Source organism: Brassica napus, unplaced genomic scaffold, assembly GCF_020379485.1.
Source record: "Brassica napus cultivar Da-Ae unplaced genomic scaffold, Da-Ae ScsIHWf_306;HRSCAF=497, whole genome shotgun sequence".
NCBI classification, from domain to species: Eukaryota; Viridiplantae; Streptophyta; class Magnoliopsida; order Brassicales; family Brassicaceae; genus Brassica; species Brassica napus.
This window is the reverse complement of record NW_026016305.1, coordinates 1-137,929: the sequence shown is the minus strand read 5'-3', so window position 1 is coordinate 137,929 and position 137,929 is coordinate 1. Positions and strand designations below refer to the sequence as shown.

The following is a 137,929-nucleotide window of genomic DNA, read 5'->3' as shown; positions in this document are numbered from 1 at the left end:
TAATGTTTTTCTCTCTTTGTTTTTGCTTTTTTCTTTAGAGGATTTAGTCAACTGTTTGCTTTTTATTTTGCTTATTCCACTAGTTTCATAGAAACATGAGTCGGATTTAGTTTCTTTTCGATGTTTTCTTTATACTTTTTAGGTTGACTTTCATCTATATTTTTTTTCTATTCACAGTAGATTTGTTTTAGATTTAGATCTATGTGTCATGTATAAGGTGATTGAGAGCTATTGTTGATCTTTTTTAAGTTTAACGCTTTTGTTGCATGTTCTTGTCGTTTTAGTATATTTTTCTAATTTTCCCAATTCGTTTTAGTTGAAATTTAGTTCTCAGTGATTGTTGTTGCATGCTGATATCAAATTCTTTTTGAATTTTCTCGATTCGATCTCATGTTTTGCTTGCCTTCTTGTGAGTGTTCGAATCTGGAGTTGTGCTTTCTCATTCCTTTCATTTACTAATATGTGATTGAGATCTAATTTTCGTCAAACTTCTTGTCGGCGGTTTTAAAACTCACTTTATATTTCAAAACAAAAGTTGAAACATGTTTTTTTTATATAAAAACTTGGATTAAATATTTTCAAATGGTAAAATAACATATACATGTTACAGTAAATTATCCAAAAAACCTGAAATCCTTGTAGGTTTTTAGAGTTGGACCAGATTTTAAAATATAGATACATAAAATTGCTGGTCCGAACCGGTCGGACCAAACTCAAATATTTACAAGTTTTGTAAATTTTGTGGTTGAGTCCGAACAGACCAGCCTAATTGACATTTCCTGCTTTAGCCCTGCTTGCTTAACCATGAGATTTGAAGGTCAGAGTAAATTCGTTTTAAAATATCAGGAGTTGAACCGGTTCAACCCCAGGTTTTATGATTGCATCTAAGTTCTTGTATGTGTGATTGATTTAGCTCGTGTAACGAATTTGCATTTATAAAAGATTTCTATTTTTATTTATTTTAAAGTTTTTCGCGGTTATATAATCCCCAAAAAAAATTCTATTTCTCATCTCTTCCTTGTTTCATATCTTTGCTGCTTCGTCTTCTCTCTTAAATCGATCGCTTAATACGTAAGCTCTCTGATTGATTCGTTCCGATCTCTCACCTGCTCCCTCAATTTCCCTTGTGTATCCACCTATAAATCGAAGTCCGTCGATGTCTTCAAAGTGATTTTGGATTCTTCTTGGTAAGCTTCATTTTTTATCCTCTTTCTCTCGCGATGAAGATAGTTTCGATTTCTGATTTCGTTGATTTCTCGTGAATTATTGGAAATAATTGAGCTCAATTCATCGTATCTTTGAATGTTTGAGCATTCGATTTGAAATTCGAAGCTCAAATCGAATAGGTGTCAGGTCGTGTGATTCGAATTCGCCCAGTATAAAACTAACCTAGAGCTGCTTAAGGAGATTTATTTCAAATTCTCTGATTAATCGTCTTTTTTCCTGGGGTTTGAGCGGAAGTAGTGTTGAAACTGATGATGAAGCAATCGTAGAATCAATTAGGTTTCTGCATGCAGTATTTAGTATGATCAATTATGGATTGAGCTTTTGGTGATTTATAGTGCTATTGGGTTTGAATCTTTGGTAAGACTAAACATGGTTTCAGTTTTGAAAGAGGCTTTGGGAAATGGCGCCTTCAAGATCAACGAAATCTAAATACAAGAGAACTCCGCGTCCTAAAGATGTTTCTCCTCACAAAGAAGAAGAAAGTATGAGCAAAACCAAACCACGGGTAAGCTCCCTCTTTTCTTTTCTTTTTATTCAACTGGGTAGCTGGCTTTAGGTTATATGATTTGTGATACTTGTATGTAATTACTCAGCCAAGTATTTGATTTTTAACAAAATTGTATCCCTAGGTTTCAGAACGATACCAATCTTTAGATGTTTGCTAGACTTTTAAGTTGTTGTTTCGGTTCCATTTGTTGTTATTTGCCGGAAAAAATTGTATAAGGATCAAGCTTATCTTATTTTACATGCAGAAGAGGAAGTTGTCGGATATGTTAGGTCCTCAGTGGAGCAAGGAAGAGTTGGAGCGCTTTTATGAAGGGTACCGCAAATTCGGAAAAGAATGGAAAAAGGTCAGTTCAATTTGGCAAAGATCTAAGTCGTGGAGTGCGATTTGTAGTGCAACTTTCCATTTGGGAAGAATACTAATAAACTGCTGCCATAGTTTCCGATAAATGTTAGGGGGATAGTTAATTCATTTTTATAATCATTTTGGTTTTGTGAACTAGAATTATAATAGGGTTCTCCTCTCTATGGTTTGTAGGTCGCTGGTTTTGTACATAGTCGTTCTGCAGAGATGGTAGAGGCTCTATACACTATGAATAAGGTTATCATGCTCTCCCCCTTCTCCGGTTTATCTTTTGATATTGGTCTAGATATTTTTCAACTTATGTTGTATCATCTGTACTTTAGGCTTACTTGTCTCTTCCGGAAGGCACTGCTTCTGTCGTTGGCCTAACTGCAATGATGACTGATCACTACGCTGTTCTGGTAAGAGCTATAAACCGTTCGAATAGTTATTTAATTTCGGTATTTTGGGTTATTCCTAACTTACACAGATGTGGTCCAGTTCAGGATACTAATTTTTATGAACTCAAAACAATTAATAAGTCTGACACCGTTCCTATGGAACACCTGCCAACTACTAATCATGCAAAACTTTCTTGTTGTTTCTTGTTAAATTTTGTGCAACCTAGGGGTGTAGCACTCTTGTCTGTTCAGATATTGTCACTTGAAAATATAGTTTAGCTCAGGGAAGACAAATTCTTACATTTTTTGTTTGGTGTTTCTTTGCTAAGTCGTTATGTGTTGATAAAGTAATACATTTGTGTTTCAAAGGAATATAGTTTGGTAGTGTGGAGTTGGTTTGCTTTATGTTATTATGTAACAACTCTTTCTCCTCTCTAGCATGGAGGAAGTGACAGTGAGCAGGAGAGAAAAACGAAAGTCTGAGGTCAGCTTCTAAGCGCTCTAAATTGAAATCCTCAGATCATCCCTCTGCAGGATTAGAGGGTCTGTCTGACCGCCTGCAGTTCAGGTCCTCTTCAGGCTACTTGCCATCACTGAAGAAGAGACGTACTGGTAGTGTTCTCTGCTTCTCTTTTCCTCAAAATCTGTTCACCGATTCACAAACATGAGTTTTGCGTGCACAAACGATATTCTATATATGCACGAGTCTTTGCGTGGTACAACTTTTTTTTCTCTTTCAGTTATTGCAGTCCTGATGATACGATTTTGCTCTAAAGAATTAGCTTATATAGAACTGCTCTGTTTATTTTTAAAAATAAATAAACTAGCGTCGATAATGTACACTACTACACAAAGTTACTTTGCGGACATGCAACATAAGTTAGTACCCACTATTGGCAAAGGGAAACAAAGATTTATCTTGCCCAAATTTTATTGCTCATTAGCTATCCCTCTGATGGACAAGATCTATTATTTGCTAACTTTTCTTATAATTGTAATCTGCATGTGCCAAGAGACAATGCCTCAAAAAGGACACCTAGAATTCCTGTCTCATATACCCCTGAGAAGGATACTAGGGAAAGATATATGTCACCTGTTAAGAAGTCTCTAAATCAGAAGGGGGGTGATACTGATGATGATATGGAACATGAGATTGCATTAGCATTGACTGAGGCTTCACAACGAGGTGGTTCTACCAAAAACCCACACACACCAAATAGAAAATCAAAGATGCTCTCCCCTGATAAGAAAAGTGAAATAATGGTAATTTTCTTTACTGTTGCTCATAATTCATATATTTACTTCATGAAACTATAGCTATGTTTCACTACATGATAGTCCTTTCGCAAATTCAGTTAACAGAAATCTAGCTTAAGTAGCAACAGTCATATAGTAATATGGACTGATGGATCTTGATATTCAGCGTGCTGATATTGACATGGCGATTGCCAAGCTTCGTGCCACTGATACGGAAGATGCCCGCTGTGAACCAAGCTTAGAAAGTACTGAAGCTGAAAATGTGGATAACCCAGGAAGTAGAAATGAGTTGACGAATGGAGAAGATAGAAGTGCCATGAAAGAAAAACAGTACTATAGAAGGAGGTTCGGCATCAGAGAAGATGATTCAAAAGAGGCCTGCAGTGGTACAGACGAAGCACAAAGCTTAGGCACTCTCGATGAGAAATTTAAACAAGAAGGGGATGGGAAGTTTTTGAAATTCACATATAGAAGTTCAAGGAGAAAAAGTAAAAAAAGTCTTTTTACTGCAGGTGTGTTCTAGTCTCTCACTTCTTTGTTAAATTCACCTATCTGCTATGCACATCGAATTAGGATATAAAGAAACATCACTTAACCTTTATTCAAAGCACCCTTATAAAGGCAGGTGACCACATGCCTGCTACACTCTAGAGAAACACCAATTATAGTCTAGCAACCCATTGACAAAAATAAGACACGGAAGTATATCTGAAAATCATAAATTGAGTTAATGTTTTGGTGGTCACTCTATCTTGCGTTTCTTAACTTTAAAATCCTTATTTCTGGTACTGTCATTGACATTTTCTTGTCTGAATAAAATTTGGGATCAACAACTGCTTGTTCTGCTTATCTAATATGAGTTGGCTACTGAGCTTGGAATTCAATTTGACCAAATTAATAATGAGGTTTATGGAGGCATTCTTCATGAAGATTCTTCTCATCTATGACAAACTTAAGAAGCTAATTTTCTCTTCAGATGAAGACACAGCATGTGATGCTCTCCAGACGCTGGCAGATCTATCGCTGATGATGCCTGAAACTGCCACGGACACTGGTGGGGATACCTATGTTTGACCTATAAGCGTTTTACATTAAGCCTAGTGTCTTAAGCTGGTTAATGTTTATTAACTTTCTCTATCGAATTTTTGTTTGAAGAGTCATCTGTTCAAGCTGAGGAAAAGAGAGCTGGAAAGGCTTCAGATTATAAAGAGACTGATTTAGCATCCATGTCTAAAAGGGGCTCTCTTAGAAAATCGAAACAGAAAAGACCCGTCTGCAATGATCTTTGTAATACTGAACCCGAGAGAAAGAGTCCAAGTAGCTCTGTAATCAGAAAGGGACGGCAGAAAGCATCACCAGCTAAAGTAAGAGAAGCTATATACTTAACAAAGATACTTGCTTTTACGGTTCTATTGTCTCAATTCATGACCATGTTGAAGTTGTTTCTTCCTGCAGGTTCCTAAAGATGAGCTTGCTGCAATTTCACAAGTCACTGAGCCTTCTAAAAACAAGGTACGTGTCTGGTATAGAACACATCTCTCTATTAGACAACATTGCATATATTATATCTTCGACAGACCATTTTTAAAATATTTCAGGTTTGTTTTTCTTTGTGGAATTTCGTTTGTAGCTTTAATCTGGTACTGATTGTATTGTTGTAGGGAATAGGTGAGGAAATTAAGCCTGTTGGGAGAGGTAAACGGTCTGCAAGTATTCGAAACTCGTATGATAAGAAGTCTGTCAAACCCCAGGATCGTACTTCTTCAAGTAACAACATGGTAGATGACGATGAGTCAGCTCCATCAACTGCAGCCACCCAAAAAGAAGTTAACTTGCCAACTAAAGTTAGAAGCAGAAGAAAGATAGTAACTGAGAAACCTCTAACTATTGATGACGTGAAGAAGTCAGAGATTTTGGTGAGTGAAAAATTTCTGATCATACAACTCTGTTGCCAAATGATAAAGAATCACCAACGATATCAATTAATCTTAGTTTGTGGAGTTCCCTTATTATATGTTGTACCATATACAGGAGAAGTTTTCGCATTGCATATCTAGTTTCAAAGCACGAAGATGGTGTCTTTTGAGTGGTTCTATAGCGCAATTGACTACCCATGGTTTGCCAGACAAGAGTTTGTTGAGTACTTGGATCATGTAGGGTTGGGCCATGTTCCTAGGTTAACTCGCGTTGAATGGGGTGTCATAAGGAGGTTATCACTACTAAAATGCAGTTTATTTATTAATTTCTAATTTTCTGTGTGCATATGTATGTTTCTTTAATCATTCTTTATTGGTGCAGTTCTCTTGGGAAACCAAGGCGTTTTTCTCAACAGTTTCTGAAGGAGGAAAAGGAAAAGCTATACCTATACAGGGATTCTGTAAGAAAACATTACGATGAACTAAACACGGGTATGAGGGAAGGACTTCCGATGGATCTGGCTCGGCCTCTAAATGTTTCACAGAGAGTCATTTGCCTTCATCCAAAGTCAAGAGAGATTCATGACGGCAGTGTCCTAACCGTTGATCACTGCAGGTACCGGATTCAGTTTGACAACCCTGAACTAGGGGTGGAATTTGTCAAGGTATTCTTTCTGCCACTGCAAATTTTTCTGGCATTTCTAGAATCAGAATCTTTGACATGAAGAATAAACGTGAATATGGAATAATACTGAAACTGAAAAAAGAGAGGAATGAATCCTCGGCTCCTCGCAGTTGACTGCACATTTGTGATTTTAATTAATGTCTCAAAAACGTTTGGTAAATGGAATCACTACTGAATTTCTTACAACAGAATTTTAGCACTTAATAGTTGACCAATTTATCTGGTGCATACTTCACGAGGTTCTCTACAAAAGCACTAAGAACTAATCTGATATCTGTATGACTTTTGAGCGAGAACGAATTTGAATGTTAATAACATTTAAATCTCTCTTTTGCTGAAGGATACTGAATGCATGCCACTAAATCCTCTAGAAAACATGCCAGCATCACTTGCAAAACACTATGTTTTGTCGAATCATCACCGTCAGAATTCCAGTGAGGAGAAAATGCATGAGCGGGTAAAGGAAAGCATGCCAGAAGGGTACCCCAAACTTTCGTGCGAGGCAGGCTATCCCCTATCCGCACCAAATTATATCATTAACAATTCACTAAAGCAGGAAAAGGTTAATATTTTCTGACCATCACACATATATTCTGCTTTTGTATATGCTATAGATTATTTTGTGGAGGTTCATTTTTCTGCATACCTGGAAGAATTGATTTAGTATCACACACATCTAGGAGTTTACGGGGTAATTTGTTGTTTACTAGTTTCAAATATTTCCATCTAACGAATACAATCTCCTGGAGTTTCTCTGTGTGAAGTCTTTGACCAATAACTGTATCTAGGAAGGTATGTAGATAAATTCAAATCTCTTACCGATCTTGTACAAAATCAACGTGCATGTTCTATCACTGTTCTCGCTGAGGCTGTAGCTAATGTTATTCCTCCTCCTTACTTGCATCTACTCTCTCTTGCAATGCCTTGTTTGGCATTTGACCACAGTAAATCTTAGCTACAGTTTAACAAAATCACGATAGATATATTAATTATATTCAAGTTTGCCTTAATTATATAGGTAGAAATCTCAAGTTCGGATCCACAAGCTCAAAATGGAGTCGATGAGGCTCTTGCTGTACAATTGTTTAATTCTCAGCCTTCAAATATTGGCCATATTCATGCGAGAGAAGCTGATGTCCAAGCTCTTTCTGAACTTACACGTGCGCTTGACAAGAAGGTTCGGCCTGTTATTAATTCTTAGCCTTTATACATGTGTGATACGTGCTTGTTTTTAATCTTCTTCAACATAACACTTTCTCTATGGCCTGGTTACTTTTCTGTCTGTTTTACATATTTCATGATATTGCTTCAGTTTTGCTAGCATTAAGCTTCTCCTTTCTTTACTCTATAAGTAGAGATTGCAAGATGATATGTTTGATGGATTAATAGTTTCTAATTGACTAATAAGGAATGTGAAATCATGTAACTACTATTAATGTATTGAATTTGATTTGTTACTCTTTGATTCACTCTATTTTTGATTTTTTCTCTTCCTTGTCTTCCATGTTTGTTTAGCTTGTCGACATTGTGGTTTACATTTCAACTAATTAAAGCTTAATCTACACACTGCAGGAGCTAGTTTTGAGGGAGCTAAATTACATGAACAACGAGGTTGTGGAAAGTGAGAAAGACGGTCACAACGCTCTGAAGGATTCTGAATCTTTTAAGAAACAATATGCTGCAGTTCTCTTTCAGCTAAGCGAAATAAATGAACAGGCAAGAGTTTATGAAGGAAATGTAAGAGTGATCTTGTCGTCTTTACTACGTACGGCTCCTGAAGTTTCGCATTCTATGTCTCAATATGCACAGGTTTCATTGGCACTTCTTGGCCTGAGGCAACGGAATACTTACCAGGAGAATGTACCATCTTCTTCAATAACACACATGAGCAACTCAGGGGAACCTGATGGACAGTTGACGTACGTAGACAATGATGCATCTGATACTAATGGATTCCATGTCTCTGAGATTGTTGACAGTTCTAGAGTAAAAGCTCGGAAAATGGTATTCAGAGCTATACAGGTGTGTGTATAACGAGTTGATATGTTTCTGTGTTTGGGATCTACATGTGACAATTTACTAATCATTTGTTGCGTCTCCAGAGATCTAACCAACTTGACCATTTTGTCTCTGTGTCTATTGCAGGCATTGGCGTTACTAAGGAAAGACGAAAATAATGTTGTAAATATAGAAGAAGCCATTGATTTTGTTAATAACCAGCTCTCGACAGATGAATCAGAAGGATCATCAGTCCAGCAAACACAAGCTTCCCAAGATCAGCGTCTTCCCTCTACACCAAATCTATCTACCTCTACTCAACATGCAGATGATTCCCACGTAAACCCACTAGACCAAAATGACCTGCAGGTTCCGTCTGAACTTGTTTCACGTTGTATGGCTACATTGCTCATGATTCAGGTGACAATCTCAAATAATCCTTTCTGTTTATTAACACAAAGACATTATTAGTACCGAGTGTTATCTCTCTTCATACAGTTTTAGATATTAGAGAAAGTTAAGCCTTGAAGTTGTTTTCCTTTTGCTCTCACTCTCTGTAATGGCTGATTAGTTAGTTATCTTGTGTTGCTTTCTTATTTCGTTCTCAGTTTGTGATCCTAACAACTGAAACCTTACGATGCAGAGATGTACAGAGAGGCAATTCCCACCAAGTGAAGTGGCTCAGGTTCTAGATTCGGCTGTAGCCAGCTTACAGCCTTGCTGCTCACAGAACCTTCCTATTTATACAGAGATACAAAAGTGCATGGGAATCATTAGAAACCAGATTCTAGCCCTCGTACCCTCCTAGAGCCAAGACTTAATAAACCCTCTTTGTCTCTCCATGCTGCTGCTTGTTTCTCTTGTAAAATTGATGTTCCCTTGTAGAAAATCTCTTTATATATACCTCAGTTATTTGGTGTGTCTTGACTGCGAAAGAGGAAAACCCATAAAGAATTCAAGACCGCATCGACCAAAACAGTTTGTTTTGTTCCGAATAAGATTTCCCTTAATGATTTGGAGTGTGTTGATTCATTAAACTTACTCGATTTCATTTTACGTAATAAAATCCATCAATCATTGGACACGACTGCGTAGCCATCCACTGAATTGGTTTCATTTCTTATCTTACTTAAATTAATTACATTCTTGTTTTCATTGTGTCTCGCATGTGTACTATATCTATCATCTTCATCTGTTTGAGAGCACTGTCTTCTACTCTTTAAAACCTTTCCATTATTGCTTGTTTATCAGCTATTAAAACAGGACTGCACTGCGGTCCATTATCAGTGTTTTATAGTGGTACTAAACTAATTTCATTCCAGTATCTTGTTAAAATCAATTTCTGTTTCTGTTTTCATTATGATTACCATCCTCATTCATCTATTTGAATATGGTCTAATCTTTAAACGTTTCCACAATTTGTTGTTATTTGTTTTTTTAATTAAAAAATAGGGAAATATTTATTTAATATAAGCTGTATGCGACCTGAGCATTCAACAATAAATATGTATACATGTCTTGTCTGGATTAAACTATATACAATAGTTTCAAAATTCAACATTCACTATTTTTTTAAAATATAATTTAACACTTCACATCATTTTTTTTTCTTTTCACTTCGTAATTCAAAACACATTTGATTTTAACACAATACAATGGTTTTGTTTAGTAGAATCAACAATCTATTTTATTTGTTAATAATAGTAATTATCAATGTCTAAATTAAATAAATCTAATCTCTAATTAAAAATAGTAAGTTTTTGTATAAAATATTAAAATAAATTATTTAATTTATAATAAAATATTTATTTTAAATAATTAGGATAATATGAAATAATGTTTTTTAAAAAATCAACATATACCGTTGGTGGTATCTACTTTTTTATTTTGTTTAACATATTGAATTTTTTCAAGTCCAAATAATCACATCATTGTATTTCATTTTTCAACGAACTTATTCTAGTGATTCAGTTGTTGAATCTTGTATTCAACATCTCAGTTATAAATGGTCTAATAAGTCGATCGGTCCAGCCAGGCTCCACTGTGTCCCAATTCGGATAGAACATGCTTGGTTTGGCTGAGTCCGATTTTGGATCTGGTGTAGTAATGAATTGGCCCAGTCGTATTTTGGGGTCGACTTCAGATTTTTGTCTTTATTGAAACAATCATCAAAGAGTTAAAAACAAAGTGCCTAACAGTTAGTTTATATACTTCATACACATAGTAATGATATAAAATGAAAAAGTGCAATATATTTTTCTGGAGGAGTATAATTGAGATGTGACTATTCTAATTTATAACAAAGTGAACATTTTGATTTTATACGAGAATTATTAAGTTGTAATCTTATGTTAAATCATTTTGATATGATATTTTATGGTTCCCACCATATTACCATAACACTGACGTGTAACTACATCATCCTCCGTCCATTTTTTCTCTCTTCTAGTGCTCTCTCCTTTTGGTCTGCAGATTTTTTTCTTACCATTTGGTAGAAGCGACAATAACGACAAATAAATAAGAACCGACAATGCATTTGTTATGTAATTATTATTGAGTTATTATTAACTAATAATATAATAAATAAAATAGTTTTTTTGGTCTCATAATGGGGACCTTTTGTAGTTTAGTAAAACAAGTGAAACAATAATGAAGCCTTTTGCCTTGTCTCTTCTCGATTTTATCTTCCAAATCGTTCAAATTGATCTTTGAACATGATACTTCACATCCGTGAAGAGAGAAAAGTTGAGACCATGTCTTGATCACACATACAGATGTTTCTCTTTGATTAAACACTTCCAAAGATTTATTTTTCATTTACCAACACTACTGAACAAAATTATTTTTGAAATACCTCTTTCCGTTCAGAGAAAAGTTATATTAAAATTTACATAAATATATATATATATATATATATATATATATTAGTAAAATATTTTATAATTTAATTGTAAATACTTCATTTGGTTATTAATTATTTCTCGTAATTTTAAACAATTAAAATTTAATAAATATAATTAATTTTTCAAAGTTTACAATTTACTAATAATTTTTTTTAAGACCAGGATCATTTTTAAATGAAAGGAGTATATGCATAATGATACAAACTAACGAAATACATTATATATATGCACACATGTATCGACATAAACATGGATCTGATATTGTTCTTTCTTATTCTTTATGTTCCTTCTCGGCATACATATGGATACATAAACACACCCAACTCCACCCACACACACACATAATATATTACAAGTTGTAGTTACACTGGGGAATTTAATCATGACACTAAAACCCCTAAGTGGGAAACATTCCTGTACATCATACACACAAGAGTCCCACAACTAAATTCTTAAAAATAAAACAAATTAAGTGGTAGTTAATGGAAGGTGAAAGGGGTGTGAAAGTAATATAGTTAATTGAGAATCTTGGCAAAATCAAGTGACTTCTTGCCTTGGAGCTTGTTGGAGACATAGTGATAACTATAGTCACCATGATTGTAGCTTCTATACTTGCATGGGTTGGTTTCATCATCAACCAATTCACCCATTGGTTCTATTTTAACCTCGTAGTTGGGTGCATAGAATGTCACTATTGTAAGCCTCTCCCTTTCTCTATTTGTCACTGCTCTATGCTCTACACTCTTGTACTTCCCATTAGTTAGCACCTACACGCACATGTACAGAAATTCATAATTTGTAGATATAAGTTCTCTGATTGAAGTCTATTTAAAATAATACCTCAACTGTATCACCAATGTTAATGACAAGGGCATTTGGAAGAGGTAGTACAGGGACCCAAGTGTTGTCCTTGAGGATCTGAAGCCCAACACAGCTGTTCTTGCTCTGTTGAAGAACAGTGAGAGCACTTCCATCAGAATGTGGGCTGAGTCCCATGACAAGATCAGGACGTGAACATGGTGGGTAATAGTTCATCCTTACTGCTTGCACTGCTTCCCCAAACATTTCTTCAAATCTCTCTTCCTTTAGATCCAAGCTTATTGCTATGTACTTCAACAACCTCTTGCATAATTTCCTTATCTCTTTTGAGTAACCTTCAAGATTTTCACTATAGAAAAAAAAAGTAATTTCTTAGCCACATATACTTTTAGAAAAAGGAAATTTAATAATTGAAAAATATGTATCACTAAGCTACGCTATGTGATATTTTAATTATCTGATGATCCACTATAAGTTTTTAAAATATGAATCATGATTAATCTCGAACATGGATACAGTATACATGACACTTTCTAGCAAAGACTATTTTATTGCGCGCCACATGCTCATTAGTTAATCTCTACAGAATATGATGACCATGAAAACTGAACAAAGGTATTTCGGAAGATTAAATAAATTTTGTTATAAGAAAATAGGGAGTTTTGTGGAGAACCTGAACCGGGCCGGTTTAGAAGGCCATAGTTTGGGGTTACGAATAGAAGGAGGATGAACACCAAGAGCAAACATGTTGCACCAATCAAGCTTCTGATCTTCAGAGAAGATGAAAGCTTGACCGTAACCTTGTACGGTCCCTGGCTCCATTGGATACTTCTTCTTCTCCTCCAGTGGCATCTCGAAGAACTCCTTCGCCACCTTCTCTATATCTTCCACCACACCCACTTCAATCCCATGATTTATAACCTGTATAGAAGAAAAAAATTCTGATATTCATATGTAGTTCATACATGTTAAGATTGATCTAATAAACATGTTAAGGTTGATCTAATAAACCCAATTATCTAAATAATATGTTTATAGTGGACAATAGATTACTATACATGATTTTGACTAATAGACAATGTTTTGGAAAAAAAAAAAAAAAAATTTACCTGGAAAAATCCCCAGTCTTCACAAGCTTGTGAGAGCTTAAGAATCTCAAAGAGAAAATCATCATCAGTGTGAGGTTTCGACAGTTTAGAGAGATCAACAACAGGAATATGATGATGAAGGTGAGTCTTATGAGACACTAAGACACCTCTCTCATTGGCTTCTCTTATGAACCTCTCTGGAACTTTGTTTGGTTTTGATTTTATTAATTCTTGAACATCATCTATTTTCCCAACTCTAATCGAAGAAATGGGTAGAGGAGCCATATTGAAGAAAGCAAACTCGGAAGGAGAATTAAGATCTTATTTGTTTTCTGTTTCTTTTTTGGAATTTAGCTAAAACAAGTTTCTCGTTGCGGTGTGAGTCGTGAGAGAGTCTACATTTATAGAAGAAATGCGTGGAGCTCAGTGGTGTCTATTATGTTTGCATGTTGTGGGTTAACTGAGTGTTGCAGGTTTTGTGGAGTGGGGGTCCATTTTGTGCACTTTCGAATTTCTTTCTATTTTTTTTTGGTTAAAACGAATTTCTTTCTATTTTTTTTTAAAGAATTTAGTGTTATGGCATAAGTCACACTGAATAAAAATATTTGTTTTCCAAAGCTCCTTGTATATTCATTTTGTCGACCAATTAATCATTAAAATCTTTAAATAATCCTCAAATTACCCACCAACCTCAATCAATAAGAAAAGTAATTGTTATTTAACTAACTGAAAACTCTCAAGTTGTCCATTTTATGTTTAATACACTATATTTATATAGTAGTAGTAGTGAAACAATACGGAGTATTATTTTGGATACTATATTAAAAAAAGTTTCCAACAATGTTTTCAGAATTTTGGTAGAAAAATAGCTAGGGTTACGTACTTTTCCATTTTAGTTCATGATACTGAGGGTTCCGATATATACTTTTTCAAATTTATTGTATATGTTCAGAGTCGGCAAAAATTAGTGATAGAATCTCAAGAATAGATTTTATATGCGCAACCGAGTTTAAATTTTCTATAACTCATTTTTTTTTTCCAAAAACTGGTCAATTTTTTTTTACTTATAATTTTGAAAATCTCAAGAAAGATTTGGTATTTAATAAAATAAAATAACAAGTTATGGAGTAATTAATCTTCATGTATATTGTATACATCTAGTATTAAAATTTCAATACCAAATTTTTCCAAAACGTTTGTGTATTAAAAGGACCGATCATGATATATTGAAAGATATAAAAAAATTAGTTGAAAATTTAATTGTTTAATTTTGTGTGTCCAGGACCTCTGAATGTATATCTTCGAAATGAAGGAGAAGTCAAATTCATTCTCTTGTATTCTCCTTTGTAACGTTTATCGGGACAAGAGACGATAAGGAACGATTGTGATGGATATTGGACTGAAAATGTTATACTTTGGGAATTTTCTTTTCAAGTGACTACTCACAATTTTTGCAGAAAGAAGAAGATTTTATGGAAACAAAAAATTCAGCCAAAGCATCCTGCCACAATTGAAACGAATACACCAAATTCACAAAAAGTTTGAAATAATGGAAGCATCGGATACTCATCAAAGGTGATAAAACAGTGGTTGGTAAGTGGTAACCGTCGTATGTTATTATTTTTTTATTAGTGTGTACATGGTGGTGGCAAATCTTGTGCAAGTTGGTAAACCATGAAAATATTGACATAAAAAGTTACAATGACTATTTGCATATTAAGTAAAAAAATTTGATAAAAAAATTAAGAACTCGATATTTATGTGTTAAGCCCTTTCTAAAAAAAAAATCGATATTTATGTGTTCAGGGAGAAATACTTGTTTCTTTTTGAAAAACAAAACGCTAACTATATAGCCCATTACACAAATATAAGCAAGAATTATCATTGATTATTATTAATGATAATTATTTAAAAAGATATTAATGATAATTATTTATAAAGATAATTAACTTTGCACAAAGATTAACATTACAAAGTATAATTTATTTACTTTCCAGCTTCCAGTTCCAGCCATCACACCAAAATAAGGAAACAATTGTTTCGAGGAATGTATTAAACTATAGTATTTTGTTAATTGGTAAAAGCAATGAAAAAGTGAATAAGACTTGCGATCCCTACTTAGCCTTTCTATGTTTTGTGTATGTGAATACGATAATGAAAAGATGCAGTAATACGAATTTTGTTTGGAAAATCTAAAACTTCAATATAAAAGACGAAGGGCTTTTTGCAAAATTGACCTACAACTTAAAGTCAAACACAAAATTAACCTGCTTTTTTTTGAAAATTGGTTTTACCCTATTCACCCCACAAGTTCATATAATTTACGAAAATGCCATCAATTTTTTTTTTCTTTCGAAAATGACATATTTACTCCCTCACCCTCATCATCTTCAAGTAATTACAAGATTTTCATTGTCATCAATACCACAACCACCATGAACAACCAATTTGAAGCTCTTAATGCTCCCAAAATCGATTTACCCTTCTTCTTTTTTCATTCTTGTGAACTAAACACAACATATCTCTCACATTCTCTCTACAATGAGCTAAAAAAACCCAAAATTTTGATTCTAAAAATTTTATGGTTCATAGAGTCATAGAAGCTAACGATTCTGGGTGGGTGACTTTCGTTTGTGATTCTGTGTGCTTGGAGAAGCCTTATGTATGCTAAGGAACTTATCTCACCAATTTAAAGTATGACATCGAGTTTTTTTTTCAGATCTGTTCGTCAGACGACTTACTTGGGACGTCATCTAACTGTAGACAACTTACCTAGAAGTCGTCTGACTGTAGACGACTTACCTGGAAGTCGTCTGGTCAACACAGAAGTTATTTTTGCAATTGACTTTGAAATCTGTAACCTGAAACGACTGAAAGTTAAGTCGTCTACTGTTGTTTGGTTTTAAAAAATTTTCCAAAGAACCTAGACGACTTACATTTCAGTCGTCATAGGTTAGTTTTGCATTTGACTGGATAATTTCAGAAGTTTGACTTCCCCAGACGACTTACATTTCAGTCGTCTGTCGAAAATTAAAATAATAATATTTTTTTAAAAGTAAACGACTTACAATTAAGTAGTCATAGGTTAGTTTTGCAATTGAAAAAAAAACTTCAAGATTTAATTATACACAGACGACTTATAATTCAGTCGTCCACCAGACGACTTACTTGTAAGTCGTCCAGGATTTTTTCCGAGATTCTGGTCAAACCTCGTAAATCCTGGACGACTTACATTTCAGTCGTCTCGTGGACGACTGAATTATAAGTCGTCTGTATATAATTAAATCTTGAAGTTTTTTTTTTCAATTGCAAAACTAACCTATGACGACTTAACTGTAAGTCGTCTACTTTTAAAAAAAATATTATTATTTTAATTTTCACTAGACGACTGAAATGTAAGTCGTCCAGAAAAGTCAAACTTCTGAAATAATCCAGTCAAATGCAAAACTAACCTATGACGACTGAAATGTAAGTCGTCTAGCTTTTTTGGAGTTTTTTTTTAACCAAACAATAGTAGACGACTTATTTTTCAGTCGTCCGAAATAACAGATTTCAAAGTCAATTGCAAAAATAACCTCTGCGTTGACCAGACGACGTATAGTTTAGTCGTCTTGACAACTTAGATTGAAGTCGTCCGCGTCTTCTCCGCTAGTTTTTAAGTCTTCTACGTTAGTTTTTGAATAACTTGTATTTTTAAGAGTGATAAGTAACTTCAAGATATGTAAAACTCATATTTACAAAATATGTTCTCTCCCTTAGTTTTACTAAATTTGACTAAGTTTTTCAACGCAAACTTATAAAAAATATGATATGCTTTGACTAGTTACTATTGTTTGTTTCCATCTCTTAAGTATTATTGTTATAGACAATAATGATGACTATTGTTATGAGTTGGAAGAAGGGTTAAATGCTTCTTAAAATGTTGTATCAATATGAAGCTACCAACATTCTTGTTTATTAAGATGAGAAAAAGGCCATTGGAGTTTATTATTGCATATGAGAGATCCAAAGATAAGAAAAAGGCTACTGAAGTCTATTATTTCATTGATTTGTAAATGTGTAAACACATTGTTAGCACATTTAATACATCATGGAAAACATTATTACTGATTTTACAAAAAATCACAACTAAAAGAGTATACATGCAATTCACAAAACAGACCACAAACAAAACTATTATAGATCATTCATCTACAAAGACAAGCTTGGATTCCACTTGAGTAGACAAGACCAGACAACTTTTAAGAAGTCCAGACGACTTCTAAGAAGTCCAGACGACTTCTAAGATGTCCAGACGACTTTGTCAGAAGACTTTTGGAAGTTCAGACGACTTCCAGACGACTTTACAGGAAGTCCAGACGACTTTTAGGAAGTCCAGACGACTTCCAGACGACTAACAGGTAAGTCGTCCCGGAAGTCTTCCAGATCTGAAAAACCTGCATATTAAATCCAGATCTGAAAAACCTGCATATTCAAAAACGTTCAAATGGCTTAAAAACAGAAAAAAATGAGTGGAAGATTAGATAAATCTACCTTTACAGAACACACAAAAATACATATCTAAAAATAATAGATCTACCTTTAAATTAGTGGAAGATGAGTACCATCTAATTAAAAACCTGCAAAAAAAAAATAGATTAGTAAGAAAGACATGAGACAAAATTGAAAAATTCATATAAAGTTTGGTGTTTTCAAGTCAAAGAGATTAGAGTGGGTTTGGAAAGTTTTAGTTTGGGAAAAAAGTAAGAACTTTATACAACAAGAAGTTACCAAATGAAGAAAAATCAGACATAAGAACTTACCAAAACGCTCAGAAAAATTCTGACGACTTCCTAGAAGTCCAGACGACTTCCTGGAAGTCCAGACGACTTCCTGGAAGTCCAGACGACTTTGTCAGAAGACTTCCAAGAAGTCCAGACGACTTCCAGACGACTAATAGGTAAGTCGTCCCAGAAGTCTTCCAGATCTGAAAAACCTGCATATCAAATCCAGATCTGAAAAACCTGCATATCCAAAAACGTTCAAATAACTTAAAAATAGAGAAAATGAGTGAAAGATTAGATAAATCTACATTTATAGAACACACAAAAATACATATCTAAAATTGATAGATCTACCTCTAAATTAGTGGAAGATGAGTACCATTTGATTAAAACCTGCAAAAGAGATAGATTAGTAAGAAATACATGAGACAAAACTGAAAAATTCATATAAAGTTTGGTGTTTTCAAGTCAAAGAGATTAGAGAGAGGTTGGAGAGTTTTAGAATGATGAACATTACATTTTTGTTGCAGCCATTTGAGAGGAGGAGAGAGAATGTGTAAATTTTTCTTTATATAGGGAGACAAAAAATCCAATTAGGTTAAATATTTTTGACTCAGACGACTTCCTGGACAACTTACATTTCAGTCGTCTGGTGAAGAAATTAAAACAGACGACTTACATGGACGACTTTAATATTTTTAGCGGAAAATTAAATATTTTTAGCGGGAAACTAAAATAGAAGACTTTCCAGACGACTTACATGTAAGTCGTCTGTTTTAATTTCTTCACCAGACGACTGAAATGTAAGTCGTCCGAGTAAAATGATCCGGTTAGGTTAAAACGTACATTGGTAAAATATAAGGTTCGGTACGATGTGGACGACTGAAATATACGTCGTCCGGGTAAATTATTCAACAGACGACTGAAATATAAGTCGTCCACACCCTAAACATAACCCCTAAATTTAATTATCTATTTAAACACTTCATAAAACCAAATCAAACTTGAAAAGTGTTTACTATACACAGAAATAAACACATATAGGTGAAAACTAATTTTTGAAAAAAATATTTTAGTTTTCCAAAATTTAACCCTAACAATACATACAATACTACAACATATGTTTGCCAAACTCCTAAACCAAAGTATTTCATGATTCACTACTTCCACTCATCTATCTTCAAAACAAATCAATTTTATCATATCTTAATTTATATCAGTTAAAACTGTTTATAATTACTTGATTTTTATTTTTTACGCATCAAAATATTTTTTTACAAGATTTATAAATTATTTTTAAAATAAACTGGTACCAGACGACTTACACTTCTGTCGTCCAGACGACTTTCAACATCTCAGACGACTCAGACGATTTACTGGGGCTATATTCGTAAAAATGGCTTATGTTTTTTTGTTTGGTCACAAGGGGCTGAGCTGTAATTTCACTAGGCTTTTAGGTTAGTTTTGCATTTGATTCAAGTTTGGGTATAGGTTTGGGATTAAAATCAAGTTGTGGGTTAGTTTTGGCAAAAACCCCAAAGACGAATATATAGTATGTATGTTTCTGTTTCAAAAAAAAAGTGTGTACGTTTTTCTCACTTCTCCAGCTTTACTTACGTTAAAAATAATATACATGTAAAAGAAGTCTTAATGTCTTAGGATCAGTGTTTAAGAAAAATCTTGCAAAAAGAAAGATTCGTTAAGTTTACTTTGTTGACGCTCACAGACCCACAGAAAGAGACAACTTATAAACCTAAAGTCAAGTTTCTTGAAAATTCAGTTTTCCTAAGTTTCCTGCAAAAATAACCAAAAGCAAACCAATTAGAGTTGAAATTTACCTAACCACATGCCAATTAGCTAGCCAATAGACCCAAGTTACTCTATATATGTGATATTCCCTGCAGGGACAGATGTAGGATGCTAATTAGTAGGGGGCACAACAATTTTTTCCATTATGATTTAGTTTTATGGTAGAAGCATTCGATAAACCCTATAGTATTTAGCAAAGAAAATTTCAAAACAGTTGGGGGCACGTGCCCCCGTAGCCGTTGTCTTGTGTCCGCTCCTTATTCTTTGTGTATGATCAAATGATGGTTCTTATAGCTAGCAATACATCTTTACAAAATCTCATTATAGAATTGGTTTAGAAAATACTTATAAAAAATATTTTAAGTTTAATTGATTTTGGTTTGGATTGGATTACCGTATGATTGTTTATTAACTTAAATGGACTTCCAAGTTAAAATCAGTTTATGTAGAATATATATATATTTCTTTTTGCTAAAGACGGTTGAACATATATTGGTTGGTTGATACTTACCTATGTTATTGAAATTTATACTATATAACATATGTATCTTTGGAGTATGCCATCATTAGCTTAGCAATGTAAATCCCAATGCATGCATCCACAACCGATGCTTGTCTATTATTGAGTCACTAAGACTATCTCCAATGGTTTACTCTATTTTTTACTCTAAAATAGAATAACTCTATAATAGAGTTTGAATTTGCTCCAATGATATTTTATTTTAGAGTAAACAATAGAATGATGAACAAAAAAAACATTAATTTATATTTGGAGTAAACCAATTTTTCACTCTATTATAGAGTACTAGAAATATTTTTTACTCTAAACTATATTTTAAAATAAAAAATAGAATGAGGTTAGAAATGCTCTAAATGTTTCATATATGGTCAACTAATTTTCAGCGTTCATACCAATGTCTTTACTTGGAAGTCTCCGTCTTATATTCGTTCGATGTTGTTAATTACTTGGAGCATTCTGTCTTATATTCGTTCGATGTTATTAACTGAATAATTACTCACATTTTGAAACTTGTACGTCTCTTTCTCTCTCGACCAAAGTAGACTTGCCACCCAATGAAAAGAAAAATTCTAAAAGTATATAAGAATTTTTTTCCAAGAGTTAGAAAAAGTAAAAGGGAAACTGAGTTTGAATATAAAAAAATTGAGGAGTTGAAAAAGAAGAAAGTGGGTAATTTAAGGTAGGGGCCAAAGTTTTTGTGTTTATGAGTTTCAGAGAGAAAGTGATGTGCCGACCAAATCTAGTGATCTTCTCGTAGCACTTCCTTCCCACATTGTGCCTTCTCTCTTTTCCCTTTTCACTTTCTTTTTGTTACTATTTTAATACTATTTTCATATTTACTTAGCATGAAATCACATGGTGTAACATTGACTCGCCAACCAAAAAATCAAATATAACATTTCTTATATAATTATTTTAACCGTGAAGTGTATTTTTACAATCAACACACGAGAGCGCCTAGTCTAGAGACAATCTAGAAGTAGTGACAAAAATTCAGAGGAATCTTTTCTGCTTTTTGACGAAATGTTTAGAGGAATCTCATTCATTACAACTTGGCCATAAAGGTTTAACAATGTGTGGGAGGAAAAAAAAGCTTTTCCGAAGAAAGAGGAATATGTCTGTTTTGATATCATTATATGTCTATTGACAAAAACACAATAGTTTAACTCAGACAAACATCTAAATTACAAGAAACACATAATGAAATAATTATTTGTTTTTTTTTGTAAGTTTTAGCCATTATTAAACCAGTAAACCCCAAACAAGAAAAGAAAAAAAACCTTTCATTATTCTCAAAACATGTTTTGCTCCACAATAATTTGTTATTGTTATTTTTTTTTGGTAAAATATTAAAATTTATACCAGATTTTTAGTTTTTTACTGAAGTTACAAAGATATACAAAAAAACGGATTTGCAGAAGATAAGCTAAACACAAGAACCTAAACCGAGAAAAAAGAACAATAGAACTTTAAACAAACAAGACTACAACTAGATCGTTGAAAGATTCAAAGGATACATAGGCCAAGGCTGAAACAAGAAGCAAGAATACCATCCCCAAGAAGATAGTTAAACCACAAGAACTCACCCAAAGACAACAGCATTCGGCTCGAGTCCACATAACTAGCAGGAACAGACCATACGCTAGACAACACAGAACCTAGCGACTTAGACTGCATGAACAAAGTCCTAAGGAAACCAACCCCTGAACACAAGCAAGGAGTGCGACCCGAGACGCAAAACTAAGGACCACCAAAAGCGTCAAACCGCACAAACCACAACAACCACCAATCCCAAATCTACATACGAAGCTTGAGTAGCCGAAAGCAAGTAGCAGGACAAACACGGAGAGAGAGCAGAAGAAAGAGAAGAAACAACAACTTCAATGCGGCAGAGGCAGGTAGAAACCGGATGAGAAGACCCACCACCACCAGCTCATCCATCAAAACTACCTGAAGAACAGAAAGCGGACCCGACGATAGAAACACGCGACCAGAACAGAATCGAAGAATCAAGGTGTGGAACCCATCCACCGGAGAAGCCGAAGAACAACCACCAGTGCTAGGAAGAGAGGTACCACCGTGCCCCCACAGCAAAGCCTCCACCACCGGTAGACAACTCCGACGGAGAAAACGTTGCGACACGACACTTCCGAGAACCGGAGAGACACGAACCCTAAGCGATGCTTGCCAAAATACCCCTATGAACGCTTCTTCGCTTTGCAAGGGGTGGATCTACGCTGGAGAAGGAATTCCACTGAGGCACACGCTGTCGCCATGAGCGGATCGCCGGAGATCTAAAAAATTGAAAAACTAGATCTGGCCACAAAACTCGATCCTAAACGCCACCCTCTCCCCTACAACAGCCATCCCTCAGTCTCGCTGCTTTTCCATGCTTGTCGTAAATCTCTACAGTCCCGAAGACAATTCGGAGGCGCTCAACAAAACACAGAAGCACAAGTATGTCGACGAGGATAAACTGATGGAAGGAGAGGGAAAGGGAAAAAACATGAAAGGAGAGGAGGAAGAGTTCCGGCACCGAACCCGGACCGAAGAAACATGAGAGCGAGAGAAGAAATACTTTTAGAGAGAACTTTAGAGAGAGAAGTCTTATAGAGAGTGGTTTTGATAAGTTAATGGTCTGTTGTTTTTCTTAAAAACTATTGTGGGTAAACTTTTATAGTGACTAACCCCACTCCGAAAGGCCCTATATCCAGGAAATCCCAAAGGATTTATTCGGAGAGGTACAGTACCACAACACAGAGTATCCACTACAAGAAAACATATTTTTTACGAGGGCAATATACGTTGTAACTTCGTCGTAAACGGGGTGTTACGACGAATGAACCTCGAAACACGTTTCATCGTAAAACGCCCGTCGTAACCGATGTTTCGTCGTAAATGACTTGTTAAGTTTACGACGAAATATATTCCTCGTAAAGCGCAGGGCAGAGATTCGTCGTAAACGACACGTAAAATTTCGTGGTAAACTCCACGTAATGGATTCGATGTAAAGCACACGTAAACATTTTCGTTGTAACACCCTCATAAATGTTTCGATGTAAACTCCACGTAACATTTCGATGTAAAGACCACGTAAAATCTTCGATGTAAAAGACTCGTAATTATTTTCGACGATAATCAGTTGTAAATGTTTACGTCGAGCCTACATCGACGTTTCGTTTTATAATATATTTTGAATATTGTTTTTAACCTCAAATATATATATATAAATTTGAATTTATTTAAAATTCAGAATTTTAAATAATTTTAATTTTAAAACGAAATATGAAAATAAAAAACATTTATAAAAAAGCATTTAAAAGTCATAATATTTAAATTCATAATACAAACCGAAATATTAAAAAAACTACATATCATCGAAGTAGTCGGTGGGGTTGCTCGGCTGTTGACGGGTTGGATCGGACTCTTGGGGATCTCGTACTGGCAACCCAAGAGCGGCTCGTCTCTGACTCAACATTCTCTGCATAACCGGGTTTCCCACGGCCATCACGTCTAGCAAATCCTCAAGAGAGTCTAAACGAACCTGCTGGCTATCCATTCGAGCTTTCATCTGAGAAGTCTCTTCATCCCGTCTCGAAGTGTATGACGAAGTTGCCCTTGCAACTTGGTTAACAGAGCCTATACCGACTATTCGTCCCTTCTTTCTAGGAGCCAGCTATAAAATTAAAACATATATTAATATAGTTATTAAAAATAATGTAAACAAAATTTTTAGTTGTACTACCTCTTCGAAGATTCTGTCGGCTTCTTCGGTGGACAATGTGACGGGTAATCCATCGGGAGACTCCTGAGTTAGTTGCGTCTCCCGTTCTTCAATCCGAGTAGCCACTGCTTGAGCGAGTTTCTCAGATGCAGGATCCACAAAAACTCCGTCGGATGTGGCGTGAGTCATCTTGAATAGGTCAGACAGAGATGGTAAGACTCCCGTCTTCTCCAACTACAAAAAAAAAAAATTAAAAATTATATTAATTGAATATTTTAAAATAAATATTTAAAAACAAAACTTACAACTTCTAGACGGATGCCTGCATGTGGTTTTTGGCCGGTTCTGTGAAGCATGGGCAAATTACCATCTTTATCCTTCGTTCTTCGAGAAGCCGAGCACGAATTGGCCTTTTTGATCGAAGAGGGGTGCTTCCAGTAGGCGATGAGGCCATCCCACACATCCTTCGTGAGCTCAGTGGGCTTTCCCTCATACCCGTCGAGCTCCCACTTGTCCTTCCAATCGGAGACTGTGTTGCAGAGGCGGATCTTTGCTTTTGCAACGAATTCCGCCTTCACCATCTCGGTGATTCCCAAAGACCAATGCCACTTTTGCTGAAACACAAAAAATTTGAAAAAATTACAATTAATAATAATATTTAAAAAATATATACATATTTAAAAGTGAAAATTTAATTAAATTTAAAAATCTTACCGCAAACATTTTAAACCAAGTGATCTTAACGTGATTTGGAGTCTTGCTCCAGTTCGGATATGCCCCGTCGTAGTAACCCTTAATCGTTTTCGAAACGCTCCGGCCAACACGGTTGTTAGCCCCAAACCTGAAAGGAAAACAATTTAACCGTTAAAAAATAAAAATAATTTAAATTTTAATGTAATAAAAATTAATAACTTACCAATAAGTTCCTCGGGGTCTATCGGGGTCTAGAACATCCAAACCCTCCCGTCCAGGCTGGGCAAGCAAATCCTCTACCGTATATCTCGCGAATGGGGCATATGAAGGCACACGCAAATCCGGATGAACTGCACCTTCTGGGACAGGCTCAGGTGCAGCCGCTGGAGGAGGAGGTGGAGGCATATGCGGTGGAGGCATTTGCGGTGGAGGCATCTGCGGTGGAGGAGGACTCCAAGCAACTCTCTGAGAAGGCTGAGAGTCTGGAACTGCGGTGGAGGATGATGGACCGGAAGACGATGGACCGGAAGAAGATGTACCGGAACCATCGTCGCCAAACAAATCTCTATAGCTAGGTGCTCTGGATTTTCTTCTAGGAGCCATCTAAAAAAACTAAAATAAATTTAATCAATTACGACATAATAAAAATATTATTCCGTTACCTAACTAATCACCTAAACTAATTACCTAACTAATCACCTAAACTAATTCCGTTACCTAACTAATCACCTAAACTAATAAAAAAAAAAAAAAAAAAAGAGAGAAGAGAGAGTTTACCTTAGAGAGAGCAAAGGAATTTGGGAGGAATGAGCGAGGCAGCCTCGCTCTCGGCGTCTCCTTATATAGATTAGGATTCGTCGTAAAAGCGACGTTAATTTACGACGAATTTACCAGGCCCGCGTTTTTCCATTTACGACGAATTTACCAGGCCCGCGGTTTTCATTTACGACGAAATTACCAGGCCCGTGTTTTTCGTTTTACGACGAAATTACCAGGCCCGTGTTTTTCGTTTTACGACGAAATTACCAGGCCCGCGTTTTTCCATTTACGACGAAATTACGACGCTTAACCCTAAACACCGAGAATGAAATCCCTAAACCCCAAAGTCACATATCATCTAACATCATATCTTATTTCATACTACTTCTTACTCTTTCTTTTAGAAAATGTTACAATAGAGAAATCCAACATTTGATACATATATTACATCACTCTAAATCGTTTTCGTTCTCATCACTATTACATCACTCTAAATCGTTTTCGTTCTCATCACTATCATTACAATCATCATCGTCGCTTCTCTCGAACTCGTCTTCACGTGCTTCATCTGTCGCATCTTCGGGAATATCTTCATATTGAAAGTTTTGCGGGTCGATCAAAAGGATTTCATCAGTTGGTTGTTCTGGTACCTCAACTTCAGTGATAGCGTCTTCTTCTTGCAAGGGCGGTTCTTCTCCAACGACAATGCGTCCACGAGGTGTAACTTTGATAGCAGTTACCCAGTTTATCCCGGAAGTTCGAAGCCGAGGATAAGGAAGGAAGCTAACTTGCTCGGCTTGTGAAGCTAAAATGAAAGGCTCAAATTTGTTGTATCTTCTCCCAAAATTGACATCCACAACACCAAATTTGTTATACCGAATCCCTCGGTTCACAACAGGATCGAACCATTCACATTTGAAGAGGACGCATTTTAGCTTCAATAACCCCGGAAATTCCACTTCAATAATCTCCTGCAATATCCCTTTCACACATATTCCGTAGTTACTCGTTGCCCGATGTCTCCCATACTCGTATGTGTGAAAGGTAAATCCTCGTGTGAAATACATAGGTGATGTGGTGACCTTTGCAACTGGACCTTGAACCAATTCGTGAAACCATACGGGATAATAAGGATCGTCATAATCAACCTGCAAAAAACATATATATATTCTTAAACACTTACTTAATTAATATAATAGTATGAGATATATTACCTGTGATTTTAACCACTTGACAAAGTGCTTATCTTTACGTGTATCCACATCAGTTGCAGATATTCCTGGTATTGCTTCTTCAACTTGAGATACAAACATCCTGCAAATTGAACAAATAATCAAATCATACATAATTAATTTTAATTCATATAATTAACATTCACAAAAATATTTACCTTTCAAAGTAACGGGTCATTGCATCCTCGCAGTTGAGCAGAATATAAGTGTGGGCACTATGTTTATCTTCTTCACATGACCACCATACTTCTTTCGTTTTACCACCAAACCGTCCAATTTCGCAGAAAATGTCAGGAACACCATCAATTGGATATGATGTCGGTACTCCACCATCATCATATCTCCTAGGAACTCTTTTTCTCGTACGAACAGTTGGAGCAAAGTAGTATGATGTGAAGTTAGATGTTTCGGCTGTCAAACTCCCTGCAACTATTGAACCTTCTACCTTTGCAAGATTTCTTGCTTTCCCCTTCAAATGTTTCATCTGTCGCTCATACGGATACATCCATCCGTTGTGAACAGGTCCACGAAGCAATGCTTCATACGGTAGGTGGACAACTAGATGCTCCATGACGTCAAAAAATGAAGGAGGAAATATCTTCTCCAGGTTGCACAATATGATCGGAATGTTCTGATGAAGTTGTTCGATGACTTCTTCTTTGAACGTACGTGTGCTAAGATCTCTGAAAAATGCTCCGATGGCTGTATATTTTAAAAGGAATCAAATTAATAACATTTCGTAACATATGTATATATATAAATTTATAATTACCTGCAAGTGCTTCGTGGACATTTGCTGGAAGGAGCTCGGCAAAAGCAAATGGAAGCAGTCGTTGCATAAACACATGACAATCATGACTTTTCATTCCGGAGAACTTTTGACCTCGTTCAATACATCTTGACATATTTGAAACATAACCATCAGGAAACTTAACTTCCGATGCAACCCAGTCAAACAAGGTTGTTTTGGCTGCTGATGACAACCGGAAGATGGGAACAGGAACGTTTCCATTGCTCTTGATATGTAACTCACTTCTTGAGCAAATATCAGGTAAGTCCATCCTTGACTTTTTGTTATCTTTTGTCTTCCCAGGGACGTTAAGTAATGTATTCATGATGTTCTCAAAAAAGTTTTTCTCGATATGCATGACATCCAGATTGTGGCGTAAGAGAAGATCCTTCCAATAGGGTAGCTCCCAAAATATACTCTTCTTATGCCAATTGTGAGATACACCATACCCATCAGGCATATTTCCAGGAACATGCCAATTTCCTCCAACCTTAACTGTTTCCTGAGCTCCGTAATAATCAATGTCCGCTTCGATCTGCTGGCCGGTGAGATATGGAGGAGGACTGTCTCTGACAATTTTTTTGTGTCGAAACAATGTCTTATTTCTTCTGTACGGATGGGCAAGTGGAAGAAACCGACGATGACAATCAAACCAACAACTCTTCCTACCATTCTTCAGTTGAAAAGCATCCGTGGATCCAAGACAATACGGACAAGATAATCTTCCATGTGTTGTCCAGCCAGACAACATCCCATAAGCAGGGAAATCACTTATCGTCCACATCAGAACTGCTCGCATCGTAAAATTGTTTTTCAAGGAACAATCGTACGTCCTCACCCCTTCTGACCACAATTGCTTTAGCTCTTCTATCAACGGTTGAAGAAAAACATCAAGAGACCGTTTTGGATGCTTCGGCCCTGGGATTAATATGGTCAAAAATAGAAATTCTTGTTCCATGCACATATCCGGCGGTAAATTATACGGCGTAAGAATGACTGGCCACAAAGAATATTGTCTACCAGACATTCCAAATGGACTAAATCCATCGGTGCATAACCCAAGATAGACATTCCGAATATTTGTAGCAAAATCTCCGTGTACCTTGTTGAAATGTTTCCACGCTCTTGCGTCTGATGGATGTGCAACCTCACCATCTCTCTGGACATGTTCGGCATGCCACCTCATCGACGCAGCAGTCCTCTCAGATTGATATAATCTTTTCAATCTGTCTGTAATTGGTAGGTACCACATCCTTTGGTACGGTACCCTATTCCTCCCACGGCCTTGCGGTTTGAATCGTGGTTTTTTGCAGAATCGACACTCTTCTAACTTGTCATCTTCCTTCCAGTAGATCATGCAGTTGTCGATGCAAACATCAATCATCTCCGAGGGTAACCCAAGACTATAAACCAATTTCTGAATCTCATAATAAGATTCAGCAGACACGTTGTCTTCTGGCAAATACTCTTTAAACAACTCCGCCCATGCATCCATGCAATTCTCAGGTAAATTATGATCCGTTTTAATATTCATCATCCTAGCTGCTAGAGACAATTTAGAGAGACCTTCTCTACAACCAGTGTAGATTGGTTGATTTGCAGCATCTAGCATTTCATAAAACCTTTTTGCATCCAAATTAGGTTCTTCTACATTTCCAGTTCCATCTGCTATTGTTGTAGTTGTTTCTAAAAATGCATCACTAATCATATCTTGAACCCTATCATGATCTACCATCTGCTCCTCTTGATGATAATTATGTTCATTATGCACATGATTCAGTTCTTCATTATGATGAGCATCCTCAAAATTAGCATTACTACTACTAGCTTCATTTCCCCCATAACCCTCTCCATGTTGATACCAAATGTAGTACTGTGGTGTAAATCCTTTGTTTACTAAATGATTCCATACAGTTTCACTACGTGCAAATTTTGAATTCTTGCATTTTGAACAGGGGCGGAACATCTTACCGCTTTCCTGCGTGATCGGTGTACAGCCCGCCTGGTGCATGAATGTCTCTAGCCCGTTCAGAAATGCATTCGTCACTCTCCCGTCGGAATCTTTGTGCAAATACATCCAACTTCGTAACTCGTAAATACTACCGCCACCGACCATTTTTTCTTCTATTTTTTTTAAAAAATTTTTTTTTTTCCGTTTGGATCTTGTGAGGAAGAGAGTTGTGTGTTGTGAGGAAGAGAGTTGTGGGAAATGACATATATATAGAGAAATTTTCGAGTTGGGTAGTTGAAATATAACAACGATTTTACAAGGAAACTTTTACATGGATTTTACATAGTTTTTTTACAACGACTTTACAACGAACTTCGATAAGTTTTTCACCTAAATATAACGGTAACATGATTCGTTGTAATATCGATGTAAAGTTTTCTTTTCGACGTACTTACGTCGTAATATTACATGGCGTTTACGACGAAATTTGGTTTCTTTGGGTTCGTCGTAATTGCGTTGTTAACCCACCATTTACTATTTCTAAGACAACGATAAGGAACCTGTGTCGTTCGTCTGTCTGCCAATTCAGTGGAACGACAAGGAGAAAGTGGACGGAAGTGCAGCTGGTTTGTACTTGAGAGGAACCTTTGCGATGGTCGGAGGTTCCACTCAAGTATAAACCAACTGCACTTCCCTCCATTTTCTCCTTGTCGCTCCACTGAATTGGCAGACAGACGAATGACTCATGTTCGTTATCGTTATCTTCGAAATAGTAATTGGTGGCTGAATGAGGAGTTGTGTGTTGTGAGGAAGAGAGTTGTGTGTTGTGAGGAAGAGAGTTGTGGGAAATGACATATATATAGAGAAATATGGTAAGTTTTACATGGATTTTACATAGAAAATTTACAACGCGTTTACAACGAATTTAGGTAAGTTAAAGCACATTGAATATACGTTTTCACCTTTATATAACGGTAACACGATTCGTTGTAATGTCGATGTAACGTTTACAACTATTTCGCATTCCACGTACTTTCGTCGTAAACTTACATTGACTTTACGACGAAAACGTTTTGTCGTAAATTACCATGGAGTTTACGACGAAGTTATGTCTCGTCGTAATTGCGTTGTAAAGCGTATGTAAATTTACGAGGAAATTATTTCCTCGTAAAACGCCGTTGTTACTGCTACGTTTTCTTGTAGTGATCGAACATGCGACTTTTGGCAGTCGTTTGTGATAATCTCAAAGAACCAGTAGGCCACTTTGATATCTCATTTTGTTATTGTATTGTGAGTCACAGAACAAGCTAGGCAATAAAAAGGGATCTCAGACTATTCTTAACTACCTCCACACATAATTGAATGTACACCATCACAATAGAAGCCTGATCTCTACTAACCATGATAGGGACAACAACAAGAGTTTGAACAAAGAGAAGAGTATCCCTTATATACTAAAGCACAAGTCACTTGACTAATAGAATTGTGACAAATGGAAAAGAAAATTTTTTTAAAAAAAACAATTGATTTAAAAGAAAATCTCTTACATTCCTAATTTTTAGCAATTTTCTTTATACACGTTCAAAGTCACTTGACCATGATTTCAAACTGTTTTTGATTTTCCTCTTTTATATAATTTACTCTCTGTTTCTTTTTTCCTCAATTTTTCTATTTTCTCACGCAAACAAAAGAATGAAAGATCTTTTCATCTCTCTTAAATTTTCCTTGGGTTTCTTCATATTTTTTTTCTGCACCAATTTATTTTTAAAATTATTCATCTAGATTAATACTTAAAAGCTTATTATCAACAAGATTTAGATTGATATAGAGGAATTACGGGATGCAATTGATATTGGTACGATAACTTTGAAGAGATTTGATTTTAGATCACTACAACATAACTAACTTAGAAACTTTCTCGATCTTTTGATTTACAGGGCTTGGAGGTCACAGTTTAGAGAAATAGAATGGAACATACGTTCAGCAATAACTCAATTGCAGTTGTGATTTGTGAATCAAAGAAGCACAAGCTTTTGACATGACAAAAAATGTTTTAACGTTTTCCATTCTTTGCTATTTTTTCTGATTTGTTGACTAATGTTTCATTGGTTGAATCAATTATTTTCCAGTATTCACAACTGCAATTGAGTTATTGCTGAACGTATCAAGGAGATTATTTTTTTTTATCCAAAGGTAAATTTACTTTACTTAATTATTGCTATACAAATTTTTAATTTACAAAATGCAAACTTAAGCTGTAAATTTCAACCTTATAAATTCAAAAAGAAAATTGTCAGGTAAATCAACATGTGGAAAATAAGTAATGTGAATTAATTTTGTTTACATGTGTGCTTTAAAAAATATTTCAGGTAAATCAACATAAAATGTCAATTTTAAACTATAAAAATTAAAATAGTAAATTATTAGATTCATCATATCTAAAGTTACACTAAACTAAATTAAGTATTTTTTATTCTGTACGTAACCATCAAATATTGATATAAAGTTTTTCTTTCAGACTTTCAACCACTTTATTTCAATGCATGTACCTCTAAAATGATATGTTACTGTTTATATAATATTTTAAATAATATTCACTATGATTGAAAATTATGATGATGATCAAATAATTTCTAATATAATGAATTGATCTGTGCGTAGCACAGGCATAATACTAGTAAAGATATAAAACATGAAATAAAGCTACAAGTAATATTATTATACGAACCTGATCTCTACTAACCGTGGAAGCCCATTATAGAGACCAATGATGGCACGGTTACGATCATTCACATGACCATCTTGATCACTCCGAGAGGAGTTTACTGACCTCTGGGCGGAAAATTATATGGGCCTTTATCCATATTGTTTGGGCTAAACAACCAAAAAAAAAAAAAGTGGGTTTGGAGGTTCTGTGCGCGAGTTCGAATACCGCAGTGGGTAAAACAAACCCATTCAAGGCAAACACGTTCCTTCACTTTCTTGGTTCTCTCTCTCTGTGCCTCCTGAATAAGGCAGGGGAAGGGAAGGGAGGGCTACCGTTATATCCCTCCACATTGTAACCATCATCTGCAAAACAACACAGAGTTGTAATCTCTTGTATAATAAGAGTATCTCAATGGGTCAGCAACTGCGTCGAGCCGTTGGGAGAGTCAAAGAAGTTGAAAAGTTTCCATCAAGGCTCGATCGGAGATCTCTTCCAAAAGAAGAACTCAGCGCCGGGAAATCTCCGTCTATCAATGATGTTTCTGGTATTCGGAAGTTTTCACATTTCTACTTATCAACACTGATTTGATGTTGCAGAATCTTGGATTTTGTTTCTTCTCTAGACATGTTCCTTTTGTTTTGTTTTTTTTCTTGAATCTGAGTTTTGTTGGGTATTTTCAAGCTCGAGGAAGCAGCAGTGATGATAGTGAAAGAGACCCACAATACGATACAATGTTGAACCAAATGGTTGGGAGAATAAAGGCTAAACCCGGTGGTAAAGCTGAGATGGGCGAGGTTACTAGTGTCTTGTTTTTTTTTTTTTGATGTTATCAGGACAAGTATATATGTGCTATTAAGTTAGTGTCCATCCTAATCCATCCACAAACGGCTAAGTTTTTTACTGTACTATGTCTGTGTTATCTCAACTTGTGTGACTGTGTGAGGTTTTTTTTTTCATTAGTCATGTAAAGATCTTGTAGCTGATTGAATTTAAGTTGATAGTTGGATGAAGGTTTCTTGAACATTGCCGACTTGTTACCTATTGTAAGGTGATAATAATATTTTCACAGATGGTGTTGGGGTCTCCTACACGCTAGAGTATATTATATTTGGCATGAGTAACTGTTATATGTCGTCTAGCCCCAAACAGACTGTATCCCATATCCTGCTGTTGATCTTAGTGCTGCTGATTGTGTAGATTAAGTTAAATGAGAGATGAACTGTGAGGATATTGATAAAATAATAGTATCATATTCTTGTCTTTCCGTCTTAACAAAAGGTCATGCTTTGTGATTTAAACAGGCATCGGTAGTGGAAACGTCGAAAAGGCCACTCCCAAAGCTCCGGAACACTACTCCTGAATCAACAAGGTACGAGGCAAAACCGGTGCCGCAAGGAACACTAAACGTGGCTCAAGTGAGACGCATCATGCTTCTCTATCAGGGCAAGGCTCAGGATCACAAGGGTCCAATGACTCTGAACGAAGTTGCCAAAAACTACAGGATTGACGTCTCCCAGGTCCAGAAAATCACCCAGTTCCTGTCCTTGCCACCAGAGGCTACTGATAAGCAGAAGAAACGATATGAATAAAAAGTAAAGACACTTATGTGCGTCTATGTAACACAGAACCAGAGATGACAATGACTTCGAATTTTCATTCTTTCTCTTAAGGAATAATGTAAGACACTAGTAGCTAAGAATACAAAGCTTTAGTCACGTGTGACAATACCATAAGGATGAGTTTGTATACAGGTTGTGGAACAAGACAATATAACAATCTATTTGCAGAGCGATGCAAGCACTCTGCGAGGAGGAACAAACGGTCTACGTGAGTGAAGAACAGCCCAGTTGTCTATAAGCAGAACATCTCCTCTCTGCCACGGAACAGCAACACATTCTTCTTCGAGTATCCTTAAACAGTCATGGACTATATCTTCAGGTAAAGGCTCCCCGTTTCCAAAAGTCACAGCCTTCCTTGGATCATTCCTCTTATCCTCCCACCCTGTGTAAGCAGCCACCATGCTGTTAAACCACACTTTACGATTCCTCGACTTGTCAAACTTGATCGCTGGGATTGGACCCATTATAGTCTTGGCTCCTCCTTCCTCGGTCCATTCCAGTTTCATTCCCAGCTTAGCCGCCCTGTCGATTCAAAGTCCTCAGTGTTATCAAGAGAGAGACTATTAAGAGATGATGAAGTTAAAGTTACCTTTCCTCAGCAACGTTCTTGTCATGAGTCAAGAATGTTGATTTCCAGCCACGGCCGATGGGTGAAGAAGGATCATCATCTTCACCTAAAACCCTGACGTAGACCAAACCATGTTCCTCCAACCTCTGAACAAACTCTGGATGCTTCTCCTTCATTCTCTCGTACACAACGTGACTCAACACGATAGGTGTCTCTCCTCCAGAGTTAGGCTCCACCTCGCAGTAAAAGAACAACTTTGATGGAAACTCAGGAACCTAACAACAAACATCTTTCAAAGATCCAATTTTTATATATTCATTGTAATAAAAAAAAAAAAAGATAAAACCTTTTTTTAAAACAGACCTGAGCCATCTCGTGGTGAAATGGGATCTTTTGATCAGGTGGGGACTCGTTGGCGGTGAAGACACGTCCTACGACGCTAGTGCGTGGCGCGGCGCCTCCTACGTAAGGAAGCTCGTCGAAACCGAAAGCCTCAACGACGTCGTTGAAGTCGGTGGCGGAGTTCACGGGAAGCCTCTGAAGAGGACGGCTCCGGATCGGTGGAGGAGGGAGTCGAGATAGGGTTTGTGGGTGGTGATGGTTTGTGTGAAGAGTGGGAGAGACGGAGCGGGGAGTGACGGCGAGATTACCGCCGGGAAAGGTTTCGATTCGTAGAGCTTTTGCTGTGGGATTCGAGTTTCGACAAACGGTTCGGCCATTTTTGTCGATGTTTCTAATTTTTTTTCAGGCTATGTTCTTGCAAAAGTCTGTTGCTCGACAATTCGTGTCAGTATCTGAGTATGTCCATGTGTACTCACTCAATGTTGTTTGTTATCTCTAACGATTGATTTATGAAAATAAAAAAGCTATTAAATTCATATTTAGCTCTCCTTTTTCACATGGAGGTTTTTAACATTTTTTTACAGTTTTCTTAGCAAAATCAACAAAAATTCAAATATATTTTCACATTGAATACTTTATTTGTTTCTTTTTTTTTTAAAAGGATCCTCACTCTCAATCGTAACCCTATGTGGCTGCTAAATCAATACTATTAAAACAGAAGACCCTTTTTTGAGGTGCCCTTCTGTTTCAACAATATTTACAAAACAATGCCACTAGATTATTTTTAAACTATGATTTTAATTAAATTACTAGGTGTTTTGCCCGTACTTACGGGCTTAAGCATTTCATAATTATTTATTAATATATGCATTACTAAATAAGCAATTATAATGATAAATTATTCTTTTATTTTTTATTTAAAAATTCGTACTTATTATAATATTTTGAATTTTTTTGTATACTATATTTAACATTAAATAATAAATGTTAGAAATCACTCAATACCATATTTTCAATTATATAAATTAAGAATTTATATTGATTAATATAAATATGTTATTAAAATATATTTTAGGATAACAACACAATATATATAGGAATTATCTTTTATTTTAAAATATATTTTTTTAGATTTTAAATAATTCTTATTATTATTAGTGTTAATCACTTACCTTGAAAAAATTAAAATTTGTTTTTATTTTAGCTAATTTTTATATTTTATTCATTAAGGGTAGCATCATATTTAACCGCTCTAACCAATCAAAATATCATTTTTGAAGATCCCAGAATGAATCTCTAAAAATTTCTTCAGAAACTTGTTTGGTAAGTAAGAAGGAAAATCATTACACGAAGTAATGCTTGTCATTTGATAAAACGGATTTGTCCTATACTATGTTGCATAATTCACAAGTGTAAAATTGCTTATAAAAAGTTAGATAATCTTACATGAACTAAAAACAGAAATCTTACATGAACTAAAAACATACATCATCAAAAATAATATTGTAGTGTACTCACAATTGCATCTTCAAGAACCATTTCAATGGAGACAACTTTTTTTGATCTCCACAACTTCCACAATTTCATAACGCACACCTTTAATTTGTAACTATTGTTCCCTGGTTTAATATCATCAATAAATACTAAAGTAGTTGGCTTTCCACGTAGATGAGACATGTTTTGCATTGAGTAAAAAACGCTATTTAGATATTAGAAGTTTGATTTTGAAGCTTTTAAGGACATGGGGATTAACTTACGTATATATATACAGCCTCGGTTAAATAGTTTGTTTTATTTAGAAAGTTAAGTCCAATGATAATAAGGATAATAATAATAATAAAGAATAAAGATAGAAGATAGAAACAAAACGTATGTTGAAATCAACCAAATCATATAATCAAAAGGAGATATACCTCATTCTTGAAATCTTCATATACGAATTATTTTAGATATATAGATAATTTTGTCTAAATAAATTAATTAAATAAAAAATAGTATATATAAAAATTATTCATTAAGGGTAATATAGATATTAACCGCTCTAATTTTTAACGTGAGAACTTCGTTGCAAAATTTTACTTCGCAAATAATAGTATAGATAAAGCATTATTTACTTATTCCACAAAATCTTCTCTTCCAACAAACTAATCTATTAAATCATTAAATCTATCGTAACCTAACTAATCTTATATTATTTCTCTATACTAAAACAAAAATCTAACTATATTATTTCTATTAACATAACCAATCGTAAACCATATGTTTTTTTTTGAAGTATATGGTGTTGTGTGGGTTTTACGTATTGAAACTTACACCATCGAATAACATACAAGATTTTCAAATTGACATGTAATATATATACATAAAGTCTGATATAATGTATTTTGGCAGTATTCATAATTATACGTTCCTAACATATATGATCCCTAATTCACAATACCCTAAACCCCAAATCATTAGTTTTTATTTTATGTTTACCCCTCATCTATTGAAAATAAACCATAAAAACAGAATTAGGGATAACTGTTAAATTAAAGTCGAAGTGTTTTTTTTTTAAAATATATATGCTTAATAACAAATTTATTATTATACTAATTTCTTTTTTAACTATTCAAATACTGTGCCGGTTGTTATCGTAGTTGCAATTTTTTTTTCAAATCAATAACAAACAATAGAAGTTAGAAAAATAAAAAATCGTAAACCTTAATATTTAAAATATTAGAGCAGAAAAACTAGCGCCCAATCATTATAATTCTCAATCTTCCACAAATCAACTTTTGTGAAACAGAAACTAAACAAATGGTTAGTTTATAACAAACTGACGAATATGCTGAAATGGTATTAGATGGTATAAAACTTTTTTTTTACAACAAGATGGTATAAAACTACATTCATCAACAGCTTGACAAAAGCATTTACCACAAATAACAAAAAAAGACTAATCAGTCGTAAAATTAAGTTTTCTTAGCAAGATTAAACTTTTTAAAACTTTTTGGCGGATTCAAATCAAAGTGCTTCACTCATGGAAGCAATTCACAGCCAGATCCGAAGCAAGCTTGGAGATCATATTCTCATATGCATATGTAAGTGCGCTTTTGAGGGTTTTTGGTATATTACGGTCTTATTCATCTATATTAAGTACTGCATTACATATAATGATCACATATACACCATAATATTTTTTTTTTTAGTTTTCATTTCATAACTAACATAATCAGTTCTATCCCTAACTTATAAAATTATTATAATTTTTTCCGTCTATTGTGCTTAACAGAATCAGTTCTATGCTGATCTAAAAAGAATATTTTCATTGCTTTCTTTTATCTCACTTAAACTTCACTGCTCCTTCTACAGATCCTACAGAACATTAAAATTTTCTATCAGAACAAAAACAATATTGTATCAACATTAGTAGTTTCATTATAACAAATACAACATTATATAAGGCATCCAGAGACTTATATACGTGTTGTTTCAGGCAGTTTAGAAATTCCTAAAACAATTCCAAAGTAGAATAGTTAATTAATTTCCAACTATACATACTCTATATAACTGGCTATGAGGACAAATTAAAACAATTAAATCCAAGCAGGTTAAATTTTTGTAAGGAATTAATTTATTAAAAAAAGCCTTACGAAAACTTACGTCTTTGAACAAAAAAAAATTCACCTCACTAAAATCTTGAAGTTAAGAAATAGCATTACTTACATGAGTTCTTTGTAAACTGCATCAGCTGCTTTCATTTATTTTCTTATGTGTCCTTCGAAGCTTGACTAAATCAGAAAATTACGAGATAAAAAAACCCAACAAGTACCAGATTAAACCATGCGTGTTTCTTCTTCGAAAAGGACCCCACTTCATCTTCCTGAATTATTTGCTAATTCCTTATCTTCCAACATCACCTCATCTTCACTTTGTTTTTATGTTAGATCCATCTGATTTTTTTTTCTGTCAACAGATTCATCTGATTTAAACCATGCGTGTGAAGAATATTTATACACACAAAAATCCAGAAATTAAAAAAGGTCAAAGAAATTGAACAAATACCTTTAGAACGTTGAGAAATCTCTAATTAAACATATGCCTTTGAGATATATTGATATTACTTTACATATCTCTCTCAGGATTTACTGTATATTTATAATTGAGCAGTTTTTAATAAATTATAAAATGTTTAAGGTTGTACTAGATTACTTTTTGGAAAACAAATTATGTATACAATTTTACCCCCAAATAGTATTCTCATTGACAAAGTGATATATAAGTGATATTGAATTATGTGTTAATTTGTTTAAAAAAAAATCATTAACACTAAATTAAAATTTTCAATTGCAAAATCCATAATTGTAAGTTTGTAACCTTTACATAACTACTACAAATCTCAAAAATTTAATTGTAACCTTTACATAACTACTAAAAATCTCAAAAATTTAACCATTAAATAAACACAATAGGTGTAGATTATATCTAAACTCTTCCCAAAATTCATAAATGCAACTCTTATAAATACTAAAGAATTCATACAAATATATATAATGATGTCTTTGTTGCAAAAAATGTGATACAAATTCAAAAATACAAACTGATATCAAATTCAAAAATACAAACTGGTAACAAATAAAATTTTGTTTGAAAAAAATATTGCGCTTTTAAAGCGCAAGTAAGAATCTAGCCATGTGTCAAAATGGTATAATCTATACATTATAAATTATTTATAACAGAAACATTACAAATTGATATATTTTAAAAATAAAAATAAAAAATTTATATGATAATAATATATATACAAAAATAAAAAATCCATACATTTTTTTAATAATTAAAGATGAATCATAGTAACATTTTTCTCTTATAATAGTAATTTATATCTTATTTAATATGAAAATAATAATTACATACAATTTCAACTAATAGTATAGATGGATCATAGTTTAATATGTAGTTAATGTTTTTCCTTAATCATAGAAATTAGTTTTAATTTAATAAGATATAAAAAATTGTAATCTATTGTGTCTTATTTTATTTGTAATCTATTAATTTAAAATTTCACATTACACAAAAATATAGTTACATATTGTCACAATATCGAAACAATATTACACATCTTGAAGTTAAATCTCCGATGAATACATAAACATATTGATGATTTGATATGTTAATATAACATGAAATAAATCCCGCGCTTTCAAAGCGCGGGTCAAAATCTAGTTTGTATTATATAGACAAGGAATATTCGAATCAATTTAGCCAATGCCCGTCAAAACACTGAGTTCAATTCGTACTAGGAAAAATTATTTACAATACTTAGATTCCCGTCAAAGAAACGAAATCACATTTTTTTAAACAAAAAAAAAGACACCGGGTGAATTTAAGCATTTATATACTAGTTTTTATTGGTCAACACAAATACGGATATACCATATATACGCATAAATGACTGTTATTGGATGAATTCCCCTTAAGAGGTTCATTATATTGAATAGGATATACCATATATACACATAAATGACTGTTATTGGATGAATTCCCCTTAAGAGGTTCATTATATTGAATAGGCTATATAAAGCTAAAGTTGTTAAACATATCACATATAAATACTAGAAAATTAGGAATATTCTCCTATATTCTTTCACCCTCCCGCAGTCGAAGCATCGTATGGTAAGATGGTCAGACTGGATCGGAACTGCTGAAAGAGTGTTGCCGGGAGTCCTTTGGTAAAGATGTCCGCATATTGGAGTGGTGTTGGTACATATAACACTTTCACTTTGTCGATGGCCACCTTCTCGCGTACGAAATGGATATGTAGCTCCATGTGTTTTGATCTTTGATGTTTGACGAGGTTAGAAGAGAGGTATACTGATCCAATTTTGTCGCAGTAGACGACAGAGGCTTTGGTGATCTTGTAGTGGAGTTCAAGCATTAGGTTGCGTATCCAGCATAGTTCTGCAACCGTGTTGGCCACGCCTTTGTATTCAGCTTCAGAGCTCGATCTTGAAATTGTTTGTTGTCTATTAGCTGACCAGGAGACTAGACTGGGGCTGAGAAAGACACAGAACCCTGAGGTGGATCTTCGTGTATCAGGACAGCCTCCCCAGTCTGCGTCTGTATAAGCTGTCAAAGTGTCGATATTCCCTCTATAGAGCTGTTGTCCATGTGAAATTGGGCCCTTTACATATCGTATGATGCGCTTCAAAGCTTGAAAGTGTGGAACGCGAGGGTCATGCATATAGAGACAAATTTGATGGACTCCGTAGGAGATGTCGGGGCGTGTGAATGTGAGGTATTGTAAGGCGCATGCTAAGCTGTGATATTCTGTGGGGTTCGCAAGCTTGTCTCCTTCTTCAGCTGAAAGTTTGGATTTGATGTCTACGGGCGTGGTGACCAGTTTAGACGTGCCCATGTTTGCGCGCTTGATTATGTCTTGAGCATAAGCGCTTTGACTAGAAAGAGGCCTTGTTTGTTGAAGTCCGCCTTTATTCCTAGGAAGTGCTGCAGACGACCAAGATCAGTCATGGGAAATTCGGTTTGAGTGCCTCAATGATTTTGTTGAGGAGTGTTGTTGATGATGATGTTAAGACAATGTCATCAACGTATAATAGAATGTATGCTAGTTCAGCTCCTTTCCTGAATTCAAATAAAGATGTATCTGTCCTGCTTATGACAAAGCCAAGTTTCATTAGAAATTTTGCAAAGTGCGCATTCCAGGCTCTTGGAGCTTGCTTGAGGCGAGAGATAGCCTTTCGAAGCTTGCAGACATGGTTGGGATGTTGCTTGCTGACAAACCCAGGAGGCTGATGCATGTAGACTGTCTCCTCTATGTCTCCATGGAGGAAGGTGTTTTGTACATCCAATTGATGTATCGGCCAGTTGTTTGCAACACCTATGTGGAGTACAGTTCGAATGGTTGTTGGTTTTACCACTGGAATAAAAGTTTCATTGAAGTCAATACCTGCTTCTTGTGATTTACCATTCGTAATTATACAAGACTTGTGCTTCTTAAGCTTCCCATTCCCTTCGTATTTGTGTCTGTGGAGCCACATTGACCTGATAAGATTGACATTTTTTGGATGTGGTACCAAGTCCCAAGTCATAGTCTTAATCATAGCACCATATTCATCAAACAATGATGGGTTCTAGTTAGGGTCGGCTAAGGCTTGGATGTGGCTCTTTGGTAGTGGCGATTTGGTAGTGGTAAGAAGGGAGACTATAGGTTTAGGTTTTGTGATTCCTGACCGTGCTCTCGTTGTCATTGGGTAATGAGATGGAGTCGTCTGAATCGTGTTAATGGGTGGGTTTGTTTGTGTTGGCTGTGGTGCCGGCAGAGGTTTTGTAAGGATGGTTTTGAAAATGGGTGCTGGTTCATCTTGATGGTCAAGAAAGTGATACTTTGAGCCATCATGTTTTGGTTATGCAGCAGGAAATTTGTCCTCGTCAAAGTAGACATGTCTGGAGAGGATTATTTTGTTGGTTTTTAGGTTTAGACAATGGTAACCACGGTGTTGGGATGGGTAGCCAAGAAATAGACAAGGTGTAGAGCGAGGTGAGAGTTTAGGGAGATGAGAGTGGTTGAGGTTTGGAAAGCATAAGCAACCGAACACTCTTAAGTGGCCATAGGTCGGGGTTGATGAAAGAGGACAATATGAGGTATTTGGTTTTGGATTGCTGCAGAAGGAATGATGTTGATGAGATGAACCGTGACATGGAGGGCTTCAACCCAATAACTCGGTGAAAGTTTATCCTGAGCAAGTAAAGACCGTATAGCATTGTTGATCGTTCGGATCATGCGTTCGGACTTACCGTTTTTCTGAGACATATGGGGACAGGAAAATCTAACTTGGATTCCATTCGTATCAAAATAATTTTGAAATTGAATGTTGTTGTATCAAAATGTTTTTAATTGTTGTTTTGAAGTCAGAAAGAGAATAGAAAAGAGATGTAAGAGAAGAGATGATAGATAGGAGTTGGCGTAGAAGAAAAAAAAAACTTAGATCAGAAGCTATAGCTCTGATATCATGTTATTGGGTGAATTCCCTTTGAGAGGTTCATTATATTGAATAGGTTATATAAAGCCAAAGTTATTACACATATCACGTAATACAGTGAGATATTAACAAGATAGATACTAGAGAATTAGGAATATTATCCTATATTCTTTCAATGACTAGCAAAATTAGTTAGGTTATAAGGCAAGTTAAAAAAAATCTTACTTAGGTTTACGATACATTGTTCTTTAGCTTAGCAGCAGCGTCAGCATGCATGTCTCCAAAGGAAAAAAAAATTGAGGAACAAGTTAAAATATTAGAAAATTGCTTTAGATACATTGGAACTTCACTTAATCGAATAATTAAGCTTTTGCATATACTAACATTTAACACACAGAAAGAAAAATTGTTATAATTGTTTTCTTCAGTGAGCCGTTTGCCACAATGAGTTCTTATTACCTACGGCATACGAGCTATTACATACTGTGTGTATTATAAAATATTAATGGATTATAAACGAGATCATACGAATTATATTGATGAAAAAATATTATAATATTACTCCTATGGGTTAATTTTACGTTGTTTGAATCTGGTATTGTAAAATCTATTTTTTGGTTGCTGATGATGTATGTAGACCGTATGTGCAAGTATGCTGTCGATACTATAAAATACTTGTGGTCGTGTAATATGACCCAGCATCGAGTTTTCGATGGTAGATTATTGCATTCAATTAGTTATCTAATAGAATTCTGAATCAAATTATATTTAATTTTGCTTTTAGTCATAGTTGCAACTTGCATGCATGGAAAATAGTTGACTTTTTGTAACTCAAGAAATAGTTTACTTTTCTCAGCCAAAACTAGGTGATCTCATTCCCATAGTTATTTATAAAGACATTTTCTTACGTGGCTTCCGTCTTGCGGATGGGGCTCACTGCTCACTGGCCATTCTTTTAGTTTGAAGTACCAACAAGACGTCATCGCACGTAATGAATTAGAATGGTTTTGAAAAGAGTTTCTCACTCATATTTGCATATTATGCGATTATGTAACGTTTTTATAACCAAATTTAGCTATCTTCTATATCCATTTGTTAAGTAGTCGTTTTTTTTTTGCTGAACTATTAATATCAAATACCAAGAAATTCAAATTTGTGGAAAAGTTTGTATGAGTATTAATGATTAAATTTTTTTTGTTCTCGAGTACTACTTCATGTGGAAAACAATAAACTACCAACGTTCTAATGGCCTACTAGTAGTTCTCGGGTTTACATCATTTTGATACAAAGTGTTATTTTAAAAAATTAAGATCTGAAATTTCCATAATTAAAAAATAATAAACAGGAATAGTTTGTTAGCAATTCTCTTTTAACTATTTTTTTCAAACCCTGAAAATATATTATAACTACTCATATGGGTTAATTTTATGATGTTTGAATCTGGTATTATGAAATCTATTTTTGGTTGCAGGTGATGTATTTAGACCGTTTGTGCAAGGAACTTTTACACTGATAAAAAATCTGCAGACTTCACTAAATACTTTTTTAAGAGGATGTTGAATTCAAAGGAACGATACTAATTGAATACTTTTCGCTTGCAGTGTAATTAGAGCATCTCTAAAAAATAACTCTATTTTGAAGTTTCCAAAATTCTATATTTGAAGTTTCAATGTATTTTTCTCCAAAAGTAAAACTTCAAACCGAACTTCAAAATTATTTATATTTTACACTATAGTCATTATATTTGTCATAGTTGATGTAAATTCGTAAGACTTCTATAAATAACTAGTACATATATATAAATATTACAGAAATATTAATTAAAAAAATCTTACACTAAAATATAAAATTATAAATAAAAGTACATTATTAAATATTAAACTGCAAGCAAATAATATATTATTCCATAAAATTATTTTCGTAATGCTCTCATATATGATCAACTAGTGCATTTAGAAGTAAAAAATGATTCTCTTTTTTTTTTTTTTTGTAGATTACGAGCCAAAAATTGTTGAAATATAATATCCTCATAATATACCCGCTGATAGTTTGATATCATCAAACGAAAAAATCATTGATCTTTTAAACGAAAGTACAACAAGCAGGGAAAAATGTCATGAGATGATTGAATTACGACTGCAAAATGAAGCAAAAAAATTAGCTTTTAAAGAAGTAAAAGAGGAAAATAAAATATTTCTAAAAAACTTAGCTTCTATCGTTGATGTTAATATTCGTGAATACATTCGATCTGAACAAGAAAGAATGGTACGAAAAAGGCGTCAAGAGAAACAACAACAATCATCTTCGGTTACACAAAATTTGTTTGGGCAATATTTTAGAGATTTGGGAGGTTTTGGAGCAAATTTACCAGACTATTAGTGTTGTTATAATATTTAAATTTGAGTGATAATTATGTTTTCATGTGTCTTTTTAATAAGTTTTTATTATGGTTTTTTGTAATATTCTTGTTGTTTAATTCTAGTTTTAAAATATTATAAATCTTTTTAAATTTTTTTTATTAATTTCACGTGTAAAACTTAAATTTATAAAACAAATTTAAAATATTTATGAGATATAAAATTTATAAGGATTAAAACAATAAACAAAAAAATATTTAAAAATTATAAATACGATCTATAATTGTAAGGACCAAAATGCAAATAAAAAGATGAAATTTCAAATTTGAATTTTTGAAAAGTGAAACTCTATATTTAGAGTTTCACTCTTCAAAACTTCAAATTTAAAGTTTTGAAGTTTTTTTTTGGAAAGCAAAAAAACTCTATATTTGGTGTTATAGAGTTTCTTTTGGAAATGCTCTAAGAGCATCTCCAAAAAGGAACTCTATTTTGAAGTTTCCAAAACTCTATATTTGAAGTTTCAATGTATTATTCTCCAAAAGTAAAACTTCAAACCTAACTTCAAAATTATTTATATTTTACACTATAGTCCTTATATTTGTCATAGTTGATGTAAATTCATAAAAACTTCTATAAATAACTAGTACATATATATAAATATTACAGAAATATTAATTAAAAAAATCTTACACTAAAATATAAAATTATAAATAAAAATACATAATTAAATATTAAACTGCAAGCAAATACTCCATTATTCCATAAAATTATTTTCGTAATGCTCCCATATATGATCAACTAGTGCATTTCTTATACCCGCTGATAGTTTGATATCATCAAATGAAAAAATCCTTGATCTTTTAAACGAAAGTACAACAAGCAGGGAAAAGGGTCATGAGATGATTAAATTACGACTGTAAAATGAAGCAAAAAAATAGCTTTTAAAGAAGTAAAAGAGGAAAATAAAATATTTCTAAAAAACTTAGCTTCTATCGATGATGTTAATATTCGTGAATACATTCGATCTGAACAAAAAAGAATCGTACGAAAAAGGCGTCAAGAACAACAACAACAATCATCTTCGGTTACACAAAATTTGTTTGAGCAACATTTTGGAGATTTGGGAAGTTTTGGAGCAAATTTACCAGACTGCTAGTGTTTTTATAATATTTAAATTTGAGTAATAATTATGTCTTCATGTGTTTTTAATAAGTTTTTATTATGGTTTTTTGTAATATTCTTGTTGTTTAATTCTAGTTTTAAAATATTATAAATCTTGTTTTAAATTTTTTATTTAATTTCATGTGTAAACTTAAATTTATAAAACAAATTTAAAATATTTATGAGATATAAATTTTTTAAGGATTAAAACAATAAACAAAAAAATATTTAAGAATTATAAATATGATCTATAATTGTAAGGACCAAAATGCAAATAAAAAGATGAAACTTCAAATTTGAAGTTTTGAAAAGTGAAACTCTATATTTGAAGTTTCACTCTTCAAAACTTCAAATTTGAAGTTTTGAAGTTTCTTTTTGGAGAGCAAAAAACTCTATATTTGGAGTTATAGAGTTTCTTTTGGAAATGCTCTTAGAGGCATGAAGTATGCTGTCGATACTATAAAATACTTATGGTCGTGTCATATGATCCAGCTGTATCTACTTTTTCGACGGTAGTTTATTGCATTCAAGTAGTTCTCTCATTGAATTCTGAATCAAATTATATTTAATTTTTCTTTTAGTCATTGCATGCATGGAAAATAGTTGAGTTTTTGAAACTCTACATAGTTTACTTTTCTCTGCCAAAAACTAGGTGATCTCATAGTTATTTATAAAGAATTTTCTCACATAGCTTTTCTTTTAACCAACAAGACGTCATTGCAGGTAATAAATTAGGAATAGTTTCGCAATAACTTTTAGCAGCTCCAATTACAGTTCGTCGGTTTTCGATGGCTTCGAGCATGTGGTGGTTCTCGTGTTAATGACCGCCACATCTAATGTTCGGCCTTCGTTCACATCCCAGCACTACATGAGCTTGATTGAGCTTCTTGTGGTGGTGTGCGAAGCAATTGTGTACAGAATGGGCTCGGGTTATGGAGTACGGAAGTTGCGGCCTGTTTTGCTCGGTTCGATATCTTGTACAAGTCGTATCCAGGTCTAATAAATGCTCGGTTTGGTTATTGAAAGTGTGGTAGACCGCTGCTGTTGCTGCTTGTTCGTGGGCAGGTGTTTTGATACTCTCGGCGAGCTGTTTTTAGATGGGCCATTATCTTTAAGAGTGGATTCATCGGAAAGGCCAAAATTACCGGGTTTCGACTTTCGGTTGAACTTGGTTCATCTTTTTGCGGCAAGTTGATAGTGCGGATTTAGTCGCGTTTCGGAGCTGTAGTTGTGGTTGTGGTTGTTGTGTTTGTCTTGCCTTTCGTTTTTAGATCGAGTTTGTGTTTAGTTTTTTCTTTTTTTCTGCTTGGTGTTATTCTCTATAATTCTATCAAAAACTTAAAATTTGGTAATAATATCTTAACATTTTTACCAAATTTTTTTTTTTTTAGCAATTCTCAGTTAACTATTTTTTCCAAACCCTGAAAGAATTTCAACGTTGTTGTGAACTCACCTGATCAAATTTTTGATTTATTTATGATTCTTCATCAAATCCAAGGAGGTCATCAAAACCAACTTATAACTCATCTGCGGAACCCAAAAGTTTTCTTATTAAAAACATAAAGAGGACTTGATTACTTACTTATTAATACATCAAAATATTACAAACTTATATACTTTTAATACTCACCAGTAGAACCCACAAGTTTTCTTATTAGAAACACAGACTAAAGATCGTGTTGACTTATTCATACATTTAACTATTACAATGATATCAACCACTTCCATTATCCCCTCTGATACCGAAGTCGTAATCATTAGGGACCACCGGGACAGCTACATGGGCAGCAGAAGCCAGGTGCAGCCGGTGCGCAACACTCACAGTGTGGACACATGAGAAGTGGTGGTGATGGTGCCATCAACTTACGCCCTCCACCTATTTCCATAGAAACGTAATTTTATCTCCCTAAGAAAAATCTACAAACCATGTAAGATAGGGAAATTCAGAGATAAATTTTCTAACTTACCTCCTAGATGCACACTAGCTGCTTGACATGGGAGTATTGGAGACAAGACCAGTGCAAGAACTAGAACATATATGAGGACGCTGGACTTCGATGGATTGGTTTCCATCTCCGATTTTTTAATGTAAATTGGTGAATATGTTTAAAACGTAATTGATTTGGTGTTGAAACTTGAGACCACGGTTGAGTGTAGTATGTTTATATATGAGGGTATAGAGAGGTAGTAAACTGCAACTAGTTGGTCAAGAAGATGACTAAAATAATTGAGAGATCAAATCTAGTTACCATTGACCAACATAAACCATTCGTTTTGATGATGCAACTCTCTTTTGAGTTCACATAGTAATTGTCAATTTCATTTCATTAAGTACATGATAGATACCAATTAGTTGACCTTGAAGTGTTTGCCGCGAGATGACTTACTTTCAGATAAAATTTGACAAGTGACCAGGTAAACAATACTGTGACGAGTTCAAATTAGAAGATAAGAAGAAAGAAAAAAAGGTAGAAGAGTCTTTGCTAGTACCTAAGAATTCTATTTATCTGAGAAGCGAAGATGAAGAAACAATCTTGATGAGCTTTAGAACTTCATTCGTTTAGCAGGACCTTGATCGATAATAGGATCAATTTGAGGCTGTTGTGACTCTCCTCCCTGTGTTCCAACCTCTTCTTCCTTTTCCCCTAATGCTTCCTGGCTAACATAGCCTTCAGGGAAGGGTGGTGGTGGAGGTGCTGGGGGTAGCTGCACAACGCAACACACATAAAGAAGCAAGTCTCCCAATCAGAAAAAAGGTAATAAGAAGTAAAGCCAGAACAGATTCACGCAAGTATGTATTACGAATGTACCTTGCTATATAAAGACTTAAGAATCAAATCGACTCGCTTCACTTCCTTAAGATCAACCGTCTCACTAGCAGGCTTTGACTCAGAAGGTTCGTTCTGGCTTTTAGCATCACCTGAAAAATCCATAGATAAATCACAAGATATCGATGAAGTAAGCGCTTTCTCAAGTTCAACAAAGACCACAAGTAGTTGAAAAGTGAAGCATTTGACTATGAGCTTCCTAAGTTAACTGACAAAGTATTTACATTTGCATCTATCAGCCCAGTCTTATGGACTTAGCTTAGTAGAGCCGGGAGAGAACTTTAAATCTAACTCCTAGTAGCAGAAAGAAACGATTTGCATCACATCAAATGAGACAGAACAAAAGCTTACCTTGCCTAATGGTCTCCAACTTGGATGCAGCAACCGAGAAAGCGTTAGATATATTATAAACAGCCCGACCCTAAATGAGAAGGAAACAAAAAAAAACAATTAAGCAGCAACTATCTATAAAAGCAGACAAGAGAGAAAGGGAGAAGAAACTCTCACAACACGAGCTGCAAAGACAGTACAAAGCTGAGGAGCTTGGTATATAGAACCGTCCAAGATATAATACGTCAGCATCGGTGTGACTTTCTCAGGACCATCTCTCTTCTGCTTCCGAAACACGAAAAAGTTTGGCTCAGTGGCATCGCTGATCACATACTCTAACCCTGTCATCTTCCTGCACATGATAATTTATAATCAAAACCCTAAAACTCGAAATTGAAAGGAGGGGGAGGAGATGATTACGAGAGCTGAGAGTGGTCGAGAGGGTGAACGGATCTACGACGAAGGATCTCGTTGTTGCAGGTGATATCGTAGAAGGGAGAGAGGGCGAAGTAGTCGAAGACGTAGTTACGGTCTAGAGGGTAGGAGTTGATCCAGAGCTGATCTCTGAAGCAAATACCGGTCATATCCGTGCCTGGTGGTTGCAGCGGAGGAGCAATCTGCTCCCCCGCATTGCCGTTGAAGGTATCGGCGGAGAGAAGAGAGGCGTCCATGGAAGTGATGCGTCGCCGTGTGGGCCTCTCTACTTACTGAGTGACTCAAGAGTTATATATTTCGGCCCATTTTATATTTCTATTGGCCCAAAATATTCAGCTATTCGAGTATCGAACCGGGATTTGGATTGGGTAAGTGCCAGTTGGAATTTGAAGGCGTCGTTAAATGAATCATATGAAACATCTATTTTAGTTTCATCATTTATACATTATTTCCTTTTAATTAAACAAGAAGTTTCACACCTTGAGATGAAACATCTATTTTAGTTTCTAAAATATACGTGATTAACATAATAGGTTTCTTATTTTAAAAGTTATTAAAATATATGTAAATTTTATTTTCCGCTTTTTAAATTTTAAATTAAACCAGTGGTCAAACAAAATTAAACCGTAAACCGGAATTATTTATGGATTGTACATGTAACAAATCCAAAACCATTTAAACCAGTAAAATTTTATATATTTTTTTTGATGAAATTTCAAATTTATTGATCTATCAAAAAAAATGTTATTTACATATTAGTCACCTACTATGTAAAAGAAACTCTAATCTGAAGTATAAAAATCAATTCTAAATCATAGTCATCTTCGAAGTAACCCACCCACCCAACTTGTGCTCTAGCTTGTATTTTAGAGAACTAATCCTATTCTTCATGTCCTTACCGATGAGTCTGGGCATATGATCTGTTGAAGTCATGATGACGCATAGCATTCCTCTTTTACCATATGTGGTAAACTGTCATCTAAAATGGTAACTTTGCTAGACAAGCATCCACTCCCTTCACCCCCATCCTTTGTTAGCGCTGCAACAACCACTGCCAGTCCCGATTTATATTGTTATCTACAAGTCTTTGAGCAAGATTCTCTCATACCGTATAGAAAAGAGACATGCAAAAAACAGATGGTTCCTTATCTCATCCTTTTCTCCACACAGCTCACATCATTAACTGCTAAGATCCAGAAATCATGAACCAATGAACTGGATAAAACCAATTTATTTATAATTAAGTGTTATTAATCATTTTTAATTGTTTTTCTTCTAAAATGTATAGAAAAGACACTGCTATAAATAAAATTTTAGACATTTTTATTATTATTTTTTTTTATAAATTTCTAAATATGACTACAAAAATTATAAGTTAAAATAGCAATTTTTATAATTATGATTAATTATATTAAAATTTTCAATAACTAAATATAACTATATTCGTAAAAATTTCAGAAGATAAATAACAAAATGGTTTAGTTTTTATTCTATAATTAAACTCAACTGAACCCGGTTGAACCATCAGCTAAAAGCTTTTCCGGTTTGGTTATGGATATGATTTTAAAAATATTGGTTATAACCCCATAGTTTCAAATCCTATGACTTTTAGGGTCATCAGCCGTTAGGCCATTCTGAAAAAGACAAAAGGAGTTAGATTAGTACAAGTTCCATTGTTCACTCGAAGTTTTGTAGAGATCTCCAACCCTACTCCATTTTTGACTTCAAACTCAATTATGGAGTAAAATCTTCTCCAACCCCATTTCATATTCAACTCCAAAATGGAGTAATAGCTAGGATTACTCCATTTATGGAGTAATTTTACCCATTACTCCATTTTGGAGTTGAACTTTTTCTATTTATGAAATAGTCATTTTAATCTTTAATAATATATTTCATACTTAAAATAATATAATAACATGAAAAAATATAATACTTCGCAAAAGATTATTTAATAGTTTACATAAAATATGCATAAACTCATAAAAGTCAAAACTAAAAATAAATAATATAATATAAATAATAATTAATTTGGTAAATTGTTTTCGAAACTATCAAAATCGGTGAAGTATTATTCATACGGAACAAATGAGTTTTTTTAATCTTGTGGGTCAAAATTTTGATTGATAACATTTGTACTTGTTGAACTTGATATATGCACAAACAGTAGGATCCAATACATAATTCAAATAACAAAACAAAACTTTGTTTTTTTTATGTTCTTTTAATGCATATAAATATTTTTGAATTTGAAAAATTGCATATGTAAAAACTGCATGAATTGTAATTGAACGATAATCTCTAGTTGTGTTTTTAATGATAAATACTTAATTTAAATAAAATATATTATTATGGAAATTTTGTAAAAATAAAATAGTTGTGTTAATTGTTAAATTTTTATAAGTTGAAGGTACTACTAATAATTATTAACTAAATGAAAAAAAGAATATATTTTTTTGGAGTAAAAAATGGAGTAATACATTGGAGTAAAACCCAACTCTATTTTAAAATTACACCATTTTGGAGTAAAATTTGGAGTAATACATTGGAAATGCTAGTGAATCATCCGCGTAAAAGCAATGTTCTTGCCCAAAACAAATAAATAAATGATGAGTGTTGACATTTTGTTTCAATTATTGAACTCTAGTTCGATGATAACCTAATTAATTATAAGGAAACATAAACAAAAGACAGATCAAATAATCACCAAATGAAACTAAACTCAAAGGTCAAAGTCACCAATAATCACCAAATTTTATGTGTTGTTATTTTATCAAAAAAAAAAAAATTATGTGTTGTTGCATGCACGTCATTTCTGGACCAGCAAAGCCAGTTTTTACATGTATTCTTTGCGTCTTTTTAAAATGATCTAAAATCACTATTCATATTTTTTTTTGGTTATCATCACTTTTCATATTTTAGCCATGGTAGCACATTATTAACACTTGGATCGTTGATTTTAAATCTTTTATAGAACATGAATCAAATTTGACTTCTTAGTTTAGTTTTATTTTGGTTGCAGACAGCTGACTCTTTTTATTTATTTATTTTTATAAACTGACCACCAAAAACCACATCGGCGCTTCTTCTTTTTTGATAAAGGGTTTCACATCGGTGCTTATTTGCTTTCAACAATTTCCATTATAACATTGTTCAGAAAAAAAAAAACAATTTCCATTATAACGAGACATCTCAAAAGTTTTATGTGTGTGTGTGTGTTTTTTTTTTGTAAATGTACCACTAAAGAATAATGGAGAAACATCCTCAGGCACTTCGGTTATGTGCGTTGATATGCATCACTTTTTCTTCCCTTTTACATATCGTTGAAGCTCAGGACCAAAAAGGTATTACATACACGGTTCTAGTATTTCTGTACTACACTTACGTTGAAAGATCGTTCTCATATACAAATATTGGTCCGATTACATCTTGCTTATATGTGTAATGTGTTACTAGGATTCATCAGCTTGGATTGTGGCTCACCACCTAACGAGCCTCCTTACAACGACGTTCAAACCGGACTAACATTCTCAACGGACAACGGTTTCGTGCAAACTGGCAAAACCGGAAAAGTCCAAAAGGAGATCGAGTCGCTCTTCCCTAAACCGGTTTGGAATCTCAGGTACTTCCCAGATGGAATCAGAAACTGCTATACCTTGAACGTCACGCAAGGCTCAAAATATCTTATCAGAGCTTTATTCGTGTACGGTAATTACGATGGTCTTAACGAATACCCGAGTTTCGACCTCTACCTTGGTCCAAATCTTTTGGAAACGATTGATTTGAGTCTATGGGGGACAGGTGGAATGTTCGAGGAGATCATCCACAAACCCATATCTAAGACTCTGCAGGTCTGTTTAGTTAAGACAGGAATAAGTTATCCTATGATTAATACGTTAGAGCTACGACCATTACAGAACAATAGTATTTACAATACTCAGAGCGGCTCTCTGAGGCATTTCCGACGGAATTATTTCAGCACTGCAAGCCGTACCGTAAGGTATCAGTCATCATGCATGCCCTTATGAATAAAACTTAATTAAATATTATACCCTTTTAAAACATTTTGTAGCTATTTCGTCAAAAATATTAATTTTTGAAAAATCTTGCTTTATTTGATACGGTTACACAAAAATTTCGAGGCCGGTTGAGGTACTTTCGATTGAAATATTTCTCTACCGTTCGAGTTTACCACAAGAGTTTAGTTCAAAGTGATTGGTTCTTGATCCAAGTTTTGTAGACTCTAACACATGATTAAAATATTTTTGCTAGGTATCCCACTGATGTTAGCGATCGTGCATGGATACCCAATTTCAATGAGAAAAACTGGACACAAGTAACTACCAATCTCACCGTAAACACTTCTAATGGTTATAACCCACCACAAGTCGTGATGGCGTCAGCCTCAACGCCTATAAGTGCTTTTGCGTCCTGGAATTTCACCTGGTTATTGTTTCCTTCCACGACCCAATTTTATATCTACATGCACTTTGCCGAGATTCAATCTTTACAGGCCAACGAAACCCGAGAATTCAGTGTATTGGTGAATGGTGATCCTATGCACGAACGCTATAGTCCTAAACCGTTGTCCACAGAAACGTTATCCTACTTCACACCACAACAATGTGATAAAGGAAATTGCATCGTAGAGTTATTAAGAACGTCAAAATCTACTCTTCCTCCTCTCATAAATGCTATCGAGATTTACATGGTGATCGATTTTCCGCTGTTGGAAACAAACCAAGATGATGGTATGTCAGTATAATATTTTCCTCTATATGACTCCTTTCATTTTGTATGCATGAGTAGTTGATTATTGATTTAACAAGAATTTTATACCAGTTCTTGCTATCAAGAGTATCCAAAATACTTATGGACTGAGTAGGATTAGCTGGCAAGGGGATCCTTGTGTTCCTATAGAGTTCTTATGGGATGGTTTAAACTGTGACAACTCAAATGCTTCAGAGCCACCTATAGTCACTTACTTGTAAGATCATTCTTTAAATTATTTTGCCAGTTCTCTCACAATGCGGTGTCCTTTTTTTTTTAACATCTCACAATTTATTGACATTTTAAGTAAAATGTGTTCATGAATATGTCTTTAGAAATTTATCATCAAGTCAACTAACCGGGATCATCGCGCCTGGCATTCAAAATCTAACCAACCTAAAAGAATTGTAAGTAGAGGGAAAACATCATCATCTTTATAACATCGTATATATTATCCTTTTCTCCAGACATCTCACATCATTAACTGCTAAGATCCAGAAATCATGAACCAATGAACTGGATAAAACCAATTTATTTATAATTAAGTGTTATCAGTCATTTTTAATTGTTTTTCTTCTTCTAAAATGTATAGAAAAGACACTGCTAATTTTAATGTTCAAAACAAAAACGTCGTATATATTTCATATTTACAATAAATGTTTAATCAGAGACTTGTCAAACAATAATTTGACTGGAGGAGTACCTGAGTTTCTTGCTGGCATGAAAGCACTCTTGGTCATGTGAGTCGCTTTTGTGGCCATCATTTTTGTCTGTTGTCTTCCTTCATTATAGCATTGCTTATGTTCCTAACTCTGTCTATCTTAACAGAAATTTAAGTGGGAACAATCTGAATGGATCTATTCCTCAAGATCTTCTTAAGAAAAAAGGACTAAAACTAATGTAATGTTTTTATCATATACCATATTTTCTTCATGAATATATTAAACCTATTTGATTCTAACTAAACATCACTGGTAATTAACTTACAGTAGTGATGGAAACCCGGATCTTATTTGTGCGGATGAATTATGTGCTAACAAATCCGCTGGTTCCAAGAAAAAGTCTAGTGTAGTACCTATTGTTGTATCGGTTGTAGTCGTTGTTGTTCTTGGATCTGCATTGGCTTTCTTTTTTGTATTCAGAAAGAAAAAGACACCAAACAGTGCAGGTATACAAAACAAACATTTTAAACTGACATAAAATTTCATTACATTCATAATACATGCATGTTTCCAAAGTCATATCACATTTGGTCTATCATCTTATATGCATGTATCAGATCCTAGAACAACCAGATCTTCAGTACCGGCAATAATGACGAAAAACAGAAGATTTACTTACTCGGAGGTTGTAACAATGACAAATAACTTTGAAAAAATCCTTGGTAAAGGAGGATTTGGAATGGTCTATCATGGAACTGTAAATGGTACTGAACAAGTAGCTGTTAAAGTGCTCTCACACTCATCTTCTCAAGGGTATAAAGAATTCAAAGCAGAGGTAACCGTTAGCAAATATCTATACTAAAGATTTATAGAAAACAATACGGTACTTTAAAAATGAAACGTTACAATTTTGTTATGGTTCTTCTACACTTCTAGGTGGAACTTCTTCTCAGAGTTCACCACAAAAATTTAGTTCGCCTCGTCGGATATTGTGATGAAGGAGAAAATTTAGCTCTCATATACGAATACATGGCTAACGGAGACTTGAGAGAACATATGTCGGGTAAGTATTATTAATTTCTACAAAGAGCAAATTTGTGTATGGTAACATGTTCATATATTGACTGAAACGTAGGAAAACGAGGTGGATCTATTCTGAATTGGGAAACTAGACTAAAAATAGTCGTCCAATCTGCACAAGGTTTGATATGAGTTTCGATGTATAGTTTCTTGTTTCTTCAATTTATTTGCTTAAACCTTGAAATGAAAAATTGTTGCATAGGTTTGGAATACTTGCATAATGGATGTAAACCACCTATGATTCATAGGGATGTCAAAACCACAAACATATTATTGAATGAGCATTTTCAGGCTAAGTTAGCTGATTTTGGACTTTCAAGATCTTTTCCAGTTGAAGGAGAAACTCATGTGTCCACGGTTGTTGCTGGAACCCCTGGATACCTTGATCCAGAGTAAGTTGTATAAGGCTGTTGATTTTTATTGTGTTTTAAATTGTATAAACTCTGATGTTTCATTCGTAGCTTAATATATACCACATTTTTGCAATTTCTCTTCTCTTCTAATGACATAAAGAAACAATTTTGCAGGTATTATCGAACAAACTGGTTGAACGAAAAAAGTGATGTTTATAGCTTCGGAATTGTACTATTAGAGATCATCACAAATCAGCCTGTAATCAATCAGAATCGTGAAAACCCATATATTGCAGAATGGGTTGGGGTAATGCTTACAGAAGGAGACATCCAGAACATTGTGGATCCAAAACTCCATGGAGATTATGACTCTGGTTCTGTTTGGAGAGCAGTTGAACTAGCAATGTCGTGTCTAAATCCTTCGTCAGCTAGAAGACCAACTATGTCTGAAGTCGTTACCGAATTAAACGAGTGCTTAGCATATGAAAACTCAAGGGAAGGAACAAGCCAAAACATGACTCACAGAGTTCTATAGAAATGAGCATGAACTTTGGTATTGGAACTACCCCTGATGCTTGCTAGACAGCAAAAAAGTATATTATCTTTGTTCAATTGGGTTAATCTTCTTCTTTTAAACAATTTTTTTTTGTAATGAATTTTTGTCATTGGGTAATGTGATTTGTATTGCAATCAAGATTTGCAAATTTAAGGTCTTGAAAATATATAACAATTGACTTCCATTGGAAATTTCCAAAACAGAAAAATTGGTCTTGAAAATACAACAGTTGACTTCCGTTGGTAATGTGATAAGTATAAACACAAATTTGGACGTAACAAACGCTCAATATTATCTTCAAAATAACATCGCCTAATGATAAGTCAATTAAATCATAAACATCTAGTTAACATTATGGGTCTAAATGGTGACCAAGAAATAAAAAAGAATGATGCATTCTTTGCTATTCCTAATTTTTTTTACCATTTATAAGGAATAATTTTTCCTTTCTGTTCCTTTTCATTCCTTTTATTCTAGAGGAATATAGAATAAATTTGTTTCTCACTAAAATTGATAAGGAATAATGTTCCTCTTTATTCCTCTAATTTTATTCCTCTGCATTTTTTCCCTACTCATTCATATTGTTCATATATTGGTCACCAGTTAGACCCTATGTATACTTATAGAAATGATTAAGAGAATTCATAGATATTTTTTTTTTTAAATTGGTTTTAAGTGGTTTTGTTAGTGTGTGAGTAATACAAACCTTTCTATATTGGATGTATAACATAATCGAATAATCTCGATATTACTTTATTCATTTTTCATGATCTGAAGCCACAATTGGTCAAAAATTCGTCAAAAATTCCTGACGGATTTATCTAGTTCGTAGAAATCCGTCAGGAATTTTTGATGAATTCCCGACGGTTCTTGGTTTCGAAAATCCATCGGAAATCGAAAATAAACTTGGATAATTTTCTCTCCAAAATTTTAGTTACCGCTGAACTGAAAATTTTCAATGGATTCTTGACGAATATTTTCTGTCAGAAATTTAATGCATATTGTGAAAAACTTATTCTTCCTCATTTTACTATATCTCTTTCTAAAAGAAAAAAACTCTCTTCTCTCACCATTCTCTCCTAAAATCGTCTCCATGTCTCAATTTATATCTAAATCATGTAAGTTTCCATTTTTGATGAGATCGTTTGATTAAAAACATGTTAGATTATCGATTTTATTGATTTGAAAGTTAATAAGGGATTTTGAGTTTAGATTTAAGATTGAAAGGTAGTTTTAAGATTTTGTTGTTTGTGTTAGGTTTTGTTAGTTTTAGGAATAGTATTTTTTGTTTATCAAATTTATAAGATGGTTTTTGAATAAACTGAATTTTACATTTTAAACTAATTATTCTAAATTTAAAAAAAAAATCAATATTAATTTTTATTGAATTAAAAAAGCAATTATCATAAAAACGTGAGATAACTGTTTTAAAAAAATTATAAACTTTCAAAAATATTTATGAATTGTCTTCAAATTTTACAAAACATTTATTTGTTTGTAAGATGTTTAAAACTATATTAAAAAACGTTTTCGATTTTTAAAAATATTTTTAATACTTTGAAGAATTTTTAGATAAGTTTTTATTAGTTTTAGAAATTTTTATTTAACTTTTAACCATCTTTTATATTTTATATATTTTGTTATTATAAATAAAATAATAATTTTAAAAATGTGTTTGTTTACGATGTGTTAGTTTTATTTATAATTTTTAAGTTAGGAATTTAGTTTAGATTTTTCATGTTATTTCTATATTTAAAACCTTTTAACATTATAAACTTTTTTTTAATTTTAGTTATATTTTTATATATTTTAAAAATGTTTTATTTATTTTTAAATATACTTTTAAAAAATAAATTACTTTTTATAAATATTTAAAAATTTCCGACGGACTTCTTTCGGTAATTTCTGACAAAATATTTTTGATGAATTGTTTTGGCGAAAATCTGTCAAAAATATTTCCGACATATTCCTGATAAAAATCTCTGATTGATTATTTTTCAATGCTCTAGACCCGACGATACATATTCGTCAGAAATCTATCGAGAATGGCCTGACGGATTCCCAACGAATACGTCCGTCGAGAGTCGAATGTTTTCTTGTAGTGATAATCTTAAAACTTCAAATTCATGAGCTATATATATATATATTTAAGTTCTTTTGATCGTAAATTTTCTTTAAATTCTCTGTACTTACTATTATCTTTTATAAATCATTTTGGCTTAATTTATCATGTAACTTAGATCTTTTTAAAATTGAATCTAAATAAATTTACTTGTGGATTCATTGATTCCTCCTCATCCAAGATTCACCCCAAAAATCCAATAGATTTTTGAATTATGGGAGATAGTGTACACTGTACACTACAACAATTGATTTAGCTCATAGCACACTTACTCATGAGTCATGCTTACAAATTACAATCTTACATTATACACACGGTTTAACTTTTACAGTTGGTAAACTCTAAACGAAATTAACAACAAACTTAACAACCAGCTAAAACCAAGATTTAAACAATCTCAAAGTTACCATCCAAACCAACTCCGGTTAGTTAAACCAGGATTCCGATGTACAGAACGTCTAATCTGATAACAAATTAATCTCGGGATCAAGAGTCAAGACTTATTAAAATCGAAACATTGGTCAGAAAGCTTACGAAAATTTTGGTTAGCCCAAAACAAAAAAAATGGTTTCCAATCCATTTTCTTTTGTTTTTTCATGGTAATAAATGGGTCGTAGGCCCTGGTATGGTTCAAAGTATCTAAGCTCTAAATATGTAATCAATGGGCCCGAGATGAATCATACCGTGGAGGATAAGAAGCATCTGCCAATCTATCCTACTATATAAAAGGGACTAAATTCAAGGCTTTTGAGACTATCCACCTCAGCCAAAATATTCTCATCTAAAAATAATTAAAAATAAATATCATTTAGAAAATAATTAACTAACATACAACTTTTGATATTTCTAGAAATTTCAAATTTGTAACTGCTAATTTATTAATAGAATCATATATCTATATTGAATTATGTTATATTTTAATAGTTAGACTTTAAGGATAAATAAATTATTAATTTATAATATATATAATTTATAACATTATATTGTAGTTATAAATAAAGAGAAAATAATCGGGAAGGATGAAGAAGCTCATGTAAAATTATGTAATTAAAATGGTAAAATGGTGAGTATGATGAGGTGAATCTAAGAAAAGGGACTAAATTCAAGGCTTTTGAGACTATCCACCTCAGCCAAAATATTCTCATCTAAAAAGAATTAAAAATAAATATCATTTAGAAAATAATTAACTAACATACAACTTTTGATATTTCTAGAAATTTCAAATTTGTAACTGCTAATTTATTAATAGAATCATATATCTATATTGAATTATGTTATATTTTAATAGTTAGACTTTAAGGGTAAATAAATTATTAATTTATAATATATATAATTTATAACATTATATTGTAGTTATAAATAAAGAGAAAATAACCGGGAAGGATGAAGAAGCTCATGTAAAATTATGTAATTAAAATGGTAAAATGGTGAGTATGATGAGGTGAATCTAAGAAAATTTGTTGTACAAATTATGGTGTTTTATTCGTCCACTATAATGATTTAAAATAAAATATATATTCACATAAATAAGTCAATATTTGTTGTTTTTTTTTTGGTAAGATGTTAAGATTATTATTTTCTAAAATGTTACACTGTTGTTTTTAAACAACTTATTACAGCAAGGAAACAAAAACAACCAACAACAACTCAAGGTAAAAAAAGCCTTAAGGAAGTCTTATACAAGAAATATAAAAAGAAGTAGAGAAGATGAGAAAGAAGAACTTACCGGGTAAGAGAGGAGACGGTCACGCATCATACGGTCGAAAGAGGCAAGGATGACTGATGAAGGTGAGGAGACATGACTGAATGTAGAGCTTGATGACTGGAGTAGCATGTGCATCTACGTTGACGCGAGGTTGATTGATCTAGGTTGCAACAGAGTGTAGATCAGCCGGAGGAGAAATCCAAACTTCAGCAGCAAAAGGCTCCCATATCAAGCGAGAGAAAGAGCACTCAAAGAAGAGATGATGGTGAGCCTTTATTTCCAGATTACAAAGGGCGCACGTTCCTGAGACATTTAATCCCCAACGCCTCAAGCGATCCTTGGTTGGCAGTCTTCTCCGCAAAGCCAGCCATGATATAAACGCATTACGTGGAATATGTTCCTTGAACCAAATATTCTTGTGCCAATATGTATTGTTGATAGTGTTTATATTCTTTTCTGACATTAGTATCCATATTTTTTGATAAACTGATCCAAAGAGATTAGTTTGTGGAGCTAACCAAACGAGGATTATAGTGTTTACTTTGGAAAAAGTAATAGGTTGAATGATAGATGGCGTGCGTGCCTTTTCACATGGAAATCTGCACATATATTAAAATTATAAGTTTTGAATCATAGAGAAAATATAGTGTATATGACTGAAGTTGGTACATTCCGAAACTAAAGATGGCTGAAATTCTTCTTTGTCAAAATGCATAGATGTGAATCTTATATGAATAGAGTTCTACATTGCTTATAGCAGTGTAATAAACTCCGTGTGTAAAGGAGAAAAAATGTTATATAAGTGAAAACAAAAATTATGATTTTTTTCTTGTGCCTATAGGCTCTTCGCAATTTGAATAAGAAAGAACATATTGTGTGAAAATCTTTGGCTCGGTCAAATTTTATCTAGTTGTTTACAAAACTGTTGTTATCTGATTCATGTAATTTTTCAGTGTTGATTTAAAAGCCCAAAAAACCTATCTATACTGACTTTTTTATATTTTTTCTGTGATTTGAATTTAAAAAGAGATAAAACTTTCGATAAGTTATGTAAACTCAGAACAAGTATTTAGCTTTAGAAAGCATTTACATATTTCAAACTTATAATATATACATGTATAATGTTTAAAATTATGCATATAAAACCTGTGTAAAATGTGTCTGAATATGTTTCTCTTCTTTAATGTGTTAATCGTACTATATATAATATTATTTTAAAATTTCAAAAAGTTTATGTCACTATCACATACAAAAAACCATCAATAAAAAATATAATTCTCCATCTACAACAAAAAAATGAAAAATTATTAACATATAAATTTAAATTAAAAAAAAACTAACATTGGAAAAACAAGAAGTTAATATAAAAGAAAAAAATTAACAAATAATATTATAAATAAAATAAATTTATAAGACATAATCCGCGCGAAGCGCGGAAAAAATCTCTAGTACTATTAAAGAAGTATAATTAGGTGTTCAAAAAAAAAAAACTATTAAAATATAATTTTTATTAGAATTCTATCCTTATTTTTTAGATTTATTTATAATTGCATAACATTACCTTTTCTATTTTTATTAAATCTATACTATTAAAAAAAAACATTCTGGAAAAATCTACTTATGCAAAGTTGTTGGACCTTTTCGTTAGATTTAATTTTTATTTTGGTCTTGTTTTATATATTTGTAATACTACCTTACTCAATAATATTATTACGTACATTTATCCCATTTTTACTCCTTTTGTGAGTTAACCACTATAACAACCACATATGTTTTTATCTTTAATTTAAAAGCACTACTGCAACCGTATATATTGCAATGTAATAGACATATTCTCTTATACATATTCCTTCCCTATTCTAAAACATATTATATTCTTCTTAACTCTTTGTTAACACATAATCCTTTTTAAAATATGTTGCATGCGATATATTAATTTAAAACTACGTTTTTATTACATTAATAATATAATGAACTTCTTTGATTAAAAACATATTATTGCATTCTATCAAAAGCAATAAATGACTTTTTATTGATATTCAAAATAGCAATTTATTTTATAATTCATGAATAATTGCATATAGAGTTATTAATTATTTAAAATTAAAGAATTATAGTTTATATTTCGACACACGCAGAATAATATTAAATTCACTTAAGCCTATTAATAAAATTAATATTATACATGCAGAATAATGTTATGCATTCCACATATCCTTTATAAATGACAGATGCACAATAATATTAAATTCGCTTAGACCTATTAATAAAATTAATATTATTCGTACGTCCATTTTAGAAATCATAAATTTAATTTTATTAATAGATCTAAACCCATTGTATGTTCTAAATAGAAAAAAAATAAATTATCTACGTTAAAATTGTAATGTTATTGATCACTGCAAAACCTATAACTTAAAATGCATAATATAAATACGATATATTTACTTTATATGAAAAATAAAATATTTATTTAGTTTCATGTACTATTATAAAGTGTATGAAAAGTTTAATCAAATTTTAAAAGAATATTATAAGATTTTTTCTGTATTCTAACGGGTGTTGGTTTACGGGTTAATGCGGGTTTATAGGTTTTTTCGGATTCTCAATTAATAGGTTTTCTTTAAATCTGAATTTTGTGAAAATATATCATTTGATAGAACCTCTGATTAAATGTTATATGAAAAATAGAAACCAGCATTATACACGAAAACCGAATTTACCCGTTCAACCGCGGATCTGGTTTGGATATAAGAGTATTTCTTATGTCTTAATTCGTCTAACCCTAGATATGTACCCACACTAAAAAGAGTTAAATAATTTGTAAAAAAAAATAGAATGCTTTCTTTGCACCATTTAAATATATATGCACTATTAGTCATCAGGATTCATTTTTGGTTCATGTATTTTTGTTTTTGATATTTTGGTTCTAAACATTTAGGAACCGTTCTGGTATTTACAAAGTTTGTTTGATTTCAGTTGGATTATTTTGGATTTTGGTTTCGGTAAAATAGAAAAGTTGGGAAACGGCAAATATGCAAAAATAAAAAAAGGGTCCAATTCAGTTTCGTTCGATTCTGATTTTTTGGGTAATTGCAGATTTGTAGATAAAAATATAGGATAATTTTAGTTTTCAGTTTAGATATCAGGTAATTCGAGTTGTTCGTACAAAGTATCTGATAATTCAGATAATTTTGTAATACAAAATATCCAGGTAATTTGGTGATTCAGATAATTCATAATATAAAATATTATTTTATGATATTTGGTTATTTAAAAATAAAATATAATTAATAATTGTAAGCATATAATTTTATTTTTAAAATTCAGATATCCATTTGATTCCAAGTTTGGTTTCAATTTTCTGGTTTTAAAGATATATGATATGTTATGTTATTTATGAAATTCAGTTCACTTTTGATTTCAGTTTTTTCAGTTTAGTACGGTTCGGTTCGCGTCAAACCTATACAATATCTTATATAGAAATTCATTTTTAAAAAAATATTTAATTTCGAAGACAAATTTAATTTCGAAAACAAACCCGCACTTTTCAAGAGCGGCTCAAAATCTAGTATCTACCTTTAGTTACAACCAATCAAAATGTATTTATTATGCTAACCAATTACATGCAAACAGTATTTAACTAGATGATAACCCGCGTGCATGCGCAGAAAAAGTTCTTATAATAATGTTTTGTTTATGAAATAGTTTTAACATTTGGCAACACTACAATCTTTATCGATTATAAAATGACGAATATAAATGTTGGTCTCTTAAATATATCATCGTTGATGAATAGTTAACATATTACATCTCATTTTAATTATTTTTAAGACTTCATATGCACAAAAAGAAATTAAGTTTTGCGGCCAACACAAATCACCAAAACCAAATAGGCAACATCGATTATCAAATGTATAATGACAAAAGGGGATTAAGTTTTCTTCTATCAAGTTGTTTACTATTGGTTCTCCATAAGTGATTTCATTTTTTACCTCTATAGAATTGTTCTTTCGTTCTCGTCTTTGTTTCATTGATATGAGTTAAGTTTTTTTTAACTTCTTTTTTGAATTCATTGAATTACATAAGTGTCAATTAAAAAAAATGGACATCTGTAAAAATTAGTTTCTCTCCATATATATATCTAAGAATCAAAATGTTGAAAAAAAATCATCGGCAAACTATATTAACAGGATAGTGTTCAAATCTAATATATCAAGTGTTATAGAATATAAGTGCAGACTCGAAATATAAATGTATGTCTAGTATATATTCACCAGCTCGGTCTAAAAGTAACAACTAAACAAATTATTTATTTCACCAGTTTGGATAATATCTGAATCCGAAAGGGTAATATCCGAACCCGAATGAATATCTGAAGATAACCAAACATAAGTATACTTAACCCTACATTTCTAGTTTATTTTTCTCATTTTATTAAAAATATTTATATTAATGATGCTTATTGGTCAAAATTAGATAATGTACATATAATTATGGATAAAATCATTTGCTACTCACTTAAAATACATATCAAGCTCTTGTTTCTTGCATTAACAAAAGTTGCATCTAAAATTTCAAAACAACAACTAAATTAATATCTTTCTATTTTTAAAGTTTTATCTCCAAACCTATTAGTAGTTTAATCTTTTAAAAATTAGAAAACCAGTTAAGTTAATATATATTTTAAATACAAAAACTTAGAAGATGAATAATTTACTTATTTTTTCTTCAAAATGTAAATATCCGAACCCAAGCAAAAATATCTGAACCCGAACATAAAATATCTGAACCCGACTCGAAGTGTAGAAATATCCAAACGGGTTCTATACCTTTATACTGAAATATCCGATACAAACCAAACTTGTATCCGAACGTCCAACCCTATGATATATGATCATTTTTATCTTGCTTGAACAAAAAAAAAGTTAAACCATTGATCACAACATTTTTAATGTGGGACTTTTACCATTTTCTGGTAATTTGTAGTCGTTTTTAAAAATTCAAAATATAACGTATAAGAAAAAAATCTAATTTTCTTATTATATGCTTACTGTGATTGTTTAATTTCTTTTAAAAGTATAAAATTAAACAAAAAAAAAGAGGTTAGAATTTTTTTATCAAATATGTATTATTCATAATCATTAATTGTTATATATATGTTAACCATATTAGGTAATTCTGTAACTTTTATTTAAGAAAATAAAAAAATATTCTTTTGTACTTTATTAATTAATTTGATATTTAGTTTAATAAAAACATAGTATACACTTATATGAACCAACTTATTTTTCTAACAATTGTAAGAATCATTCTCGTGATGACAATTGGCTACAAAAACATGTTGTAATGCTCGAGGATTAATATATAGGGGATATATTTCCATTTTTGTCACGTTTTAATAACCAATTATATGTAAGTAATATTTAATATAACTCCAACTTAATCACATATTTTTCTAACCAATTATATTCAAGCACTATTTAAAAAAAAATCAAACTAAACGATACACTAAATTTAAATTATTTAAAATTCACTTTACACCATAAATAAAAAGGTTGATATCCTAAATCACTCAAGTATAACTTTGACCTACACAAACCCTAAACCCTAACATACATACAATTAAATTTTAAAACTTATCATCAAATTAAATTTTAGATCTAAAATTAATAGAAATACAAACTTATCATAAATTATTAATAACAAAAAAAACTAATGGCATATCAATTTTTTTGCAATTTTCTATTATCATTATTTCATTTTTTTCAAATGACATAATAAAAATTTCATCAAAGTCTAAGAAATTACAAGTTTTTTTTTCAATCTTATGTAAGATTAAAAAGTATGAGTTATTGGTTAAAAGTATTTTAAAAATATTATCATTTTTGGGTATTTAGCGGATCATCCGATATTGGATCGTGGGTTAATAACGAGGTTTATGATTTTTTACAAAGTTTTATCGGATTTTTAATTAACAAATTTTTATTAAAACCTAACCGGATTATACACAGTTCCCGGGTCTATCTGTTCAACCACGATTTGGGTCAGATATGAAAACATTGCTCGGAAATTAAAAAATATAATAGAATAATTTTTTTTTTGAAATACTAATAGAATAAATTTTAAATTATTTGTTTGAACTAAAATTTATAAATTCAATCATATTATATCAGAATGTTAAAAATATACATGTATTTTTAAGCATAGATCAAAATCTAGTTTATATTAAAGTGATCTTCTTCTGTACGCGTTCCATTTCATGTATGAAAATTTAATGTCTGTTTATTTCAAGCCCAAATAATATCAACAATGTTCATGCATGGTCATCTAGTTACATTTTTCAGTATTGTCGTGAAATTGTTTTGGTGTTTCTAATTGTCTCAGTCACTAATAAGATAAAGCTATAATGAATATAATTGTTCTAATTAATATCTTACTACAAAGTTTACTTAATTAATTGCATATGTGCTAATGTGCATTAGTTCGATATAAAAGGTTATACTTTAATTTGGTTTATTTTAAATTATCTCATAAAATTTACTTTATGTTGGTATATTGTAGTATTTTTACCTAGTAGTATATTCTGGTAAGTGCATACAAATTTTTAGCGCAAAGATTATCAGGTTACGTGAAATGATTAAAAGAGAACTTATTTTAACATAAAGAGAACTAATATACTATTAATATTTACACCAAAAGAAAACCTATATTGCTTTGAAAAGTTGAAAAATTCAAATTGATTTTCTGAAAGAAGAACAAGTTGAGGAATAATTAATGAAATAGAAATGATGATAATGTAGGGGTATATCATATCGGTTGATGATTGTGGACAACTGGATGCTGTTTTCGTTAATTATAAGCTAAGAAGTTGCCAAGTTGATGGAGTAAGAAATATTCAGCTCTTGTCATCAAGTGTGTGTATATCCTCTGATTTGACAAGATACTTTGTTCTTGAAATTAATTTTATTTGCCCTAATAATTATAATACTTAATAAGTGGATGGACATGTGTACTCATGAGGTTGTTTGTTTGATTTTGCGGACCATGTCTTTGTACCATAATTTTGGAGGATTTTCTCTTTTGAATTCTAATGATTAGTAGGACCAAAATCTCGGATTTATTAAGTAATTAAGGTTCTATGTTAAACTTTCCGAAAATAGGTTGCTTCAGAGGAACATCTTTGTCTAAAACGTTACACGGAAACAAACAAAAAACCATAACCGTTCAAAGAAAAAGTCAATAAACATGATCGATCTCTCTTATCTCACCAGCTAGCAAACCTCCATCGAATCCTGACTTTTCTTTTGATTATAATATAGTTTTTTTATAAAAATGATTGTGTTCTTAGAGTTTTCCGTTTGTTGGGAGTCAACTTGAATATATGATATTATAATATCTAATGTAAAAAGCATATTTTATCTACCAAATCATCCAATTTATATACTTGACTTAAAATGTTTGTCGTTATAGATAAGCCTGTTTTTCATAACAAGCTACCAAACCAAGTCGGTTGCATCTCGGACTCGGATTGTTTCATTACTTTGATGACTCAATAACCGTTATACACTTAGACTATAATTTCATCGCCGGGTTGCAATAGGCCTTAATTATGGGTCTTTTCCACATGTAACTTCATATAGTGTAGTTTTTTAACTAGGAGTTTGGGTTTGGAGTGTAGTCTCTTCTTGGTCTGGAACCAATCTATGCTAAGACAAAACATGATGTAAATTGTAAAGCATCTCTTATATCAAACACACACACTAAAAGTCCAACAATACAGTCAATACTAACTCTTGCGTTTAACCACTAGCGTACTTCATAGTTCAGTAGTAAATAGACTATATGTGTAATTAGACCGTTTGTGCTTCCGTGTTCTGTTGTTTTCAGTAACATACCTTCTGGATTGAAAGTTTGAAACCAAAGTAGCGATCCAGTCATGATATTAACACAAAGTCACAGACGACTACATGTCACAATCTTTTTCATTTATGTAGTCTACGTTTTATAAGACTGTATACATCACGACATCAGTTTTTCTAAAACATGATGGAACACATTATGTATATTAAAGACCTTATAAGTTACATGCAGAACACATGGAGTTTTCTGGATTTAAACAGATCAAAAGAGTTCCATTTAATTAGTGTAACTAAACCAGACTAGTGCATGGGTTGCGGTTTACCGGTCCAAGTGATCGAATCAGATGGGTGGTGATTATCCGATTTTGACATCCGGTATGACACTGAAAAATGTAAAAATACACCCAAGTAAAAAAGAACACATCCATGAAAAGAACAATATAAATAATAATAAACGAGGAAGATGGTGTTTAGGAGATATTAGGGGGAGAAACAAGACAAAAACCAAAAGACAAAAAAGAAGAATAAAAAGAGAGGGTGATAGAGAGAAGCATGTGGTGAGCATTTTAGGGTGTTCGAGTCAGGTGCGAGTTCTATTCTCAAGGCGCACGCCTTCAACATTCTTAAGTCTTTATTAATCTCTAAACAAACTGTTAAATCTCTGTCTTTATATACAACCAAACAAAACAACACAGTTCTGTTAAGATAAATTTAATATAAAGTATATAATAAATTTCTTCCACCAACTAATTCTATTCAGCAATCAGCATATATACATACTGGCCTTTGGCTGAAATTTATCCTGGAAGTAAAAACAGATCTGAAGTCAATTTTTGTGGATCAGTGTTCCTAAGTTAATTTATCCAGGGCTTCTGGTAAAGGGTTCACGGCTGTGAGTTCTGTCACCTGGATTAGAAATTCGGTCACTGGGAAATTTACATGTAGATCTCCCAGCGTCCGAAACTGAAGACCGTTCACGGAGTGCCACATGGTGACATTCTGGCAGCGTCTTTACTCGCTTCGGTCTCTAGTCTGGACGACTACGGTGGGACCAGCATACTCGGTTATATAAAAAAAAGTGCCAATATAGTAAAGAAAAAAGCCTTTAAAATCTTGCAATATAGTTATTGATATTTATATAATGTTTGAGCGACAGTTTATAGATTACAAGAAAAAGAGGATGAATATTTAATCAGTTATTATTCTAAAGAGTTCTCCAAGAAAAGCTAAAACTTTTTAACAAAATTGTAAAAAAAGATAATAGAGATAGAGGCACTTTCTAAACACTTTTGCTAATAATCATTTCTTCATAATTGCAAGTATCTTACGGTTTCTTTCCTCTAGTAAAATAATAAAAGGGTGAAAAAATGTTGCAGAGACAGTAAATTAACATCTTTAGGGCTCTGTTTTTCACAATTTCAACCCTCGAAATTCCACAGATACTACAAAAAAAAAAAGATAATTAAAAAAGAACTTTGTATGAAAAGAAATGCAGAAAACAAAGACTGGAAAGTAGAAACAACACTGCCCAACACAACATTCTTGCCTTTTCTTGAGAACTGCTAAAACAATCAAGAAGCTATGATTCTGTTGATGATGATGATGATAATGATGAACTGACATGTTTAGATCTGATTAGGGTTTTGCATGGGAAGAAAAGAAGGGTGGAATAAAGGAGAGGAGAAGGAGAGATTGGTTGGGTCAAGCTTGGGTCTCAAGTTTTCTAAAGCCTTTACTTGCGCTCTAAGGAACTTAAGATAATTAGCAGCCTCATCAAGCATTGAAGCAGTGTCCATCTTAGTCCCACCTGGAACCAATGTCTGTAAAACCCTAATCTTCTCGCTTATCCTCTCCCTCCTCTGCCTCGCCGCCACCGTTTGAGGATCCGTCGATATCTTCACGTTCTTCCTCTTAGGCTTCTCCACGGTCTCCAAACCGAAGTTCACCGGTCTGAACGCAGCCGCTCTGTATATCATCTCCTTCATCTGCGCGATCGCTTCTGCATCTGGCTCGGCATTATCAGACAAAGAAGCTGAATGTCCGAAACTGATGTTGGAAGAACCACCTCCTTTCTCTGTTCTTGGTTTCTTGGATTTTGATTGATTCTCATCGTAAATGAGCTTGAAGCTTCCCTTGTCGGAATCATCTTGAGGATGATGGACAAGACGGAAGTGACTTCCTGTCTCGTCTCTGTTTCTCTTCAAAGACTTAGGCTTTGTTGTTGTCTCTGTAGTGATCTCTCTGTTCTCAGATTCTGCAGATGAGATTCCTCCACCAAAGCTCCAAAGAGTCTGACAATCTGAGAAAAGCGCAGAGATTCCTTCGTCGTCTTCCGTCGAAGTGTTCGTCGTCGCTGATAACAAACACTCCAGCGATGATGGATCTATGGAAGCAGCTCTGTTTCCGACATGTTGTTGATGTTGAATCTCAGCAATGACTCCAAGATCGGACATGAAACAGCTGCCACGATTCGGATTAATGAGCTGGTGAGAGGAAGAAGAAGAAGAACAGAGCTCTCGAGGGATCAGCCCATTGCCTCCCCAGATCAAATCTGATCCTTGATGCTCCATGGTTCGGTTCGTGCCGTACATAGCTTGCGCATAAACCGATTCTAAACCTTCCATTGGAACACAAAAGAGGAAGAAAACAAAGAGAAAGAGAACAAAGAGATGAGTGCAGAGAGGAAACTGATAACGGTTCTGCTTTATAGAGTTACAACCCCCAAAAGGGAAAGAAACAGAAAGAGGATTTGCTCAGAAAGGAAAGAAAGTAATGAAGGCTCTGTTTCTGTTCTGTTTCTATAATGAGCTCTGCTTAGAGTTATAGATGTTTTGCTATAAAGAAAGGACTTGCTACACCTCTATTCATATACCCCAGATTTGTTATGAGCTCATTTGTTATTATGCACATAGGTATATATATATATATATATTTTTTAAAAAATATATATATATATACGTATAGATATTTGTATATTATTATAATTTAAAAGGTCCCAGCTTTTGATGAGATCAATTGTTCCTCTGAATCAAGCACTAGTTCTGTATATTGGTATGGATGGTTAATTTTTAAATTAGGGTTAAGCTCGAAATAACCCATTTGAATTATAATTTTAAAAGTTAACTATATGACCGCCGTCAAAAAGGCTTTAGATAGATAAAGAACATTTGATCCCTTGACTAAACCCCAGATTAGTCTTGCATTTGCTTTGAGGTTTTTTTTTAATAACTTTTATGATAAATATTTGAACATTTGTATCATATTAAGTAGTGTTTTAGGAGAGAAATTCAGTACATTATTAGTTCATCCGTGTAATTATGTGAGTTTGAATCGCGTATGTTACCATAACTATAGAAATATATATTGAAAAAGAAATGAAAAAGACACAATATTTAAGTGGATAAACCTCAATATGAAAATTATATCCACTTTCCCCCCCGCAGATTTGAGAGATTGGGTTCTATAATTAAAAAAAACAAATTAATTAAATATTGTAGCATTAGTACATATACAAATTTTATGGTCAATAATTTGGGATATTTTATGATCAATATTGTGTATACCGGATATTTTTAGAAATATTTTAAGAGATCATAAACCAGGATTAGTCTCAATCCACCTATTTTTACAACGTTCAAATGAGTTCGTTAAATTCCCTAATACTAAATTTCAAAACACCACCGAAAACATAAACTTTTGATTTTAGAACAAGTGTGCAACAACATTCCGAACGTAAACTTGATACCTCTCGTAAACCAGATTTATTCTTTACTTGATCCGAAATTTATTTTAGTTTTCGTGAGTAGCTGATTCAAAATCAATGTTTTACACATACTTTACATCATCACCAACTCACTTTTATAATTTCCTCTAAAATAAAAAATTCTGTTATAAATGTATATTTTAAAAAATATAGGTCTTTATAATAGATTTTCTCTATTTTTAATAAAAATGTAGAGAAATTCTATTTTTCATCTAAATATAGAATCAAAATAGCATTTTCTAAAAATAGAAAAATTGTATTGACCATCTCCATAATAAAATTCTTTTATTTTAGAAAAGAAACATAGAAAAATATAGAAACAAGTCTGAAAAGCTCTAAGATAAAAATGAAATTACTAATGGAAGTTGGGAGATGATCTTAAATCTATACAACTAATACACATATGTATATATATGAGGTTGGTATGCATTATCGTTCCTGGATTCGAAGAGCATCTTTTCGTAACCCTAGAAAACATATACAATAATTGATAAAACTATAGAGAATATGATTATGCACTTGATGAAAAGGGAGATGTAATTTAAAATCTATGAGTGCTTGAGCAGAGAAAAAGGACTGACATCCTTTTAGTATCGTGCGAACTGAAAAGTTTACGGGAAATGTCGAAACGAAGTTGCGAATTAGGGTTTGATTTCATTTTCGTGAATAAAAGATTTATGTTAAAGTACATTTTATATTATATCTAATCATAGGTTTGATCATGATCAAGCTGCAAAAGTAACTTGTAAGTTATATACCATTTCTTATTCTTCTAGCTGTTGGTTTAGTTTACCTTTTCGTTATCATCATGAGTCAATAATGATCAATATAATATCTTCATATGATATCGATCTACATATACTATACACTTTTTGCAAACGAAAATTATAAAATGTATGTTTAGAACGTAATATTAATTTTTAAAATACTAACGTTTATTCCAATTATTTGTCATGTCATGTAAATATATAACTGATACATGAAATGGTATCAAGTACATAAAAAGTGAAAAGCTTAACCAAATCAATCAAAATGGAAAGCACATTACCAAACCTTTTTGGGAATTTAGTTACTTTTAGTTACAACTTACAAGATATAACGAAAGCGAACGTATATAATGAAAATATCGTAGTTTTACAATGTCATAATATATTTCCATACTTTGTCCAAAAAAAAAAAAAAAAAAAATATTTCCATATTTGCGGAAATCTTTTTTTTTTTGCGGAAATAGTAATAAAATGTACAGTAATTGCCATTTTACCAATACGGAAGTGTAAATATACCAAACATCTTCCATTATATATTATCTTCAAATTTAGAATGTATATTTCAGTTTACAAATAATCCAATCAAATTAATATTACCTCAATATTCAAGTTTGAGTCCTCATGTAAAAATGAAAAAAAAAACATGGGGATTTTCTATTAGTAGAATTGAGAACAAAATAAATGGAAATATTGTAGGGGTAAGAAGACACAAATAGCAACATCAGCTGGGAATAAAAGAAGAACTCTGGTTTAGTGTAAATTATACAAAACATCGCAATCTGTAGAACGGTGAGAAAGAGAGAGCAAAGAAGGCGACATGACCTCCCTGCCCAACCACATGCCTTCCATAATCCCACGTACAGCTCATTCAATTTTTTGCTTTTGTTTTTATAATTGTCAACTTTGTTATATCGTTTTATCCCACTGGTTTGCCCTCTCTTACTCATGTTTTACACTTACCATCGATGTTTTCTTCCTCCAGATAAATAAACAAACAAAACGTTGGTGGATTTATAAGCAGGTGTTACGTACAGTTTGAGCTCTCTAATCACACATATATACACAAAAATTTATATAAAAGAACAATTTTTTAAGAACGTAATTTATATAGATATAATACATAAAAATTTAATCTCTAATTTTTTTCTTTCTAAACCCTAAACACTCCATAACTGCGTCAAGACTTAAAATCCAAAATTTTTTGTTAAGATCCTATTCATTAAAATTTTATCAACCGTTTTAATTAATCTGAATCAAAGTTTTATACTCCTTCTGTTTCATAAAAAGTATCAATTAGACATTTTTCACATATATTAAAAAACTGATTGAAATTTATTTATGTTTTTATTAATGTCATCTATTTAACCAAAATCATTTTAGATAAATATATTTATTTATAAGATCAATGCATTTTACAATTAATATTGAGCTAATTTTATTAAAATTATAGAACAACGTTTTTTATGCAACAAGAAAAAAAATGTTAAAGTAATAGTTAATGTGAAATAGAGGGAGTAATACACAAAACCCTGGTTTATAATTTTTATATAAAACCTGGTTTAAATAAAATATAATCGAACTCGTTACTCCAAGAGTCCAAGTCTCCGATCATTTTTTGTTGACATGTTATGTGTGGATGGATTATAACAATCAGTTCTGATAACAATATTATTATACATAATTATTAACTAATGTTCAATACAGCATACGATTTGATTGATAAAAAGGCGACAATATTTAGATAGAAATGCATTTATCTTCTGCAAATGTAGCTTATTTAAAATGTCTTTCTTGAAATGTCGAATGTGCAAACTAAATATAGAATAATCATCTACAGAAAAATGATCTCTGCACCAAATGCGTATAACCATAGATGGAAGGTAAATGAAGATCAACATCACATTCACAGTTGTTGACATCCTTAGGATACTCATAACGAAAGAGACATTACTTTGTCTATTCATGTGAACGCAATTTTCTTCTTAATTTTTTTTTTGAATAATCCCAAAACATATATTAATTGGCAGACCCATAAAAAACAAAAATTCTCAAATCAATACTTCTCACACCTCAACCGGGAACCAAAAATGTCGGTCGAGAACAACTTCTCACCTTTAATTCACGAATTTGACTTCCCAAGGTCATGCATCCCATCCAATGTACCAAAATTAAAATCGACCGCGTCGGTTTACTAAGTCAACTTGGGGGAATAACTGCAACACGTATGATCATGAGAAAACATTAATAGACCGGACGTCTTAGGTACATACATAACTGAACAGAGATCATAGATTTGAGCTCTTGATGTTTCTTTCTAAAGAACCATAAGAGATCAGTGTAGAAACGTAATGTAACGTTTTGTCGGGGGCATGTCCATGATTCTGCACCCATGATAAAGAGATCAAGGTGGTCCATTATCTTATATATGTCAAAATATGAAACATTTTAAGAGCAAAACCATTACATTCTTTCTCTTTCAGCTACTTTGGCTCGGTTCGGTACGATTTCAATGGTCCAGACCGGAGCTGTACAAGTAAGCGAAGCTGAAGAAGCACTTGACTCTTCTTCACTCTTCCATTATTGATGGCTCACACGTGAACACAACGTTCTCCACATGCACGTGGCTCTGTATAATTGGTTGTTATCCTAGAGGATAGTCGTCCCACGTGGGAAATCAGCATGGCGTCATAATGTAGGGACCCCAAGTTTTTTTTTTTTTTTTTTTTTTTTTATTTATTTTTGTTTTTCCAAATTTTAACTCAATTTCTTTTTCTGATGTATCTAATATTTTCGATGTATCACCCCCGTTAATGTATTGAATATTATCCTGTAGGAATAAATGAATCTTGACAAGGATATGAGTATATTTGGTATCTTCACACTGTCACACACACACGTACATATATATATATATATATATCTATTTAATTATATTCATACATGTAATTCCATATAATTTTGACAATAAACTTATATTTAAAACTATTTGAACAAAAATCGATGGATTGAAATTTAACTTATAATTGTGAATGGAGTTTTATTTTTCAGGTATGTTCACGTTATATTGTTGTGTCGAATAATAACGGTCATTAACCAATGTTAAGCTTGGTTTTTTCTTTCTATTAACACAAAATATTTTTATTAATATATCTGACTATTTAAACTCATAATTGGTCATGAATATGAATGATTAGCTTTCTCCAGTAAAAATATAGAAAATGTAGTTTATTATATATAGAGATTACATAAAAGAGACTAAGTGAGGTCCCATACTTTGTGCGGATATATCCAACGAATTATAATTTTAATGTCAATATTGTATTTATATAAATTATTAAATTTGATAAAAAATATTAAATCAATATTTTTATTTGTTGAGAGTTTTATTGGCCTTTATTTAACCAAAATTTAATTCCTTGTTGTGTGAATTTTTTTTTCTTATGGTTTATGCAGGATTCTTCATTTTGAAAATATTAATTTTCACTTCAGTGAGTACAAACATTGACTTTTGCGAAGTTTTTTTAAGATTGCAGAGTGGTAGTGTTTGTCTGTTTTTGATTGGTTTGACTCTAGTTATGAAATTTCAGAGCTTTTAGGTCAAATTCATATTAAAAAAAAATATACATAACCATGATACAAAGAATTATGAAGCCATTAAGGTAGAAACAACGGATATGTATAGAAAAATAAGTTAAGATCACCATAAGTTGTAAGCGAATGAGCTAAGAAATTTTTTATTATCTTGGTGAAACAAAAGTAGGATCTGAGAAATTTCACTCCACATATAGATATCAAAATTGATATTTTAAATAGAGACATTTTCAATTTTCCTTCATATTGTATCAAATAAGATTTTACAGTCTCCGTCGACCATAATTGATTTGAATCTTATGTTGCATGTGTACGTGTCATCAATAAACCTTTAGCCTCAGTTTCCAGTGGTGTGCTTGAGAAACTTGTTTTTTTTCCTGAACCCCAATAAAGAGGTTTCCCTTCGTGGTTGCATATCTATGTCTTGTATCTTTGTTGAACCTACATCGAAATTTCATTTAGCAAAGTTTTTTGTAACCAATGGTTCTCGAGATCTTGATTTGAGGTGTACTGTCTTTTGCTGATCCTATTGAAGATACATTAGCTTGAATGCAGTTTACATGATTTTTATGTTCACTAGAGTCTGAATACGTAGCCACAAAGCAAACAATATCATCCTGAAGTTTCTTGAAATCATCTGAATTTATAAATATATTTATATAACTAAGAGGTGTGTCTTTTTGGACACATAACTTTCGATTGATGAATTCATTTTAACATAACTTCGAACAATATATAACCCACTTTTACCTAAAGAAATATATATTTATATTTTAATGAATGCAAGAAAAAATTCCCTTTTAATAATAATAAATAAGATTATATCATATATTAATGTATACTATACATTCTAATTATTATATTTTTTTCAAAATTGTTTATTATTAAAATATATAAGTATTATGAAAATATATATTAAAATTATAAAACTATTGTTTATTCCTAAATTATGGAGAAACTAACAAATAAACAAAACTAATTCTTAAATTATATCATAAGAAAATATATTTATATTTTAATGACATGCAGAAAAAGAAAAGTTCACTTTTAAATAATAATAAACTAGATTTTCACCCGCACAACTGTGCAGGAATATATTTTCACATTTATATATATATAGATATTTGTTTTACATAATTACTATATATTTTTAATATTACTCACATATTTAAATCATATATATGTTGCTTATTATATATTTGTCCTATTGAATTTGTGTTTGATTACTAAACTAAATTTTTTAATGCATGAAACAACATATATAAAAACAATTTTGTATTTAATTTATTATAATCATGATCCGTAACTCAAATCGCTAGATTTTGTTAGTAATTTTTTAATGTTTATTAATTTTATATAATAAATTACTGTATATTAAAAAGTTTAAGATAAAATAAATTTTTATACATGTATTATATAGTTTACTAATATTAACCCGTTCAACCAACATATTATATTTTTAGCATAAATATTTAATATTTATGAAAATAAAATATGTTAACTTATCAATTTAAAATAATTTTATCATATTTTGTTCAATATAACGTTTTTATTTTAAAATGATAAATATTATTATAAAATTGATAAAATAGGATATAATTTTATTCTTTTAGTAACATTTCATTACTAATTACAAAATTAGTTGAAAATATATATATTCAATTTATGACAATTAAGATCTTATTATAATTTTTTTAAGAGATTTGTTAGAATTTTAAATTTTTTTAAAAAAATTAAAAGATATAAAAGATATTATGATTAAAGTAGTTAAAAATATTATATATATTAGCATTAGTGATATACATTTAATAGAAAATTTAAATGATGGTCCAAATAAAAATATCATTCATCAAAAAAATCATAATTTTTATTTTATTAGAAAACAAATTTGAAAAAATTAAAATAGAAATAAATATTATTTCTAACAAAATCTTTAAAAATTATTAGTAAATGTATTTTTGAAATTAATTAATTTATTTTTATTTAAATTTTTGTTTATAAACCAAAACTATATTCAATTTTAATTTCTAATTATATTTTATGATAATTTAAATAAAAGCTAACTAATTTTCAAAAGTAAATTTAAAAAGATTCTAAGAAGATTTTCAAAAGATTTTGTTAGAACATTTTAAATATATTCATTTGTATTTCAAATAAAAAGATAAAAATATTAAAAGATATAATAATGAACTTATGTAAAATATGATATTTTCTAGGAATGGTCCACACTAGATATAATAATGAACTTATGTAAAATATGATATCACACATGAAAAAAAGTCATGACTTCTGTTTTAATATATTAGATAAGACAGTGTCAAATATTTATGCGGATTATACATATAACTATCATAAAAATTCTAAAATTTGTGATAATAAATTATATAAATATTATAAAAACTATTTATTAAAATTATTAGGACTACTGATTATTTTTAAAATCATGGAAAAGATGAATTTTAAAAAAAATCACTTCTCCAATAATAATAAAATTATATTTTAATGGCATGCAAGAAAGAAAATTTCACTTTTAAATAATAATAATAAATAAGATAATATTTAATATTTATGTGGATTATACACAAAATTATCATAATCTTTTCAAAATTTTAATATTAAATTATAAGAAATATTTTTTTAAATTATTAGGATTATTGATTATTCCTAAAATTATAAAGAAGATCACAAGTAAGCAAAATCATTTCTCACATAATAATAAAATCATGGAGAAAATGACAATTAAAAATAATCACTTCTCAAATAAAATAATAAAAATATATTATATTTTAATGGCATGCAAGAAAAGCTCACTTAAAAAAAATAATAAATATGTTAATATTTAATATTTATGTGGATTATACATGTAATTATCATAATGTTTTCAAAACTTTTAATATTAAATTATGAAAATGGCATGAAAGAAAGAAAATTTCACTTTTAAATAATAATATAAAATATATTATATTTTAATGGCATGCAAGAAAGGAAAATTTAACTTTTAAATAATAATAATAAATAAGATAATATTTAATATTTAATTATCATAAAAATTCCAAACTTGGTGATAATAAATTATATAAATATTATAAAAACTATTTATTAAAATTATTAGGACTACTGATTATTTCTAAAATCATGGAGAAGATGATTTTTTAAAAAAAATCACTTCTCGAATAATAATAAAATATAGTATATTTTAATGGCATGCAAGAAAGAAATTTTCACTTTTAAATAATAATAAATAAGATAATATTTAATATTTATGTGGATTATACATAAAATTATCATAATCTTTTCAAAACTTTTAATATTAAATTATAAGAACTCTTTTTAAAATTATTAGGATTATTGATTATTCCTAAAATTATAAAGAAGATGAAAAGTAAGCAAAATTATTTCTCACATAATAATAAAATCATGGAGAAGATGACAATTAAAAATAATCACTTCTCAAATAAGATAATAAAAACATATTATATTTTAATGGCATGCAAGAAAAGTTCACTTTAAAAAAATAATAAATAAGTTAATATTTAATATTTATGTGGATTATACATGTAATTATCATAATGTTTTCACATAATGGTGTTTTTAGATTATAATAGATTTTCGTGAATTTGTATTATCTCTTTTAAAAAAAAATATTATTACCTCTTTTCAATTATTCTTTTTGTAAAGTAAATAAATAATTTATTTATTTTCTAAATCATATAGCCTCATTATATATTTTCTTTTCTTTCAAATTAAAAAGAAAATAATAGTGATACATACAAAATTGGACAATTTTCTTAAATAACCATTTTTAAGTTTTTGTCACAGAAAACATTCAAAGAGGAAATGACCAAAAACAATTTCATTAAAAGGTCAAAAGACTATTTTACCCCTTGCTTTATAGATATATATGTAATAAAAATAAAAAATAATATGTTTCTTTTATAATTTTGGATTATATGTTTTCGAATTTGAACTTTTGTATATATCTTTTATAATTTCGGATTATATGTTATCAAAAATAAAATAAAATCGATTTTGTTTTTCAAAATAGTTTTTTTGAATTTTCTTTTTAAAATTTGAAAATGCTTTTTTCAAAATATTTTTTTCGAATTTTCTTTTTAAAATTTGAAAATGCTTTTTGAAAATATTGTTTTTTAATATTAAAATTTATTAATATTTATAAATGTAATTATCAAAATTTTACGTTCAAAAATGATAATATTTATAAAAATAATTATATATTTTAAAAATGTAAAAGTATATAAATGTAAAGAATTATAGTTTTGGACATTTTATATATTAAAACAGAAGTCACGACCTTAATTCATGTGTGATTTTTTTTAAATGGATCTAATGGACATATTACTAGAAAGTTATGTTACATTTAATATGTAATCTTATCATTATTATATTTCTAAATAACTCACTTTCTAGATTATAGGAGCTAAATAATATGTTTATAACACAATATTGCTATATTATAGGAACCAAATAACTATCAATCATTTCCAAGAATAAAATGTGATCTGGAAATTCTGTTATCAATTTTTACTTCCATATCTTGTACCATCGTGTTTGAAAGAGACTGCAAGGAGCAAAAATATTTCTCGAGACTTCTACACGTAATCAAGTACATTTTTAAAACTAAACTGATTTCATATTAATTTGTGTTTTTTATATAGTTCATTTACAAAATAAATTTAAATGTTTTATAAATTCTTTATAAAATTTATACAAAAAGCGTTAAGTTTAATTTTTGTTAACTTTCTTATTTTGTGAAATGTTTGATTATCTTTGGAGATGATAATATTTTAATATTTTCTAAATTCTATTTCTATTTATCTATTCAATAATGAAATACTAATCCAAAAAAACAAAAAAAAAATATATAAGAAGAAATAACACATATGAAAGTTTGAAACAATCTATTTGATGAAGAACAATTATACTCTAATATTATTATGTTTGAACAACCTTAGTATACTCGATAATATAAATTTATGAAGCTAAAAGTTTATTTTTTTAATAACTTGTGAAATTTTGAAACAACCAATTTAATAAAAAAAATATACGGTAAAATTATTATGTTCTAAAAATTAATAGATACACCTCATATATATTATAATATATACCAATTTAGAAATAAAACAAAATGTTTATATAAAAATAAATGAAAACAAACACTCGCGCGGTTGTACGGGTCGAGATCTAGTATATGGATTTAAGGTGCAATAGATATTTGGTAGAATGATTATTTTGTTTTCTAGTTTTTTATCACATGGATTTTGAAAATCACATGGATACATATAATATTTTGAAAGTTGAGTCTTATGAGTAAAAATGAATAGAATTCATCTCCCAAATAACATTAGATTTAGTTATAATTATTGAATTAAAAATAACTAACCTTTTTTAATAACAATAGATTTTGAAAATTCTTAAACCAATAACAATGGATTCTAATAAGATTTTTGAAATCGAAGAACCAATAACAATGGAATCTCAAAATTTTCAAAGTTCATGAAAATTCACTTACCAATAATCCCCCTTTAATGTGCAATCTGATGTGATCAAAAGCAACATTCTCTATCTTAGTTCTATACAAAAAGAAAAATTATTTAAAAACCCGTATGAAGTTCTCCCATTGGAGGAAGAAAAATTTATTTGCACTAACAAAGGTTCTTAACAAATCAAATCATCTTATTAACCACTAATTTAATCATAAAAACTCATTAGAGGTACTAATGGATGGACTTGCTCTTACATACGCGCGTTAAATTTGAGAACGCACGAGCGGTTGACTCGCGCGTGGACTAATCGTCCTTTGGTTTTGTGCTAAACCTCGCTTCTGGTCTGTCCCGATCCCAAACCGGGAAAATAGGCTCGTTCCGACCGAACACGCTTCTTCTCTCTCACTTCTGTGTCAGATGATTGCGATCAGAAACAGATATTTCGTTAAAGATAATCCCAAAATAGGAAAAGTTTTGGAAATGATGTAAGTTTTAAGTTAGCCACGCGAGAGATATTGAAAACATGTGGCTAGTGTTGTGCAAAGAGACCGAGTCACCCGAGCATCTTCTCCCTCACGCCCACTCCGACCTAACCAACCAAACCTCGCCACGTTATCTATAATCCGAGTTCCCGTGAGTTAGGGATCTTTACTTGAATGAACCAGACATGACCACAGAGTCACACACACCCACACACACACAAGTTTTGTCGTCCCCTCGTTTGGAATCCATTGTGGGGCGACACAAACATAATATCTTCTTTTGCTTCTGCTCTTCTTGATCTTCTGTCAAGATTCGTTTTAGCTCCCCAAATATATTTAAAAAGAAAAGGTTATAATCATTTGGACGTGGGATTGATCTAAAGTGTTGTTAGATCTTTGATATTCAGAAGGTAAATTCTTCAATAACTACCAATCTTTATTTCTTGAGATTACTTGCAGTGGAAGAAATTGATAGGGTTTGTTGGAAATGTAGGTACGCAAAAGAAAGAAGATCGAAAGATGGGAGGAATGAAAGATGAGGCAAATAGGATAACAATTCCTCCATTGTTCCCAAGAGTTCATGTCAATGATACTGGAAGAGGAGGCTTGCCTCAGCCATTTGATGGCAAATCAAAACGTTACCCTCTTCCTTCTCCGACCAACAAGATCTGTGATTCTCCTTCCACACTCTCTCTGTCTCTTGATCCCCAAGCCAACAACACCCGTCTCGTGAGTTTTCCTTTTCTCCTCAACTCACTTCTTGATTTTGTGTGTTGTTCCATTGCATACTCTTGAATATCACTTTATACTTATTGCCCAATACTTTTTTTCTTGCTTGAACAGCATGGTCGACCTGAAAAGAGTCAGTTTACACAAATCTGCAACACTTCTCCAGCATCAAAGTTTGAGGGGAAGGTGAATCATCCAAGTGCCAGGGGATCATCAGTTACTAATACTAAGCCTAGTTCAATAATACAAAATGAGTACCATTTCAAGAACCTTACCAACTTGGATTCTCTTAAGGCTCCTCTTGTTAGACGCTCAGAAACAAATCCACAAGCAAACACAGATTTATCACTCCAGTTTTGTACTAGTAGTAGCAGCATAGCTGGAGGAGGTGGAGAAGCTGCTGGTTCCAAGGTTGCCCTGGACAATCTTCACATTCGAGAATTACTTTTGCAAGATGAAAGCAAGAACAGGTCTCTCAATATGATGAAAACTCAGTTGTATAGAAGAAGAGCCGTTGATGTATCTAACGTTGAAACTCAAAAGAAGCTCAAAACTGTGCCTCCACGTGAACAAGATGTCTTAGACCGTTCTGCCTTAGACTCTTTGTCTGGTATGAGTGCTTCATCTAATGATGTTGCAAGAGTGATAGGTGACAAGATGTTTTGGAAGATGAGAACTTATATGATCAAGTATGTATCCTTTCACTTACTTGTCAGTCTCAAGTATATAAACTTTGCCTTGTTTCTTACTTTTGTTCTGCTGATATGTTCAGCCAGCAGAAGATCTTTGCAGCACAAGTCTTTGAGCTTCATAGGCTGATAATGGTAAGCTGCTAACAACTAACTTCCTATGTTTTTCAGCTTTCATTTGGTCTGACCATTAACAGGCCAGCCCTGATTTTTTTTGGGAGGGGCCGGAGGCGATTTAGTAAAGGTTTCAAACTTTTTTTTTACAAAATTAGGGGTGTATGTCTATATAATTTTCTTTAAAATTTTTGGGGGCTATAGGCGAATGTTTCATTTGGCTATGCCTAGGACCGGTCCTGACCATGAACCTTAACATGATACAGGTTCAAAAGATGGTTGCAAAATCACCAAACCTGGTTCTTGAAAGTAAGCTTAATGGCCTAAGAAGTGGTTCAATGGTTGCTTCAAAGGTTAAGAAACCAATCACGGAGAATCACAAACCTGTAACCGAAGAATATCCAGAACATATGAAACCAAAGCTTCCTCTACCTTCCATAACCAAAGAGCTCATGAAGCCAATTTGGCAACAACAGCTACTTCCTCCTCCTGGAAACCAATGGTTAGTTCCTGTAATGTCTCCTTCAGAAGGTCTGGTCTATAAACCATACGCAGGACCATGTCCTCCTCCTCCTTCAGCCTTCATGGTTCCAATCTATGGACAAGATTCGCTCGACACATCAGCACTCAAGTTCCCTGTTTCTACTCAGTTTAGCCACAACTACTTCCCACAGCCGAACGCTAGGACAACAGTACTTGACCAGACAAACCCGTTTGGTCAGCTTCAAAGATGGTCTAGCACATCGAGCCACATGACTCAAGCCATTCCATTTTCTTTAAAGAAGTCTCAGGAATCTAATGACAGTGATGTACATGGAAGTACAGCTTCAAGTCCACCAGAGAAGCATAAATTCGATGTACTTCCTCTATTTCCTACAGAGCCTACTCATCACAATGATGAGCATGAGCAGAAACAGCAACCTCTGCACCGTGCCATTAAAGCCATTCCTCATAATTCAACATCTGCCTCTGAATCTGCTGCAAGAATTTTCCGTTCCATTCAAGAAGAAAGGAGGGACTCAGATCATATGATTAGGTAGTTTTTCTTTACTTTCAACATTCCACATTCTTTTTGCTCTATAATTGCTTCTTTAAATCTAGTTAAGTTTTCCAGTGTATTCTATTTAATCTTCATGTGAAGATGTAACATAAAACACACACACACACACACACACACATATACATTGATATTGTATTTGACAAACAGCTAATAAAAGAGAGAAGTTTTTGTTCCATTAATAACAATTCAGTTTTGAAATGTTATGCAAATGCCAAAACAGTATAACAAGATGACTCTGATACTAAAAATATATCAATTCTCTTTTATTCAGTTATCTATAAAGTTAAATTTCATTAGTCATTGAAGTATCTATATTTTTTTGTTTTTGAACGACAAAATAAACATCTATATATAAATGCGGAAGTGGACAATAATGATCAGTTGTGTCCATGCTAAAGCAAAGCTACACTCAAAAGTTCAAAAAGCACATCCATTAGAACCCAAGAACCTTTGGTGCAAGTTTGAGTAATGGCTCCAATGCACTTGGAGCAAACTTTCTTGCAAAGAGATAACACACTTGAGATGTCTGATCATTGTATAAGCAGGACTGACCTTCCTGAATCATCTTGAGAAACATCTCTGTTATAACAGACTTCCCAAAAGTAGTTGGATGAGGACCACCTTTTGACCAATCTGTCCAAGTTAATGTCCTCTTCGCCAGCAAATGAGAATATCTAATAGATAGCATCGTTGGGAAGTAATGTTCGTCCACATAACAAGGAGGTCTACAAAACTCTTTGAATTTGTGATAGTAAATGATGTCTTCAACAATGTAAAGAGCAAGTTCTCTGTTGATTTCAAACCACTGAGACCCTTTTCTCCACTGGCTTAGTTGGACTTCTGGTCCCATTGCATAGCTGTATCTGCCTCTTCCGTAAGGCCCGTCCTCATCAGCAGAACCCATGAAACTATATCTTGATTTGGAGACATAATTGTAGATGAACTCGAAACCGCGTAGAGGAATGCAAGCTTCAGAGAGCAAAACAAACCATTCATTAGAGATATCGAGTAACGCGTTAGCCAAAAGCCTTCTCTCAGCTTCACACATACTCATCTCTCCCCAAGCCACATGCTACATAAAAATAGAGAAACTAAATGAAGACACAAGAAGCAACATTACTAAAGAGAAGTTTTGCTCAGTTAAAAGATTAATGAAAGTACCTGACTTGGGATCTGTCTTCTGTAAAACACAGATGAGCTTGGGAAATCCGATTTATAATCTGGCAATGTGTGAACGTATATTAAGTAAAACCCTTCATGCCCTTTGAAAAACCTTTCCCAAAGTGGAGCAAATGGTAATGGACCTTTGGTGAGAAACATGAATGCCATTTTCGGAACCCTTTTAAAAGGATATTCATATCTCCGTGGCTCAATAGATGCACGCCAAAGAAGCTCGCTGTCATTCATGGAGTGCCAAACACTCGATGGAGGCTTGATAAAGCTCTCCAATGTAGTTATCTCATCACTCGTAGAGATAAATGTGGTAGGTGCTAAAGTTTGAACCTTCAAGTACTTGATCATGTGCATGCTAACGACTGAGATTCCAAGAGCCAAAACAACGAGCATCAAGAAAACCTGAAGCACCCGCATTGGTAAAAGAGTCCTACATTGGTTTGTAGGTTTTAAATTAGAAGCTGGTGTATCTTTGACCCCTTCCTCCTTCCCCATTAGCCTGAGTTTATGGTTTTAGCAAATGGGTTATTTTTTTCCAGAAATGCAAGCAAGCCAAAACGTACGAGAAGTTTCAAACTCCAACCTAGTAGTTCCTGTTAGTCTCCGAAGAACACAGAGAGAGAGAGAGAGAGAGACATAAATATCCGACAAACCGTTTTTGTGGTAATATGAGTACATTTTTTTGATTAAAATCTAAAACAAAGCTTCGAGAGTGAGAGTATGGCGAATTCAAGTGTTACTGATTGAAAAAGAACACTAAAAAGATGGAAACTTTGAATAGAAAACGCACCAGAAAAAAGACAAAATTAGTATTTTGTATCTTCTCTGTTACCCATTTGGTTCAGCTGTTGGATTAGTCCATATGTTAGGAGGACATGTTAATGGAGCTTAAATCTTGTCTCATGATCTTAGCCGAGGGATGTTGTCTGAAACTCTCATTTACTTACGAAAACAGAGAGCTTAAATATAAGAAAACTCGGAGAAAGAACATAATAAAAAGCATTAAAACATAAGTACGTTGGTAACTGCTGGTCTTTCTTTGTAACTGATGGTCTTAGTTAGAGACGTTTATTACAATACAAAACGTTTATGACAACTCCGAACGTACGTGTAATGCAGTTTCATGAGCTTTTCATGCCGTCAGAAAAAACGTCTGACGGCGTAGTTCATGAGCTTATCACGCAACAATCCTGGTCTTGAGACTGTCTTGAAGCCTATTGTTCCCTGCGATATCCAATTCAATTACCGAAATAAGATTGTAAAATATGTATAAGAATGTGTTTGTTTATAACAAAAAAAAAATTATATGTTTTTAAAAGTTATCTTTTAATATAAAGATGTGTTTTTCATTTTAAAAGTTGCATATATTTTAAAGGATTCTCATAATAGGACATATCTTTTTTCTCTTATTTTAGTTCATTTTCGTATCTATTTGATATACATTTAAAGAATATTAAATTTGTCTATAAATATTCAGGTAATTTGAGTTTTGGTAATTTAATTATTTTAAAACATTATATATGTATAAACTATTACAACTATTGGTGATTGTAGTCTTTAGAGACGAACTACTACAACTATGATAAACCATTTCAGTTATGATACTTATTAACCATTGTAATGCTTGGTTACTAACCATTGTAATGGTTGATTATTAAGCATTGTAACCTTTAACTCTCTGTATAAAGATATTATTTTAGATTCGAGATTCAGTAAAAACAAAAGGCAGAAAATATTTCTAATAACACATATCTCTTTTATTAGAAATCATTTACAGGATCTCTTACATACTTACTTGATTCGAATTACACAACTGAACACATATTGATTCTTAATTTATTCACCTTGCTTGACTCAACACCTGTTGATTAATTATCTCAGTTACTCAGCTATGAAACCCCAAAACTTTTGTGTTTTCCTCTTAGAATTACAATGTCAAAAACTCTAACCTAGTTAGAGGATTAACCGAGATATATATCAAATAATATTTTTCTATTATCTAATATAATATTTTTTTTTATTTTAGCATTATCAAATCTTCTAAATTGTTATCAAATAATGTTTCCTTAATGCTTATCACGTCAAACAAACATATAGAAATGCTCCACATCAGCACATCTTGACGTTTCTTTCCATTCTTTGAAGTGTGTGTTGCTGTGGGGCGTGCATGGTTCCTCCAAATTCATGATGTTGCTGGTGCTTGCGGACCTGAGTATTGATAAGTTTGATCTCTTCCTGTTGCCGTGAACACATTCTGCACGTTTATTTGCGTCACTGAAATTGGTGTCCACAGCATCTTGCCTCACATGTTTAGGAAGGTCTTCAAAAAACTTTTTCATTGTATTAGAGATTTTTATTTATTAATTAAATAGACCTCTGAGTATAACTGAAAAGAAGAGACTTAGTTGAGATGACGTGACAACATGACAAAAATATGATTGGATGAAATATTTCATCTGACGTGGATAGCTTGAGAAATCTTTAAAATTATTCCTTTTATTAGATTATCTTAACAAAAAAGATAAATATGATCGATTCCGGTTAAATTTTGATGAAGTTTGAGTATCATGAATCTTTGTTGGATCCTAAAATGTCCAAATATGTATCCAAAATTTATAGCTATTTTATAGGTATTTTAACTATAGATGCAAACTGACCCGAACCTAAACAGAATCAACAAACTCAAATATAAAATCTGATTTTTACTTTACACTAGGGGCATTGCCTCCGTGCAAACGCGGGGTTATAGACATAGTTTTTGTTTTATTTCAATATTTGTTAGGGTTATTGTAGCTGTGAATTTTGCGTTTTGGGTTGATCATTGTTTTTCAAGTTTTTTATTGTTATAGGGTTAGAATTGTGATGATAAACTCTGTATGCACTGTTTTCTACTCATGAAAGACTAAATTGTGTTAGTAATGTGATTGATATAGTACGTGGTGTTGCTTGTTGTGTCACTCAGACTTTGTTTGTTTGTCTTTTGTTACTTGTACTGTTGAGATTATATAAATTATATTAAGGTTGTTGAGAGTACCTTTTGTTTCCGGATATTTTTTATCCAGTTTAGTTGTGTAAGTTGTGTACGTATTAAGTAATATATTTTCTTATTCTTATTATGTTGGTTATATGTTTTTTTTAAACTTGTTGCTTTTAATGGACCTTTAAAACAAATACATGAAGACTTATAAAAATAACTATAAAATGAGTGACAATTAGTATTTGGGCCTTAATGGATTATAAACGAATATATGTATTTTTCATAAGAAGACAATATCATTGGCCTGTTGACATTGAGCATGTAAGCTATTTTCATAAGACAAGAGAAGTGAGCAGGTGGAGATGTTGTTGCCGCCTTTGTGTATGTTGGGATTGTCTCTTGTATCTCCTGGTGTGGCTGTGTTTGTTTCTCTTTTATTTGATGGATAATATGTAAACAAAAATCATTATTAGTTATATTTATCAGAGTTTGTAACTTACTCTGCTTTTTTTGTTTATGTAATTTCACTGATTTTGGTTGTCGTCTTCGTCTTCTTCGTAAGCATCTGCGAAAGTAAGTTTGTAAATTGTTAAATAGCTGGCCGTGTAGTTTGTATTTCTTTAGATGGCTCAATGTATGTGTCGTTGAGTTTTAGTTGAGTTGATTGGTTTGGTATATTTTTTTAAAAGTTTATTTGTAAGATTAGATAAAAAGAGAGGTGATCATTAATGATTCGTCTTTTTTGGGATTCTAGTTTTTGGTGTTTTGATTGTTTGGGTTATTGTGGTTTCTTTTAAGCTGTAAAATAAAGATTTATGTAAAATTAGATTGATAGGTGAGGAAGATAAATAGATGACCACAAATCTTAGGTAGGAAATATTTTTGATTATTGATGTTAGCACAATATAAACAGTAATATGTTCAAAACGATGTCGTATTATCTTGTTAACGGTTGACTAACTTCTGTTAGAGTCAACGTAGATTTAGACGTGTTTTAAAAAGTTTGGGTAATTTTTCTTAAATTATAATTGAGTTGAGGTCGTTTTTGGCACTGGCCATTTGTTCGGGTCCTATTTGGCACGACTGAGAGTGTTGAAGTTGAAATCGGCACTTTCCTTGTATATCAAAACGACGTCGTTTTATCTCGTTAACGGTTGATTAACTTCTGTTAGAGTCAATGTAGATTTAGGCATGTTTTAAGAAGTTCAGGTAGTTTTTTTAAATTATAATTGAGTTGAGGTCGTATTTGACATTGATCAATTGTTCGGATCGTATTTGGCACGACTGAAATTGTTGGGGTCGAAATCGCCACTTTTCCCGTAAGAAGACGAAGAAGATAGTTTTCTGACGGCGTGAAACGCTGTCGTTTTAAACGCTGATGAAGATGACCAATTCACCCTTTATCACAACTTCTGAGAAAGTCATTTTTCTTCCTCTTTCGAGCTCTCTCCTCACTAAAACCCACACATCGACTCCAATGTTAGCCACCACGCCTGCCCATGCCCTCAGGCTCAGGTACGTGGTCCCCACGCGCGCATGGCTTCATAAGTTCCGATGCTCCTCCTCCTCCTCCGCGGTTCCTCTCGCTCACCTCTCTGCTTCTCAGCTCTCCGGCGGTAACAACAACACACTGAAGGCGAACAAAGAAGAGAACAACAGCGAGAAGAAAACGGCGCCGTATTACCCGAAACGAGGGCAGACGGTGGAGCTCGTCTGCGAGAGTTTGGGGTTCAAGGGAAAAGGAATCTGCAAGGTTGATGGCACTGGCTTCGTCGTCATGTGCGACCGTGCTCTTCCCGGCGAGCGTTTCCTCGGCCGCGTCACTCGCCGCAAAGGCAGCTACGCTGAGGTTTCATTAAAAATCTCTCCTTTTTGCAATCTTTTTGTTCGTATTTGCTTATTGTTGTTGTTTAGGTGACAAAGATCAAGACTTTAACTCCACACCGTGACTTGGTTGAAGCTCCATGCGAGTACGCTTCCTACTGTGGTGGTTGCAAAGCTCAGAATCTCTCCTACGAAGCTCAGCTTCGAGCTAAAGAGGAACAAGTTCATGAGCTCATCACTCATGTCGGAAGGTTCTCTGATAACAATCCAGGTCTTGAGACTGTCTTGAAGCCTATTGTTCCTTGTGATATCCAGTTCAATTACCGTAACAAGGTTTTGATTTGTTTTTGTTATCAAGTGTCCCTTTTGGTTGATTTGGTCTCTCAGCTTATATTACTTTTATTTTATTTTTTTGTAATATAGATGGAGTTTTCATTTGGTCCACAAAGATGGCTTCCGGTTGAAATGTTGCACGAGAGAGAAGATGGTCCTGTGAGCTTTGCGTTGGGGCTACACGCTCCTGGATTTTTTGACAAGGTTTTGAATGTTGATAAGTGCTTGTTACAAAGCGAGCCTGCTAACATGGTACGGTGAAAGCAGTTTTGTTCAGAGTTAGAGCTCTTCTTTGAGTATCGTTTAGTAACATTTTTTGTTATTATCCATATAGGTTCTTGCTGCTGTTCAAGATTGCTGGAGAGATCCTGAACTAAATCTTTCGCCCTATAATGCTCGTTCACATGCCGGGTTTCTTAAACATTTGATGCTTAGAACTGGAAGGTATTGAAGGTACTTGAATCATAATGTCAAATAGAACAAGCAATTTGTTCTCTTATAGAGAAGTGAAAATTATTGTTGTATCTTCGTATGATCAGTAGCAGTAGTTCTTCTTTCATCTCCTAAGTTTTGCTAATACTTTCTTATTATCAAACTTGAGCATAGGAATGTGGAGACTGGTTCACAAGAACTCATGATCAATTTTGTGACATCCTCTTATAAGCCAGAGCTGTTGAAGCCCCTTGTTGATAAAGTTTCGTCAATTCCTGAAGTGGTTCGTAATGAAATCTTACTTGCTTCATTCCTAAAGCCTTAATAGATTGAGCACATTCTTTTCCTGCATTGTAATTTTAATACTTTGCATACTTTTCTTTGGGTCATGAAAATGCAGGTAAGCATCATGAATAATGTAAATTCCTCTGTTGGAAATACATCGGTTGGGGAACAGGAATATACACTTTACGGTAAAGAAACAATCGCAGAGGTCTTGAGAGGCCTTACATTTCAAATATCAGCCAACTCTTTCTTTCAGACTAACACTCATCAGGTATACATAGCAATGAACCAGCTTGATTCCTCTTACACCTCAAATATTAAACACAAACTTGGTGAAACTAAATTGGTATTCACCATGTAGGCTGAAGTTCTGTATAAGCTAATTGAGGAATGTGCTGGACTTAAAGGAGATGGCTCAGAAGTTGTGCTTGATCTTTTCTGTGGAACTGGTACAATTGGTCTTACACTTGCCAGAAGGTAGAAACGTTGAGCCTAAGATATTGCCAAAAGATAATGAATCTTAGCAGTTCTGATCGTTTGATTCTCTTCCTTCTAGGGCGAAGCATGTGTATGGTTATGAAGTAGTACAACAAGCAATAACAGATGCACACAAGAATGCTCAAATAAACGGCATAGAGAATGCAACATTCATCCAAGGGGATCTGAATAAAATAGGAGAGGATTTTGGGAGCAATTTTCCTAAACCTGATATCGTTATTTCTGGTTATAATTTCTTTTTTTCATCTTGATTCTAATACTTTTTACCAGTTTTTTTTTATTTCCTACTCATTAGAGAAGTGTTTATTTTTTTACAGATCCCAATCGGCCTGGTATGCACATGAAGTTGATCAAGTTTCTGCTAAACCTTAAATCTCCACGGATCATCTATGTTTCATGTAATCCTGCAACCTGCGCTAGGGATCTTGATTACCTTTGTCATGGCGTGGTTAGTAGCTAATCCTTTTTCCTGAATCTTTACTGATTATATAAATTTTGTAAAGGTATTCAACAAAAACTTGGTGATTTTGAAACGTAGGAGGAGAAGAATATAAAGGGTTGCTACAAACTGATGAGTGTGCAGCCAGTGGATATGTTCCCTCACACTCCTCACATTGAATGTGTCTGCTTGCTTGAGCTTTCTTGATCTCTCTTGTGACTATGACTTCTTTCATTTGGTCTCTAAGCAGATGATAAACAAAATGAAAACACAGATTTTTAGATTGAGGGAGTTTTGTTTTTCCCAATAGAGTTAAGCCTTTTGTGGGATGGGATCAACAAGTCTCAGTAACATCATCACATCAACTTTCTCCTTTCACGAACCGACTTGAAATATTATTTGAATAAAACTTGCTTATCTACAAAAGGACAAAAAAAAAGAAAGTAGTTGACTTCAACAAGAACATGATCAATCTTCCAAAAAGCTTTCATCTTCCGTCTTAATTACGTTTTCTTGAGCTAAGTTGACGAGCGTAAGCCGCAACACGCTTTGCCCACTTCACAATACCTTCCTTCAGCTTTTTAGAATCCATACGACTCAAAGATGATGGTTTCTTCTTCCCATCCGTTGATGACTCCATGAACGAGAATGACAAGCATCGATAATAACTCGACTTGTTGCTTCCATTGTTCTTTCTCTCTGAAGCCTGTCTCTTCACAGACATGTCAGAGATCTTGAAATGGAAAATTAAGAATTGCTATAATCGTTGAGTTGTGAAGAGACTTTATAATAGAGCTTAGGCGCAGACATAAGAAAGATAGTCTTACAAGTTATTGGACATATTATGGTTTGCTTTGGCTTTAAGGTAAAAGACGTGTAAGCGAAGGATCATGTCTTGTTTCATTGCGTTTGACTTTGTCAACGCATATTCTTCTCTTCCTGTCACTTCCCAAATGGAATCTAGATGTTTTTCTTATTTTATCTGTTCTAGTTAAAGAACTTGTAATATGACTTTTCTATGATCCGGTTTTGCCAAACCATTGACCAAACACATTTAAGAATAGAGTTGGGTCCACAAAGATGCAATAAACATAGCCAGCCACACACCCAAGTAGAGATGGTGTGTCTGAATATAATGCAGACATAAAAAGAACCAAATAGCAATAAATAGTTTCTTTTCCATCTGAGTTTGACAAGAACCTTTAAGAGCTACAACAAACAATCTGAGTTTATCTGGAAAAAGACTAAAGCAATCCTTGAAATGTTAAGTTGAGTAAATGAGCAACAATGTCTTCTTCCACCTATTCTGAGTTTATCTTTTTTTTTGTTTCTTTTAATATTACACCTCCCACCACCAATTGCTATGTCTAATATAATTACATATACACACATCCACTTCCACATTCTTTTCTCTCTTTCTGTCTCACAAGGACTAAGATATCTCTGTACTATACAGTAATACCCATCCAGCTCGCTAAAACCGGGCTAGTTTCATCTTAAACCTGAGTCAATAAGAAAAAAAGAAAAGACGAGAAATAGAGGCGAAATCAAACCAGGGAGGACCAAACTCATCTCATCAGGTAGTATTATTGCCTGAAGATGGCAATGCTCTATGTACTTGTCTCGCTGACCCCTTCACTGCTTCGTTTATCCTACTGAAGACTACTTTCAGAGGGATGCAAGACACAATCCCCTCTTTCATCTTCTCAATCATCACTTTCTTCTTGCTACTCACTGTCAGCTTCTGGCCACTTAGAGCAGAGAGGCACCTTGTCTTTACGGATAGGGACGAAGCTTTCTTTGACTTTGATGATTTGTGCGGAGGAATGTGTGGTTTCTTTTTCTTGGATTTATTCTTCCAAGATGGCTTCGGCTTCACATCACCAGCAACCATTGGAACAACAAGCGACTTGATATGACTGCACAAAATGCGGTCACACGATCCATCTTGAAGCACTTCAACGGTTAGAGGATGACCGACGATAGCTTCACCGTCCAGTTTACTCATAAGGGAAATCATCGGGACGTTTCTGGGTTTGTAGCTACCTTTTTCCTCGATCTTCACGTCATACAGATGAGAGTTTCTTCCCATACCGCTGAAATGACCATGCGGATTTTGATCAGAGAGAGAACAGTGAGGCAGAGAATTGTTGTTGGCTTCTTCGGCGTAAGCAAGTCTTCTTTCCTCTTGTTTTTTACTCATCTGCCTTGGGTTCCTTTTCCCTTTTATCTGCCACTTGGAAGTGATATCCTCAATCCCATTGATAAGTAAAGCAGATGGACTTACACAAACAAATCCATTACATCCTTCCGTTTTCACCACATCATCACATTGCCTCGTTGGTTCAGAAACAAGAGCTAGAGCTTTCGTGTGTGAAGATGTGAAAGCTGCCGCCAAAGTACCTGGGAACAACAATGCACGTCAGTTTAAGTCATGTTAATTACAAACTGGAAAAAGAAACTACCAAAGGCGATCTAACTGACCAAGTGTTTGATCCAAACAAGCACAGAAGAAACTATAGCAGATAAACAATCTTAAGGCAATACCAGAAACAATTAGTCATACAAAAATAATAGGAAGCATCTGTAATGTTAAGTCACTGAGTTGAATAAAAGGAAAGCATCCATTGCCCAAGTAAAGATCATTAGTATTCTATCTGGATGAGTTGTCTAGACATTAGTGATATAAGTACTTTAATCCATCATGTGACAAATCCAACTGATGATTTATCCACGCTGTTATGTTTCCTCTCTTCCTAAAAGTGGAGGCATTCAGATTATTCCAACCAAGTGTTAACACAAAAATAGACACAGAAACTGCAAATGTCCCTCAGATCAAAAGAAAGAACATTCAATCACCAGAAATTTTATAAAGGAGTTTAGCCATCTATACCTGCAGAGTATTTATCTTCTCCAAGTAGCGGAACATCAAATACTTCATCCTTTGCCGAAACTGATATGCTGGAGATTTCAGTCTCTTTTGCATTGTTATGTATCATCACTTCAGCAACATTCTCAGAAGCATTTAATGAAACATCATCATTGTCACATGAAACCCCATTGCTGTCCAAGTTATCATTGTTGACTACAGCAGAATCTTTGTTTTCTGAGACAGCAACAGAAGCCATAGCAGTTACAGCTGGTGACCTTTTACCTTTCATCGCCGGAGAGCTACCCCTGCTAGTACCATTTGCAAGAACCCCATTCGGCATAGAATCACTGATGTCTTCTTCATCACTAACCAATCCATTTTCCTGCTTATTACCCTCTCCGTTTGATCCTATTGTACCAACTCCAAGATCCTCAAGCCCTCTCATTCGTTTGTTCCCTTCATCACTCCCATCAACTTCCGAGTCATTAGGTGTTCTTTTCCTCCTCTTTCCTGACAAAGGCTGCACCTTTGACGACTCGCCATTACTAGTCTTTTCGCAAGACACACTAGACTGCAAGGCACCTTCAGTCTTTGCCGCATCAGTCGAGTCAGAAGACGTGCTTGGCTTCTCATCTTTTCCAACAAGGAGGGCACTCTCGATCTCGAGAGCATGGACAATGGCGTCTTCACGTCGAGCGTACTTGACAGGCTTCTTACTAGCACCAGTGGCAGTAGCCTTAGCAGTCTCAATACAAGCATCATACTCCCCACAACGAAACGCCTTCACCCTCTTGGACTTTTCAAGATTATACCAATCCCTGCCAAGATAAAAATCAAAACAACAAATATTAACTCTCGCCAATGACTAAGAGAAGACTGAATCAATCAAAAAGGAAGAGACTTTACTTACACGCCAGCATCGTCACGACCTAGAAGCTTAATAGGTGTGCCTGATTTGGGAGAAACGATGGTATCATCAGGAACCTCGTGATGAGCCATGATCCGACCCGGCCACCAAGACCCGTTACGGCGTCGGACCCAAACCAAACCTCCAACGGAGGCATCAATCGCCTTACTGTTTCGCTCATCGCTACTCCCCATCACACACTTGATCTACAGATTCCAAGAGAGGTTCATGAGACTGATTGCGAGAGGGTGTTTATCTAATCTACCACGACAACAAGGACAACGTCGTCGGAGAGTTGATCCCCCGATCTCCGATCAATCACTTGCTGTTTTTTTTTTGCTCTTTGAGGGTTTTGGTTTGTCTTCCTCCGCCAGAGAGAGAGAGAGAGAGAGAGAGAGTTTTCTTTTTCTTTACTTTAGGGCAAAGAGGCGGTTCTGAATAGTTTTGTCTTCCAGTTATATATCTCAGTTTGTGTTTTAGATTCTAGATTTTATTCAGACATAAATTTCCGATTTTGATTCCAGACAATTATTTCTAGTCTAGTTTAGGAGATAAACTTCAGATTTCTTTTTGTTTTGTTTTTAAGAGTTTCTTCTTTCATTCAATATATCACCGAAGCTTTGTCGGACGTCCGATTTTCCGTTTTATAATCGGAATCGGAAGCTTTTCGAAGTTTTCGTAATCTCGTTTCTAAAATGTTTCTAAAATAACTTATTTAAAAATACATTGGATGTTTACATTTTAAATCCCAACTAAATTTCAACGCGCGCTTTACAAATGCGGGATTACTATTTAATTAAAAAATATTTATTTAATAAAAAACTGTAGTTTATTTATTTATTATTTTATTTTAATAGTCTTATTTATATTTATGTCGTTAATTGTTTTCTTTATATGGGTAAAGTTTTTTTGCTTTTAAGGAACTCCAAAAAATTATTGACTATGCATTCTATATGACAATTTTATCCTTGGACATAAAGTTTTGTTTATAACTTTCCATCAATTTGGTCATTTACGGTTTATAAAGCCAAACTCATCTCTTCAAACATAACAACCATTCAGAAGAAGGAAAAAACCTAAAGACCGAAAGATCTAAAGGGATAATTGGTAAAATGACTAACTTGACCAATCGTATCTACAATAACAAAATTTTATTTAATTTAGGTGAAAAAAATCTAAAATTTGGACATGTATTTACTACAGTAATGAGAATCAGTCTCTCACACAAAACACTTACAAAAACGTTAGATATAGCAAGACAAAAAGCGGAAACTAAAATAAGAAAATTGAATAAAAGTATCATATTCATCGATGTAAGACCATTTCGAATAGCATTCTATTTTCTTCTTTGTTTTCCTTTAAAATAGAATAATCTATCTATATTAATAAAGTTGCCCAGAAACTCTCCTTAGAGTGCCACCTCAGCACACCCCGTTCCTTTTGCCGCCACGTATCGAAGAAGAAGGAGCTTCACTTTTTTCTTACGGGAGAGTTTGGTTTTTTTTGGGCTTTAGTTTGAAAGAAGAAAAGTCCAATCCAGTGTTCATGCTGCTATGTTGACGTTTACTTATGTTTACGTATCCTATTATATTGTTTCTCTTTTTTTCTTAATCAGCTTCTTATTTTGCATTATGTTTTAATAATATCTATGTGAGGTTTTCTTTCTTACTATCATCATTTTATAATAATAGCATTACATTGTCCCTTAATACATTCGTTAATGAAAACAAAGAAACCAGCTTTACGATCAAGAGTAGAACCAAGACCTAAGCTATCTTATACGTACACATACAAACTTGAAAACCAGGCCTATGGCAAATCATAATTCGTTGATCATAAAGTTATAATCGAGATGACAAAAAAAAAATACAAAATCAAACCTGGCAAAAAAATTTGGATTATAAGACTATAAAATTTTACAGACGTAATAAACAAATTAAATATAATATAAATACGCACATGCACTATTTTACTCATGATACCCCGTTTATTTAATTTGATATCCCGTTTATTTAATCTTTTAAATTGATACCCCGTTTATTTAATTTGGACTCCGAACAAATACAAGTCGATGCATAACCACAATGTTTAAAAGATTATATTTTAAATCACCTACCACAATGATACACACATTATTATCAGAATTAAAATTACGAATACTCATTCAATATTTCCTACAAAAAACCGAAACTGTTAATCAAATTACAAAATAATATTTTAACCAAACTACAAACAAAAAATATTAGACTTCCCGCGTCCTTATCACGTTTGACCTATGATTTTACCATGCATGAAAACTTAAGAAAACTCATTAAACGGTTTATGCGCATGGGCTCAAAACCTGTGTTCATTTTCTGATACTTAGCCCAAAGCTGATTTTTATAAATTAAAACAACCTAATAATAACGTGTACTAAACCACCAAACCTGATTTAATATATTAAGCCCAAAACGGGTTTCTTCTATGCGTTTTACTTATAAAAATTAATCTTAGTTATTCAAAATTCATAAACAAAATCTTGGTCATTCAAAATTTATAAACAAAATCTTAGTCATTCAAAATTCATAAACAAAATCTAAGATTAATTACTTATAAAAACTAATCTTAATCATTCAAAATTCAAAAAAAAAAAAACAAATCCATTAATCCAATTCTCATATATATCTATACTATTAAATACAATATGATAACAAAAGATAGTCAACACCAAATTTAAACTATACATGGAATCCAATATATACGAAGTTCAAATGATTATCAAAAAAATATAAAACAGTTACTATGGAATAAGCATACTTTCCAAAATTACTTTAAAAAAATCAATTACAAAGACAAGATCACGTCAAGCAATAAACATTGCTCGACCATATATTGATCAGACCAAACCCTTGCCACCTACATATAAACTCTGAAACTTCCACAAGCACTAACCAGAAGAAAAAAACACTCAGATCACAATGGCCGGAAACAGAGATCTCTCTAACCTCGAACTCATGCCAATTGATATGCAAACAGAAATCATTTCACGTGTAGCAAGGCACTCCAGGAGAGCAGTCCGCAATCTCTTGGCTGTGGTTCCTCCTCTTGCCCGCTCCGCGGCAGTTCCTATTGTCTATAGGAATCTCAATATCCACCCGTTAACCGTTCATCCACGAGCTGCGTTACAAAGGTACCAAAGTCTTATGGAAAATTGCCTCGCAAGCGGTAACTTGCAAGCTCATTACGTACGAGGGATACAACAATATTTCCACCACCAAAACGTCAATGGAGGTTTGCTACATCTTCAGATCGCAGCAGAAGGATCGTACGAAAAAGCTGTTTACCTTAATGGTGTAATAATGCTAGCTAAGGGAGAAACGGCAATTGGACAAGCAATGTTAGATACCCTTGGATGGAGACAAAGCAAAAAACGAGCTGACAGGTGCTGGAAAAGGGTCAAGCGCTCACTCCATGGAATAAGAGTCGCAAGACTTGAGTCTTACATGACTGCTTACCGTAACACAAGGGAGACCATCGCATGCCACAGAGACAATATTCACGAGCGCTGTGATACGTGCTACTATTATAAGAAATTGACAAAGTTTGTTTACATGATGTAAACGAACAAAACGTTTACAACTGAGAGAACCAAGCATTACAGCCTCTCTTTTTTTTCATGTTTTATTCCTTAATTTTCATCTAAGTTATTTCCATTTAAACTCTATCATTTATGTATTTTGATTTTAAATAATAAATTATGATTAGTAAAAGTTTCTATTATTATTAGAATTACCAACAGTTATTATATTAGGTCATTATCGTTTGCTTAAGGAGAATGAAATAAGGTTTTACTTCTTCGTCAAGGCATTGGAATATAAACAGAACTCTTCATGTTATTATTCATTTGACGTTTGTTTCAACCGGACAAATTTAATTCAAACATTACCTAATTTTTCAAGTTTCATTAATCATCAAAAAAGAACAGAAGAATATCTATCCCTCAACGTATATTCAACTTTCAAAAATGAAGTCAATTCAACACAAACAAATAACTCCAAAACATGGCTACATCAAAAACATAAGAATTACAACAAAATACAACCGCTCCGCCCGTAGGACGGGCATGCCACTAGTTCTATTATAAAATAATATTTGTTCTATTATAAAATAATATTTGTTTTATTAGTTGATTCTAGAATTTATTAGGCCAAGATTATAGAAGCCAATCAAATTTAAACATGGAGAGGTAATACAATTGAAGATACAAAATAACATGCATATGTAAGTAAATATATGAAAACTAACTATAAATATATTTCTATATCAATAAAAGTTTTATATGTTTTCCTTGTGAAGTTATAAAATTTTAGAAGATAAAAAAACCATGCATATGTTAGAAAAGTCCAAAATATTAATTTTCAAATACGAAAATAATATTAAAAACATCACTTTTAAAAATGTAAGTATATATATATATATATATATTTTAAAAAAATTCTATTACGATATTTAAAGAAGATATTAAAGAAAACAAATAAAAAATATTAAACCATATTCTAAAATTTTTATATTTGGTTTAAAATGAAAGAAATTAATTAAATGGTTTATATATGTAATTTAATAAGGAGAAGAAAAACTCAATTTTTATTGGTCCTCATCATGTTTTAACTTCCTTTTATCAACATTTAATGACTATTATTGATCATAATGCATATTAGTGCAATCTAGTATGCATTATTAATGCACTGCGATGAAAACTTGGTCCTCTCACACAAATATGCAATTAACATTACATATCGGTGTTATGTACCAGGGCCGTCTAACAGCACGCGCAAGTGGAGCGATCGAACAGGGCCCCAAAATATAAAAATAAAAAAGTGTAAGAATTTTTAAAAATATATAGATAAATTATGGTCAGAAACTTTAAAATTTTAGATATAATGTTAAATTTAGAGTTTATAATTAAAAAAATTAGACAAAGTTATTAAATTTTAAAACTATTTGATAAAATGTACGATTAATATTTTTTTTTGAACAGGGTCTAAAATTAATTTGAGACGGCCCTGTTATGTACATTAGTATTCAATTTCATGTCTTGTAAAAATGAAATAAACATTGCATATCGGCTCAATATAAACATGGTATTATATTTTATACCATTATATAGTATAACTATGTCTTGTATGCGAGAGTGATTGAATATCTGATCATATGATTTATAAGTAGACTTAAATCATGTTTGAATAACATAGAGTATTTTTGAAATTAGTAATAGATTTATAGGGAAATTCAATGTTAAAATGCGTTAAAGAGAATTAAACCATAAAAGATTTTGGAATTTGTATAAAAATAGTTAAGAAAATTTCATAAATAAAAGAATGGTACCGTCGTAAATACTAAGAAAAATCAAGGAAATCTTAAAAAAGGATCATGTTTTAATAATAATATTAATATAATAAATAAATAAAAATATACAATCATGTTTTATGTTTTATTTTATATTCAAATCTCTAAAATTAGTAGTATTAAAATAGAAAGAATAAAATATGAAAATATTATAACTAATAGCATGAATTATATTGTATTAATTATTTGTGATATATTAAAAACATTAATTTGATTAATTGGATAATTTTTTATATATGTAATTTTGTTAGAAATTTTATAGCATAATGTGAAGTCGATTGACAGGATATAAATTATTAGAATGAAAAATTACTTTTTGAATCTTATAAATTTTAGTTGTAAGTTTTATTAAATTATTTATATTTTTAATATATATGTAAATATATATATATATATATATTATTTTTAGATATGTTTTCAATACGTACAGTATCTTAATTTTCTAAAAAAGATTTGTTTCCACATTTTCATTCTGATTCCATGGAACATAGTTTTTGTTCGGTAAGTTCTCAAGTGTTCCGGCACCATAATTTACAGTCAGAAATTTGTAACTCGCATGCTTCTCCACCGCTGATCGGTCTTTCCGTTGCCAATGAGTCGTTTCTTGAGTTGGACTCATCTGCTAAGAGTTGGATGAAGCTTTCTTCTACAAGATAGATTTGTGGAAATCAATGGGAAGGCGACACATAAACAAAAGTTAAATCAAGCAGAGCCAAATAGAATCTAAATTGATCTTGAAAATATGTACATATACTGCTACTGGTATGGACTGGTCAAAGATCAGCAACCAAAATAAAGCCATAAAATCTACGAAATGTCTCCTTAAGGAACAACTCACACAAAACTGGGCCTATAAATCATTTCTAATTTCATATGAAGAAAACACAGGTAAATAATTAATCAACAAGATGACTTGACTCCAAAGGAGAAATGCACATCCATCCTCCTCTTTTCACAGCATGAGGTCCATCGTCTATAGAGAGTTTTGAATCCAGTTGCATCAATCTTTCCCGTGAGATGATGCATAGTCTTTCATTCTTTCTTTCAGTTGCTGCAAGAGATAATCAACATTCATAGTTATTATTACAAAACAGCTCAGAGCAAGATGAAAACCAAAACTGTGGGAGCTTTGTAACTCACCTTCAATTCTTCATGGAGAACAATAAACACTTTCTTCAAACGTTTGTGCCTCTGCAGATTAACATATATAAGAAAATCATCATCAAGTATAATGTGCAATTAAAGTGTAAGCAAATCTGGCAATCTTGTATCATGATGATTACTCGAAGTACCAAGATGAGCTTTTTTTACTCCTTTAACCCACTACATAATGCGATATGTTTTTCATAATTTTCGGAATCGTACACACAAGCAAACAAACTCATCATTCGTCAACCTCTTCAAACGATAGGCCCGTTTCCAAATTTCACTCTATATCTAAATCCAGATAAATAAGATGGAAAATAATCTGATTCCCTAGAAAATTTCAGTAAATAACTTGAGTTCAATCTTCAAGAACATGTCAAAAACGCTGTCCATAAGAAATGACTATGTATAAAGTGGTTAGAGATAGAATATCACCTCTCCATATTTGCGATAAGATTCGTTCAAGTCCTCCACAATTTTGTTATATCTCACCATGTCTCTTCCTTTTGCAAGCTTAAGGTCTTCCCCCAACTTTTGAAAGTCATTCCTGGGAATAATGGAAATATATATATATTTCAAGAAAGCTGATAAACTAGAACAACACAAATGATCCGAGATTTCTATGAACGAAGAATTCATATAGGTACCTGTAGCTCTCTAATATCTTGTTAATGGAGCAGTAATCATCGTATTTATCCAAATATTCCTGCATGTATGCTTTATACCTGAAATAGAAGAAAGCAACATCTCAGTCTTTTTCGAGCCACAAATACTAAGCGATTAGATTTCCAAACATTATAGTTTCAGTTTACTCACTGCAAATGATCCCTAATAGGTCCCTTTTGGTCGGGAGAGGCTTTCTCGTATTTCAAATAAGAAGAGTCTTCTTCATCAAAAGTTGCATCTTTGTGTCCATTCATAGAAGTTGCATTTTTGTGTCTTTTGCTCTCCCTTGATGAGCGGGATGTGGATGGTCGTTTGGAGCCCTGCTTTATAACGGGCGTTTTTTTGTTCGTCTCTCCATAACCTTCCACACTGCTTCCTACTCTTCCTCTACTATCTCTCTGTCTTGATTTATAAGCTGCATCCTCTAAATTATTGTTATGTGAGCCGTTTTCAGTGTCTGCACCTGTATGGTTCTGCTCATGTGACTGCAAAGCCAACTTTTGGGATCTTTCTGAATCATCAACAACATGTTGGGGCAATTCTTTTGTACCATTGCCAGCATGTGTGAGAGCTGGCTTTTTCGAAGATTTTTTAGACCTCCGTTTATCTGAGTCAATACCCAAGTTTTCTGAAGTGCTTGGTTTCAAATTTGACTGCCTAAAAGAAGTTTTATCTTCGAGTTGCTTCAGTGCTGTATCTACCTCCAATGACTCAGGGAGTTCACCCAACTCCAAGTCGGAAACTTGTTTTTGGAGCATAGATCCATTTCCCTTGGGTAATTTTGCTCTCTGGCTATCCAATGGAGAGGAACCCATGCCCAAGCCTGAAACATTCTTGGGATCTTTCTCACTTCCATCCAGTTCACCGTATTTTCTGTTGGCTCTGTCAGAAGGAAATGAAGGTCCAATGGATGACTCACCATCTTTTTTGTTCCTCGCAAACTTATTTTTTGAATGAACAGCATCCCTATGATTGTCTCTGAAGGCCTTTCCTGACCGACTAGAAAGGGTTTCATGCGGAAAATGGTCATCTTCGTCAGATTTACGAACATCACCCAAGGCATCAGAATGTTTGTTTGATTTACCTGAACTATCACCAGGCTTCATTTGACCATGTCTACTCAACTTTTCAGTAGATGACTTCTGAATTCGTTTTAGTGGATCCATCATTTGACTAGCAGAAGCGTTCAGATGTTGTAAATCATTCTTGCGCTCTGAAAGCTGTGAATCTTTACCTATGGCAGGCAATTGCTGGGATTTTATGTTTCTCTCCCGTGCTGATTGCTGACTGTAGTGCTCCAAAGCAGGGGATATTTGGTTCTGGTCTGTGGCCAGCCTCTCAGAGATGCCAGGATGGTCACTTTTTAAACTATCCTTCGTAGTATTATCTGTGTCATCAAACAACTGTCCAATAAAATTTTGGCGCTCTCGTAGCTTGTCGTGACCAGAAGGTAGTTGTTCCAGCTCTGAAATGCCAACTTCATTCTTCCTGTCAGCTTCAGAACCATGACCCTCATCTGAACTGTGACCATCGATGTCCACCGCATCAGAATCATGACCATCGATGTCGACAGCATCAGAATCATTACCCTCGATGTCAATTGTCTGTCGGGGCTCTTTGTCACCATCGCTCATTATATCCACATCCTCATCAGAAACTTCCTTGCTGTTAGAAGAAGCCTCGCTATCACTGCTGCTCCCGCTATCACTGCTGCTCCCACTATTATCACTATCACTGTCGCTACTAGAGCTACGAGCCTGGCCATTTCTGTTCTCAGATCGCTTTTCCTCATGAAGAATGCCAGGTGAATGATGCTCAATGTCAACATTTTCTTGTGTACTCAGATGCTCTCGAGGCAAAGGTGAAAACTCTTGTAAACCTTCTCCTTTCCGCTCGCACACAGAAAAGGTCTCCATGTTGCTAACCCCTGGAACAGGTAACTGGTCGCGATTGCACTCAGTGATTGGAAGCAGTTGCTGGTGTTCAGGTGAACTGAAAAATAAAAGTTTTACTAAACCAGATACGACAATACAGGAGAAGAAAGTATAGTAGATGCATGCGTTATAGTAAATAGCTTCTCAATTCATTCTACACTAAGTTGGATAATAATGATTATTCAATTAGAGTTCACTGGCCACTAAACAAACGCCTTTGCTATTGCTTGATTTTCTATTCTTATCATAGATTTTATCCTCATGCACCTACTTGACATTATAAATCACTTGCATTATTTGTGCCAATCCCACTTCCTAGGGTGTCATATTCTACAATGACAAAAAAGCTATCATTTCCGGTACACGTACCTTCTGCTATCCAAATCTGCTTCTGGTTTTAAGAAATACCTTGGAGCTTGGAAATTTGCAATCTGGTTATCAACAACAATTAGGGACACAATAATGCATAATGCACCTCATAAAACCACACCAAAGTTTTCATGACTTACTTTTTTCAAAATTGGCTCAATCTTCTTTGACGCATTAGGGGTTCTATCTCCAACAGCTTTCTCTAAAGCCTAGAGAGAAACAGAGAGAGTGGAATCAAACGTGGTGGAAACACATATTGGATATGAAAATAGCTATATAACTGAAGTTTGATCTATGTATTACCTTCAAGCTCATTGGAGCCTCTTTTAGGAGATCAACTAGCAGTGCCTGCAAGTCAATTTCTTTATTAACATTGGTTTCTTGGCGTTCAGATGTGTCCCTTAAAGCATTTCTTTCCCAGGTTGATAAATCCTTTTCGCTAGCAACAATGCTCTCTCTGGCCTTTGTGTTGACTGGTGTGACGTTCACGTTATCTGCATGAGTTTTAGCAATATTCCCAGTCCCATATGAAGAAGGGGTATTGTATTGATTAGAAGGAGATGGTCCAGGTGAAGCTGAAAGCCTATTCTTCACAGAAGTGGTTGAAACCCCTGGTCTGAAAGAAGGCTTTGGACCTCCGATTGGAACTACAATAAACGACAAGTGATACTCTTAGAATTGACAAAACAGTAAGGGAGTATAATAGCAACTAAGAGTCTTTGAAACCCTAATGTGTTACTCAGGCCGACAGGCTCATTGCAATGTTTTTCCTATATACCTGGAGGTGGATCGACTTTCCGCTTCTTAGGCGGAGGTTCCTTCTTCTGGTTATTTGACATTCTCCATGGACTTGCTGCAAGGACAGGGAATGCGTTAGATAATTACTAGTCGTACCCAAACATAAGTACAAGCAAGATATTCAAAGGTTTTGAACCCAAGAGACAAAAAAACTGACCATACAGTAAAATTATAGCATGGGATTCAGTTTCGAACAAGAATAGTTATCTAAGCTCATGTTAAAGTTCTAAAACCGCTTACTTAAAAGGAAAAGAGAACATATAAGAGGTGGAAACAAGGTTTAACAAAAGTTTCATATTAGCAGCCAAAAAATTCAAATAGATAGATAGAAGTTGTTCCCATGGAGACCAAGTAATAGACGGGAAGTTACCTTCAGCACGAGCTAATTGCTTCTTCAATGATGGATTCCCAGGATCTAAAACAATTGCCCTGACATGACCAAATATGTAGTTTCAGGCAAAATCGCTTTGACGAGAATAAAGTTAAATACGAACACAAAACGATGCAATTTGTTACGCAGTGAGAAACACTCTTGAGTCTCAGTGTCACAAAAACAGCTACGCCAAAAAGGACCCACACCAGCCTAACCGCAATAAGATGAACAATGTGTATACGGATACTTTGTTCACAGCTCTGCTAAAGGTTTATATGTTATCGTGCTAAGAGTCATGAGACTACCCTACCGAAAGAAGACTGCAAAACTAGAAAAACAAAGATAACAGACAGACGACACCTTTGCAGCAGCGGACAGACTATGCTGGGAAAAGTTACAGATATCAGATGTAATTAAAATGTTAGGTGGGAATATGTACTTGCGCGATTTGGTCCTCTGTTCAGCTTCGACTGAGCGCATCTTCATCTGGCTTGTGGTTGACTCATCTAGAGTTCGCTGGACGTTCAATTTTCTCCAAGCAGATCCAGCCTCAATCAGCACACCATTTTCATCTTCACCACTTTGGTGTTCCTCATAGATATCACATAAATCACCACGCTCCCCTGACCAGGTAAATTTGAACTCCTTTCCACCAACATCGATTATCTGTTCAAAAAGTGTTAGTTCAAAACCGGTAGTGTCACGACTTTAAACCAATAGCCCAAAACGCAGTAGGAAATAAATGAGAAAAGGGTATGCAGCGGGGTTAGTAGATCCAATTGACAACCACTTCCAGTGACAAAACCACAGCTCAAGAGATCATGAAATGAGAAGCAACTAACCATACAATACATTCTCAACCAATAAGCAAGTCCAGAATTAATGTGATCCAATTGCAATTCAAGTAGCAATCGGATCTTCACTAACAAATCTAAGCAACAGATACTCTTCTCCAAGGCCATAGCTTAGAAACATGATAATAACAGCTACAGAGATGCCAGAAACAATTGGCTTATGCAGAACTAAACCATCTTCTTCTCCAATGTTATAGTAAGCTATTTTGTCCCAATTTCACTAATCTAGGTTACCTTGATTGAAAACTAATTAACAATTTCAAGACGTGCAACTAGGGTTCGATGAATTTGAAAGTAGGAGACGACTCACATTTCCAGTGCTATTGTTCGGAAAGGCATCGAACTTGATCTTGGCGGCTCCACCTTCTGCCTCCACGCGCTTGATCTCATCCACCAAGTCAGGAGTTAACCGTATTATCATCCCAAAAGCCGGTGGACTCTCCCTCGGAACTAGGCTAAACTTTTCCTCAACCGCACGAGAAGAAGACGCCGCCGCCGCCTTGACGCTGGTAGTATTCCTCTGTCGCGGGGCGGCGGAGGAGCCACCACCACCGGTGGACATCCTCCCGATGGGGGAAGGATGTCGGTTGGTGAGAGGTGGGAACGAATTGCGGTTTCGACCCGGTCCACCGCCGCCGCCGCCTCCTACTCCTCCACCCCTACCGCGACCGGGTTTCGACGATCCTCCGTAACTCATCGGGTCTAATTGCGCCGTCGTCACTGCGATAGATTTACAACCATGTATTGATTTAACTGATTGAGACGCGCGAGCGAGGAGAACAGAAGGGATAGAGAGAGAGGCGATGATTAGAAGAGAGAGAGAGAGAGAGAGAGAGAGAGAGAGAGAGAGAGAGGGACCCAAGGGTGCTGCTTCTGTTCTTCTCTTCCCCTTCTTCCCTAAAAAAAATAGTGTTATTGAAAACGCTGCGTTTAGGTTTCTGTACCCAGCGGTGAAAAAAAAACACCACTTGAACCACCCGGGTCGAGCCCATCGGACTGAAATTGGGCGGGGAGGCTGACATGTTATAAACGAATGAAGGAAATTTTATTTTTTGTTAGCCTTCTCTACAAGAAAGAAATTATTCTCGCTCTCTCTTTCCGCTTCAAAACATGTTAACAAGTGAACTTTTTGTTGTAGCTTACATAGTTAGTGCATTCATGTGTGTATGTATGTTGTTTCGGACATACTTCAATGGCAGTCTAACTTCTAAACATGAAACCTAGCTAGATATGTGAATCTCTTGATTGTGTTTTTCCTTTTTGATAGAGGGCGGAAGCTAAGTAACTCAAAGATCAAGGGTTTGATCTTTGATTAGGTTTCTTGCCGTCGAAGTTAATTCGAAAGCAAGATGGATAGAACGCGAATACTCTTCGCAGTGCTCGTTAAAGCTCTTAAGGGCGCGAATACTCTTCGCAGTGCTTAGGAAAGCTCTTTAAATCTTCGAAATCTTATTCAATAAATTCAGTGTCTTTTACAAAAACCAAAGCCGCTATTTATGCAAATCAAACTAGGGCTAACCCTTAACTAAAAAGGAGATTTAACACTTATCTAATCCTAATAAGGAAAGGAAACTTAATAACTTATAACGCAAGTAAAGCCTGAAACCCAAAAGCCCATGATAATGGCGGTGGAGATGGTGATACGCTGCATCAGGTTCCCTCGGGGTGAAGAGGATTCGTCCACGAATCTGGAGTCGTATTATCACCATGAAATTGCGAAAGATGTTTAACGTTGAAAACGTCCGACGTACGTAGATGAGTTGGAAGACGAACGCGATAAGCATTAGGATTGATACACTCCAAAACTTCAACTGGTCCAATTTTCTTGGACTTAAGCTTATTGTACTCTCGCAATGGAAGCCGCTCCTTGGTCAAATAAACCCAAACGAGATCGCCAGGTGCGAAGAGCACCTCGCGACGCTTTTTATCTGCTGCCGCTTTATACTTTGCTGATGAAGCTTCGAGATTAGACTGAGCTTGCGCGTGGATATCCTGTATGTCTGAGACGAAGTCAACTGCTTCTCCATGGTGACGCGTTTTATCGGGAACGGTAGAGAGATCGAGAGGACCACGCGGAATGAGTCCGTACACAACTCGAAAAGGCGAGAAACCCAAACTGCGGTTAAGAGCATGGTTGTGAGCAAACTCCGCCTGCCCCAGTTTACCGTCCTATGAACGAATATTATCTCCAACAAGGCAATGCAGAAGGTTACCTAAAGAACGATTGGTGACCTCTGTTTGACCATCTGATTGAGGGTGATATGCAGTACTCATATCAAGAGACGTACCCAAAAGTTTCCATAAAGAGCGCCAAAAGTGACTAAGAAAGCGAGTGTCTCGATCGGAAACTATGGAAGTAGGTAAACCATGAAGGCGATAGATTTCACGAAAGAAGAGAACGGCCACATTGACAGCGTCTGTTGTTTTCTTACACGCCACAAAATGTGCCATTTTTGAAAAACGATCGACTACTACGAAGATAGAATCATGACCTTTCTGCGTTCGTGGCAAACCCAAAACGAAATCCATGCTCACGTGGGTCCATGGCTGTGTTGGAACTGGCAAAGGGAGGTAGAGACCTGCGTTAGTTGCTTTTCCTTTAGCAGTTTGACAAACTCTGCAGCGAGCCACAAAACGTTCAACATCCCTACGAAGGGTTGGCCAAAAGTACGAAGTGGAAACCAAGTGAAGAGTTCGATCCCTTCCCACATGCCCCTCGTTATGGAGTTCACTGATGATTTGTTGACGGAGACTACAATCAGGTACACACAAGCGAAGACCGTGAAACAAGAAGCCGTCTAGTAATGAATATGTATCAAGAAGACCATGTTGGACGTCGACATAAATCTTGCTAAAGAAGGCGTCTGTCGGATATAAATCAGCAAACGTCTCGAACCCCAAAACTCGTGTGTGCATTGTAGTTAGCACAGCATGGCGACGACTAAGAGCATCAGCGACTCGGTTAGTTGCACCAGATTGATGACGAATGGAGAAGGTGAATTGCTGGAGGTAAGAGATCCATCCCGCATGCCTGGAAGAGACCTTTGCCTGGCTGTCTAGATGGCGCAAAGCATCATGGTCTGTGAAAAGCACGAAATCCCGATGAACAAGATAGTGACGCCAATGTTTAATAGCCTGAACAATGGCGTAAAACTCCACATCGTATGTACTATAGCGACCGCGAGCACCGGCTAGTTTCTCACTAAAATATGCCACAGGGCGTCCTTGCTGACTGAGGACGGCGCCTATTCCCAACTTCGATGCATCACAATGAAGTTCGAAGGTAGTAGAGAAGTCGGGGAGGACAAGTATTGGAGCTGTAGTAAGTTTTTCTTTAATTAACTCGAAAGCTGCAGAAGCTTCTGGCGTCCAAGCAAACCTGCCCTCTTTCATACAAGAAGTAATTGGCGCCATTATAGTACTAAAATGTGCGACGAAACGGCGATAGAAAGAGGCGAGACCATGGAAACTACGAACTTCAGAGACTGTCTTAGGTTGAGGCCAGGAGCGAACAGCTTCTATTTTAGACATATCTACGGAAAGACCCTTGTCAGATACGATGTAGCCCAAGAAAAGAACCTGAGACACTCCAAATTCACACTTCTGAGCCGCTGCGAAAAGCTTCTCCCTTCGTAAGACAGAGAGTACTTGGCGCAGATGATCTTCATGTTCGGATATAGAGGAGCTAAAGATGAGTATGTCGTCAAAATAAACGACAACAAATCGTCCGATGAATTCTCGTAAAGCTTGATTCATAATCCTCATAAAGGTGCTAGGAGCATTAGATAAGCCGAAAGGCATGACTAACCATTCAAACAGACCTTCACGAGTTTTAAAAGCTGTTTTCCATTCATCTCCAGGGCGAATACGAATCTGATGATATCCACTTTTTAGATCGATCTTGGAAAATATTTTTGCTGCTCCAATTTGATCCAACAGGTCATCTAATCGTGGAATTGGAAATCTGTAGCGGATCGTTATTTTGTTTATGGCGCGACTGTCCACACACATGCGCCAAGAACCGTCTTTCTTGGGAATTAAAAGAGCCGGAACCGCACAAGGGCTCAAACTCTCCTTAATGTGTCCCTTTTGTAAGAGATCTTCTACTTGGCGACGCAATTCCTCGTGCTCACTTGGGCTCATGCGGTAGTGTGGCCGGTTGGGGAGAGTTGCGCCTGGAATGAGATCGATCTGATGTTGTATATCACGTAGTGGAGGTAATCCTTCTGGCAAATTGGCCGGGAAGATGTCTGAAAATTCGTCTAACACGGCTGATAACTTAGGAGATGATGTTGTCGTGAGTGCCGGAAGTTGTGATGCCGGGACCAGGGCGAATGCATAACCCTCTGTTTTGAACTCCGAGAGAAAGGTCGAGTAAGAACAGATCATAGTGGTGGGTCGTGGTTGAGGAGTGATGGTCGTGGACTGGTTTGGTGGAGGAGAACGCGCAGGTGGTGTTGGTTGCTCGCGAGACGGGAGAAGTACAATCTGTTGGGAGTTCCAAGTAAAACTGTAGGTATTTTTAGCACCGTCATGCAAGATTTTGCGATCATACTCCCATGGTCTTCCAAGGATAAGGTGGCTTATGTCCATTGGCGCGACATCGCAATACATACGTTCCTTGTAAATTGGTCCTACTGAGAAAGAAACCAAAGCGCGGTGTGTAATGCGGACGTTTACTCCCTCCGATAACCATCCTAGAGCGTACGGTGAGGGATGGGGTTCTTTGGTAATGCCAAGCTTACGTATGGCTTCCTCGGATATTACGTTGCGAGAACTACCAGAATCGATAATAAAGCTGCAAATTCGATCTTTAATGGTACAAGTCGACCTGAAGATATTTGTCCGTAGCCACTTGTCGTCTTGTTGAGGTGGTGTAAGGCACGAGCGATGTAGGACCAGTAAGCGACCACTATCACCCTCTGTAAGGTGGTCCGTAGCGTCTGCTGATTGGTCGATATCCTCCTGCGAATCATATACGTCTTCCTCATCGACTAGATCATCAATGACCAGACCGCGACGTGTTGCGTGAGGACAAGCTGTCTGTCTATGGCCTTGTTCCCCGCAAGAATAACATCTTAAGGCGTTTGGTCGGGTAGACCGACGCAGTTGCTGTTCTTCTTGTGTTGCAGGTTTATTGATCGTGGTGGAAGCTTCCCCCGTTTCTTTTGATCCTGCTGTCGGTGTGTTGCTGGAGGCCTGGTCCTGAGAGCGTGGACGGGAGGACGAAGAATTCCAGTTAGATGACCGAGATTGTTGTTCAAAAGATGCGGCACGACGCTGAGCCTCTCCGATCGTAGAGGGATCAAATTGAGACATTGCCGTTTGAAGTTGTGGGCGTAGACCCCCAATGAATCGTGACACCAGTTGGACTTGGCTGTCATTAATTTCATTACGAGTTAAGAGCATTGCAAACTCTTCTGCATATTCGTCCACAGTACGAGATCCTTGGCGGAGATTCTGTAGTTTCGTATACATGGTACGTTCATAATTGTGAGGTAAGAACGTCTGACGTAGATGTTTGGTAAGCTTGTCCCATGACTGGATGGGAGCTTTTCCAGTACGGGAACGAGTAGTTTTGAGTTGTTTCCACCACGTAGCAGCGTGTCCGCGAAAGCGCATAGCAACGAGAGGGACTCGCCGGGTGGGAGGTACCTGTTTAAAATCGAGGATTTCTTCGACTGAGACCAACCAATCAATGAGATCATCACCCTTAAGACCCCCGTGAAATTCGGGTATGTCTACTTTGAAACTGTTTTCCCAGCGATTGTTGATGTAATCATGTTGTCTTAGATCCTCACGAAAGACTCGCCTATGATCTTCTTCTTCGTGTATGTCGCGATCTCGATCCTCATTAAATTGGTGATGTTGATGTCGCTGTTGGTGTTGTCGAGGAGGTGGAAGGTGTTGCTGTATCTGACGTTGATCTTGGTGAAGCGGTGGTGGATGCTGCTGCGCGGGTTGCAGTGGAGCATTAACGATCGGCTGGTTTTGAGGGTCCAAGCGAGTTGTTAAAGCGTTTGTCAAGGCCTCGAGGCGAGCTGTTATTGCTGCCAGTGCTGTCGTGAATGCTTCGCTTTGTTGTTGAATGGAAGCTTGTGTCGCAGACTGCATCTCAATGAGTACTCGTAAATCAGTCATGTCCGAAGGGGTTCCCTCTGCCGTTTTCTTTGCCATGATAACGAGAGAAGAACTCCAGAAACGTACTGATTCTGATACCAACTGATAGAGGGCGGAAGCTAAGTAACTCAAAGATCAAGGGTTTGATCTTTGATTAGGTTTCTTGCCGTCGAAGTTAATTCGAAAGCAAGATGGATAGAACGCGAATACTCTTCGCAGTGCTCGTTAAAGCTCTTAAGGGCGCGAATACTCTTCGCAGTGCTTAGGAAAGCTCTTTAAATCTTCGAAATCTTATTCAATAAATTCAGTGTCTTTTACAAAAACCAAAGCCGCTATTTATGCAAATCAAACTAGGGCTAACCCTTAACTAAAAAGGAGATTTAACTAAAAAGGGCTAACCCTTTACTTATCTAATCCTAATAAGGAAAGGAAACTTAATAACTTATAACGCAAGTAAAGCCTGAAACCCAAAAGCCCATGATAATGGCGGTGGAGATGGTGATACGCTGCATCACTTTTACTTTGTCTTGCATAGAAGAACTGATGTGTGTTTATTAAACAAGCTATTTTTTGTTTCTGTAGGTTGCATTGCCAAAAAAGTAACAAAGAAAGTTCAGAGACAGAATCTGTCTACTCTCTGAAATAGTGAAATATCATATATCACATGAGGTCAGCCACTTGCATGAAGGGTTGAAACATATGAGCAATTCAACCCATTGACACAGTTACTCAGAAATATAATTGAATCTACTTTCTCTTTTGTGAAATGAAATCCAAACTTGTGGTACATTATCTTGCACTCAGATTTTTATTTACCATACAACTTTGTCTGTTGTTATGTGACATTATATCTAAGATAAGTTCATATGAAAAAGAGTTCAAATTCTTCTGGATTGTTGTAGGGACTGAAAGGAGAACTTTAAAAAACATCTCCTGCCCTAGGACGTACAGTGATTTACATCAAGGATTCTCTTATATATTAGTTGCCAAGGTGATTAGTCTCTTCTTATTATTTGTTCTTCACTACTTAGTTCCCTTCAGTTTTTTTGATAAGCTTTATAACCAACATCTTCCAGAGGAAAAACTACTTTAGTTCTAATATGTTTTCTCTGACAAGAAGCTTCTTAAACTTTTCTTATTGATATTGAAGGTACTTGACTGTTCAGCTTGTGAGATTCTTTTAGAAAAGGGAGAGTTATAAGAAAGCAAAAACTCTCCGGGTATGGAAGCTTTCTGTTTTAGTGGGTTATCCATTGGAGTTGGATATCTTTGACCTTTGTTCCGAGGATTGTCGAAAGAAATTTGAAGCTCCTCGCCAGGTAGGTATACAGTTTGTGGCCTTATTATGTGAGGTGGTTCACCACATCAATTGACAAGCTGTGGTCAAAATATTGGTCTACAAACCCAGTGCAAAGAGCAGCTCAAACGGCGACGGTGTGAAATGACTGATGTTGAGGTACACGTTTTTAGTTTATCTGTTAACTCTGCTCTAAATACGATCCTGTAACTTCTTTTTTTCTCTATTTCTCTGGATCATCAAGCGGAACTGGCAAATCATCCACAAGCGACCAACACGGAGGTATATTATCTGAAGAACACTTTTTCAACATCTTTCTTGTCTAGCTTGGAATGCGCTGTAATAGGTTTGTATGTTGTATTTAAGCGCCGGTTACATATAATGTGTAAATTTACTTGTGACTGTAGTATAACAGAAATAAAGGAGCAAATTTAGAAGATATTAAAAAGATGGTTACTTGCAAATGAAGCCTAAACAATGGTAGTAGGCACGAGAACGTGTATATATGTTACTCTTGGCTAGCGTAGTCTTTGATGGTTGGTATCATTAATCTCTTTTCTTTTCCTGATTCACTTCTTGAAATATCTAGATCGTTTTAAATTTTTATATAGACCAACTTCATGATGATCTTTATCTGAATTTTCATTTCTGGAAATTTTCACAATATTGTGCTGTTTTTATTGACAATGTTATAAGACCAGAAAACTCAAAAAACGTGTATGTGTTTTTTCAAAGGTTTTCTTTTGAGCTCCCATTATGGATATCGTGAATCCACTAATAAATATCTTACAAGTTTATTTCAAAGAGAAGACAATAATAAGCAGAATAGTTTGGAGTGATAGGGATGTCACATGTTGAACAGTGAGATGAATAGCAGTCATTGCACTTGAAGTAATTTATCAGAACATTAAATACTCGAACTGATATTTATTTTGTGGGTCAACAACCAATTGAAATAAGCGATTGAGGTAAAGAACAATTACACAATAAAACAATTTTAATATTAAAAGAAATTGACAATAGAGGAAAAAAAGAAAACACTTAACCCCAATATAAATCCAAAAAGAAAAAAAATTACCTTCGGAAAAGAATATATCAAACCAAAACTTTGAAACAATATCGCACAATAAACAAGATAGCCCCCACAGGACATGTGAAATTAGCTAACATTTACCAAAACAGTCATCTAAGTATTGAAACAGTGAGCCCATCACAAAGAGGAATTTCAGAAATGATAGCTGAACATATTTGGTTAAACACTGTCAATTCAACTTTAAACCAATATTGATTATACATTTCATATCTTTTGCCCTGATTAGCTCCTTAGAAGTGGACCATTATCAAAATTCGGTATCTTAGCGCTATATAGTATAATAGCCACATGGACCACCATTTAATCTGCCAGCCCTTTTCTTTTTGACTTTTTAAAAATGATCTACATTCAAACCTTTTTTGGAGTCAAATCTACATTTAAAACTTATTTCATGGTATATATGGGTAGAGCCATCTACCTCTTCTATCACATGTAGGCACTAGATTAGTATTGTTGGTCTTCTATACATTAACGTTTGAAAGTATAGAATTTGACTTTTCTAATTCAACATATAATAATATATCATTTATGTATCTTTCTATTAAAAGTAACTACTCTTAATCTGAGAGTTTGATTGGACTTACAAACCTAACTTATCAGCGGCTAATTTTAGCCTTGGTGCATTTGATCATACAGTTTGATTGGACATTGCATGCAATCACGCCTGTGATGCATTCTATTCACATTTAGAAAGAAAGCAAAAAAAAAAAGTGTAAACTCTAATTTGTCAGAAAACATAAAACAAAACGATAAATAAGTGAATAAATAACATAAAATGCAACTTGTAGTTCTTTGTCCCCTTGGTCAAATACAAAATATCTCAAACAGGGAGAGCAAATCTTTGTAACCACATTGGATCTCTCGTATATCTATCTTCCCATTTCCTAAACAAATTTATCGAGCCACTAAAATCCAAAAGCTTAATTTATGTTGAGGTGAAACAATTCGTTTTTATAGGTAGTGGATAAGAGAATGATGCATGGCATACATGTCAATAGATTTTGAGAAAATTAAGCGTATTAATATAACAAGAAGGTATAATCAAAGTGTTATACAAAAAAAGGAACCCTTATTTTACAAAGTATTTATATTTCTCTACATACTCTCAGCATAAATTCGGAACTAAGCCTGCCTTCGATGGAACCTTCTCAAAAAAGTTCAGCCGGAACACTTAACCTAGACCGATAACCACCTAAAGAATTGTGCTGTGGACTATAGATTAATCCATGAGAGAACTGTAGCCACAACATTGATTATATTCTTCAAAGACAATAACGTTAACCACTCCTCTTGTGAATGTCATTCGGATTGTTAACTGTTTTTAATGATAAAAGAACATGGTAGTAGTAGTAGTTAAGTAACAAAACGATAAGTCTAGTTAGAAAAACCCATCAAATACAAAACAGCATAAGTTACTTATTTTTCCATTTCTTTTGAAGATGTATAAAATAAAATATAAAGTTGTTATTATCTTAACGACTTATTCTTTTGGCTTCTTTGTCTAAATAATTGACAATTAAACCGTTTGATCGCTAATATAGATCATGACAATTAAAAACGCCACACGGTTCAAGAAAAACCGGCGACTACTAGTACCGAGTCAATATCATGATGCTAGAACTTAGGAACGTCTTAAAGTAACTAAACATCTATATTATTAAAAAAGAAGTACCAAATAAAAATACCCCTTAATTTTATCATTTATTTATATTAGAATGCCAATGAGATATTTATTGAATATATATTTAAATATGTTTGTATTTTCTTAATTTAAATTATAGATTTAAGCATTTAATGTCTTTTTCTAATTTAAATGATAGATTTCTTTAATCAAATCTTAATCAAAATAGATTTTCTAATATATTTTTTATTAACATATTAAATACTTTTAATATTTGTTAGTAATAATAATAAAATAAAAAAATCACATATCATAATCAATTTATATAACATATAAATAAAATATAAACAGTTATTCATATATTATTAGTATAATGCTTTCATAATATAAGTCCAATTAGTTATAAATATTGGATTTTTTATATGATACATTGTGATATAATAATTAAACAATTAAAATCACAAAATATAAATATTCAAAGTAATAAATAAAATTGTTATGTTTTAAAATGTTATATTATCAATTGTATAATACATTTTAATTTGCAAATATATATATTATACCATTAGTACAAAGAAAAAAATTAAAGTGAAAGCAAATATTTATACGGTTACAGGTCAAGCTCTAGAAATAAACAACTACAACGCAATATTATTTTTCTTTGACAAATTTATTTTAATATAAATTATAGTTCCAAATATGTTTATATATTTTATGTATTTATAAATTTATTTTCTTTGTTTTTAAGGGATGCTAAGATTTTGAAATTGGAAAACAATTATGATCCACCTCTCTATTATTTTAATTAGAAAATTTTAAAATTTATGTCAGAATATTTTATTAAACTTTTAATTTTAATTTTTATTATAACTGCAAAGATTAATTTTCAATATAAATTTATGTTTAAATGTTAAAATACATTATTTGATATAAACAAAAAACTATAAACATAAGTTAAATATTCGTCCGTTCGGGTGGGTCAAGGTCTAATGCATAATTAAAATACGATCGAAGACCACATGCCGTAAGAATGTTGCTAATCTATGTCGGTTCATGCACAATTATTTTATTCCGTCATTGGGTTAAAAGAGCCCATTCTGCGCATATATGCATGTAAAAGAGCTTAAGTTTATATATTAGTTTTCATTCAAACTTACCTTTCAAACTAATGACATAGGATGATAGGAATGTAACTAAAATTGTCGGTTCAACCTAAAAATAATGTCGTGGCTAAGAATTCATTCAACGTCACGAGTTTTGCGAGTCTCGTTCTAGAAATTCTTCAATAACACAAACATTTTTTTTGTTTCTCACTAATGTTAAAGATAACAATAAACTGAAAATCTCCTCCTATTACATAAGTCTAATTATATTTAACAAACCGATTTATAGATTAAAAAAGGAGTAGGAATAGCCGAATAGATTTACCAAAATGACATAAACATAGAAATTGTTTGTCTACGTGATGACTCAAGACACCTTGAAATCAGTTTTAGCAGCTCCATATTAATTGACCAAACTACCCCTCTCCGTGTTCTGCTCCTCCTCCTTCAGTTTTTCTCCACTTTGTTCCTAGGAAGATCGGTCCACGGGTTACAACCACCTTCGTCACCCGCTTCACTCCTCTTTAGTCCCATACCCGGATCCCAACCCGACCCGTCTAGGATGATCCCACCAAGACCCAGCTGCATATTCGACGCCAAAAGCGAGCTAAAACTCCCACCACCACCACCCATCTCCATACCTTTCACGTCTTGGTCTCCGATCGGAAACCCGTACAGCATCCGGGTCGGATCCGTATCCGGGTTAGGATCCGGGTGTTTGGTCTTCTTCTTGTGTGTGTTGGGAGGAGAAGACGCAGAGGTTGGTCGTTTAGCGTTCTTGCGAGAACCGCCGCCGACGGGAACGTTGCGGAGAGCCCCGCCTTTGGTCCAGTAACGACGGCAGCTTTTGCAAAAGTGACGGGGCTGTGACAGGTTGTAGTTGTTGTAGTAACAGAATTTTGTGTTCGGTGAGTCACAGCGAGGACACTTTAGTTGTTCTTGCTCTGGAAACTGCTGTGGTTGTTGTGGTTGTTGTTGTTGTTGTTGTTGTGTCGCCATCATCGAGTTGTAATAAGCTGATGGATCCTGCATTTCTTCTTTTGAAAAACAGAGTCTTTTCCTTAAATTATAAATCTTTTGGTTACCATATATGAAAAAACCTAAAAAGATCGAATCTTGGAGATGTCAAGAGAGATATATAATTATAAATATATGAGAGTGAATGATTTTGAGGCTTTTATAGATAGAGATGAAGTGGTTCTTGACGCATTAGATAAGACAAATATAACACTTTCTCTCTCTACATATGAGAGACAAGGAGAGAGAGGAGTGGAGCAGAGCAGAGAAGGGAAGAGGGCTGAAGTCTAAGACGAGAAGACAAGCTTCTGTGAGATGTGACCGGTCTTAAAGGGTTACACAATAACAAAAGATTAGTACTTCCCTAATCTTCTTCCTTTTGATTAGAATTTTTAATATTATGCTAATTATTAATTGGTATATATATACTCTAATTATCATTTCAACTATAAAAGACAAGAGCGTGGGTGTTGAACTTTTTCATTGACTTATTTAACTAATAAGTATCAATATATCATCATCATAAGAGTTGTTTTTGTGTTGATGTCATTTGTCGAATGGGTTAAAACTTAAAAGTGTTTACTTTTTATTTGTTTACATGATATCCTAACAAGATCGATAGCTTTTGATTATTATTTTAAATACGGTACGGTTTCATGATTATAAACTCTACAAATCTAGAAAAATTCACAGGCATTGTGAATTATTGTAAACGAAAATAAGGTTTTAAAATGTGTTTTGTATATATCGAAGGGGTAATAACTGTTTCCAACATATTTGGATACGCCTGTCTTGGTGCTATGGTAGTTGTTTTGGCTTCGTATGTTTAGGCCAATATCGACTATAAGTATCTTTTTGTTTTCTTATGTGTGTTCTTACCTTTGCACCAAAAACAAACACAATGGCCTTTTCCTTCTGATGGCTAAAAGTCTCTCTGCTCTTTTTAATAAATATTTATCTAATCTTCTTTTTTGATAAAAAACATATATTTTCTAATCTTTATATGCAGAAATTGTATTTGTATTGTTATCACAGTTCAGATTCTCTCATAAAGACGAGTTTGATCATTTGGCATCGATTCTTAGCTTTGGCCTAGGAAATTTGGTGATTGGAGATCACTAACTTCTTTTTGACCTTCCGGCACTGGACAAGCAAAGCTCGCCTGAAAGCTAGATTTGCCTAAACTGCTTTTTTTTGCCAGTTCAGTAATGACCTTAAAATCTAGTTCTCATATTGTTAAATGTTAACGAAGAGTTAGTAACCATTCTCTGTATTAAACCCTGGTTAATCCACGTCATTCTCAATACCTTTTATTCTGTTATTATAAGAGAATTCTTATTTAAAATCTTGATTAAAACATAATCAAGAAGACGTCAAGCAAAAGATAACAAAAACAGTTGTTCTTTCCCACTCATTGTCACATGAGTTTTCTCATGCATGCAGAGACCTTGCATGTACAGCTCAAATTCTTTTCGCAATAAAATATAAAGAAAATTGTAATTTAACTAATCCAGTTGGCTGTAAAATCAGAAGTGATGACCATCAAATATTATTATATTTAACTGAATATAAAAATATTGAGTAACAAAAGAAAACAATGAGCCATCATCATTCACTGCCATGATTTCTAAAACCCACTCTGGCTCAAGAATCAGGAGACAATAGGTCATTAGCGTTCTTTTGAAGCAACTAGCAAGTATGTATGCACTTGATGAGATCATTACACTTAAAAATCGAATTGCAGCCGTTGAGTTTTGCACTGCAGGGACTAATGAATCAGAGCCGTCCGTGTGTCGAGGAAGCAGACTAAGGATATTTTCGTAGCGTTAAGCTGCCGTAAGAGCTGACCATTTGGCCTTCCGTGTGTTCTGTTTTGCCAACACGTGGGGACAAACACTCCACTTCCTCTTCTTGATTCCCCCATCATCGCGTCTCTTCTACGGCTACGATTTGTGGCTACTGCTTGACGCATGGACGGTGCAGATTAAACCTGGATCTTTCGAATATTTTCACAACCAGGCCATATTGGAGAGTGACAAGAAGACATGTTACCAGAGTTGTCAAGTTACGTACAGAAAATAGCCACTCAAGATTAATCAAAATAAGAATAACGTTGTATATAATTGATTTTGGAGCCTTTGGTTGTGTGTTTTGAAGGCATGTATCAACAACAAAAATAATATGAATTTTGTTTTTATAATTTCAAAAATATTTCCAAAATAAACAACTCTCACCAAAAGTTGTGCGTGAGAACAGGCCTGGTCCTGAACCCATACCTAAGAAACATTCGTATGGGGCCCATAATTTGTACAGCTTTTGAGACTTTTTTTTTGTTAGCAGAAAAAGTATCAAATGGATTATAAAATGTGTTTCAAACATATTACAAAATAAATTTTGAATATTGTTTCTTATCTGTATAAAATAAATTATACATGTATTACTTTTTAAGAAGTTGTATTTTTTAATTGTAAATTAAATACTTTTATCAATTTTTATTATTATTTAAAGCCTATTTTTTTCGTATTGGATCGAGGACCGGTAGATGGTCACGAAAACGTACTCATCAGCTAGCACTGAGTCTACTGATGCAACTCTCTCCCTCAAAGTACAAGAAACTGACCTTTGGTCTTAAATATTCGTGGAACTTGAAAGTTGAAACTGGACCCGAGTCCATGTTGATATCCCATAACTGGCATGTACAAACATAACCATGATTTCAGTCCATGACTGGTTTTTTCGTTACAATCCGCAAACGAAGCTTTTGCGGTTGGTAGCGGTTGTTGGCATTTTGCAACAATCATTCAAATCGTTATAAATCACTCGTTTTAAACTTCTTAAATTCAAAAACTGGTTGTAGCTAGCGTTTTCGGTTGCAAGCGGTTAGGAGAGTAAATGTTTTTTCCTTTTTCAAAAACAACATAAATACAAAAGTAAAATAAAATAAAATTTAAATTGAAATAATAGAAATGATAAAATATATCTATTATATTTTAATATATATTATAAAAATTTAAAATAAAAAATTTTTCTATAATTTTAAAAATTTAAAATAAAACTTTATATATAAAATTTTTATATTTATTATAATATTATGATATTTAGTTTTTTTATAATTATATAAAATGTAAATATTGTTAATTTATTATTTAACCGCTATTGTATTTGGTGGTTAACCAATCATAAGTATCCCGCAAACGCATCAATTTCTAACGATAGTACCAATCGTACAAATCTCTTAAAACCGCTTGAAACCGCAACCACTCACATCTGTAAATTTCCGCAACCGTAACCGCTGCGGTTACACCAGTCAGGCCCTTAGCTTAAAACTAATCACTAAATAAACAATGCAAATTGAAAAAAAACAGATGTTGCCAAATGCGACTCTCACGAATTAATAAGACATAATGCACACGGAAAATTCGATTAAAACATGGACCTTAAGAGTCATACTAGATTTTGATCCGTCGTTTCAGCGCAGAATTTGTTTTTCTTTAATATTTCACTTAAATATATAAATTTTGTTAATTATAATATCATATGTTTTCATAAGAAAAATAAGACTATATGTTTTAATATTTGATAAGCTGATATATTTACAATTATGTGTCGATTTTTTATGTTTGCAAAATATTTCTACTTGTATAAACAATTTTTAAAAAATTATATTTTTAACAGTTTTATTGTATTAAATGTTTAAATTTACTTTTAACAATTATATTTACAAATATAATAAAAAAATATTTTCATTATATATTTTAATATTTGTTGAGACCAAAAATGAAAATGTGATTCTAATATTCATATTTTACTTTTAATTTTAAAACAAAGAAGTATAGTGGGCTACATGGATTTTATAATATTTTCAACCAAAAAATTAATCACCAAACTGTTTTTAACGTACGAGTCTAGAATAATAGGATAAAACCTATTTTTACTTGAATAGTTTCTCACATTCCTATAGTTAATGGCCTGTAATCTTTTAATAGTTACAAATATTGGGTAGTTAATGATTTACTACGTATTGCACAAGTTATTCATCTTCTTACAGCTAAGAAAGTTCTAAAATTTTCGAGGAAATTAAAGCACAAAATAGGTAATGTTAACTAAATATTCTTACCAAATTATTAAGTTCTTAAGGATGATATTATAAAAACACAGCAACTATGAGAGTATAAACGTTATGTCGAAAATATTGTTTGGATAACCATTTTATTATTCCAAAAAATTAGGACAATAGTTATTATTAAAGTTAGATATATATATATATATATATATATATATATATATACTATTAAATCGATTATGCTGTTTTAAAAATATACTAAAAATCTTAATCAATGTTTAAAGCCGTATTTGTTAATATATTAAATTACTGAGTCTTTTATACTACATACATGATTTAGGGTTTATGTTTTGGAAGTTAGTGTTTAATTTTAAAGTAATGGTTTTATGTTTAATTCAGGTCTTGTAGTGAGTTTAGTGTATGCGCATGAACTAATAAAGATGTTCCATACGAACTTATAAATTATTTGACAGTGTAAAGGTAGAAAACTATGATCTTGTCAATATATCTTTTTTTTTTTAATCTACATCTTGTCAACATACCATGGTATATAATCATTAGTTGACTTAACTATCAAACTCATCTTTTACAACTTGCAAGTGGAACGGTCGAACATGATCCAAAATTTTAGAGAATTTGTAATTTCTTTTGTTTTAGTAATAGTTATAAATTTAAAATCATATATTTATAAAAAAGTCAGAATAACTATATTTGAATTTAAATTTTGTATTTATAACCAATAAATATGAATAAAAATTCATTATTTTGTTTATATAATCAACTGAAAATGCAATAAATTAGAAAGTAATTAGTATTTATATCACTTATATATTTTGGAAAGTAAGAAATAGTTGTTGATGTGTGTTTGAATATTTAATGGTAGTATAGAAAGTTAGTATTCTAATTTAATTATGTTTAGGAAACAATTATCAATTAGTGACTATAAATAGGCAGAAGAAGATATATTTTATTGCCTACCAAAAAAAAAGAAGATACATTTTATTCACAATTTTCTAATAAAAAAATAGCAAACATAAAGAAAAAAAAACTAGCCTACAATTTCTGTCGACAAGCAAAAAAGAGCGTCTTGTCTAATCAAAGAGTATATAGATTTTTGTCTAACTACTAACCAGATTTTGCTCTATTATATTTATAGATTATAATTTCTCATTGTGGATTTAATAAACGTAAAAAAAAACTGAAAAAACTAGAAGAATGATCAAATTTGATGATTTGATCGATGAATTTGCATTGAAAAATGTCAAATGATCAAGTTCAATGATTTGATCAATGATTTGCATTAAAAACTTAAAAATTGTGTTATTTAGATATAAAATAATTATATTTATGTATTTATTTTATATTACAATGATATATTGTAAAAAAATCTAAACTATTTCAGATTATTAAAAAAGGTCTTGTTTTCTTTTTTTGAACAGAGTTTGTATAAAGTTTGAGATGACCCTGTGAACAATTATAGTATACTCACAAAAACTATGGTTCTAAAGAAACGTTATATTATCATTAGTGGAAGGTTAGTTTAATTTAGAGAAAGAGAGGAACATTCATTAATTTCAGTTTTTATTTCCGTTTTCTTTTTTATTTAAGTGGGCATACCATATATATATTTTTTTATAAAATAGTTCGGTGAATTATTTAGACAGAATACCACTTGGATTTATCTTTTTAAAGGTCAAAAAAATAATGGCATACCATTGTAAATAAGTCTAAAAATTAAGGGCATTTTAATAGTACTGACATTTTTTTTTTCAAATTTAGTGTCTGAAATTGAAGCAATTATCTCTGTGAAAAATGATTTAGAAGTTAGTTTCTCTATGTCCTCAAACCTACAAAAACAAGCAATGTTAGACTTACCTTGATGCAACAAGTAATAAAACGCTAGAAGAGAATTTGGTTTCTTTTGTGTTTGCTATACAATTATGCAGTGCCGTGTGAAGAGTTTTAGGGACTTAAGGCAAGTGTTAAAAATAAATTTATTTACAACCGTAATGAAAATAATTTTTTAATATGATATATTATTTTCACCAAATACACAAGTCTAATACTGTAAAAGAATAAGTTTATAACGTAAATATATTATATTATGTCATATAGAAAAAATACATGAATTCAAAAGAAGAATTAATTAATTTTCGTAGAAATTTTTTTTTTCAAAAAAGTCTAAATCACTATGCTGGAAATTATTTTAAATTTTGGGACCTTAAAAACAGTCATATTAATCGGGGACCTGAGGCGAATGTCTTTTTCAATACACTGTAGGCACGCCTCTGCAATTATGGTATCCTCAACATTAGTAGTTAACACCTCGTTCACTTTATTCTAAAAAGTGTTACTTTAGAACTAGTGATTTACTGTGTTGATAAGAGAGATGTTAGATTCTGAGAGATTAGTTCAGATATTTTTTTTGTCAGCTATTTAACACCTCGTTCATATTAGTTCAGATATTTATACATATCTAGATCCTCCTTTCTATAAATTTCATTACTGAGTAGGTCTACTATGCTCAAGACTTACAATTTTGGAATGTGAGTCACATAAAGCTGACTGACGCAGATCAATCAGGTGAATTGAGCCTTTCAAACTGCTATACGCTAAGGTATTGCAATTGTAGGATGTAATTCAGCTGATGTTATAACCTCTGCAACAAGGAATAGAATAAATATTCCAGCTCTAATAAACTCCCCATCAACTAATAATTTACATACAAATTAAACATAAAAGAGAGAAGAGAGAAAGATACCAACCAAGTTAGAATTTACCATTTCAATATATTATTTTTGTAGCACACCAAAAAAAATGCAGCTCCCCAGTTAGATCTTCCATATTCACAGGCTTGACGTCCACAATGTTAAAACTCTGATTGCTTATCTCCAGGATCCAAAGATTTATACTCAAATCGTCAGCATAAATAAATGTCGCCGTCCCTTGAAATTTGGTACCAAAATCACCAAGACAAAAACATGATCAGTGCAAGTAAGAGGAAGGACAACAACAATGTGACCAAATGGACGGGTAACCTACCTATTGTTTGAGATTGAATTGATGTGATAATCATGAGCATGAGTGTACACTTTTCCACATGGTTAGTCTCAGGGCTTATAGTTACCTGTATGTTGTAGATGAACTATTAGTCTACACTCTCAAAATAAATAATTCCACATAAGGAAAAAAAATAGAAATTTGCTAATCAAAAGAAGAGAAGAACATATGAAAATAGGACTAAGAGTAGGATAAAATCATTATCCTAGAGACCCTAAATGGGTCTCTTATTTTTTTTTTAATATTTTTTAGTTGTAAAAGTTAATTAAGAGACTGGATTAAGAGACCCGAAAATTTACATGCTCCATTGCAAGTCTCTTATTTACGGGTTCTTAAAAAAAATTAATTAAACACCAATTTTTTTTTATTTTTCTTATTAAACTTAAACTTTTTCTTAAAACATAATATAAGATAACATTTTAAACATTGAAAAATAAAAACATAAAAAATAAATATTGATCAAAATTTTCATCGTCCGATCCCTCAAAAATGCTATGAGAAGAGGATGCCATATATGAAATTTTGAAAATTTTGTGAAGACAAGAAGAATGGAAGATTGAAAATTTTGCTTTTCAAGTGAATTGCAAATATATATAGAGAAGGATGGAAGTTGTTGTGAATTGCTTGTGAAGATAAGTTGAAGTAGAGAATGGAGTAGATTACTTTGTGAATTGCAAATATACAATTACAACTCAATGACACAAGACAATGAAACAACAACTCTCTGTCACTCGTGAATGCTCCACTCCACTTCACCACCTGAAACAACAAGAATGAGAAACACAAGTCTTTTAATGCTCTAGAACACAAGACAGTGAAACAACAAGACGCTTGAAACTTAAACTACAAGGACAGTAACAACAACAAGCTCAAGGAACCGAGACAGTAACAACAACAACACAAGCTTTTATATTATCATAAACTTAAACTACAAGGAACAGAGAATTAAACCGAAGGTTAAGCAACAAGAAACAACTTAAAAGTTTGAAAGTTATTAGATTTACCTCTGTTGCAACTGGAACCTGACTCATGTCACTTGATCCATCCATGTAAAGGCAACAAAGACAGAACAATCAAAAAGAATCTATCATTATGTGGACAATTGTATGACCATATTACCTGACAGAACATACTTGCCATCTGGTGCGAAGGTGGCTTCTAGGGATGTACCTTGTGAAGGCTCCAAACTAAAACCACATTTCTACAAAACAAAGAAAAAAATGATAAGCTCGCTTCAACATCTCCTCACCAACAGCTGAATGACCATTCTCTGCAGCAGTGTAAAGAGGAGTCTCTCCCTCAAAATTCTGCTTTGACAACAACTCTCTCAACTCCTCTCCATCGCAACCGCCTGGAATCAGCTCTTTAACCTTCCGTAAGTTCTCAGTTCTAGCAGCTATATGAAGAGGCGAGTCACCTCTCTTCAGAAGACCAAGAAAAACATTAGCAAAAATCTGAGAATTGGATTTTGGCAAAGTTAATCGTATTGACATACACAAGTCACCAGACTTGAGAACAAGTCACAAGACTTGAGAACAAGTCACCAGACTTGAGAACAAGTCACCAGACTTGAGAACCAGACTTGGAAACCAAACTTGAGATGCAGCCTTGCAAGTTCAAACTCGCCCAAGATGTGTTCAAAGGTCAACCAGACCGTTGGAAAGATCAGAAACAAGTTGGAGTTCTAAATTACTTAAAGTCACATGATCTATTTAGAGGAGAGAGGAAGAAAGAGCTGTTGAGGTGTTGTCCCTTTCAGCTCATCTTGCAGCATCATTCTTTATTATTTATCTCTTTGTTTGTATCCCATCTCTGAGCCTTTAAATATTGTAACATTGTGAACTAAATGAATTAAAGGAAAAAAATATCCTTCTTTACTCTATCTCTTTTACTCTTGATTTACTCTCGCTCTCCCTCTCTCTCTTGTTCTTGAGCATTATCACTCTTGTTCTTCATTTTCTAACATGGTATCAGAGCATTAAGCTCCTGATTACCTCAAACACTTCCGCAAAACTCACTCTGTTACTTCATTTCTCTTGATTCTCTATTTTATTTCACAAATTTCTCTACAGATTTTTTTTATCCAGTGGATAATAAATCTGAGTTCTTGAGTGTTCTTGAGTATTTTCTTCAAATTTCTTGGATGTGCTCACTCTGTTCTGTCTCTAATCTTATTTCTTGAGAGTTTATCTTATTTCTAAGCTTGAGATCTCTCAGTTCCAGAACTAATTTCTCTCAAATCCAGTTTGAAATTTCAAAATATTCTTGAGAAAAAATGGAGCAGTACAGAGCAATTCACATTCCAGTCACACTCAAGGGACCAGGAAACTATATTACCTGGTCTAGGATGGCCAGGAAAGCCCTTGGAGGTAGAGGTCTTTGGGAGCATGTCTCTTCAAGTTCAGCTCCAAAGAAAATCACCCAAGGAGAAGATGGTAAGGAGGTTGTAGTGGTAGATGAAGGCAAATGGGTTCAAGAAGATCTCATGGTACTGTCTACCTTGCAAAGCTCTCTTGATGGTCCTCTTATGGATTCTTACTCACATTGTACCACCACAAAACAGTTGTGGGATACTTTGCACAAGGTATATGGCAACACTTCAAATCTCACCAGAATCTTTGAAGTGAAGAGAGCCATCAACAACTTACAACAAGAAGAAGGAGACTTCACCAAGCACCTTGGGAAGTATAGTCAGCTGTGGTCTGAGCTGGAGATGCTAAGGCCAAGCACCAATGACCCTGACACACTTGAAGCCAGGCGTGAGCAAGACAAGACCTTTGGACTACTTCTCACACTCAGCCCAAGCTTCAATGATGTGGTGAAACATATATTGAGAGACAAGGAGCTTCCATGCTATGATGAAGTGTGTGCTCAACTTCAAAAGGAGATAGGCTCAGATGGTCTTTTTGGAGGTGGAAAAGGAGGTCTTTCTATGGCACACAAGGCTGAGAATATGGGAAATGCATCAGCTAACAAAGCTTACTTCAAGCCAAGGGGAGGAGTAGACAAAACAGTGACTTGTGAACATTGCAAGAAGCAAGGACACTCCAAAACCAACTGTTGGATCCTCCATCCTCATCTCAGGCCAGCCTCAGCCAATAAATACAACCATGTCAGAGCCCATGAAGCAAGAGCTCAGGAGCATCCATCACCAAGCTACATACACATGGGAGATGGTGGGAGAGCCTTTGTCTCTACAACCCACACTGGTACCTCCACCTCTCATGCCATGCCTCAGCCATCTCATGAGGATGCATTCATCAGGAAGTCAGACATTGAGGCCTTGATCAAGGCTCTCAATGCAAATTCTGGTAACCGAAGTATTAATGCTTTAAATTCTATTCACACTGAACCACACACTGCTAGGCCAATGATCATTGATTCAGGAGCTTCTCATCACATGATTAGGGATGCTAGACTAATTAGTGATATTAAACCAGCTCTAGGAAGTGTTGTGATTGCAAATGGTGATAGAATTCCAATTAAAGGAGTAGGAAATCTGAATCTGTTTGATAAAGAATCTCAAGCCTTTTATATGCCTACATTTACCTCTAATCTTTTATCTGTGAAAAGAGCCACTAATGATTTAAATTGCAATATTATTTTTAGTCCTAATGATGTGTGCTTTCAGGATATTGAGACAAGTAATATGCTAGGCAAAGGTGTGAGCAAGGGAGAGCTGTATTTCCTTGAAGATGCCACTACAAGAAAACGTAAGTTTAACGAGGATAATTAACGAGGAAAAATAATCCTCGTAAAAGTACGTTGATTTTACGAGGAAAGTACGTGGAAAAAGAGAAGCATCGTTATTTCGTCGTAAGGTAACGACAAAACAATTTCGTCGTAAAGACGATGTAAATTGACGTGGCTTTTACGAGGAAACACTATTTCCTTGTAAATACCACGTAAACTTCGCGAGTTCTTTACGACGAAATACTTTACGTGTACTTAACGAGGAAATTTTGAATCCACCAACTTGGTAGGTAGCTCACGTTTTTTTTGGCCATCCAATTAATTTTCGTCGTAATTTCACACGAGGCTATACTTTTCACACATATGAGTATGGTAGACAGCGGACGACCAGTAACTATGGAATATGTGTGAAAGGGGAAATAGATTTCTACGGGATCTTGACGGAGATTATTGAAGTCGAATTTCCAGGGATATTGAAGTTGAAATGCGTCCTCTTCCAATGTGAATGGTTCGATTCCGTCGTCACAGAGGTGTTCGGTCTAACAAATTCGGTGTAGTTGATGTCAACGGTGGACGAAGGTACAACAAATTCGAGCCTTTCATCTTAGCTTCACAAGCAGACCAAGTTAGCTTCCTTCCATACCCTCGAATGAGAGATTCGGGTATAAATTGGTTAGCTGTGATCAAAGTTACACCTCGAGGACGAATTATCAGTGGAGAAGAACCACCATTGCAAGAAGAACAGATAAATGAAGTCGAGGAACCTGAACAAGAAATTGATGACATCCTTCTCATTGATCCGCATAATCACGAGTACGAAGATCTTACCGACGATGCCACAGACGAAGCTGTTAAAAACGAGTTTAATGAAAATAATGATGTTTCTAGTGATGACGAGAATGTTGATGTATCCGATTGATGTATTTGATTTTATGTAGTTTGTTTTATGAATAAGATAATGTGGGAGTTTGATTTATGAATAAGGTAATGTGAAAGTTTATTTTAATTATGAATATGGACTTGTGGTTTGGGGTTTGGAATATTTTATAAATAGGGTTTGAGGTGAAAGAATAGATTGAGGTTCAAGGGTAGATGGGTTTGGGGTTTGGAATATATGAAGTAGAAGATAAGGAAGATGGGGTTTGGGTTTCGGATTTTAGGGATTTATACGTAATACTCGTTAATTCCTCGTAAGCCAAAATCGTCGTAAGGTTGTCGTAAGGCCACGAGGAGTTTACGACGAAATTAAAAAAAATAAAGAAAGCGGGGCACGCTAATTCCACGCAAGCCAAAATCGTCGTAAGGTTGTCGTAAGGCCACGAGGAGTTTACGACGAAATTAAAAAAAATAAAGAAAGCGGGGCACGCTAATTCCACGTAAGACTCTCTGAGTGAATGAAAATAAGTAATTGTGGTTTGGAATGAAAATAAAGATAGGGTTTGGAATATATGAAGTAGAAGATAAGGAATATGGGGTTTGGGGTTTGGGGTTTCGGGTTTTAGGGATTTAAATGGAATACTCGTTAATTCCTCGTATGTTAACGTCGAACTTACGACGAATTCCTCGTAAATACCACGTAGGACAGATTCGTCGTAAATACCACGTAGGACAGATTCGTCGTAAATACCACGTAGGACAGATTCGTCGTAAATACCACGTAGGACAGATTCGTCGTAAATACCACGTAGGAGAGATTCGTCGTAAATACCACGTAAAGTAAATGATGAACGCGGCCCACTTTAATTCCACGTAGGACGGAATCGTCGTAAACACCTCGTAACCAAAATCGTCGTAAACACCTCGTACCGTAAAAACTAGAAAAAAAAGAAGAAGAAATATACTGGATTTACATGTGGCAAGACTTCCAGCAATTATATTACTTAAGTCTCACCAACATAAATTCCAATATCTTCTTCTCTTCCTTTTTTTTCAAATTTTTATAATTTGAATAGGATTGGATTTGAGAGTATGAAGTGAGATAGGGTGTGATTTGGGAGTTTGGGTGTGGTTGAGAAGGAGAGTTACGGGTATATTTATAGGGAAGCTTTCCTCGGTAATTCCACGTAAGCAAAATCGTCGTAACGTCCTCGTACCTAAAAAACACGGGCCTTTGTAATTCCTCGTAACTTCCTCGTATAATAAAACGCGGGCCTTTGTAATCTCTCGCTGTTTCGTCGTAAAAAAAAACACGGGCCTCTGTAATTCGTCGTAAAATTACGAGGAATTTGCGACGGAATGTAATCTTATATATACACCCCGAGCGCTCACTCTTTCTTTCCTCTCTACTTCCTCTCCACTTCCTCCCTGTTTCGTTGCAATGGTAAGCCTCTCTAATTCCTCTCTAATTTGGTTAGTTTAGGTAGATTAGGCGGTTAGTATAGGGAATTTAGATAAGTTTACGGATCTTATGTTATTTAGTGTTGATTAGGTGGATAATGTTGGAAAATATACTGTTGACGAAATTTAAAAAATTAAATTTTTTTCTCAGGTTCGAAAAGGTAGACTTACTGCCCATTACAGAGAGATGTTCGGTGAGCCAGGTAGTCACCAACCGACGACTCACATGCCGAGGCGGATGTAACGGCGAGGAGTGATGAATTCTACCGGGCGATTAACGACCCTTAGTTCTTTTAATTTCGGTTCTTGTATTATGAATCAAAACTTATTTATATATAAAATATTTTGGTTTTGATTTTTTTAGAATTTTAATTTTATTAATAATTAAATAATTTTTTTAATTATAATTTTTTTTATTTCTGTAAATAACGAAACGAAGTAAATTTCGTAGCTATTTGCGACTTCTTTACGTGGAAGCTTAACGAGGTTTTTTACGAGGAAATGTTTACAAGGAAATGACGTGGAAAATTCACGTGGTCTTTACGAGGAAAGCTATCAAGATATTTACGTTTACTTTACGAGTATTTACTTTCGATTTATTACGTGGCTTTAACGAGGAATGGCTTTCGAGGTATTTACGGGAAATTTAGCGACGTCCTTACGTGAAGCTTACGTGGGTTTACGACGAAATATTCTTCTTCGCTTTACGAACGAAAATTATTTCCTCGTTACGCTACGACGAATTAGCGAGGATATATGCGTTACGACAACGTATAACGACGAAACGGGGTTTCCTCGCTATTCCTCGTAACACTGCTTTTACGACGAAAATCACGAGGAAACTGCCCTCGTAAAACTTGTGTTTTCTTGTAGTGTGCCAAGCTTAGATCAATTCTACTTATGCATTTACTTCTGCCTCTGTTTTAGCTAATGATGTGTTATGGCATGCTAGATTAGGCCACCCTCATTTTCATGCTTTGCAACTGATGGTTACCTAATCTATCTCTTAAAAATGAAACTTGTGAGGCTTGTATTCTTGGTAAACATCATAAATCTGTTTTTTCTTCATCTATGACTATGTATGAGAATTGTTTTGATCTAGTTCACTCTGATGTTTGGACTTTCTTGTGTTTCTAGAGAAAACCATAGATATTTTGTGACATTCATAGATGAGAAATCAAAAATATACTTGGCTCACATTGATTCAAAGTAAAGATAGAGTTTTAGAAGCTTTTATTAACTTTCAAAACCATGTAACTAACCATTTCAATTCCAAGATCAAAATTTTTAGGTCGGATAATGGGGGTAGAATACACTAGCAATGCCTTCAAACAACACTTAGCAAAACATGGAATTATTCACCAGACAAGCTGTCCATACACACCACAACAAAATGGAGTGGCTGAGAGAAAGAATCGCCACCTTATGGAGGTGCAAGAAGCATGATGTTTCACACCAATGTTCCAAAGAGATTTTGGGGAGATGCTGTGGTTTCTGCATGCTATCTCATCAATAGAATCCCAACCAGAGTCCTCAAAGATGTCTCTCCATTTCAGGTATTGAACAAAAACTAAGCCTCCTATTGATCACTTGCGTGTGTTTGGGTGTGTGTGCTATGTGTTGCTACCAGGTGAGCAAAGGACCAAGCTTGATCCCAAGAGTATCAAAGCTATGTTCATAGGATACTCTCACACACAGAAAGGAACAAGTGTTACCTGCCAAACTCAAGAAGGGTAATGGTCTCAAGGGATGTCAAGTTTGTGGAATCAAAGGGGTACTATGATGAGAAGAGCTGGAAAAACCTTAGGGATCTTTCACATGGACCATCTGATAGAGCAAACAACCTGAAGATCATCCTGGAAAGTTTAGGAATCAGTAAGCCTCAGAGCAGTGAGGCGCATAGAACCTCTCCATCAACACCAGTGGCTGTAACTAATGAAGAAGCAGTACCGATTGTTGAGCCAATCCCTCCTGATCAGAGGGGGGCAATGAGCAAATCAACACCAGAAACACCAGAAGATGATTCAGCATTAGTTCATGATCAAGATGGAGCTGAATCTGATCAGTCTAGTAGAGATCAGTATGATGTGATCAAGGACAGGAAAAGCAGTGGTAGAAGAGCAGATTCAACCATTGAGGAGAAGTATTAGAGTGAGGAAACCATCCAAGGGGTCGACACCAGAGTATACTTCAACAGTAATGCAGTGGCTCATCCTATCCAAGCAACCTGCTCCTTGCAAGCTATCCTCAAGAGCATATAGCTTTCATCACCAACCTGGATCAAGAATATGTTCCAAAGACTTATGAAGAAGCTATGGAGGATGATGAGTGGAGAGAGTCTGTTGGAGATGAAGTTGGAGCCATGATCAAAAATGATACTTGGTATGAACTGAGCTTCCGAAAGGAAAGAAAGCAGTCACCAGTCGCCTACTCTTCACCATCAAAGTACTTGGCAAATGGAAAGCCAGAAAGGAGAAAGAAAAGGCTAGTTGCAAGAGGATACACTCAATCTATGGAGAAGACTATCTGGATACCTTTGCACCAGTAGCTAAGCTCCACACTATAAGGATTGTTCTCTCCTTGGCTGTGAACTTGGAATGGAATGGGATTTATGGCAGATGGATGTTAAGAATGCTTTTCTACAAGGAGAGCTAGAGGAGAGAGAGGATGAGGTTTACATGAGACCACCACCTGGTATGGAAGACATGGTCAAGCCAGGAAATGTCCTAAGATTAAAGAAGGCCATCTATGGTTTAAAACAATCACCAAGAGCCTGGTATCACAAACTGAGTACAACTCTCAATGGAAGAGGGTTTGTAAAATCAGAAGCTGATCATACTCTCTTCACCCTTACAAGCAAGCAAGGAATTGTGGTGATTCTAATCTATGTGGATGATATCATCATCATCAAGGAAGCAATAAGGAAGGTATCATCTCTACTAAAGCTTTTCTTAAATCTAGCTTTGATATTAAAGATTTGGGTGAGCTAAAGTACTTTAGGGATAGAAATATGTCGCTCTAAAGAGGGGCTTTCTTATCTCAAAGAAAGTACACACTTGATCTTTTAAATGAGGCAGGAAAGCTTGGAGCAAGAGTAGCTAAACACCACTTGAAGAGGGTTACAAAGTCTTGCGTGAGGGGGAGATTGAGGACACTCCTTTTGGCGACTTTAAGCTCTATAGAAGAATGGTTGGGAAGCTGATCTATCTCACCATTACAAGACCAGACATCTGCTTTGTTGTGAATCAAGTCAGCCAGTATATGCAAGCACCAAAGGTTCACCATTGGAATATGGTGGAGAGATCATGAGATATCTAAGGGAGGCTCCTGGTCAAGGTGTTTGGATGGGTTGCAACAAGAGCACTGAGATTGTAGGATATTGTGATGCAGATTGGGCTGGAGATAGAGTGGATAGGAGGTCTACTACTGGTTATTGCACTTTTATAGGAGGCAATCTGGTTACTTGGAAGAGCAAGAAGCAGAAGGTGGTATCATGTTCAAGTGCTGAGGCAGAATACAGAGCAATGAGAAAGCTGACCAGTGAGCTCATTTGGATCAGAAACTTGCTAAGGGACTTGGGCATAGAGACAACAACACCAATTACAATGCACTGTGATAACCAAGCAGTCATTCATATAGCTTCAAACTCAGTGTTTCATGAGAGGACAAAGCAATTGAAGTGGATTGTCACAAGGTTAGACAAGCTGTGGAGCAGAAGAAGATCATTTCTACCTGCTACA

The 137,929-nt window shown here is 33.8% G+C and overlaps 13 protein-coding genes and 1 pseudogene across 15 annotated transcripts; 5 read left to right on the top strand and 9 right to left on the bottom strand.

Moving 5' to 3' along the window:
- Nucleotides 1-1,009: 1,009 nt before the first annotated feature.
- LOC125603027 lies at nucleotides 1,010-9,344 on the top strand (annotated as a pseudogene).
- Nucleotides 9,345-11,472: 2,128 nt separating this feature from the next.
- On the bottom strand, nucleotides 11,473-13,587 carry LOC125603030 (protein SRG1-like). Its single transcript, XM_048774292.1, has 4 exons — nucleotides 13,163-13,587; nucleotides 12,727-12,974; nucleotides 12,075-12,402; nucleotides 11,473-12,001 (listed from the first exon to the last, which is right to left on the bottom strand). The coding sequence occupies exons 1-4, from the start codon at nucleotides 13,424-13,426 to the stop codon at nucleotides 11,750-11,752; spliced, it is 1,092 nt and encodes a 363-aa protein (XP_048630249.1). The 5' UTR covers nucleotides 13,427-13,587; the 3' UTR covers nucleotides 11,473-11,749.
- Nucleotides 13,588-32,329: 18,742 nt separating this feature from the next.
- On the top strand, nucleotides 32,330-33,822 carry LOC106446005. Its single transcript, XM_013887671.3, has 3 exons — nucleotides 32,330-32,633; nucleotides 32,771-32,883; nucleotides 33,391-33,822. The coding sequence occupies exons 1-3, from the start codon at nucleotides 32,501-32,503 to the stop codon at nucleotides 33,676-33,678; spliced, it is 534 nt and encodes a 177-aa protein (XP_013743125.1). The 5' UTR covers nucleotides 32,330-32,500; the 3' UTR covers nucleotides 33,679-33,822.
- LOC106446004 (clavaminate synthase-like protein At3g21360) lies at nucleotides 33,730-35,098 on the bottom strand. The gene is given in 4 exon segments (XM_013887670.3): nucleotides 33,730-34,230; nucleotides 34,298-34,551; nucleotides 34,640-34,803; nucleotides 34,806-35,098. Coding segments are annotated over 4 exon segments (972 nt in total). The 5' UTR covers nucleotides 34,996-35,098; the 3' UTR covers nucleotides 33,730-33,866.
- Nucleotides 35,099-47,572: 12,474 nt separating this feature from the next.
- LOC125603029 lies at nucleotides 47,573-48,253 on the bottom strand. Its single transcript, XM_048774291.1, has 2 exons — nucleotides 48,086-48,253; nucleotides 47,573-47,994 (listed from the first exon to the last, which is right to left on the bottom strand). Exons 1-2 carry the CDS (start codon nucleotides 48,189-48,191, stop codon nucleotides 47,876-47,878), a joined length of 225 nt encoding a protein of 74 aa, XP_048630248.1. The 5' UTR covers nucleotides 48,192-48,253; the 3' UTR covers nucleotides 47,573-47,875.
- A 232-nt stretch (nucleotides 48,254-48,485) lies between these two features.
- Nucleotides 48,486-49,992, bottom strand: LOC125603028 (mediator of RNA polymerase II transcription subunit 6-like). The gene is made up of 5 exons (XM_048774290.1): nucleotides 49,697-49,992; nucleotides 49,454-49,628; nucleotides 49,298-49,367; nucleotides 48,929-49,038; nucleotides 48,486-48,824 (listed from the first exon to the last, which is right to left on the bottom strand). Exons 1-5 carry the CDS (start codon nucleotides 49,945-49,947, stop codon nucleotides 48,663-48,665), a joined length of 768 nt encoding a protein of 255 aa, XP_048630247.1. The 5' UTR covers nucleotides 49,948-49,992; the 3' UTR covers nucleotides 48,486-48,662.
- Nucleotides 49,993-52,961: 2,969 nt separating this feature from the next.
- LOC106449548 (receptor-like protein kinase At3g21340) lies at nucleotides 52,962-57,111 on the top strand. 2 transcript variants are annotated; one of them, XM_048774289.1, is made up of 13 exons: nucleotides 52,962-53,055; nucleotides 53,168-53,711; nucleotides 53,984-54,462; nucleotides 54,554-54,698; nucleotides 54,817-54,888; nucleotides 55,150-55,221; nucleotides 55,310-55,381; nucleotides 55,471-55,649; nucleotides 55,761-55,978; nucleotides 56,080-56,206; nucleotides 56,279-56,344; nucleotides 56,426-56,615; nucleotides 56,751-57,111. In XM_048774289.1, exons 1-13 carry the CDS (start codon nucleotides 52,962-52,964, stop codon nucleotides 57,109-57,111), a joined length of 2,619 nt encoding a protein of 872 aa, XP_048630246.1. The 2 variants fall into 2 exon arrangements, with proteins under 2 accessions (XP_048630246.1, XP_048630244.1); XM_048774287.1 differs by having other exon boundaries at nucleotides 55,471-55,652; nucleotides 55,731-55,978.
- A 13,165-nt stretch (nucleotides 57,112-70,276) lies between these two features.
- On the bottom strand, nucleotides 70,277-71,725 carry LOC125603031 (transcription factor bHLH87-like). Its single transcript, XM_048774293.1, has one exon. It carries the CDS (start codon nucleotides 71,443-71,445, stop codon nucleotides 70,447-70,449), a length of 999 nt encoding a protein of 332 aa, XP_048630250.1. The 5' UTR covers nucleotides 71,446-71,725; the 3' UTR covers nucleotides 70,277-70,446.
- Nucleotides 71,726-82,928: 11,203 nt separating this feature from the next.
- LOC106449551 (protein HEADING DATE 3B-like) lies at nucleotides 82,929-85,731 on the top strand. Its single transcript, XM_013891295.3, has 5 exons — nucleotides 82,929-83,338; nucleotides 83,422-83,657; nucleotides 83,772-84,346; nucleotides 84,430-84,481; nucleotides 84,727-85,731. Exons 2-5 carry the CDS (start codon nucleotides 83,448-83,450, stop codon nucleotides 85,498-85,500), a joined length of 1,611 nt encoding a protein of 536 aa, XP_013746749.1. The 5' UTR covers nucleotides 82,929-83,338; nucleotides 83,422-83,447; the 3' UTR covers nucleotides 85,501-85,731.
- A 63-nt stretch (nucleotides 85,732-85,794) lies between these two features.
- On the bottom strand, nucleotides 85,795-87,755 carry LOC125603032 (glycosyltransferase BC10-like). Its single transcript, XM_048774295.1, has 3 exons — nucleotides 87,484-87,755; nucleotides 86,682-87,286; nucleotides 85,795-86,592 (listed from the first exon to the last, which is right to left on the bottom strand). The coding sequence occupies exons 2-3, from the start codon at nucleotides 87,186-87,188 to the stop codon at nucleotides 85,954-85,956; spliced, it is 1,146 nt and encodes a 381-aa protein (XP_048630252.1). The 5' UTR covers nucleotides 87,189-87,286; nucleotides 87,484-87,755; the 3' UTR covers nucleotides 85,795-85,953.
- A 3,278-nt stretch (nucleotides 87,756-91,033) lies between these two features.
- Nucleotides 91,034-93,811, top strand: LOC106446007 (uncharacterized RNA methyltransferase BH0687-like). Of its 2 annotated transcripts, none has more exons than XM_013887674.3 (10): nucleotides 91,034-91,519; nucleotides 91,594-91,827; nucleotides 91,918-92,079; nucleotides 92,162-92,271; nucleotides 92,434-92,542; nucleotides 92,660-92,815; nucleotides 92,906-93,021; nucleotides 93,101-93,267; nucleotides 93,360-93,490; nucleotides 93,581-93,811. In XM_013887674.3, the coding sequence occupies exons 1-10, from the start codon at nucleotides 91,049-91,051 to the stop codon at nucleotides 93,686-93,688; spliced, it is 1,764 nt and encodes a 587-aa protein (XP_013743128.2). In that variant the 5' UTR covers nucleotides 91,034-91,048; the 3' UTR covers nucleotides 93,689-93,811. The 2 variants fall into 2 exon arrangements, with proteins under 2 accessions (XP_013743128.2, XP_013743127.2); XM_013887673.3 differs by having other exon boundaries at nucleotides 91,585-91,827.
- Nucleotides 93,812-93,847: 36 nt separating this feature from the next.
- LOC125603026 (uncharacterized protein At1g51745-like) lies at nucleotides 93,848-97,803 on the bottom strand. Its single transcript, XM_048774286.1, has 3 exons — nucleotides 97,264-97,803; nucleotides 96,375-97,171; nucleotides 93,848-95,884 (listed from the first exon to the last, which is right to left on the bottom strand). Exons 1-3 carry the CDS (start codon nucleotides 97,452-97,454, stop codon nucleotides 95,058-95,060), a joined length of 1,815 nt encoding a protein of 604 aa, XP_048630243.1. The 5' UTR covers nucleotides 97,455-97,803; the 3' UTR covers nucleotides 93,848-95,057.
- Nucleotides 97,804-103,352: 5,549 nt separating this feature from the next.
- LOC106446010 lies at nucleotides 103,353-109,653 on the bottom strand. Its single transcript, XM_013887678.3, has 12 exons — nucleotides 109,096-109,653; nucleotides 108,371-108,597; nucleotides 107,929-107,987; nucleotides 107,539-107,613; nucleotides 107,064-107,407; nucleotides 106,901-106,969; nucleotides 106,761-106,822; nucleotides 104,608-106,449; nucleotides 104,439-104,516; nucleotides 104,227-104,338; nucleotides 103,786-103,836; nucleotides 103,353-103,696 (listed from the first exon to the last, which is right to left on the bottom strand). The coding sequence occupies exons 1-12, from the start codon at nucleotides 109,480-109,482 to the stop codon at nucleotides 103,646-103,648; spliced, it is 3,357 nt and encodes a 1,118-aa protein (XP_013743132.2). The 5' UTR covers nucleotides 109,483-109,653; the 3' UTR covers nucleotides 103,353-103,645.
- A 10,549-nt stretch (nucleotides 109,654-120,202) lies between these two features.
- LOC106449553 (dof zinc finger protein DOF3.1-like) lies at nucleotides 120,203-121,483 on the bottom strand. The gene has a single exon (XM_013891297.3). It carries the CDS (start codon nucleotides 121,049-121,051, stop codon nucleotides 120,467-120,469), a length of 585 nt encoding a protein of 194 aa, XP_013746751.1. The 5' UTR covers nucleotides 121,052-121,483; the 3' UTR covers nucleotides 120,203-120,466.
- Between the last annotated feature and the right edge of the window lie 16,446 nt (nucleotides 121,484-137,929).

Excerpts from the sequence above, each read along its gene's own strand:
- LOC125603030 (XM_048774292.1), bottom strand. The coding sequence starts at position 13,426 with ATGGCTCCTCTACCCATTTCTTCGATTAGAGTTGGGAAAATAGATGAT. Across the intron at positions 12,975-13,162 it reads AAGACTGGGGATTTTTCCAG|GTTATAAATCATGGGATTGA; the intron begins GTAAATTTTTTT and ends TCTTCTATACAG. Across the intron at positions 12,403-12,726 it reads TCTAAACCGGCCCGGTTCAG|TGAAAATCTTGAAGGTTACT; the intron begins GTTCTCCACAAA and ends TTTTTTCTATAG.
- LOC106446005 (XM_013887671.3), top strand. The coding sequence starts at position 32,501 with ATGGGTCAGCAACTGCGTCGAGCCGTTGGGAGAGTCAAAGAAGTTGAA. Across the intron at positions 32,634-32,770 it reads GTCTATCAATGATGTTTCTG|CTCGAGGAAGCAGCAGTGAT; the intron begins GTATTCGGAAGT and ends GGTATTTTCAAG. Across the intron at positions 32,884-33,390 it reads GTAAAGCTGAGATGGGCGAG|GCATCGGTAGTGGAAACGTC; the intron begins GTTACTAGTGTC and ends TGATTTAAACAG.
- LOC125603029 (XM_048774291.1), bottom strand. The coding sequence starts at position 48,191 with ATGGAAACCAATCCATCGAAGTCCAGCGTCCTCATATATGTTCTAGTT. Across the intron at positions 47,995-48,085 it reads AGCTAGTGTGCATCTAGGAG|GTGGAGGGCGTAAGTTGATG; the intron begins GTAAGTTAGAAA and ends CTATGGAAATAG.
- LOC125603028 (XM_048774290.1), bottom strand. The coding sequence starts at position 49,947 with ATGGACGCCTCTCTTCTCTCCGCCGATACCTTCAACGGCAATGCGGGG. Across the intron at positions 49,629-49,696 it reads CTCGACCACTCTCAGCTCTC|GAAGATGACAGGGTTAGAGT; the intron begins GTAATCATCTCC and ends TATCATGTGCAG. Across the intron at positions 48,825-48,928 it reads TTAAGTCTTTATATAGCAAG|CTACCCCCAGCACCTCCACC; the intron begins GTACATTCGTAA and ends TGCGTTGTGCAG.
- LOC106449548 (XM_048774287.1), top strand. The coding sequence starts at position 52,962 with ATGGAGAAACATCCTCAGGCACTTCGGTTATGTGCGTTGATATGCATC. Across the intron at positions 55,382-55,470 it reads AAAAAAGGACTAAAACTAAT|TAGTGATGGAAACCCGGATC; the intron begins GTAATGTTTTTA and ends ATTAACTTACAG. Across the intron at positions 56,345-56,425 it reads AGTCGTCCAATCTGCACAAG|GTTTGGAATACTTGCATAAT; the intron begins GTTTGATATGAG and ends ATTGTTGCATAG.
- LOC125603031 (XM_048774293.1), bottom strand. The coding sequence starts at position 71,445 with ATGGAAGGTTTAGAATCGGTTTATGCGCAAGCTATGTACGGCACGAAC.
- LOC106449551 (XM_013891295.3), top strand. The coding sequence starts at position 83,448 with ATGGGAGGAATGAAAGATGAGGCAAATAGGATAACAATTCCTCCATTG. Across the intron at positions 83,658-83,771 it reads AAGCCAACAACACCCGTCTC|CATGGTCGACCTGAAAAGAG; the intron begins GTGAGTTTTCCT and ends TTGCTTGAACAG. Across the intron at positions 84,347-84,429 it reads ATGAGAACTTATATGATCAA|CCAGCAGAAGATCTTTGCAG; the intron begins GTATGTATCCTT and ends TGATATGTTCAG.
- LOC125603032 (XM_048774295.1), bottom strand. The coding sequence starts at position 87,188 with ATGGGGAAGGAGGAAGGGGTCAAAGATACACCAGCTTCTAATTTAAAA. Across the intron at positions 86,593-86,681 it reads GAAGACAGATCCCAAGTCAG|CATGTGGCTTGGGGAGAGAT; the intron begins GTACTTTCATTA and ends ATTTTTATGTAG.
- LOC106446007 (XM_013887673.3), top strand. The coding sequence starts at position 91,049 with ATGAAGATGACCAATTCACCCTTTATCACAACTTCTGAGAAAGTCATT. Across the intron at positions 92,272-92,433 it reads TTGATGCTTAGAACTGGAAG|GAATGTGGAGACTGGTTCAC; the intron begins GTATTGAAGGTA and ends ACTTGAGCATAG. Across the intron at positions 92,543-92,659 it reads TTTCGTCAATTCCTGAAGTG|GTAAGCATCATGAATAATGT; the intron begins GTTCGTAATGAA and ends ATGAAAATGCAG.
- LOC125603026 (XM_048774286.1), bottom strand. The coding sequence starts at position 97,454 with ATGGGGAGTAGCGATGAGCGAAACAGTAAGGCGATTGATGCCTCCGTT. Across the intron at positions 97,172-97,263 it reads GGTCGTGACGATGCTGGCGT|GGATTGGTATAATCTTGAAA; the intron begins GTAAGTAAAGTC and ends TTATCTTGGCAG. Across the intron at positions 95,885-96,374 it reads AGAAGATAAATACTCTGCAG|GTACTTTGGCGGCAGCTTTC; the intron begins GTATAGATGGCT and ends TGTTGTTCCCAG.
- LOC106446010 (XM_013887678.3), bottom strand. The coding sequence starts at position 109,482 with ATGAGTTACGGAGGATCGTCGAAACCCGGTCGCGGTAGGGGTGGAGGA. Across the intron at positions 107,614-107,928 it reads GCAATTAGCTCGTGCTGAAG|CAAGTCCATGGAGAATGTCA; the intron begins GTAACTTCCCGT and ends CTGTCCTTGCAG. Across the intron at positions 103,837-104,226 it reads CTTATCGCAAATATGGAGAG|AGGCACAAACGTTTGAAGAA; the intron begins GTGATATTCTAT and ends GTTAATCTGCAG.
- LOC106449553 (XM_013891297.3), bottom strand. The coding sequence starts at position 121,051 with ATGCAGGATCCATCAGCTTATTACAACTCGATGATGGCGACACAACAA.